The sequence below is a fragment of the Engystomops pustulosus genome, chromosome 4 (genome assembly GCF_040894005.1).
Source record: "Engystomops pustulosus chromosome 4, aEngPut4.maternal, whole genome shotgun sequence".
NCBI classification, from domain to species: domain Eukaryota; kingdom Metazoa; phylum Chordata; class Amphibia; order Anura; family Leptodactylidae; genus Engystomops; species Engystomops pustulosus.
The window spans coordinates 28568781-28712959 of NC_092414.1; the positions used below are offsets into that span (position 1 = coordinate 28568781).

The following is a 144179-nucleotide window of genomic DNA, read 5'->3' on the forward strand; positions in this document are numbered from 1 at the left end:
GCTCATATAGAGTATATACACACACATACAGTGACATATACAAACACACATCATATATACACACATACAGTATATGCAGACACCATACACCGTATACACATAGAACATATACACATCACAGATGCAGCATATATACATCACATATATGTTATATGGATATTATGATGTACAAAGTGCAGCATAATATGGATATAATGGTGCACATCCTCCACTCTTTAGTGTGTCAGGTCGGATGATGGGGCCCCCTGACACTGTGGGCCCCATAGCGGTTGCTATGGCTGCTACCACTGTAGTTAAGCCCCTGCTAAACACATTCAGGACCATGGACAGCTAGGTGGTCACATGTGAAAGTGACACCATGGTTGGGTTTGTTGGATTGTGAACTTGTATTATATGCTGAGATAGGAGACACATGTATATAAATCTCATAAAAGCACCCCATATAGAAGGGAATTTCACACAGATGCAATCAACATCTATGAAAATTCTAAATGAATAACAAACTAGTTGTTGCTATCACGTTGTGATGTGTAAGCAAAAGAAAACTTCTGGTCTACTGTACGTGCTCAATGTATAGTGTCAGATTATGGTTACCATGATCCCTGAGCTGTATAGAGATTGGGCCTTTCAAATACTTAAATACTCCGCGGCATCAGGTCTCAGATGTCTCACACTCTACATGGTTAGTCACTGACAACGGCAATCATCTGACACTGGTAGAAGAGACGACATTTCTCACGAGTGAAAATCTGCTCGATCAGGTTCAGAACTTCATTATCAATAGTGGATTATAACACAAAAGGTGTGGGCGGTAGCCCAGGGCCCAAGCCTTCTAGGGGGTCCATGGCCACCCAAACCACCCACCAAATTTTATACAGAGAAGGACCTTCACCCATTAAATCCATGTACGTCTGTTCCTGCTCTCAATACACATGTACACTATGACTTATCACTGCAGAATTTGTCCCCAGATGTTCCTTCCTCCACACTACATCCCTAAAAATACCACAGTTCTTATAACAATATATAATAACAACTGTCTCATTCTTTGCTCCTAAATAACACAGGACTACATTAAGGACTACATTGTATGTATTAGATTTATCCAGTTAATCCCTCAATATATTATCATGTACAATATACCCTAATTGTAATAATAGATTAATTATATCTATTATATAATAATAATAATATATATAGTTCACACACTTAATTAATGATACATAATGGGGCAGATTTACTTACCACGATCCTGCGGTGCGTTCTCCGACGAGAATTCGTGTCTGCCGCGATTCACTAAGCTCTTGCATTCAATTTCCTGCATGTGTTGCTTTCCCACTGAGATCCGCCGGAGTTCACCTTCTTCATCCCAGTGCATGTGAGTGCATGTCTTGCGTCACAATTTAAATGTTAAATCCGGCGCGTAGTCTGAATCGGTCGGATCATCCGGTGGCCACGCATGCGCCAAGGACACGTGGCAATTTGGTGTAAAAAAGGAAATATTCGGGAAACCTGACGGAATCGCGGTCCACGGACCCTTAGTAAATGTGCCCCAATGGCTCCATAATTATAATATAATAAATAGCCACCCCCCAAAATAATTATAAAAAAGAGAACTTTCCAAATTTATCGCATAACATAATTACCCTCCTAACTACATATCCTCCTAATTTATCAAAAATGCCTGCTTATTATTAACTTCTCAGGCAATACCCTCTCTCTTCCCATCAGCCAATCCTGGAGCAGAAGGAACAATAGATTTAATGTCATCCCTACTCCAGGGTTAAAAGTTGGGGTGATACTTAAAGTTGTTATTAGAGTGATATTATAGCGTAAGTGATGGTGGCATTTTTAGGGGAGCAGTGTAAAGATATAATTAATTAATTTGGTTTTTTACAAGAGCCATGTTTCTAGCTGCTCAAGATGCGGACATCTGAAAAGCTCCTCCTCCAGCCTCTAAAAGTGACGCAGCTCATTTGCATAAGACTTTGGAGGTTGTTCTAGGTAAATGTGCAAGTTTGTAACATAAAATAGAGAAGTCTAGATAGGATGGGTCATACATATATGATGGTGCTGGTAGTTTTGTGGCGTAAGAGAGATTCCCTTGAAGATGACTTGGTTGAACCTGTTGGTCTCAGTGGGACTTGACTACTATTTTAAAAGAAATCTATCACCAATATCAAGGATTGTAAATAGAGATGAGCGAACTCAGTGGGGCACATTTACTTACCCATCCTACGTGCAATCCTCGATCCGGACTTTCTGACGATCCTGGGTTATGGCGCCATTCACGTAGTTCGTGCGCCCGATTTCCTGCATGTGTCCCTTCCCCGCTCAGGTCCACCGGAGGTCACCTTCTTCTTCCTGGTGCATGTGAGTGCATGTCCTGCGACACAATTTAATTGTTAAATCCCACGCTTAGTCCGAATCAGTCAGATCGTTCGACGGCCTGACCCCCTATTTGTGTCGCATGAAAGCCCCAATGTCTGCGTTCAGGTTGGGGCGGGTTCGTCTGTGCATCCCGGACACAATGCCAGATGGGCTGCCGAACAGCCAATCCAGGAAAATTTGCTACTATCCATGGCTATGGGTGTGGGGTGTCCTGCCTGGCCAATCATTGCCATGGTTCAGCTAAATCATGTGATAGGCTGATCTATTATTGTAAACCAAGCACACTGACATACTGGTGTGTGCCCCCTGTGGCAGGATCCACTCTTCCTTTAGCTTATTATGCCCTTGCTTTTACAACAAAAGGCTTTAAAAATTTTGCAAATGAGCCCGAGGGGCTCCAGGCTCCATAGCTGTTAATTGGGCCTACAGCCCCTTAGGCTCATTTGCATAAATTGTAAAGCTTTTTTTTTCCAAAAATAATGGCATAAAAAGTTAAAAGAAGGGCAGAACCTAGTAGAGGGGGCACATACCAGTATCTAAGTGTGCTTGGTTTACACACCTTTTTCCTGGAGGTAATTTCCTTTAAGTATATGATGACGGGTTACTCCCCCTCATATTCACTCACTAAACTATATCGATTCAGCTTTTTCAGAAACAGACTGATAGTCTACAGGGACATTCACAAGACTTACATAAACCGTATGATAAAGTATCTACAATAGTACATACAGAAGTTACAAAACACATAGACATGCATGTCATATACTATAGCTAAATAGTGAGTGCTATGTATGTTATCTAAGCCAAATACAAGAGTACAACGTCGTAGTAATCACTTGCCGCCATCGAGCAAGCCTCGAGTAAGTACCCAGATGGAACGCCAATGGCCGAATTCTCGCATGTGATTTATATGTAACTCATAAAATTAAATTCATTAACAGCTTGCGGCAAGTCTCCTGATATCCCTGTGGCATGGCCGGGGCGGTGAAGGGCCTAATGAGATAAGGAGCAGCACCAGCGCCTATTAAATTATTAAATAAAATGCCCTACTTCCTTCTCTGTTGCTTGTCTCGGGGAAAGGGCCAATGGGACGCCAACCGGATGGAGAAATGACCAATGGGAGGCCTCGTATGAGAATAAATGGTGTGACAAGATCTGACAGTGTAAACAGAGTCAAGGTCAGAGCTCAGGCTTCATATCACCCATAAATGTTTATTGCCCTTACACTGCAATAAAGTGAATTTTCCATAAACTATACTTTTACGACAGGATGCTAATGATTAATCCCCGGCCTCCTATCACTGACACGGGTTCCCAGTGTCACCCAGGACACTCAGGCATTTCCCATCACCTGCGTGGAAAGGAGAACTTGTGTACCTTCCTCCTTCCATAATCTGTTGTGAAATGTAGTGTTTTCTAATTAAACATTATAGGAGATACGTAACTTCACAAGACTCTCGGCGCCTATCAGACGCATGTTAACTAGATCCATTCTCAGGCTATAACTCTGCTCCGACATCTTGTATCTGTGTACAAAGAAATAGCACAGGCTTCATGGATCTGTAGGTAATTAGGAGGTCGCTAGTCCGACAAAGACTAAAATAAAAATTGCATCTATTTTTGAATATTTTGGAGAAAATACTTTTTGGGGAAAATATTTCTAATCCAAAATCCCTTGGATAAAAGCCAAGAGTTGCCCCTAGATACAAAAATTGTCCGCAAGGCAGGGATACACTAACTTCCTCGCAGGTCCGAAAAAAAGACTATTTCCAGGGCGCACACCGATCCACGATTTTAGTAAAACAGATACGATTTTATTTAATCTAATAAAACCGATTTAAAATACAGACAACGCGTTTCGCGTCCTCTCAATCGGACGCTTCATCAGGTCAGATTAAATAAAATCGTATCTGTTTTACTAAAATCTTGGATCGGTGTGCGCCCTGGAAATAGTCTTTTTTTCGGACCTGCGAGGAAGGTAGTGTATCCCTGCCTTGTGGACAATTTTTGCTCTTGTCGCCCATGGCATACGTCTCTGGTGTGGACTAGGCAGCACCCGATGTGTTCTACAACAGTGTTGTGCCTTCATGCACAACTACTAAAGGTGAGCGTGATACCTTATCTATAAAGACGCACTTGGGATAGCGCTTGTTTTTCTTTGTTCTAGTATTTGCCCCTAGATACATTCTCAGGCTGTAACTCTGCTCCAACATCTTGTATCTGTGTATAATGAAAATTCACAGACTTCATAGAACTGTAGATAATTATGAGCTCCCTAATAGCAAAGAAGACCGCCCCATCCCACCTCCCCCCCTAAAAAAGCATCTATTTTTGAATATTTATGGCAAGACATAGGTTATGTTCACACATAGTTTTTTTTGGGGGGGATACATTTTGATCCAAAATCCCTTGTAGCTGGCCAGAAAAACCCTATCCAAAATTTTACCCTTCTATGGATATGTGGATTTTAATCCTCCAATGAAGACAAACTTTTCCAAGATGTGAATTGTGAAAATAAGGATTTTTCTACTTTCGTGACAACATTTTACCCTGGTACAGTTTGGCCTAGGCCAGAGTATACCCTGGGGTTTAAAGAAGTCAAGGCCAGAGTTCACCCGGAGGTATAAAGTAGCCTAGGCCAGAGTATACCCCTCCAGGCCTCAATATACCCCTCTAAAATGAACCCCGGGTACAGTCTGGCCCAGGTCACAGTGTACCCCGGGGGATAACATCTACACAAGGTGGTAAAAAATAACCCAGGAACTCTATCCATCCAGGCCATAATGTTATCACTTTAGTGTTTTTTTCACCTTTGTAATTTGAAGTTTTAAGAAGTTCAGACTTTTATTTTATTATGAAGTTTCTTGAAGATACCAATACAAATGAAAGAAATAGAGGAAATTAGGATCATCTTTATAGCTTCCCTCCAGGGACCCTTGAACAGGATGAATTGTGGGGCAGGACCTTCAATGATAATCCAGCTCTGTCCACATCTCCTTGCTCTCTCTGCAGTCCCAGGAAGCCCAGGAAGTGTTGCTTTTAATTGTGCTGAATGCAACACTGCCAGGGCTACCCAGCACTGCAGGAGATGGCCTTGAGTCTCTCAACCAGTGCTGGGGTGATTGCATAAGTGCCAACAGAGATGTCTCTTCGTGCCACCTCTGGTGTCCATGCCATAGGTTCACCACCACTGCCTTAGAGGATTGTTGGCCAAATTGACCATCTGTGGAGAGCAGATGTTGGGTGGGGGACAATGCAGTTTTTGATGTTAAATCCTTTTGTCCTAAAGAGTAAAGGCCGCCACCAGTAGTATCTACCGGTGGATTTCTCCATTCTCTCCATTAAGCCTACACAGATTCTCAGATAAATCAAGTGTGTACGTAGGGTTTCCAAAATATGCTAAATCAACTAAACTAACATTTCCCTAATGGTTATCTTTTGTGTTTGACAGATTTTGATTTCTTACTGCTTCATTTTTATCTCTCATCGTTGAAGCACATGATATATCATCTCAAGTCTATAAAGTTATTGGCCAATCAAGCAGGAAATAAATCCTCATTCCAAATGTTTGTCTTCAAAAGCACCTCAGAATTTTGGGGTCCTGTGCTTTACCGCTGAGCCACACTACTGCATACTTCCCGACCTATGCAGATTCCGCAGAATAGTCCGAAATTTCCAAAGTCAAACACAACAGTGCAAGGGAAAAGGAAGAGGAACTGCTACAGGAAATATGGAGATGATGTGTGTGAGGGGCTACAAAAATGGGGTATAAAATAGGGATATTATGAGTGGGGTTGAAAGAATACAGGGGGCTTAAATTGCAAGGTACAGAAAGGGTGGCATTACAAGTGTGGATACATTATACAATGAGGAGGTCAGTAAAACCAGTTAGGGGGTATTATACTTTGTGCAGGAACGGCTATGGTCATAGCTTGGGATATTTTAATTTTCTTACTTTTGTCCCTCTTTCAACAGCCCAAAAGTGGGGAAATTTTTTTTATTTTGCCAGAGTGTGGGCCTGCCAGGAGACCTTTTGATACCCTGGTGGGACTGTGAGACCATGAACATTACTGAACAGTAAAGTCTGTAATGCTGCTCTTTTAATAATATAAAACAATTACATGGAAGAAGCTTCTAAAAGAACATCCAACTAGAGATGAGTAAAACCCATGGTCGGGTTTGGTGTTTGGGTTTGGGCTCCTCACCTTTACATATTTCCAGATTGATGGCCAACAGCCAACCTGGCAAGTTGACACCCCTAACAACTAGCCATGGGTATGACTGACCAGGTGGAGTCACAATGACTGAACCCAACCATCTGGTCAAGCTCATCTCTACATCAAACCCATGTGTGATCAGCGATCATCAGGACTTTATTCCTAAAATCCACTTTCAAAGAGTTTATTTCCAACATGTGAAGACCAACACCTTGATGACCATTGATGCGGGGACCACCTCTCTGGTCAGCTGTGGTGGGATACATACAGCATAATAAAGAACATTTCTAATCATCAGTATTGCAAAACCAAAAATGATCAGGTTTATTAATCATTTACATATAAATCTTCAAATCAAGGACAGTGTGAAACTGCATGATGAATTATGCAAGTATCTCCGGTCTAATTGCCGTATCCACCTAGGATCATGGAGTGAGTCATGGGAGTTAATGTGATAGCTGTAGTCATAACATGACAGTTATATATTGACGGGGCTCAGTGGGTTCTGTCTTAAGACATCTCAACGACGATTCTTCTATAAGACACATTGTGAATAATATCAGAATTTTCTCTAGGATCAGTAGGGCTCCCACCTTCTCACTTTGGGTTGATTACTTAGAAATAAGTCCCCCCTTTCCCCTATACCAGGGAATGTCTTCTGCACTTGTGGGCCAGTCTATGTTTACATCTAGCTTATAAGACAATCATGGTTCAAGGTCAAAGAATCTGTAAAATAAGATAGATGTCGCCAAAGACAATCCAGGTATTGTCAATAAAATGCAAAAATAGCCATTATTACACCCAGGACAGGCACTAGCCAGGATATTGCCTCCTCATCAAATCTAAGTTTAGAGATATCAGGGATTATGATGTGGGGGTAATAAAGACACTGGAGCCTGAAAACCTAAGGAATTTCCCAATAAATGTAATACAAATATATTATTTTGACAACTGCTACACTAAAGGTGTTAAAATAGAGAACACATGTATTTAGTCACATAACGATCTTGTGGTTTATGGTCATGACATAAAAATTCAGCAACGACTTTTTGTCCTCGGACAACAGTAGAAGATCTAGACTTGAGAAGTTTCTAGTCTGGACTGAAATAAGGAAGGTTCAAACCTAAGTTTGCTTCACATTCAATTTGCTCATTAGTGGTGGCCTCTTAATTCTCAACTTTTTAGGTCCCTTTTAGGACCATAAAGCATGGTAATACTTAGATACTTAGGTACTTAGGATACTTAGGTCCTTGCTGTGTTCTTTATAGAAGCCATCAGAGGAGGTGTCCATTTAAATAAAGTTATTGAAAGAGGACCTTCTACCACCTCCACCAATGCCACCAATGCCTTCTACCACCTCCACCAATGTCCTTTAATAGACATTGGGGACCTTCGTCCTTCTGATGTATTTGGCGTAGCGAAGCGGTGGTGTGTTGTACACATAACCTCTCAGTTAGACAGGGGTATTACTTAGGAAAGCTGGGTTGTCCTGAGATACAGATGACCTTCCAGAAATTAGTAATGACCCGTATTACGGGGGGCTAGGAAGTGTGGGCATTATAAAGAAAATGCAGCTATGAAAGGGGAGTTGTAAATTGATGTCCACAGAAAAGGCAGCATTAAAAGAAGGGGGCTATAGAAAAGGGGGGGATAATACAGTATTGGGGGCACATGAAGAAGGTATTATAATATATATTATAAGTGTAAGCCATTACATAATGTGGTGGCCAATAATATACTTTGTGGGCCCTCTAGGCAGTGGGATAGTATACAGGCACAATGCAGCATATTGCCTCATCATCATATCTATCATCAGCCTACAAAATTTCAGGAATTTATCAATAAATGTTATAAAGAGGAAGGATTAGTCAAATTCTAATTCCTGGACTTCCCCTGTATTTTTAAAGTACGGTGTTTTTTTTTTACTTTTCACTACAACTAAAATAGTTAATTGTTATTACATTTATGGATCCATAATTTTTTGGCCAGAGGAAACTGTTCCATTTTCTGGGTAGCTGATGAACGGGGAAAAAAAATATACCCTATTTTGTGTTGGGAGGTGAAAAATGTAAAACTATAAGTAATATAAGTATTACTTTTTTTGTCCAGGTTGTGATGGATTCATATATTTTTTGCTTTATTTTTTGAGCAATTAATTGTTAAATCGTTAACTATTTTGCTCCTGATAGGACAGAGAGGGCGTGTAAAAGAGTGTGGGATATTATATCAATGTGTGTGGGGGGGTATCGAATGCCCACTACTCTTTTCTTGCCTGTATGGGCAATGCATAAAACTCGTACATTAAATATATGAGAATGTTACAATACTTATTCTCTTATCCTGCATATATAGGCACTGCATAGTAGTACTACTATTTGGCATATATGACCACAGTGAAATACCACTAACCTATCCTGCGTATATGGGCACAGCAAAGTACGATTACTATCATTCTGCAAGTATAGGCACAGCACAGTATTATTACTGTTATCATGCATAAATACAGTATGCATTTCACAGCACTACTACTGCTTTTATCATATATATATATATATATATATATATATATATATATATATATGTATAAATATATATGCGCACAGCACAGTACTATTACTCCTACTCTGTATATTTGGGCACATCATAGTACTAGTGCTCCTATCCTGCACATATGGGCACAGTACAGTAATAATACTTCTATCATGTATATATGTGCTCAGTACTATTACTTCTTCCCTGTATATTTGGGCACAGCACAATACTACTACTTCTATCCTGTGAATATGGTAACAGCACAGGCTACTACTCATATCCGGTATATACTGTATACAGGCAAACTATAATGCTACTACTCCTATCCTGTATATTTGGGCACAGCACAGTACTATTACTCCTACTTTGTATATTTGGGCACAGCACAGTACTATTACTCCTACTTTGTATATTTGGGCACAGCACAGTACTATTACTCCTACTTTGTATATTTGGGCGCAGCACAGTACTATTACTCCTACTTTGTATATTTGGGCACAGCACAGTACTATTACTCCTACTTTGTATATTTGGGTACAGCACAGTACTATTACTCCTACTTTGTATATTTGGGCGCAGCACAGTACTATTACTCCTACTTTGTATATTTGGGCACAGCACAGTACTATTACTCCTACTTTGTATATTTGGGTACAGCACAGTACTATTACTCCTACTTTGTATATTTGGGCACAGCACAGTACTACTTCTCCTGTCCTGTAAATATGCTATCAGCACAGGCTACTACTCGTATCAAGTATATACTGTATACAGCCAAACCATAATACTACTACTCCTATCCTGTATATGTGGGCAGGTCTCTCCATGGGGCCTCTTATAGTTTCCACCATGTGTCCCTAAATGTGTTGAGCAGAGACTATACACTATAATTGACGTCTCCGTTGTCGGTTGTAACGTATAATGTGAGTAAAGGTAACGTGGAAGTAGTTTTCCAGTTAACATGTTTTACTAGTTGTGAAAAATCACACTGATAATACAAGCAGTGATTTCATAAATCCAGTTATATGAGATTAGACGGATTTCACTGCCAAGAATACAGTTACGTCTTTTTTTTTATTGGTCACGTGATTGCCAGTTTCCGGTCTTGACTTCTTACTCTTGTGATCTGGTTTACAATGGAAGTTTAAGGCTGATATTTATGAGATTTTTCCATCCTTTTTAATTCCAGCAAATAGTGAGTAACATTTTTATTCTTCAAGAACTTAGGTGCTTTTTGTCTTAGAGTTTGCATTGGCCATATGGCACTTTTATGTGTGTACAGTGTTAGGCACGTAGCACAGGATATATATAAATAAAGCTGTGTACTTACAGTGGAAAGGTACGGTGAGGACATCAAGTGGGAGGAGATGATTCTATTATGTGAATACATTGCTAAACAACCCTGGCCTAGGGCGTGGCTGACCTTATATAGGCTAAGGCCCTCCCACTTTCTAAAACACTCAAAGCTGGCTACACTGCCATGCTATTCAAATTCTAGGGGTCACACATGTACCCAGCATCCTAGAGAGAGACATACAGAGACAGACAGACAGAGATAGAGACAGACCGACAGAGAGGGAATCATACAGAGAGACAGGCAGACAGAGATATAGAGATAGATATAGATTGATAGATATAGAGAGATAGACAATTAGATAGTTCAAGCAGCACAACATACCAAAAGATGATAAAAGATTGGGCGCATGCTGTGATGTCACCTGACGACACCATGGGAGAGGGAGGTGGCGAGGGCGTGCATAATTAGCAACCCAGAGCGCCGGACATCTTGTTCCTGTGCTACGTGCTGCTAATTATATATCCTCTTTCTAGGCAATCCCAGGGGAGTATCTGTAGTTTGTTTTTTCTTAATCAAAGAATCAGAACCTGTCCCTCAACCGTGCAACCACAACCAGGCTTGGCGCTAGCTGTCAGACTAGGTAAGTGGTGGCGAACTCACCCTGTAGCTAAGGCAGATAAATTGCCCTGACAAGGGCGAACACGCTATCAGGATCCTAACTGACGGTCCTTGAGTGACCCTACAAGGTGACAGGGAAGACTTACTTTGTCTGGCAGCTGCTGGATGGTGAAGCGAACAAACCTGGTCAAAACCAAGATGGCGGCAAAGCTACAGAATCGTATAGCAAATAGAATTGCCGGTACAGAATAGCAAACAACAAGCAAAACATTAGATACAGAGATCAGACTGAATAACCAGCAACGCTGATGGGAGAAGGCAGGTATGTAAGGCACTTCCCAGACACCTCCAGGAGCATCAGGCTAGTAACCCTTGCTTGACAGGGCTGAAATGCAAGGAGCAGGGTGTGGCTCAATTAATCCATACACAGAACACTAAGCCACAGTTCACACACAAGAAGCACAAAAATTAACGCCACCTGTTCTGCCAACTGTGGATAGAGGGATGTTTTGGCACAGACGTTACACAAAGGGCCTGAATCGCGTTTTTACGTCAGGTTTTGTGGTGAATTGCCCCCGGGTTTTTGGCGCATGCGATCGAATTGTGGCGCATCGGCGCCGGCATGCACGCAAGGGAAATCAGGGGGGCGTGGCCATTGGAAAACTCGTTGGATTCGTAAAAACCGCTGTATTTTTTTTAAAAAATGTGTCGCTTGACACGCACTTACCTGCACTCAGCATAGCTTGGTGAACTTCAGTGAACTCCGACGGACTTCAGCACAGCAGCGACACCTGGTGGACATCGGGCGCACTACCTTAGTGAATCGCTGGAAGGCACGAATCAGCGTCGGAGAACCCGCCGCTGGATCGCGAATGGACCGGGTAAGTAAATCTGCCCCAAAGTGGTTGTTTTCCTTTAAGACCGGGCATCAGATCCTCCACGTATAGTCAAAAGAAAAAAGTAGCAAGAAACTTTTTGTAGTGGATTTATTCCATATACAAACAGGGGTTGAGAAAAGCTCACTGTTTGAGCCGAAACATTTCTCTTTAATATGGAATAGATCAACAACAACATTTTATCTTTTGGGCAACAGCTAGCTATTAATACTAAAGACCCTGGAGACGACAAAAGCTAAAAATAAAGAACCCAGACCAGAAAAAAAATAGAAATCTTCACCTGTTCCTCTATGCTCTTTATCACATTTGCTGCACTATTGATGCTGATTGTGGTCCTGATGATGGTTGTACAGTATGTGCATATGTTAGGGCCCCAGGGCAAAACGGTGCTCGGAGTAGATGAGACATGACTAGTTGCTGAATGCCCTCATTGTTACTTGGAGATCCAGTCCATTGAAATCTTCCAACACAAAACTTGTTATGCAAGACCTGTAAAGGAAACTTACCACCAGAATCTAGTAAACCAGACACACTGACCAGTGGGCAGGGTCTATTTTTTTTGGTAGGTTCTCGTGCACTCGTTTTTTTTACAAAAAAAGTGTTTTTCAAATATGCAAATATCCAAGTTCCATCTTACTACATGCCTCATCCTCAGCCAGAGAGACGGTGACGTCAATTGGCTCTCAGCAATTCCCGCAGATGTGCGGTAGTATCAGTATTGGGCAGCCTAGCAACCATTTTTTTGCAAAAATTAGGGCACTAGAACGGATCCTGACCAAGGGGGCACACATCAACATGTAAGTGTGTCTGGTTTACTATGGCTGATTCTGGTTACAGATTTCCTTTTTAGAAATAAACCCACATTGAATTATGAATGAGACCACCTTGGGATGAGCTCCCTTTCTCTTGTAGATCTTCGCATTGTGTTGGACTTGCATAGGATGTAGGGATATATTGTTGATTTTTTTTTCCATGTAAAACTTCATGCATGTATATGACTGGGATTTCTTAGGCCCACCAAAGAAAATTCATCTGAGGACCCACTCTTCATTATCCCCCAGGAAATAGACTATAGCAGCCACCATATAGGGTTGTTTTCTGCTGGACCTCTGGGGTTCAATATTGAGCTGAACTAGCGCCCAACGAAGGATCCTCTTGTACTCTGGTGGTCCAGTCATGCACTCTGTATATGCACATTTTACAGTGATAGTTTCTTTTTTACCTATCATATGGCATTTTGCTAATCCAAAGGACAACCTAGACAAATAAGTCAATCGGCCATCTTGAAAATCCTAACCACAACCTTAAATCCAAACAGTTATGTTTTATAAATCCCCATTCACCTACAAGGTAAATACAGAGACCACAAAATTATCAGTCAATCTAACAAGTATGACCACTGGGTGTACGTTCAGCTGTGAGTGTACAGAAGCGCTTATTTAAGGCTGAAATTCTGAGCCGAGAAGCATTGATCATGAGGAGAATCTTGTGAAGGAACAACTTGTGCTCAGACTATTCATAGCAGCTGAATAGTTTACAGAACACAGCATGAAAACCACTTGTCTAACATGCCAACATCGCAGGAAGATCGTCCAAAGCGAGAATCTTTGGAGAAGTCTACAGACCATTAGCTGCAGGCTGCTGGAACGTATTACCCTACATAACAGGCGGAGAACATTTTCCAGGATTGTACTTCACATTGAGATGAGTCCAGGTTCAAAAGCTAAAACAAATCCCAAACATGGGCCCATTATTAAAGCTTTTGCGCCAGTGTTCTGTCTTACTTTGCACTACAAGAACATGCATGCACATGTAAGTTGGAGTTTGTGCCAGACAAAGCATAGACAAAGTGCACCGAAAAAAAATGCCAGGGTGCCACACCTGGTGTGTCTAATATTAGACAACGCTGTCTGTGTCCAAGTTCTCACATTGCATCAGTATTTGTGGTCTTCAGTCTCCTCAAACCATGGACATCATTTGTGACCAGAAGTAATGAAGGTGGGGGTGCCAGAGACCAGAAGTAATAGCGTGATATGGGAAAAGGGAGCTAGTTGCTTTAGTTTACATTAAAAAAATGCCAAATGTTGCCATATATTTTGGTGGACAGTGGTATAGTTTAGACAAGGTCTATTTCCCACAAGGCCATGCCATTGATAAGCCACATAACTTTTTATATGTCATAAAAAGCAATTTCTGTCTACAGACTGGCTTGTCCAGAACTGTGCAATACAAGGTCCTCCCATCTGGGCCTGACTTTTCTGTGGGGGGGCAGGTGGATTCCCCTGGTACCTGAGTGGCTGGCTTAGAGCACGGCCAAGTTCTGGCTTGGTCACTGTGGCTTGGTCCAGGCGGAACATGCCTTATCCACGTCAGACAGGTCCAGTGAGGGAATTATAAGAAGAAGGGGAGTCTGCAGTATGATGGAGGTTTCCCCCTGGGGAACTCCTGGTGTATGTGTGTGCTAGGGATCCCTGGGTAGATGGTAGAGGGGAGGCCCATAATGTTAGTGACAACGGGTGATCACATGTAGAGTTATAAACATCAAATTCACAGTCTCTTTAATGAAAGACTCCAACACAGCATCAGTTAACAGACTGAGGTAGAAAGGTCCTGCCTGCCAGGTCCAAGGTAGCTGGTTAAATGCACACTGGTAGTAGCTTATATCCCAGATCCAGAGTAACAGAAAGCTCTGAAAGAAGACTCAGAGAACTCTCTGGAACTTCAACCAGAAGGCGTATTAATAAACTTCTACTCTGGAAGGAGTCCCAGGCATCCAACCAAATGCGGAGCTCAGCGCAGCTCAGGATTAACGCTGTATAACAGTGTCATATATCTTATATCAGATAGGAAACCGACTGCAACACTAATGGGGCAGTAGAAGGTGACAAATAAATCACTGAAGATAGCTAGTTTCCCTTTAAATGACTAACGTAGGTGATCAGGCTCTGAGCATCATATAGGACCTCAAAGGGAGTAATGTCCTACTGAGTTGGTTATTTCATGTAATAGCCAACTTACATCTGTCACAAAAAAGACATCAATATTTGATCTGGTCAACATTTTGATAAGAGAAGGAAGAGAGTCCTAAAAAAGAGCATATTTTCATACCGTTTCATACGTTTTGTTGAATGGACATGGATTACCAGTGGCCGCTATATAAAATAGTTATTAAATGCGTTGTCCACTTTTAGAAAACAATTGATAATTGTATGTATGATGAAAAGATATACAGTTTTGTCACTATACTTTCTATATCAATGCCTCACAGTTTTCCTCATTGGTCAAAAACAGTATCAAAAAGTCAGTGAATTTTGACCTGGGTCGTGTGATTAAGATTCTGCCTGGCAAGTTAAAGGGGTTGTCCACTCTTCACCAGTAACTGATATTGTTTGCGTAATGAAAAGGTACACAATTTTCCGATACACTTTCTGTATGAATCTCTCGTGGTTTTCTAGATCTCTGCTTGCTGTCATTCTATAGGAAGCTTCATTGTTTACTTCCTTACTTTTTTAGTATTGTTTGCCACCAATGTTTTATATATGCAATATACAGTATGGAGGTTGCATCATAATGATATTTCTCATATTTCCCATAGAACACCATAATAGTGTGGTTGCATACAATGCTATAATTTTTAGGCCTGCACTCCTTCACTTTCATTTTATTGTATTTCATTTTATATATGTTCTACCATTACATCCTATATCACATCACCGCCATTGCAAATGGATGCAAGCCATGTGAGGGGGCTATGTACAGAGGAGGACACAAGCCATGTACAGTTATGTACGGTAATGTACAGGAGAGGACACTACTGTAAATGTTGGATTTGAGGCCATGGCCTGCATTTTTAAGCACTCTAGTCACACCCCAGGGAGTTGGTGACATATGACGGTGCTGTCACACATGCCGTTTAGGATGTGTTATACAAAGCATTGTAGAAACACATGCGTTTTACATGTTACCATGCGTTTGGCTGGTTTGAAAGTGTTTTTCTTTATTATTGAAAGTGTAAGCAGCTGCGTGACAATTTTCACAGCTGCTTACACATGCGTTTTACATGTAACCATGCATTTGGCTGGTTTGAAAGTGTTTTTCTTTATTGTTGAAACTGTAAGCAGCTGCGTGACAATTTTCAAAGCTGCTTACACTTTCAGCAATGAAGAAAAAACACTTTCTAACCAGCCAAACGCATGGTAACATGTAAAGTGCATGTATTTGGTTGGTTAGAAAGTGTTTTTTCTTCATTGCCGGAAGTGTAAGCAGCTTTGAAAACATAAACGCAGCCTTACAGCATGTCAACTAATTCCAATTTCCATATTAAAACAGGGTCCAAGAGAAAAAAAAACTTCCCCTATCGCAAAAGTAAGCAAAACAGTGATATATAAGATCTTGAAAATAAAAATACATAAGGCACACTGCACAACAGTGGTGTACTTAAGAAACGACTGCAAAAGTCACAGTAAAAAGTTGCAAAAACACAAAAAGTCGCAAAAAAAGCAAAGAAAAAAAAAACAAGAAAAAATAAAGATACATGTTCCCCTCTGAATCCTCTTCCATTCTCTGTGCACTGACTTCTGAGATCTGCTTATCTGTTGATGCGCCAGTTGTCAGACCCCCTCAATGTGATATGGAGGGTCTTTATGAGTCGCCTGACATTGTTAGAAACAAGATATTCCATGTTATAAAGCAGCAGGACGTGTCTGTTCCGACCTCTTTGTAGGTTCATTGTCGGGATTTCATGAAGTAAAATTCTATAGATCCAGCAGAGAATAGCGGAGAAGCAGAGCGTTCCCTGCCAGTATATAATGAAGCACAGCCGTAGCAGCCGGGGTCCATGGCCGCGCTTTGTCAGCTAGGCTACATTCCTTTATCCCTTAGAAGATAAAAATATGTGCGTTCAAAGGAATTTTTCCCTTGATAAATCATCTCAGACAGAGGTTTCACAGAGGAATACATGATGTTAGCAAGTGAGCGAATATATTCCAAGGTTCAGGCGCGATTTTTTCTAATAATAGCATACATGGCTTTAATAAAGGATGGTTATCCATTTTGTCTTGAGAATGAGGTCATGATCCAAGTGTTTCCATAGGAGAAGGTGTCAGGGTGATTTGGGACATGAAATCACCCATAGGACTTACGAACTGGTAGTTAAAGAGAACCTGGCACCCCTGAAAACCCTACATAGTGACTTTTGTTTTAATGTTTCACTGATACAGATTTTGGGGGTGAGTAGCAAGGTTGAATTCTCTTCACATAGCGCTGGGAGTGGTTAATGTTGTAACAGAGCCTAGTCAAACACAACCACTGTCTGTCTCTCTCTCGTTGGGAAGTAAGAGTTCTCCTTACGGAGACTGCCAATTAAGGTTGCCTTGTAGGCATGTGAAGACAAGGCGGCCTTGGCAGACTCCATAAGGAGAAATCTTACCTCCCGACCCTAGTCAAAAGCCTCTCACTAATCCAAACCAGTTCCCTATGCAGTACTAAAGAGACCCAACCAGGTCGAAACAGTTCTGTCTACAGTTCCTTCTGGAATAGATATACTGGTTTGGTTTTAATCCCGCATCATGTCATTAGGCTTCCTGAAGGTCATGCTTAATGTCAAGGGAGTCTCCTTAAAAGGTAGCTAAAAGAGGCGTGGTTTTCCTTATCCCATCCTGGAAAACTTTGCATATTTTCCCAGTGTCTCTCTCAACATTCCAGCAAAGCAATATGTAGAATTTCCTACAGCCCCTGCATGGGAAAGTAAAGGAAGCCATATACGTCTGTAGTTGAATATTGGCAGACGGCTTCTAAGTCTTAGTTCCATATGACAGCAAGGTGGTAGCAGTGAGACCTGTGAATCAGGAACAGTGGGGCAGATTTACTTACCCGGTCCGTTCGTGATCCAGCAGCACGTTCTCTGCGGTGGATTCGGGTCCGGCCGGGATTCATCAAGGTAGTTCCTCCGCTGTCCACCAGGTGGCGCTGCTGCGCTGAAAAGCATCTGAACGCACTCAAGTTCACCGAGCCGGACCAAGTGAAGGTAAGCGCGTCCCAAGCGACACTTTTATTGTTTTAAATGCAGCGGTTTTTCCGAATCCATCGGGTTTTCGCTCGGCCACGCCCCCGATTTCCGTCCCGTGCATGCGCCACAATCCGATCGCGTGCGCCAAAATCCCGGGGCAATACAGGGAAAATCTGTGCAAATCGGAAATATTCGGGTAACACGTCGGGAAAACGCGAATCGGGCCCTTAGTAAATGACCCCCAGTAAGCCAGGGCAGAGATACTTTCCGTACAGGTGTAAGTTGTCTCCATAAGTGCCCCAAATCACCCTGACAGGTTCTCTTTCAGATTTTAAGTCAATGTTATTAAAGTAGAGTTAGATTTTCTACAGGCACAAGAGCCTTTTGCCTATATCCAAACACGTAGAGCACATTCACTTGACTTTTTCAACTCTGATTTTCCATCTGAACTATAAGCTCTCTCTCTGTCTTTCCAATGCTGAATTTTACCAACTTTCCCTATAATCCGAGATTTGTATAATACATGGTCACAAGCAGCAATAATACACTGTGGCCTCCAATTGATTTTGACAGGAAAACAATTTGACCAAAAATTTTCCCAAAATGTATTGTAATTAGAGATGAGCGAGCACTAAAATGCTCGGGTACTCGTTGTTCGAGACAAACTTTTCCCGATGCTCGAGTGCTCGTCTCGAATAACGAGCCCCATTGAAGTCAATGGGAGACTTGAGCATTTTTCAAGGGGACCAAGGATCTGCACAGGGAAGCTTGGCCAAACACCTGGGAACCTCAGAAAAGGATGGAAACACCACGGAAATTTGACAGGAAACAGCAGGGGCAGCATGCATGGATGCCTCTGAGGCTGCTTAATCGCACCATTATGCCAAAAGTATGGGCAACAGCATGGCAATGACAGAGTGACCGAATGAGGCTAGATAGCATCTAAAACATCCAATAATTGACCCTGACACTATAGGGGACTATGCAGAGGCAGCAGCAGCAGCGGCAGGCTAGAGAGTGTCTTGGCAACATACCCCAAATGGACTCAGGCTTAAAACCAATGGGTGGCAGAGAGGAACCAAAGGAGGTGAGCAAGAAGCGCTGAAATAATATCGGTAAATGATAAAAGTTTGCCAGTATATTTTGTGGATTACACAGCAGGGTGGCGACAAAGTTAACAAGTTTGATGAGGAAGCCATGAAAACAACCCAAAATTCTGCCTGACACAGCTCGTTTGATAAGGGGACCATGTATGGAGGCAGTGAACTAGTAGTAGATTAAAGGTGCTGCAGTTAAAACTATGTTAGTTGGATCTTGGGATGGAGCTGGCGCTCCGCTGCCAGGCGAGCTTTCGCCAATCCAAGCCCCTGTCTCTAGGCTACTCCCCAAACAGCACTTCTAAGAACCTTTTGTATAAGATCAAGTGTAGTAGCGTTCTTATAAGTTTGGGTTCTGGCGGGTGAGGGGAATGTAAACAGATGCGCAAGAAGCGCTGAAATAATATTGGTAAATGATAAAAGTTTGCCAGTATATTTTGTGGATTACACAGCAGGGTGGCGACAAAGTTAACATGGAAGCCATGAAAACAATCCAAAATTCTGCCTGACACAGCTCGTTTGATAAGGGGACCATGTATGGAGGCAGCTATATGGACTACTTTTGGAGGCAGCTATGGCGATGACGTGTGGAGGTAGCAATGGAGACAACGTGTGAAGGCAGCTAAAAAGACGACGTGTGGAGGCTGCTATGGAGACAATTTAATTTGGATAGTGCCTGTATGTGGCAGTCCAAAAAAGTTTTCAAACCAGAGGAGCAGGTAGCTGGTCCTCCAGAAAAATTACATAGATTGAGTGCCTGTATGTGGCAGTCCAAAAAAGTTTTCAAACCAGAGAAGCAGGTAGCTGGTCCTCCAGAAAAATTACATAGATTGAGTGCCTGTATGTGGCAGTCCAAAAAAGTTTTCAAAGCAGAGGAGCAGGTAGCTGGTCCTCCAAAAAGATGAAATAAATTGAGTGCCTGTATGTGGCAGTCCAAAAAAGTTTTCAAACCAGAGAAGCAGGTAGCTGGTCCTCCAGAAAAATTACATAGATTGAGTGCCTGTATGTGGCACTCCCAAAAATTGTTTAAAACAGAGGACAGGGTAGTTGGCCCTCCAGAAAAATTAAATACATTATATACAAATACAATTAAATACAAATAGAGTATTAAAGCCAGAGCCAGTTGGCCCTGGCAAAAAAATAGCCAGTTTCCTCTGCTTTAGTGTACAAAGAGGAGGAGAAGGAGGACAATGAGGAGGAGGAGTACATACATTATTCAGGTTCAGCTTTTTTCACTTGGTGGAGAATGGAAATGCGGAGAAATCCAGGCTTTATTCATCTTGATAAGCGTCAGCCTGTCAGCGCTGTCAGTTGACAGGCGTGTACGCTTATCGGTGATGATGCCACCAGCTGCACTGAAAACCCGCTCAGACAACACGCTAGCGGCAGGGCAGGCAAGAACCTCCAAGGCGTACAGCGCCAGTTCGTGCCACATGTCCAGCTTTGAAACCCAGTAGTTGTAGGGAGCTGTGTGATCATTTAGGACGATGGTATGGTCAGCTATGTACTCCCTCACCATCTTTCTGTAAAGATCAGCCCTAATCTGCCGAGACTGGGGACAGGTGACAGTGTCTTGCTGGGGTGACATAAAACTGGCAAAGGCCTTGTAAAGCGTACCCCTGCCAGTGCTGGACAAGCTGCTTGGTCGCCTACTCTCCCTCGCTACTTGTCCCGTAGAAGTACGCCCTCTGCCGCTAGCGCTGTCAGAAGGGAAATACTGTTTCAGCTTGTGCACCAGGGCCTGCTGGTATTCATGCATTCTCACACTCCTTTCCTCTCCAGGGATAAGAGTGGAAAGATTTTGCTTGTACCGTGGGTCCAGGAGAGTGAATACCCAGTAATCGGTGCTGGAATAAATTCTTTGAACGCGAGGGTCATGGGATAGGCAGCTTAGCATGAAATCTGCCATATGCGCCAGAGTCCCAACGCGCAAGAATTCACTCCCCTCACTGGCCTGACTGTCCATTTCCTCCTCCTCCAACTCCTCTTCTTCTGCCCATACACGCTGAACAGTGAAGGACTGAACAATGGTCCCCTCTTCTGTCTCGCCAACATTCTCCTCCTCTTCCTCCTCATCCTCCTCCACCTCCACCTCCTCCGATATGCGCTGAGAAACAGACCTAAGGGTGCTTTGGCTATCAACAAGGGAATCTTCTTCCCCCGTCTCTTGTGACGAGCACAAAGCTTCCGACTTCATGCTGACCAGAGAGTTTTTCAACAGGCCAAGCAGCGGGATGGTGAGGCTGATGATGGCGGCATCACCACTGACCATCTGTGTTGACTCCTCAAAGTTACTCAGCACCTGACAGATATCAGACATCCACGTCCACTCCTCATTATAGACTTGAGGAAGCTGACTGACCTGACTACCAGTTCTGGTGGAAGTTGACATCTGGCAGTCTACAATCGCTCTGCGCTGCTGGTAAACTCTGGATAACATGGTTAGTGTTGAATTCCACCTCGTGGGCACGTCGCACAACAGTCGGTGAGCGGGCAGTTGGAGGCGGCGCTGCGCTGCCCTGAGAGTGGCAGCATCTGTGCTGGACTTCCTGAAATGCGCACAGATGCGGCGCACCTTCGTGAGCAAATCAGACAGATTGGGGTATGTCTTGAGGAAACGCTGAACTATGAGATTTAACACATGGGCCAGGCATGGCACATGTGTCAGTCTGCCGAGTTGCAGAGCTGCCACCAGGTTACGGCCGTTGTCACACACAACCATGCCTGGCTTCAGGTTCAGCGGTGCCAGTCACAGATCAGTCTGCGCCGTGATGCCCTGTAATAACTCTTGGGCGGTGTGCCTTTTATCGCCTAGGCTCAGCCGTTTGAGCACCGCCTGCTGTCGCTTAGCGATGGCACTGCTGCTGTGCCTAGCGCTACCGACTGATGGCGCCATGCCCACGGATGGTAATTCAGAGGAGGAGGTGGAGGAGGGGTGGGAGGAGGAGGAGGCATAGTAGGCCTTTGAGACCTGGACCGAGGTAGGCCCCGCAATTCTCGGCATCGGCAGTATATGACCAGCCCCAGGGTCAGACTCGGTCCAAGCCTCCACCAAGTTAACCCAATGTGCCGTCAGCGATATATAGTGGCCCTGCCCGGCAGCACTCGTCCACGTGTCCGTGGTCAGGTGGACCTTGTCAGAAACGGCATTGGTCAGGGCACGGAGGATGTTCTCTGACACGTGCTTGTGCAGGGCTGGGACGGCACATCGGGAAAAGTAGTGGCGGCTGGGGACCGAATACCGAGGGGCGGCCGCCGCCATGAGGTTTCGAAAGGCCTCGGTCTCTACCAGCCTATAGGGCAGCATATCCAGGCTAAGCAACTTGGAGATGTGGACGTTGAGGGCTTGGGCGTGTGGGTGGGTGGGTTGCGCTATACCTCCTTTTGCGCTCCAGCGTCTGGGGTATGGAGAGCTGAACGCTGGTGGATGCTGTGGAGGATCGTGGAGGCGAAGATTGGGTTTTCGCACGGGAGGTGTTTGGGCCGGGGTCCTGGGCAGGGGGCTGACTAGCAGATGACACAGGGGAAGGAGCAGTGGTGTGCCCGGCCGGAGGTGAACGGGCTTGGTGCCATTGAATGGGGTGTTTAGCATACAGATGCCTGCGCATACTGGTGGTAGTTAAGCTAGTAGTGGTGGAACCCCTGCTGATCCTGGTTTGGCAAAGGTTGCACACCACAGACCGTCGGTCATCCGGTGTTTCTTTAACGAACCTCCAGACTTCTGAAAATCTAGCCCTCGCCACGGGAGCTTGACTACGGGCAACTTTTGGCGCTGATGCACCAGCTCTGGCCCTGCCTCTCCGTCTGGCCCCACCACTGCCTCTTCCAACCTGTTTTGCTATAGGACTCGCCTCCGTCTCAGAAGCACTGTGTTCACCCGGCCTATCAACCCAGCTTGGGTCTGTCACCTCATCATCCTCCGATCCCTCAGTCTGCTCCCCCCTCGGACTTCCTGCCCTGACAACAACTTCACCACTGTCTGACAACCGTGTCTCCTCATCGTCGGACACCTCTTTACACACTTCTTCCACTATGTCAAGAAGGTCATCATCACCCACAGACTGCGACTGGTGGAAAACCTGGGCATCGGAAAATTGCTCAGCAGCAACCGGACAAGTGGTTTGTGACTGTGGGAAGGGTCCAGAAAACAGTTCCTCAGAGTATGCCGGTTCAAATGCCAAATTTTGGTGGGAGGGGGCAGACTGGGGGGAAGGAGGCTGAGGTGGAGGAGCTGGAGGAGTGCCGATTTCGGCGACATGGGTGGACTGCGTGGAAGACTGACTGGTGGACAAATGGCTAGAAGCATTGTCCGCAATCCACGACATCACCTCTTCGCACTGTTCTGGCCTCCACAGTGCTCTACCACGATTCCCAGTAACTTTAGACATGATGAACCTAGGGAGTGTACCTCTGCGGCGTTCCCCTGCTCCCCCATCAGCAGGTGGTGTCTCACCCCGCCCAGGACCACGGCCTCTGACCCCTGCAGTAGTTGGACGCCCACGTCCACGCCCTCGTCCTCGGGTTAAACATTTTCCAAATTAAAGTGTAAACTTGAAAAAAAAAAAAAATTTGTGTTTATTTTTTTTAGTTTTTTATTTTTTTTAACAAAACGATGCTATCCTATTGCTATGGCTAGTTTCTAACCTACACTGACAGCACACAACTGGATTTTGTGCTTTGCAAGATGAGTTTGAGCTATAAAATGAAATACAGCTAAAAAAAAAAAAAAAAATCAGCAGACTCTGCCTAATTCTACTCAAACCCCTAATAAATTGTCCCACTTCGGTGTTTGAGGTGGATATGTGTGTCACTAAGAGCTAAACACAACGGTAGCAAGTCTCCCAGCAAATTCCTCACAGTATGGTACTAGCTGCACTACTAGTGCCAGCAAGCCCAGCCACAAGCAAATAAAAAAAAAAAAAGTATAACGTTATTGTAGCCCTAAGAAGGGCTGTTGGGTTCTTGTTGAATCACTCCTGCCTAACACTATTCTAATAGAACACCCTAACGCTTTCCCTGACCAGCAGCAGCTCTCTCCCTAGCGGCATCCAGACAGAGAATGATCCAAGCAGCGCAGGCAGGGGCTAGTCTATTCCAGGGTCACCTGATCTGGCCAGCCAACCACTGCTATCGACGTGTAAGGGTACCACGTCATGCTGGGTGGAGTGCAGAGTCTCCTGGCTTGTGATTGGCTCTGTTTCTGGCCGCCAAAAAGCAAAACGGCGGGAGATGCCATTTTCTCGAGCGGGCAAAGTATTCGTCCGAGCAACGAGCAGTTTCGAGTACGCTAATGCTCGAACGAGCATCAAGCTCGGACGAGTATGTTCGCTCATCTCTAATTGTAATCTGATCCCATGGAAATGACTTGACTTACTATGTGCTCCTTGAGCAGATATGGACAATTTGATCCCAAGGTTTTGACAGGCCATCAATCCCCAGGTAGTCTAAGGCCATCTGGCTCTGACCACACTTTTTTGGGTACATGGATGGAATAAAAACACAATTACTGCAGTGCTTCCAGGAATAGAAAGAATGTCAAAACGGTCCAACATAGTGGCTAAGACGTGCTGCCAAACACCAAGAGGACATCCCACAGCGGTGGGATGCAGGTTCACCTGGACTGGTTCTTAGGAAGGATATAGACCTGTATACTACCTCTCTACCGCTATGTGAGATGCAGTGCAGTCCATTGCCTTTCGCCTTCTACTCTTGGTCTTGCTCCTCCTCCAACTCCTAGAAAAAATATCTCAAGTGACTTGTGACCAATTTAAGGAGAAGAAGAGCAGGTCCATGCCGCATCACACTGCACCAAGAGGAGAAGTCTAGCATTAGAGGGGCTTTCACCAGGATGAATGATTGTAAACCAAGCACACTGACATACTGGTGTGTGCCCCCTCTGGCAGGATACGCTCCCCTTTTATCCTGTTTTCCTGTTTTTTACAACAAAGGCTCTTAGAATTATGTAAACGAGCCTAAGAAGCTTCAAGCCCCATAGGTTTTAATGGAGCCTGTTGCCCCTGAGGCCCATTTGCATCATTTTTAAAGTCTTTTTTTTTCTTAAAAACCAGGGCATAGGAAGATAAAAGAAGAGCAGATCCTGGGCACAAACCAGTATGTCAGTGTGATTGGTTTACAATCCTTCATCCTGGTAGTAAATGTCTTTTAAGATATAACTTGGCTTGCCCCCCCCTCCCCCAAATGCCAATCCAATATACATACATAAGGGGTAAAATGATTTGTAAACATTATGTGACATGTAATCTTCATTCTCCTTCAGCTTTCTTCTCTGCAGTCTCGGCCTATGAGTTTGCTGTGTGTCTCAAAGCTATAAAGGAACATACCACATTCTTATTAGCAAGAAAAAACATTTATTACATGGCTATACAATCCAGTTCAATAAATAAATCATTAGAAAAAAAATAAATAGACATAAAAATATAGATAAATTAAACTATATGTCTGAAACATATGACATATCATTTGAAGGGTTCCTGTCATCCACCTCCATGTTACTGGTGAAGCGGGGGGTGGGGGTGGGTGCATGTATAGCAGCTTGGCCTTATTTTGGCTGTTTGGTGTCAGGTAAGAAGTACATTGCTAAATGCTTCAGACCAATGGTTGCCACTAGAGGGAGCTTCAGAGCGCACAACATTTTATAGTTGATTAAACGGTAACAAATTGTACGTGGTGAGCTTCAAAGTGCAACAAGTGGTGGCTACGGGCCACAAGAATTATATAATTTTATAATATTTCCCAAGAATTTTCAAGAATTCAAAAATATACATTATTAATATTCTATATTTATCTGCACAGGAGCTATTTTGAATGCTAATGGTTCTCAGGGTAGACATTCATTCGAAGTGTTGCAAACCATCTTAAAGGGGTTGTTTCACAAAATGTATTCCTATTTTGTATATATATATATAAGGCCTGGAAGTCCCTGTGTGAATAGAGCACTATATTTGGAAAGGGAATAAATTGATTTCATGGGACAATCCCAATTAAAGAGGAGAAGAAAATGTTATGACATGGGTTGTATTTAGTATGTCGGTTCAGCGTTGTTGTGGAGACTTGCAATACCAGACACAACCATGACCAGGGGTGGTGCTGTTTCAAGGAGAAAGAAGACTTACATTTCTCATGCTGGTAACCCATTCATTGCCATAGCCTTGAGGGAACAATAACAATACTAAATTCATTCTATTTGGAACTTTTTGGCTTTCATTTTGAAAAAGTAGAAATAATAACAACTCTCTGTTTCTTCAGATTACACACTACTTCTCTATAGTTGTTATATATAATATATTTATATTTCTGGGCAAGCACATTAAAACACCAGTTATAAGGTCTTTCCAGAATTTGATGAAGGGGTAGGGGCAGGGGTGGTTAAAAAAAGGTGGACCTACCATACTCCTGCTCTTTGTTCCCGTATTGCATCGTGACTTATGGTCTCCGTCCACCAAAAGTGCTAAGGAGTCACATGACTGGCTTCAGTCACTCTGTGTTCTCAATGGAATGTCACATCTTCTGATGTAACATGTGTCACAGGAGGCAAAAAATTGTTAAAAAGTGGGTCCAGTGACCCCCAGGAACTTCTGACCGGCCACAGGGGCTGAAGATCCACAAGCTTTGTGCGTTTTTTCTCTCGGTGAGCTTTGGTTTTTTGGCATCCCTGCCCCAACCCCAAGGATGTTTTCCAATATTCATGGAAAACCCCTTTAAAAGTACTTGTGGGAACACATGTATCTAACATGGAATGTTCAATTTGTTAAGTTTGAGGACATTATCAATGGCCAAAAATGTGTCACTTTCTTAAAGGAGATGTTGATAGGAAAAATAATACAAAGGGAAAATTTTCCTCTTATCTACTGTCATAAAACTGGCTGATAACAATGATGCTTTCTCATTCCATTCCCTGTATTTGGTTACCGATAATAGTGTGATTGTCACACGCCATTCTATAACCCAATGGCCCCCACGGTGAACTATATTTCTAAGGGTCTACATCCTCACCAAAGTTAAGGTGTATAGACAAACATGAATATACGTGATCTTCTTGATGGCTCCTCAACTATGACCAAAACAATGTTCACAGAAGAGAAGGTGGACACACCTACTGACGAGCTCACATAGTCCAATGCACAACTCTAGACCGGAGCTATGACTATTCTTAGTATGACCCCAAAGATGAATGATTCAGAACAAAATATTGAGATTTTCTAACTTTCGACGTTACCCATCTGAAGATCTGGACCATCAGTGCTACATGTTGTTGGAGACATTCCTAGTTTCTTTTGGCTAGGGGTCTACCTTTCATGTGAACATGGACCTTAAAGCTATTTTAGATCAATGAACATAAGGTCAATGAAGTACATCCACATTATCAGAAATAGAAATCGAAAGGGGTGGTCCGGTTGGATACCCTATTCTCCCACATTATAGGTCACACTATGTTGATCGTTGTCTTGATGGGTCTTGGTCAAGCCAAGTTTAGTGTATTATTGCATTAAGCCCTTACTTAAAAACATTCACATAAATCTAACATTAGGTATTCGGGACTGGAGCTTTAACCATGAGAGGACCATGACTGTACACTCACAATCTGTGTATAAACGGTACCTGTCTCTTCAGTCTTTGTGGCCATTTGGACACCTTCCCTAGATGTTTATGTTGTGTGTTTTGCAAGAATTGATTTTACAGATACCATCTAAACACCCACAGTCTGCATAACCCTCAATAGATACATCAAAATGCAGGATACTAACCAAGCACATGGACAAGTAGACAAGGTCTCCATCACTAGAACATAAAAACTACATAGACAGATTTGCACATATTATCCTACAAAGACCTTCAGTTGCAGGATGACCTCTTTTTCTTAGGGTTAGTTTAGACACAAGATTGAGGACTTCTTGTCTTGTGTAAGGGAAGCATGTGTAAACCCCAGAAGGAGAGGACCTTATGTTCCACTGAGTTCTTCTTGGCTCTTTCCTTCACATCATCACATCATGGACTCTTCTTCAATTTCCTTGTCCACTTCAATTGCTGTGTTTTCATAACTTGTGATGCCTCCATACTTGCGCATGTGTACCATCAAAGGTTTGGGAGACTGGCTACCAGCCAGGGTATGAACATACATGCCTGTCCTATTTTCTTCCAGTGATGGACCCCAGTCCATAGCTGGTCTACTGGCTTGACGTATCCTCTGCAAGGGGAGCAGAAGGAGAACTTGTTCAGAAAGGACACAGTACACAATACACAAGCATTAATCAAATGTTAAATATTGTACAGATTCGACCACCGAAAAACAAAGATAGAGGAGCCACTGACCTGGCACTCTCCCAAAATAGCCACCAATTCACACAGTCCACAAAATGTCAGTGCTCTACTCTTCAAGAGAAATGTTCAAATTCAACAAATTCAATTTATCAAATCTTGTCCATTACCGTAGAAGACAGATTGAACTTGTTGGCCTTTCGACATTATCGGAACTTTATTGCTGGGTCTACATTTTAGGCCACATTCAGACGGCCGTATTTTCACCGGCCATAAACTGGGTGTAGGAGGGAGGGTGTAGGAGGAGGGATAAGCTCTCCTTACCCCTCCCCTCTCCATAGAAAGATGAGCAGCCCGGCTCGGTCGCTTCAAAAACTGTGTTCTCACCGCACCGTGACAAGGTGTCATAGACCACAATGACCCCATTACAGTCATGTGAATAAGCCTTTAGAGGGAATAGACTACTACCTGAACTTCATTCGTGTGCATGAGGCCTAAGGGTTACGTTATCATTTTTAAACGCCCCATCTGTGGGCTTTAGATGGATAACGTGCATATTGAAAAGCTATTGAAATATTTTTGTACCTTATGTTACAAATTTCTTTTAGATCTCTCACTCTTTCCCTATGATCCCATCACTGAGCCATCCTCCTCCTCCTCCTCCTCCTCCACAGTAGCTGGATAGAAAATAGGCCACATCAATGCAAGAGCTCATTAGCCCCACTTAGTGCGAAATCCAATGAGTCTGCTATTAAATATCAGGATGTATATTTAGACATTTCCTATGGAAACTCACCATCCTTCCAAGGCAGAAGACTGGGATGTTTCATGGATGAGGCCAGACTAATTTATGTCCCTTCAGAGCCAAGTCTATTCAAAACATTGCAAGACATAAAAAGATGCATAGCAGCAAACATCCCATAAACCAGGATTGAATAATAGGGGTGGTGCTACTAGCTATTCAAAAATCTATTCAAAACATGCCTCATGGTAGACGTATAAGAGTTATAATCTTCTCCCTCGATCGGAGAGGACATTAGGGTCAAAACTGGTCAAGGTCTGGTGACACCCCCATTGATCAATTCATAAAATGCTTTATAAGCAGCTTCATCCCATTTACGTAAACGGTAGGTTGTAAAATCAGAGTCATGAAGAAGAAGAATTTGGAGAGATCATATCACATCATGCCCTTCAAAAATCTCATTCTAATGATCAATCTAAAAGTCATTTGATTGACAGTTTCCTTTGTGTATTTTGCTGGATATTCCAGAACGAACTGTGGCTAATGTTGCCGGCTGTATTGGCACAGTTCCTCTAAACCCAGTTCTGGTCCAACAGTTAACTAGCTGTGATGGACCGACCTCTGTTCCAGTCATCAGGGATGGAGGTTCTTTTAACACCTATATAAATCCAATATACAGACAGTCCTGCGCTGGTTATATTTCTAACTTAGCTTCCTGTTTGCTTCTGTTATATCTGTTTTTCCGATCTTGGCTTTCATATTTTAGACTATCCATTTTGACTATGATTTTGTGCTGTATTTGCTACCTTCATGGTGACGTGGGACCCCTGACCTCACGTTTGTGTTTTCTTTTTCATTTCTTTGATTGCAAGTCTTGTATTATGTCTACAGTCTAGAGTCCTCATTGCACTCACTCTATGTATATGTATGCCCAAACACAACTCTACACCAACTTCAAAAGATGGCAAAAGTTGGACTTTGCTCAGGACTAGCTGACCCCCTACAAGTCTATTTTTCGACACCAACTCCCCTCCCTCGTTCTGAATCTATACCTGTATCCCAATATATAATTCTATGTGATTGTACCTTTGTTTTACCACTGGAAATCTTACGTGTTCCATTTTATTCTATTGTTATCATTTTGTACATTATATTTGTGCTAATGTTTTAAAAAATGTGAAAACTTTTACTAAATATATTGAAACAGAATATTAAAGTAAATCTGATGGTAGATTCCTCATACCTACATCTGCTCTAATCTTTATTTGAGCAAACTTTAAACTTAATCTAAGTTTTGAAAAACTTTATAAAAGTAATATGTAAATTATCTGGAGAGACTAATGAGGAATGGAGTAACCTGGCCGGGTGCCAGGTGCAGAGGCTACTCCATAGCACACACGACATCTGAAAGAACGTGCAAGCGGGCTTCCCTGCAGAGGCTACTGGCGTGGAGTTGCCTCTGTGCCCAGAGCCTGGCCGAGCTGCTCCATGCCCAAGTAGCCTCTCCTGGTAATTTACATATATAGGGCCACATTTATCACTTTTGTGCGCCTAAGTGTAGTAGTTGCACCTAAATTCTGGCGCACTGTTTTGCCAGAATTATCACAAGCTACAACCATCTGTGATAAGTATATTTTCTGCCTCTTATTAATCACTTTACTTTAAAACAGTTTAGGCACAATTTTGGCGCAGTTTAGGCGCAATGTTAGATTCGGGCACTTACATGTGATCCTGCTACAAGCTTCTCTCTGCTTCTCCCACAGCCCAGAATGAAGATAACACTCACAGCAGCACCCAGGTGTGTGACACCCTGCACCCAGTGACCTCCTCAGCAGTGGCTTCTCCTAGAGGGGATCCCCCAGTGCTGGTCTCCTGCTGCCCCCCTGTAATTCTGCACAGTATCCCCCTCAGATACACTGGTGATACTGTGCAGAATTACATGGGGGACACTTGTCTGTAGTATCTGCAACATTCTGCAAACTTCTCTTGCTTTTGCTGTGAGCTCAGCGTTTTGCAGAATGTTTTGTAAATAGAAGGTGATGAACTGTAAATAGAGTCTGCAGCTCCTGTCTGCAGAGTATCTCATGTATTTATTATCTGTTCCAGTGTCTGGCTGAGCTCTGCTGCTAGAAATGAGCTGTTCTGCAAAGGGGCTCAGTGCTTTCTTCTCAGATAACGCCACCTTCGGGCTGGAGTGTTTTTGCGCCCGTTTTTGCGCCTAAATGAAAACGTTGCAAGTGATAAATATCATTAGGCGCAGCAAAACATCTGGATTGGTAAGATAGATGAGGGAAAGCTGGTTATTTTTGCTGCGCGGCTAGTTTGGCGTTTAATCGCAAAAATGGTGCAAAAACGGTGCGCCTGAATGAAAAGGCGCAAAAACAACAGAAAAAACGAGTGATACATGTGGCCCATAGCCTATTGTGTCCTCGGGACTGAAGACAAAGCCAAAGTATAAACCAAACTGAAATTACAATGTGACAAAAACTTTATTAAATATTCATAAAATCCAATATAAACACTAAAACAATCTGCAGTAGCAGTTGATGGTATACAGAAAAAGGAGTCATCCCACTCGGTCACCGCAGAACCATGTTGATATTATAATATACAAAGATACCATATTTCATTAGAATAAATTTTATTGCCCTTGGCCTATAATAAATACCATATCAAATGTCTTCCACCATATAGAGAGGGGTATTCTTAACCATGTAGTCAATAGTGATGGTTACGGTGACCGGGGTGACTCCTGCCCCGACGCGCCAAGTTTTCATCCCCATGACTCCTTTTTCTGTGTACCATCATCTGCTACTGCACATTGTTTTAGTGTTTATATTGGATTTTATGAATATTAAATTATTAACCAAATTATTATATTTGGTTTATACTTTGGCTTTGTCATCGGTCCCGGGGACACAATAGGCTATATGTGTTTGCATTTAGAGCCACAGTATTGGGTGTACATACATCATAGGAGGTACTGTTGAATGCTGATTGGCACAACAATTAAAGGGGCGGTCCTGTACCTCTGTAGGTGGCTTCAAGCTTAAGTGTATAACCAGGTAATTTATATATTACCTTTAGAAAAGGCGGGATGTTTATCAGGCCTGATCCAGTTCTCATTCTCATTCATGAATCCTTGGAATGTGATCATCCTTCCTTGACTTTACTACTTCCCCAATTTATGGGGTTACGTAAGGTCATATAAAAGCATGTTCCCACGTGACACGTAACAACTGCCGTATCCATCTTATTCCTGATGGTTTTGGAGGAATTTAGGGTATTTTATCCACAAATAGTTAAAGCTATGAGTCACAAGTTTACAAGAAATCAAGATTCACATAAGTCAGAACAGCGGTGAATATGGAGAAGGTATCACGGTTATGTTAGCGCCAGTGCGTCTGTCTGAGATGAGGGGACTGGGGAACTATTCACACTACAACTCACATATCCATTATGATTCAGAAAATAACAGGACGGTGACAGAAGGCCCTACTTCATGTGTGGTTACCATGGAAACGAATAGCACGGAGCAGCACGTACATCTATAATGTGCTGCTTCTCAGAGGGGCGGTAGTTATAGAAAGGAACATAGCCATGTGTGGGCCTGTGATAATGCCATATGTCATTGTATAGGGTGTTACATGTGACTGTGACCCCCAACCCCCACCTCATCTATAAATCTGCTCATTCCTAGAAGGTCTCTGTAAGCATGTAATGTAATGGCAAAAAACTGCCCTATTATATTTGTATAATGTGTATGTATGTGTAATGTGTGTGTATGTGTATGTATGTGTAATGTGTATGTATGTGTATGTATGTGTAATGTGTGTGTATGTATGTGTAATGTGTGTGTATGTATGTGTAATGTGTGTGTATGTATGTGTAATGTGTGTATGTGTATGTATGTGTGTGTATGTGTAATGTGTGTGTATGTTTAATGTGTGTGTATGTGTAATGTGGGTGTATGTGTAATGTGTGTGTATGTGTATGTATGTGTAATGTGTGTGTATGTGTATGTATGTGTAATGTGGGTGTATGTGTAATGTGTGTGTATGTGTAATGTGTGTGTATGTGTATGTATGTGTAATGTGTGTGTATGTGTGTGTATGTATGTGTAATGTGTGTGTATGTGTGTGTATGTATGTGTAATGTGTGTGTATGTGTAATGTGTATGTATGTGTGTGTATGTGTAATGTGTGTGTATGTTTAATGTGTGTGTATGTGTAATGTGGATGTATGTGTAATGTGGGTGTATGTGTAATGTGTGTGTATGTGTAATGTGTGTGTATGTGTATGTATGTGTAATGTGGGTGTATGTGTAATGTGTGTGTATGTGTAATGTGTGTGTATGTGTAATGTGTGTGTATGTGTAATGTGTGTATATAATAGAAGGAGTGGGACTCAATAAAAGTAGCTATAATGGGGTGTGGGAGTCAATATTAGCAAGTATTATAGGGGTGAGAGTCAATAATATCAGGCACAATGGAAGGGATAATCTATATAATGTGTATGTATGTATGTATGTATGTGTAATGTGTGTATATGTCTAATTTGTGTGTATGTGAAATAAAAGCAGCCACAATATGGGACGGACAAAATAGGAGGAATATTGTAGCTACAATAGGGTGTGGGAGTCAATAATAGCAAGTATTATAGGGGTGAGAGTCAATAATATCAGACATAATGGCTATAGGTTGTGGTCAATTCAGGCAAAAAAATGGGCAGCAATACCAATAATGTCCTATAGACAAGAGTGGCAATTTTTTGTGTAACAGCTTTTAACTATCAATACTATATTTTTTCCATTATTATATCATTTATTTTTCATTATTTTGAGCATTACTTACTTCCCACAGAGTCCCTTCTTCTTTTAAGATTGCAACCAGCATACCGATGGGGATCATCATACACGAGAGGAGTCCCATGAGAATCCCTAACGCTTCTGACCACAAGGGGAACTGATAGCTTCCATATTGGGACGGCTGGTATTTTATTATGCTATATGCCAGGAGACCCTAAAAGCAGGTTAAAAAAGGACAAATGAAAGCAGGTAAGAAGAAAATATATAAGCAAAAATATAATTTTTTAAAATTTATTTTGCAATTCATTATAATAAAAGGAAATCCCTGTTGCTCTTTGGATGCGGTCAGCAAGTAGGCTAGCTGCGGACACATTTGTTTTCATTATAATGGGGGAGACTTATCAGAAGTGCCTGAGAGCAGAACTGTTTTAGTTGATCATGGCAACCAATCAGCTCGGCTTTCATTTTATAAACAATGGTGGGAAAACCAAAGCTGGAATTTGATTGGGTGCCATGGGCAACTAAAAAGTTCTGCTCTTAGACTCTTCTGATAAATCTCCCCCAAGATGCCTATGCTTATACACGCAAAAAATAAAAGAGACAGGTCGAGAATAGCAACTAGCCTGCTTGTTCATTGTTTCCAAATTAAAAGAAGGAAGAGGGACTTGATGATCAACACATGGTAAAGAAACTGGAACCTCTTAAAGGGGCAACAATTTTAAATTACAACTGACTCACTAGAGGGCACCTGATCCTGGAAATCTTGCCCTAAGGGGTTCTTACATCCAATTGGGTGAACACCAAATTGCACATACAAAAACGGAGAACTAAACCCCATATTGCCCTAATCTTGTACATAATGGGGCAGATTTACTTACCCGGCCCATTCGCGATCCAGCGGCGCGTTCTCTGCACAGGATTCAGGTCCGGACGGGATTTATGAAGGTAGTTCCTCCGCCGTCCACCAGGTGGCGCTGCTGCGCGGAAAATCACCTGAACGCAACGGAATACACCGAGCTGGACCAGGTGAAGGTAAGCGCTTCCCAAGCGACACATTTTCGTTTTTTAAATGCGGCGGTTTTTCCGAATCCGTCGGGTTTTCGTTCGGCCACGCCCCCCGTTTACCGTCGCGTGCATGCCAGCGCCGATGCGCCACAATCCGATCACGTGCGCCAAAATCCCGGGGCAATTCAGGTACAATCGGCGCAAATTGGAAATATTCGGGTAACACGTCGGGAAAACGCGAATCGGGCCCTTAGTAAATGACCCCTAATGTTTACACTTAAGGACGCCTCCTACCCCTGTTACTAAAGAATGAACAGGTGGAAATCTTCTCCATACCACTGGTCTACTATTGATTTTTTTTTCCTCCTCTGGCTTCACATATTGGGGCTTATTTACTAAGGGTCCCGCAGCTGCATTTCCATCTGGTTTTCAGATTTCTTGGGGACCGCTCCGCCGGGACAGGGATTTAGAATGGTATTGTGTCGCACACGATCGGATTTTGGCGCATCAGCACCTTTCATGCGACAGAAATCGGGGGGCAGGCCGTTGGATGATCCAACGGATTCGGACTAAGCGCGGGATTTAAAATTTTGTCGCAAGTCAATGCACTAACATGAACCAGGAAGAAGGTAAACTCCGTCGGACCTGAGTGGGGAAGCGACACATACAGGATATCGGGTGCACAATCTCAATGAATCGTGCCGGAGTCCATGATCGTGTGACGACGCACAGCTGGCAGGTAAGTAAATATGCCCCATTGACTTCTTCTCTTCTACATTATCCATTATGAGACCTACATCAGCCAAAGAATGGCCTCTTCGGACCTCAGATGCAGGTGCCATGATCTCCCGGAACTTTGGGGGCTGAAAACTAGAAGTAAGGGAGCGGAGTGGGAACCAGGAGCCTGAGCAGGGTAAGTACACATTCTTTTTTTGCCACAATTGCTCCCACTCCACAGGTATTTCCAGAATTCCTGGACACCCCTTTAACTCAATTTAGTATTTGCTTTAGTAGAAAATTATAAATGAACTTATGATTTAGCCCACAGAAGCCAAGTGGGAGGTAACTTTTTATTTTATTCTGGAGGTGTGTTAACGCCTCTTTTTATTATGGATTGTGTATGATTTGCATAAATATTGAAATCCTTCAGACTAGCCAAGTCAGTTCAGTATAGTTAGTATAGCATCGGCAGTAGTGATGAGCCCGAACTTTAGGTGGCGGCCTTCGTTTGGCTGCTCTGCCTAATTCGGACATGTTGATTGATGGGCTTGAGTGGTCATGCAGGCAGTTTTACACCCCTTACAACTAGGCTGCGCTTGGCTAAACCTAAAGTTCGGGTCCCCTCATCTCTAATAGTTTAGTATATATTCTGACAGCTTTGGGAGGTATCTAGACTAGACTAGATACTAGACTATTCCAGACACATAACCAAGCTCTCTGTCATTGGTCAGTTTAGTAATAGATATTTCATCCAGGAGTTAGCTAAGTCTTTAGACCAATCGTTGTAGTATAATCAGTTCTGTTCTCCGGAAAAATCATCATTTTAACCCCATTTATCGATGTCATCCCTAAACCAATCCCCCATCATCTGATGTCACTGCTCCCATTAATTCTCCTATCTGATACTATAATGTACATAGATGGAATTTGCACTTACTGCTCATAGAGGCCAATTATAATATGTAAATTTGCCAATGTTATACTTAAGGGATTGTGCTGGATTTGTAAATTCACTTATTCTGGGACGCAGGACATTAGCATATAAATAAATCAGAGTATAAATCCCATCAAAATGGCACAATCCATGACCTCCATGAGCACATTAAGGTAGTATTTGAGATGTAATCAGTGAATAGATCTTTCTTCTTCTCAACTCTTTGTATCTGGATCCTCATGGGTGGGGCTAAGGATGAGTGAGGAGCAAAAGATTGTTCCCACAGAGACAGGAAGTTGTGTATAAATGCAGAGGGCAGAATGGTGAGAACAGGGAAAAGCTGTAGCTCTCAAAGGAGTCAAAGGCCACTATTGATAATGACTCCCCAATATCTAATGAAAGAGATTTATTGAAAAGTGGCCAACCCCTTTAATCCTATATCAGCACACTCCATAGAAACCACTGAAAATTTCACAAAGAAATTTTGTGCAATTAACATTATATATGCTCCACTAAGGTTTGCAATGCTGTGGGTAAAACTATTTTATTTAATCTGTCTTTGGCCAGTGTGCTTCAGACATGAGATGCATAGACACTTAGATAGATGATTTAAGATAGATAGATACAGGGGTGTAACGACCATGGGCTAGATGTATTACTTGTTGTTTCTGTTGTTTTTGTGCCTTTTCATATTGCCACACTGTTTATGCGCCAAAAAATAACCATGTTTTCCTCATTTATGTTCATTGAGGCGCAAAAACACTCCAACCTAATGGTCCCGTAAACTTAGAAGCAACACTGAGCTCTTGTGCAGAGCAGCTTATCCCCAGCAGCAGAGCTCAGCAGACACCACAGACACTAAGTGCAGCCTCTGTTTACAGTTTATGACCTTCTATTTACAAACAATCTGCAAAAACCTCAGCTCAGAGCAGGGGAGAAGAGAAGTTTGTAGAATTTGGCAGACAGTAGAGAGAAGTGTCCCCTGTGTAGCAGGACAGACGAGAAGTGTGTGGGGGAGAGACAGGACAGGGAAGTGTCCCGTGTAGCAGGACGATCACACTGGTGTCTGAGGAGGATACTGGCCAAAACTAGAGGGGGGCAGCAGGAGATCAGCACAGGAGGATCCCTTCCAGGAGAAGCCCCTGCTGAGGAGGTCACTTAGTGCAGGCTGTCACACACTGGGTGCTGCTGTGAGGGTCATTCTCATGCTGGGGTGCGGGAGAGAAGCAGAGAAGAGCTTGTAGGAGGATCACATGTAAGTGCCCGAGTCTAAGATTGCACATATCAGAGAGAGACAGAGAGACACGGAAACTGTAAGAGAGACACATACAGAGGAGCAAATTTACTTACCCGGTCTTGTCACGATCCCCGATCCGGACAGTCCAACGAGGATGAAGTCCGGTGCGATTCACTAAGATCATGCGCCCGAGATCCTGCATGCATTGCTTCCTTGATCTCGTCCGCCGGAGTTCACAATTTGAAATGTTAAATCCCGTGCGTAGTCCGAATCCGTTGGGTTGTCCGATGGCACGCCCCCCTGTTAAATGTGGCGCAAAAAGGAAATCGTCGGGAAACCCGATGAAAATGCGCTCCGCGGACCCTTAATAAATGAGCCCCAGAGACTGTCAGAGAGAGATAGACACACAGACTGCCAGAGACACAGAGACAGTCAGAAAGAAAGAGACAGTCAGAAAGAGACAGAGAGACTGTCAGAGAGAGACTCACACAGAGACTGTCATAGAGAGACTCACACAGAGAATGTCAGGGAGAGACACACAGACACTGACAGAGAGAGAGAGAGCCACACAGAGACAATTGGAGAGAGAGACATATAAAGACTGTTGGAAAGAGAGACATACACAGAGACAGTCGGACAGAGAGAGACACACACAGACAGTTGGAGAGACGCACACACAGAGACAGTCATAGAGAGATAGACACACAGAGACAGTCAGAGAGAGAGTGACACACAGAGACAGTCGAAGAGAGAGATAGATACATGTAAAATATTTTTTGTTAACCCATTCTAATTTGATATAGCTAAGAGCAGTTATTTACGATCCCGGGCAACACTGGGAATTTTATAAAATAAATAAGGTAAAATGAGGTAAATTGTGGAAACTATCACCTGGCATCACCCTACTAGTCTTGTATAGCAGATAGATCACACAGCATTAAGATGTGGCTTAATCCTGCAAATTATAAAGTGGAAATGATGCAATTAATCAATTGTCCAAGGGATGTATTTATAGAGAGGCGGCTGTATCTACAGAGGAGGCGCTGCCACTACCCCAGGGACGTAACAAGCTGTCACTGACCCTGGCATCCGGGACTCCCTTCATATTTCTGCTTCACATCATCACAGTAAGATGGTGTCTTAAAGGGGCCGATACAGATGAAATAAGCCTGGGCCAAAGTGTTAGGCTTCATGTATACTGTATACCCACTGTATGGCTCTGTGTGAAGGCAATAATCGAGTTATTTGTGCCCTATCCTGCCCCGGAGACAATGGAAGATAATAGCATATATAGGTAACTATGCCACACAGGGCAAGTACCATTTTTGGTAGTCGCATTATAGAATTATACAAAAAAATAGTAAACTATTGTTCTATAGTATCCTATGACAGATCATAGTATACGTATAGTATAAAATACCTAATATCCTGTCCCCCCACACTCATACACACATTACAAAATACATTCCATTTAGACCAATAAGTTATTAAGGTTGAATCTCTGTCTAAATTGGAGTTTTTATATAAACCCATCAAAAACAAAAAAAAACCTCAAAAATTAAGACCCCCAAATAGGGACAGACCCCAAACTAGAGCCCTAATCTAACATAGGTCACATAAATAAAGACATAAATAAAGGTTACATGTCAAGGAACAAGTCAGAATCCATAAACACATACAGACCCCAAAACAAATAGAGACCCCCTAAACTAGTAAGTATCCAAAATCATACAATCACTTTTGCGAGTTACTGCATCTTACTGTCTTCTTCTCTTCGAGGGAAAGGTGTAGTCAAAATCCACAGCCATATATTAGTATATGAGAGAATAGGAAGGCAAACAAGGGAAGACCAGACAGCGGAGGGTGAGGAGTTTGTCCGAGCCGCTGTGACAAACTCCTCACCCTCCGCGTGGCAGTCTCTTATCACTTGAGAAAGGAGTTCCTAATACTCCGAAACGCGTTGTGTTCCAAGACCAGTAATAAACAATCCTCTTAACCCGACCCGACGAGTCATCCTGAATCATTGTGTACGCCACATTTGACAGTACCCCATCTACCTCTCCATATATTAGTATATATCAGACCCTATCAGACCCACCTCGAGAATGAAGGTCACCACTTCCTGTTTTGTAGTCGGGAAGAATAGAAAGATGGCGTCACATAGGGATAGCCATAGGAGAACTGAACATAGTGAAGAATTTTATACCTCTCTCGTAAACCTGAACGGACTGATAGTGTAGATGCTTGGACACTTCTCTATTCTGCTCTGTTAGTGGTCCCCCTTCTCAAGTTATGGGACCTTCATCTATTAGGTATTTATGATGTATGTTGTGATAGGAAAATTCCTTTAACTGCGGCAGTCAAGAGAGGAGGTAAGTATTTATCAGGACACGACTACCTGGGGACTGAGCAGCTCTTTCAGGGGTCAAGAGTCTCTTCAACATTTTTCATTGCGTCTCCTGGATTTTCCAGTAGAGTAGACGTGTGTGGTCTCCTGGATTTTCCAGTAGAGTAGACGTGTGTAGTCTCCTGGATTTTCCAGTAGAGTAGACATGTGTGGTACAATATTATGGTAAGTTGAGTAAAAAAGAGAACAATACTACTCACGATTAAGGTGACCGGTGATAGAAAGGCCCAGCAGGCTTTAAAATATATCCCTGGCTTGAATCCCAGCATCATCTGGATGTCTCTGCAGAAGCTCTTGATTCCTGGACAAGTAACGCGTTACACAATTAGATGTCTTATAGATGAGGCCTTCCTAGATGTTATAGTATTATTGTGGTGCTGAGGGTTAGATAGTTTGATCTTTAATAGTTTTAACATGATTGATCCAGGAACATGGTCGGGGCAGTCATTTGCTGCCGTGTCTGGATCGGGGCAAGGAATAGACCACGTTGAAGACCAACACACCATCAGACTGTAAGTGGTGGACAGTCTCAATTCCACTCTTTTTACCTATTTCTCACATTTTTTTACCTACTTTCAGCCATTTTTATCCATGTTTGTCATACATAACTTCTTATTCCCATTCTTTTTACCCATTTCTCAATTTTATGTACCTATTTTTAACCATTTTTTATCCATGTTTGTCCTACATAACATCTCTTGAAGGCATTAGGTGGCAATAGACCTTTAGGTGGGCCACTTTTTGGACTCTTGAGCAACAAAGCCCCCACAGATTTTTGTCTTAGTCTAAATGCACTAAAAAAAAATAATTTAATACATAGATTGATAGAAGTTCTTTTTGCTTGGTTCTTCCATGGAAGTATGGAGAATTGCTGACAATAACTATATCATACAGTGCAGTTTGTGCCACATGGGGCTTGTGTGATGCCATAAGATCTTCTGCACATGTTCCTCTTGCCATAGATTCACTGGGGAAGATTTATTAGAAGTGTCTGAGGTCAAATTGTTCATGGCAACCAATCAGAGCTCCGCTTTCATTTGTAAACAGCTGTGGAAAAATGAAAGCTGGGCTCTGACTGGTTTTCATGGGCAACTACAACAGTTCTTCTCTTAGAAACTTATGATAAATCTCCCCCTATTGATTTTATACAGTATATATAATATGTAGCTAATATGTAGATTTTTTATAGTGTGGTCTAAGGGGTTTCTTTTAATCTCTCTTTAGATCCAGTGGTAAATGTGACAGCCCCTTGTGGTATCAAAGCAGAGTATTGCTCCTCATCAGACGTCGGTAGGATGGATGAGATGCAGCCACCAGATATATGACTGGATATCAGCGTTACATCCCTAATGGCTTGTGTGTAATAGGCTGAATGTCTCATTACGTTTTACTTATTCTGGAACTGATAGCTTTACGATACGAGGATCTGATGAACGTTATGATATGTTACTTACAGCATTACTGACATGGAAATTGGAGAAGCTTTGCTTCATTGAATTACAGTAATTATATTAGACAGTTAAAGGGATATTTCTGTTTTGGTGCAAGTAACCCTACCAAAAGGATCACAAGAGGACTTCTACGCGGTTTCGGATAAGACATTGCAGAAGATCATCTGGTGGGAAGAGGCTTTAGCCCAATACTGATCCAGCAGAAGACAGCCCAATTTGGAGGAACAAGAGTCTATTTCCTAGGAGTTGATGGAGAGTTGGCCCCCAAAATAATTGTCTGGTGAGCCCAAAGAACCGCAGTCCAACACCGCATATCCGTAAATAAATCTAAAGATTGGCCAATCATGTACAGCAATTCTCTTCATGTTCATGGGGGACTAGCAGAGATAGCCTAGTGCTGTACTTCACTTTCTCCGTCAATCTGGTAGAGGTGAATGGATCAGCGATTCATTGTCGGATCGGTGGGGGCTCTATTTTTGTGTTTAACCCAACTATGGCTAGGAAAAATCTTAAAATTACAGGAAAACCCCTTTAAGTGTTATAAAAATCACGAGAGTCTACTTTGTAAATTTTGTGTGAGGACTAGAGATGAGCGAGCACTAAAATGCTCGGGTACTCGTTATTCGAGACGAACTTTTCCCGATGCTCGAGTGCTCGTTTCGAGTAACGAGCCCCATTGAAGTCAATGGGAGACTCGAGCATTTTTCAAGGGGACCAAGGCTCTGCACAGGGAAGCTTGGCCAAACACCTGGGAACCTCAGAAAAGGATGGAAACACCACGGAAATGGACAGGAAACAGCAGGGGCAGCATGCATGGATGCCTCTGAGGCTGCTTAATCGCACCATTATGCCAAAAGTATGGGCAACAGCATGACCATGACAAAGTGACAGAATGAGGCTAGATAGCATCTAAAACATGCAATAATTGACCCTGACACTATAGGGGACGGCATGCAGAGGCAGCGGCAGGCTAGAGAGTGGCATGGCGACATACCCTAAATGGACTCAGGCTTCAAACCAATGGGTGGCAGAGAGGAACCAAAGGAGGTGAGCAAGAAGCGCTCAAATAATATCGGTACATGATAAAAGTTTGCCAGTATATTTTGTGGATTACACAGCAGGGTGGCGACAAAGTTAACATGGAAGCCATGAAAACAATCCAAAATTCTGCCTGACACAGCTCGTTTGATAAGGGGACCATGTATGGAGGCAGTGAACTAGTAGTAGATTAAAGGTGCTGCAGTTAAAACTATGTTAGTTGGATCTTGGCATGGAGCTGGCGCTCCGCTGCCAGGCGAGCTTTCGCCAATCCAAGCCCCTGTCTCTAGGCTACTCCCCAAACAGCACTTCTAAGAACCTTTTGTATAAGATCAAGTGTAGTAGCGTTCTTATAAGTTTGGGATATGGCGGGTGAGGGGAATGTAAACATCTGCGCAAGAAGCGCTGAAATAATATCCGTAAATGAAAAAAGTTTTCCAGCATATTTTGTGGCTTACACAGCACGGTGGCGACAAAGTTAACAAGTTTGATGTGGAATGCCCTGTAATAGCTCTTGGGCGGTGTGCCTTTTATCACCTAGGCTCAGCAGTTTGAGCACCGCCTGCTGTCGCTTAGCGACGGCACTGCTGCTGTGCCTAGAGCTACCGACTGATGGCGCCATGCCCACGGATGGTAATTCGGAGGAGGAGGAGGTGGAGGAGGGGTGGGAGGAGGAGGAGGCATAGTAGGCCTGAAACACCTGGACCGAGGTAGGCCTCTGCGTCGGCAGTATATGACCAGCCCCAGGGTCAGACTCGGTCCCAGCCTGCACCAAGTTAAGTGTAGTAACGTTCTTATAAGTTTGGAATATGGCGGGTGAGGGGAATGTAAACAGATGCGCAAGAAGCGCTGAAATAATATCCGTAAATGGTAAAAGTTTGCCAGTATATTTTGAGGATTACACAGCAGGGTGGCGACAAAGTTAACAAGTTTGTTGTGGAAGCCATGAAAACAACCCAAAATTCTGCCTGACACAGCACGTTTGATAAGGCGGCCATGTATGGAGGCAGTGAACTAGTAGTAGATTAATGGTGCTGCAGTTAAAACTATGTTAGTTGGTTCTTGGCATGGAGCTGGCGCTCCGCTGCCAGGCAAGCTTTCGCCAATCCAAGCCCCTGTCTCTAGGCTACTCCCCAAACAGCACTTCTAAGAACCTTTTGTATAAGATCAAGTGTAGTAGCGTTCTTATAAGTTTAGGATATGGCGGGTGAGGGGAATGTAAACAGATGCGCAAGAAGCGCTGAAATAATATCCGTAAATGGTAAAAGTTTGCCAGTGTATTTTGTGGATAACACAGCAGGGTGGCGACAAAGTTAACAACTTTGATGTGGAATCCATGAAAACAACCCAAATTTCGGCCTGACACACCTCGTTTGATAAAGGGACGATGTATGGAGGCAGCTATATGGGCGACTTTTGGAGGTAGCAATGAAGACAACGTGTGGAGGCTGCTATGGAGACAATTCAATTTGGATAGTGCCTGTATGTGGCAGTCCAAAAAAGTTTTCAAACCAGAGGAGCAGGTAGGTGGCCCTCCAGAAAAATGGAATAGATTGAGTGCCTGTATGTGGCAGTCCAAAAAAGTTTTCAAACCAGAGGAGCAGGTAGGTGGCCCTCCAGAAAAATGGAATAGATTGAGTGCCTGTATGTGGCAGTCCAAAAAAGTTTTCAAACCAGAGGAGCAGGTAGGTGGCCCTCCAGAAAAATTGAATAGATGGAGTGCCTGTATGTGGCACTCCCAAAAATTGTTTAAAACAGAGGACCGGGTCGGTGGCCCTCCATAAAAATTAAATGCATAAAGTACTATAGCTAGAGCCAGTGGGCCCTGTCAAAAAATAGCCAGTTTCCTCTGCTTTACTGTACAAAGAGGAGGAGAAGGAGGAAAATGAGGAGGAGGAGGAGTGGATAAATTATTCAGGTTGAGCTTCCTTCACCTGGTGGAGATTGGAAATTAGGAGAAATCCAGGCTTTATTCATCTTGATAAGCGTCAGCCTGTCAGCGCTGTCAGTCGACAGGCGTGTACGCTTATCGGTGATGATGCCACCAGCTGCACTGAAAACCCGCTCGGACAAGACGCTAGCGGCAGGGCAGGCAAGAACCTCCAAGGCGTACAGCGCCAGTTCGTGCCACATGTCCAGCTTTGAAACCCAGTAGTTGTAGGGAGCTGTGTGATCATTTAGGACGATGGTATGGTCAGCTACGTACTCCCTCACCATCTTTCTGTAAAGATCAGCCCTACTCTGCTGAGACTGGGGACAGGTGACAGTGTCTTGCTGGGGTGACATAAAGCTGGCAAAAGCCTTGTAAAGCGTACCCTTGCCAGTGCTGGACAAGCTGCCTGCTCGCCTACTCTCCCTCGCTACTTGTCCCGCAGAACTACGCACTCTGCCGCTAGCGCTGTCAGAAGGGAAATACTGTTTCAGCTTGTGCACCAGGGCCTGCTGGTATTCATGCATTCTCACACTCCTTTCCTCTCCAGGGATGAGAGTGGAAAGATTTTGCTTGTACCGTGGGTCCAGGAGAGTGTACACCCAGTAATCAGTGCTGGAATAAATTCTTTGAACGCGAGGGTCACGGGATAGGCAGCCTAGCATGAAATCTGCCATATGCGCCAGAGTACCAACGCGTAAGAATTCACTCCCCTCACTGGCCTGACTGTCCATTTCCTCCTCCTCCAACTCCTCCAACTCCTCTTCTTCTGCCCATACACGCTCAACAGTGAAGGACTCAACAATGGTCCCCTCTTGTGTCTCGCCAACATTCTCCTCCTCTTCCTCCTCCACCTCCACCTCCTCCGATATGCGCTGAGAAACAGACCTAAGGGTGCTTTGGCTATCAACAAGGGAATCTTCTTCCCCCGTCTCTTGTGAGGAGCGCAAAGCTTCCGACTTCATGCTGACCAGAGAGTTTTTCAACAGGCCAAGCAGCGGGATGGTGAGGCTGATGATGGCGGCATCGCCACTGACCATCTGTGTTGACTCCTCAAAGTTACTCAGCACCTGACAGATATCAGACATCCACGTCCACTCCTCATTGTAGACTTGAGGAAGCTGACTGACCTGACTACCAGTTCTGGTGGAAGTTGACATCTGGCAGTCTACAATCGCTCGGCGCTGCTGGTAAACTCTGGATAACATGGTCAGTGTTGAATTCCACCTCGTGGGCACGTCGCACAACAGTCGGTGAGCGGGCAGTTGGAGGCGGCGCTGCGCTGCCCTGAGAGTGGCAGCATCTGTGCTGGACTTCCTGAAATGCGCACAGATGCGGCGCACCTTCGTGAGCAAATCAGACAGATTGGGGTATGTCTTGAGGAAACGCTGAACTATCAGATTTAACACATGGGCCAGGCATGGCACATGTGTCAGTCTGCCGAGTTGCAGAGCCGCCACCAGGTTACGGCCGTTGTCACACACAACCATGCCTGGCTTCAGGTTCAGCGGTGCCAGCCACAGATCAGTCTGCGCCGTGATGCCCTGTAATAGTTCTTGGGCGGTGTGCCTTTTATCGCCTAGGCTCAGCAGTTTGAGCACCGCCTGCTGTCGCTTAGCGACGGCACTGCTGCTGTGCCTAGAGCTACCGACTGATGGCGCCATGCCCACGGATGGTCGTTCGGAGGAGGAGGTGGAGGAGGGGTGGGAGGAGGAGGAGGCATAGTAGGCCTGAAACACCTGGACCGAGGTAGGCCCCGCAATCCTCGGCGTCGGCAGTATATGACCAGCCGCAGGGTCAGACTCGGTCCCAGCCTCCACCAAGTTAACCCAATGTGCCGTCAGCGATATATAGTGGCCCTGCCCGGCAGCACTCGTCCACGTGTCCGTGGTCAGGTGGACCTTGTCAGAAACGGCGTTGGTCAGGGCACGGATTATGTTGTCTGACACGTGCTGGTGCAGGGCTGGGACGGCACATCGGGAAAAGTAGTGGCGGCTGGGGACCGAATACCGAGGGGCGGCCGCCGCCATGAGGCTGCGAAAGGCCTCGGTCTCTACTAGCCTATAGGGCAGCATCTCCAGGCTTAGCAATCTGGAGATGTGCACATTAAGGGCTTGGGCGTGCGGGTGGGTTGCACTATATTTGCGTTTCCGCTCCAGCGTCTGGGGTATGGAGAGCTGAACGCTGGTGGATGCTGTGGAGGATCGTGGGGGCGACGATGGGGTTTTTGTGGCAGGGTCCTGGGCAGGGGGCTGACTATCAGCTGACACAGGGGAAGGAGCAGTGGTGTGCACGGCCGGAGGTGAACGCGCTTGTTGCCACTGAGTGGGGTGTTTAGCATTCATATGCCTGCGCATACTGGTGGTAGTTAAGCTATTAGTGGTGGAACCCCTGCTGATCCTGGTTTGGCAAATGTGGCACACCACAGTCCGTCGGTCATCCGGTGTTTCCTTAAAGAACCTCCAGACTTCTGAAAATCTAGCCCTCGCCGCAGGAGCCCTCGCCACGGGAGCTTCACTAGTTGACACATTTGGCGCTGATGCACCAGCTCTGGCCCTGCCTCTGCGTCTGGCCCCACCACTGCCTCTTCCAACCTGTTCTGGTCGAGGACTCTCCTCCGTCTCAGAAGCACTGTGTTCACCCGGCCTCTCAACCCAGTTTGGGTCTGTCACCTCATCATCCTCCGATCCCTCAGTCTGCTCCCCCCTCGGACTTCCTGCCCTGACAACAACTTCCCCACTGTCTGACAACCGTGTCTCCTCATCGTCGGACACCTCTTCACACACTTCTTCCAGTACGTCAGCAAGGTCATCATCACCCACAGACTGCGACTGGTGGAAAACCTGGGCATCGGAAAATTGCTCATCAGCAACCGGACAAGTGGTTTGTGACTGTGGGAAGGGTCCAGAAAACAGTTCCTCAGAGTATGCCGGTTCAAATGCCAAATTTTGCTGGGAGGGGGCAGACTGGGGGGGAGGAGGCTGAGGTGCAGGAGCTGGAGGAGTGCCGATTTCGGTGACATGGGTGGACTGCGTGGAAGACTGACTGGTGGACAAATTGCTCGAAGCATTGTCGGCAATCCACGACATCACCTCTTCGCACTGTTCTGGCCTCAACAGTGCTCTACCACGAGTCCCAGTAACTTCAGACATGAACCTAGGGAGTGTAGCTCTGCGGCGTTCCCCTGCTCCCTCATAAGCAGGTGGTGTCTCACCCCGCCCAGGACCACGGCCTCTGACCCCTGCAGTAGTTGGACGCCCACGTCCCCGCCCTCGTCCTCTACCCCTAGCCCTCGGGTTAAACATTTTGAAAATGAGAGTTATAACTTTAATTTTTTTTTTAACTTTTTTTTGTGTTTTTTTTTTTTTGTGTGTTTTTTAGTTTTTAAAACCAAACGATGCTATCCTATTGCTATGGCTATTTTCTAGCCAAGTATGAAAGCACACTGCTATGCCAGATGAGATGACGCTGAGTTATTAAAAAAATAAACGTAAAATAAAAAAGGAAATGGCAGACTGTGCCTAATTGAAATCCAACCCCGGGCCCTAATAAATTTTCCCACTTCGGTCTTTGCGATGGATATGTGCGTCACTAAGCGCAAAACACAGTGGTCGCAAGTCTCACTCCAAATTGCTCACAATTTGCTAGTAGATGCACTGCAGCAAGGACAGCCACCAGCAGATCAACCAGAAATCAAATATATATAACGCTACTGTAGGCGTAAGTAAGCCGTTTGGATTCTCCTATGGCTATTTTCTAGCCAAGTATTAAAGCACACTACTATGCCAGATGAGATGACGCTGAGTTATGAAAAAAATAAACGTAAAATAAAAAAGGAAATGGCAGACTGTGCCTAATTGAAATCCAACCCCGGGCCCTAATAAATTTTCCCACTTCGGTCTTTGCGATGGATATGTGCGTCACTAAGCGCAAAACACAGTGGTCGCAAGTCTCACTCCAAATTGCTCACAATTTGCTAGTAGATGCACTGCAGCAACTACAGCCACCAGCAGATCAACCAGAAATCAAATATATATAACGCTACTGTAGGCGTAAGTAAGCCGTTTGGATTCTCCTATGGCTATTTTCTAGCCAAGTATTAAAGCACACTACTATGCCAGATGAGATGACACTGAGTTATTAAAAAATAAACGTAAAATAAAAAAGGAAATGGCAGACTGTGCCTAATTGAAATCCAACCCCGGGCCCTAATAAATTTTCCCACTTCGGTCTTTGCGATGGATATGTGCGTCACTAAGCGCAAAACACAGTGGTCGCAAGTCTCACTCCAAATTGCTCACAATTTGCTAGTAGATGCACTGCAACAACTACAGCCACCAGCAGATCAACCAGAAATCAAATATATATAACGCTACTGTAGGCGTAAGTAAGCCGTTTGGATTCTCCTATGGCGATTTTCTAGCCAAGTATTAAAGCACACTACTATGCAAGATGAGATGACACTGAGTTATTAAAAAAATAAACGTAAAATAAAAAGAAACTGGCAGACTGTGCCTAATTGATATCAAACCCCTAATAAATTTTCCCACTTTGGTGTTTGAGGTGGATATGTGTGTCACTAAGAGCTAAACACAACGGTAGCAAGTCCCCCTGCAAATTCCTCACAATATGGTACTAGCTGCACTACTAGTGCCAGCAAGCCCAGCCACAAGCAAATAAAAAAAAAAAGTATAACGTTATTGTAGCCCTAAGAAGGGCTGTTGGGTTGTTGTAGAATCACTCCTGCCTAACACTATTCTAATAGAACACCCTAACGCTTTCCCTGACCAGCAGCAGCTCTCTCCCTAGCGGCATCCAGACACAGAATGATCCGAGCAGCGCGGGCAGCGGCTAGTCTATCCCAGGGTCACCTGATCTGGCCAGCCAACCACTGCTATCGACGTGTAAGGGTACCACGTCATGCTGGGTGGAGTGCAGAGTCTCATGGCTTGTGATTGGCTCTGTTTTTGGCCGCCAAAAAGCAAAACGGCGGGAGCTGCCATTTTCTCGAGCGGGCGAAATACTCGTCCGAGCAACGAGCAGTTACGAGTACGCTAATGCTCGATCGAGCATCAAGCTCGGACGAGTATGTTCGCTCATCTCTAGTGAGGACGGGTGTTTGTTTTACCCCTGTCATACCCCGAAATGAAGAGAGCAGCCAGTTGTGCATGCACCGGTGGCCCCATTCATCTCTATTGTGTTAACGCCAAGTGCCGTACTCAGTAATCTCAGTCAGCATTCTCATAATTATCCTAATTTGCGGGGTCCCATCACTGAGACCCCAGCAATCAGCAAATTATTCCCTATACTGTGAGGCTAACTTGTTTGTCAATGGAGAACCCCTTTAAGATTGCCCAAATCCATGGACTTCTGCAGGCCCTTTCAACGATCTAAGGTCTATTGGGAGCTCTTGACTATGCTCTGACAGCAGGTGTTGGAAGAGACCAGGATCAGCCACCAAAAGGATAGCGTGGTAGTGTATTCTCCCCTCCGTCCATACAGAGCACATACTTCAGTGATGAAAGGATCATGATAAATATATTATTATAGACATCAGGTCTTACCATAAATTCTTGAGACCACAAGACAGAATGTGATGACCAGTACCAGAAGACCAAACCCTGCACTGTAGTCATCCAGTAGGACCAGCCAGTACATTCCGCCCTAAGACATAAAGATATAACTAGTGAACAAATAAGCAATGACCACATTTTTTATAGCTTTTATAACTCAGTTATGAGGGTCTACATGCTCTACTATATGTGGATCTGAAGGCATTAAAAAAGTTCCATGGCCCCCATGCTGTAGGTCTACCTATGTGGTAGGGGGAGTTTGTAATACACTAAGGTCTTCTGAGGTTCTAACGAGACCTTGCCATGTGTTACCCTAAAATGCATCTTCACAGTAACCCTTTTATCTTCATCTCTTTATAAAGTAGGTGCTCAACCTCAACAGGTCTGACCACAATTGACTCCAGGAAGGCCCTGGAGTCAACCGTAACAAGACTTGTTCCAGTTTTCCATCATGAAGGTTCATACATCTGATGGAGGCCGATGGTCCTGGTCAGGCCAACTTTTTGGAAATGGACAAGGGCATCCAAAAACTCCTATAAGGTGCTACGGAATTCCAGCCATTGTCTTGAACTAATCGTGTCAATCCACATCAATCTACAACCAACGGCATTGATGACCATTTACTTAAATTAATATTGTCAAGAATAATTTATATAAAACTAATAGGGCAAATGGGCTAGGTGGAATTCCTGGCGCATGGCCAAGAGGGTGTAGAGGGGCGTGGAGGAGGAGGCACGGGATAAGTGGGCCGGAGGAGGTACCAAGACCAACATCAAAAATGTTCCTTCTATGGTGCCAATAGCCAGTGTCGGCTCCAGGTTTCAGTAGGCCCCTGGGTGACAGAGCCTCAGTGGGCCCTTTTGCAGTGAACTCATGTGGCAGGGGTAAAAATCCAGAAACTAAAACAGTCTCCTGATCCCTAAATATTTCCCTAGTTTATCGTCCTAAACAGCCCCCTCATGGTTATTTTATATAAAGCCGGGATTTCTTATGTACAGCCTAATGTAGCCCCCACCCCCAGCAGCTCTGGGCCCCCTACACTTGCCCAGGTATGCCCAGTGCTGATGCCGACCCTGCTGAAAAAAACTATTGTGAGCAATTCCAATACAAGTGCATAGCACTGAACTGCAATACCAGATATGACCTATTAGTCAGAGTGTCGCTGTTACAGGAAGAAAACAGTTTGTACTTCCTTATGTGATAAGAATATCATTCCCGGCTTAGAAATCCCAGTGAACAGATAAAACTTACATCAGTTGTCAGGATCAGTCCCAGCAGGAATAAAGCTACGCAGATAATAAGAGAGAAAAAAGCTTTCTTTGGTCTGAGGTAGTAGGGGAACTCATCTGTGATGGCCGTCACTATGGTCTCCATGAAAGCAAACTGCAGGGAAGCAAATGATACTCTTTGTACATTTTTTATATAAAATACAGTATAAGAGAGAACCAAAATTATACAGAAGAAACTAACCTGACTGTCTAATCCGAGGGTCAGCAGCATAAAGAAGAAGAGGAAAGACCAGAACGGTGAGAGCGGCAGCATAGTCATGGCTTGTGGGTATACTACAAAGGCCAAACCTGGACCTAGAAGAAGAAGAAGAAAGAAAGACTAATCTAAAGATGCAGACACTGAACTCCAATACATAAAGTATACAAATATCCCATTCAGCAAATTCCAAACTCTACAGAATTTTGTACCACAAATCTATATATGAATCTATGTATGTACCAGCTTCTCCTGCTCTATAACATGCTGCCTGTAGATAGAACAATTGGTACCTTCTGCTCAGCTCCTCCTGCTCTATAACATGCTCCCTGCAGATAGGACACTATGTACAATCTGCTCAGCTCCTTCTGCTTTATAACATGCTGATCTCGAAAAAAAAGTTCATATTCTGGGTGGCCCAAGAAACCCCAGTCTGACATTGGGTATCAGTTTGTACTCTCTGGGGGGTCCTGATCACTGGAAGCACCAATGATCAAAACATGGGGGCCTACAAGACCCTGAAGTGCTTCATGTGAATCACTTAAATATGGGGCTGTGTGAAATTACCAGATCCATAGTAAGTAACTGGCTGAGCCGTCATGTACATGCAAGTCCCTATTCTTGTCATTGCTGAGTGTCCTATTAGCCGTACCCGCAGGGACACTTATCCCCTTAACAATTGTTAACCACTGTCCTACTGATAAAAGATAAAGGTCACTAGAAGGAAAATCCTTAAATTCTCTTGTTTTTATAAAATTCAGCCTAATAATGAATAGATATTTGCGTCCAGCTGTAGTCTGTTTCATTTCCAGCCGAAACTCACATAAATCTGAACATTTCTTGGCTTAATTAGTAAATTAGTCAGAGGGTCTTTTGCCAAAACGAAGTGAGATTCAATGAGAAAATAGGGGATGGAGTCTGCCAAGAGTGCAAACCAGGAATTTATGGAAATCAGCATCCAAGTATTCTACCTCCAGATATAAAATATCCCCAATTATGTGCTGATAGTAGGCGTACAGTCCACTGCTCGTCCAGCAGGATATGTAACTAGTAGTAGGCCTACGGTATAGGGTTGTTTGCTGGGAAAAATTCGACTTCAGCCTCTTGATGTATCGGGACAGGGCCTGGCGTAGAGATAAAGGCAACCGGGGAATTTTCACATGTGAATAGTTGCCAGCAGCAGCGAGTGCACAGACGCGGGGACTGTAACGCCCAACGCCGGACCACCCCCAGCCGTCCCTGCCTTCCACTCCGCTTCCACTTGGCCCAGGAGAATAGTCATCGTCCATGCCAGTCAGGGCCAACAGGAGATGCAAGAAGAGACGGAGTATGCAGTATAGTAAAGTGTTCCCCCTGGGGCACAGTGGATGTGTGTATAGCAATAGATCCCCGGATAGTGAAGGGGAGGCCCATGGCGATAGTGGCAGCCAGGGATCACATGTGGAGAAAGAAATCTTGAACAAAGACCACACAGTACAATGAATAGCAGGTAACAGGCTGTTAACTTTCTTTTCTGCAGGTGCATTGGATGGCCGTGGATCCAGAATGTGGTGATTCTGTTTAGAAGTAGGAAGTTGATAGGAGACAGGTTGGTCCTGCTGCGTAACTATCAGGCAGAATTGTAATGACCCATCCTGCGTGTCACATGTATCGTTTTATTGTTTTATTGCCAATTCTTGGGCAATATAACAGTCTAAATTTCCGTGTTGACAATCTCCAACCAGTCATAGCAATGTGATCCCCTGGCATTGTCCAGACATCACAGGGGAACACCCACAAGTCCACCAAAAAGGGAAGTTCAACCACTTTCCATGTGAATCCATGAACTTGTTGTCTTATAATTCTGAATACAGCTCTGTGCTATAACTACGGGCTTTAGCTATTGCTCCAGACATAGATTCTGATACCGAGCCTCTGTTGGATCAGATTTTTGGCCTCATTGACTGCACGATTGTAAATGACTCTGTCTATAGCTTGGGGAGGCGCGCGGGGGGGGGGGGGGGGTTGGTTTGTAGATCATTTTCCTCTTTGGTCAAATGGGAATTTTACGGATTATGGAAAATCTTGAATTTCTGACTCTGATCACACAGTGAACATTGTAAAAACCCACAATAATTAGAGCAGAGACATCGAAATTAGCTATTGGAGGAGGCTGCCAACACTTACGGGACCAATCCCAGCAGAATCGGAACGTAGAAGAAAGACACCATCTGCCTGGCAGAACGTGTACGACAATGGGCATCCCATGTGGGTGGTAGATGGATCAGCAGTAAATGTTCATAGTGTTAGATTAATGCCTTAGGGGTCCTCTTATTAAAAATAAATTAGAATGATAGTTTTCCAAAATGACTTCATTAGGGCTCCGTTGGGCTGAGTGTATAACGTGCTAAAACTTTTAGTTATAGGAGACATTCACCAGTCAGAAAATGTTAAATATTCTCTAAATGTCACACAGCCGGAGCTGTAAGGTCTCAGGGGGAAAAATGATGTCATATGTTTTTGAAAACCTCTTTTCGGGGCCTACCACCTCTCTGCATTATTAGTACGTTATGTGCCCATGTCACAGCTTGATTCGCAGCATTACAGAGATGACAGCTCTAAAACGGGAGCTAAGTGACATTAAATGTACTATGTACATCTCTACTGGGCTGTGCCCCCTGCAGTGTCTGTGGCCTTGTCGCTGTTCACACCTATTGTTTGCCATCAGTTCCAGATGCCAATTGATTACACAGAAGAGGACATAAAATAATTGTCTTCTTTCTTATTGTTTTTTTTTTTTAATGGAATTCAATGTTATAGGGAAAAAACATCAATTTCTCTATATTAAATTGATGATAGCAGAGGAAGCTTTATAGTTTGTCCTTTTCCAGATGGCTGGGTACCAAACTACTGCAGACCCTCTGCCATCTGAATAATAATCACTAGAGGGGACAAGGCTTTTTTACTATGAGAACTGTCAATCTGTGGAATAGCCTGCCTCAGGTGCTGGTCACAGCAGGGACAGCAGAGAGCTTCAAGAAGGGTCTAGATGCCTTTTTACACCTAAATAGCATTAATGGTTATGTTATATAGAATTGTTTCCCATAAATCTCTTCCTCATCCAATCCCTTCCCTTCCTATGTTGAACTTATATGTATATGTGTATAATACATATATGTATATATACACTCACCGGCCCCTTTATTAGGTACACCATGCTAGTAACGGGTTGGACCCCCTTTTGCCTTCAGAACTGCCTCAATTCTTCGTGGCATAGATTCAACAAGGTGCTGGAAACATTCCTCAGAGATTTTGGTCCATATTGACATGATGGCATCACACAGTTGCCGCAGATTTGTCGGCTGCACATCCATGATGCGAATCTCCCGGACCACCACATCCCAAAGATGCTCCATCGGATTGAGATCTGGTGACTGTGGAGACCATTTGAGTACAGTGACCTCATTGTCATGTTCAAGAAACCAGTCTGAGATGATTCCAGCTTTATGACATGGCGCATTATCCTGCTGAAAGTAGCCATCAGATGTTACAGGGTACATTGTGGTCAGAAAGGGATGGACATGGTCAGCAACAATACTCAGGTAGGCTGTGGCGTTGCAACGATGCTCAATTGGTACCAAGGGGCCCAAAGAGTGCCAAGAAAATATTCCCCACACCATGACACCACCACCACCAGCCTGAACCGTTGATACAGGGCAGGATGGATCCATGCTTTCATGTTGTTGACCCCAAATTCTGACCCTACCATCCGAATGTCGCAGCAGAAATCGAGACTCATCAGACCAGGCAACATTTTTCCAATCTTTTACTGTCCAATTTCGATGAGCTTGTGCAAATTGTAGCCTCAGTTTCCTGTTCTTAGTTGAAAGGAGTGGCACCCGGTGTGGTCTTCTGCTGCTGTAGCCCATCTGCCTCAAAGTTCGACGTACTGTGCGTTCAGAGATGCTCTTCTGCTTACCTTGGTTGTAACGGGTGGCGATTTGAGTCACTGTTGCCTTTCTATCAGCTCGAACCAGTCTGCCCATTCTCCTCTGACCTCTGGCATCAACAAGGCATTTCCGCCCACAGAACTGCCGCTCACTGGATGTTTTTTCTTTTTCGGACCATTCTCTGTAAACCCTAGAGATGGTTGTGCATGAAAATCCCAGTAGATCAGCAGTTTCTGAAATACTCAGACCAGCCCTTCTGGCACCAACAACCATGCCATGTTCAAAGGCACTCAAATCACCTTTCTTCCCCATACTGATGCTCGGTTTGAACTGCAGGATATTGTCTTGACCATGTCTACATGCCTAAATGCACTGAGTTGCCGCCATGTTATTGGCTGATTAGAAATTAAGTTTTAACGAGCAGTTGGACAGGTGTACCTAATAAAGTGGCCGGTGAGTGTACATATTATGGTGTATAATGTGCAGTGTGAACTGTTGCTGCTGTGTTGGGATTGATGATGCACATCCTCCATTCTTTAGTCTATCCTGTCGGATGCCCGGGCCCCCTGACACTACGGGCCCCATAACAGCTGCCATGGCTGTTACGCCCCTGGCTCAGGGGTCCTTGTACCCATCCTCCTGGCTGCTTCTCAAGGCCACCCTGGGTCTATACTCACCACAATATCAGTTCTCCAAAATATTCTACTGATATGCAATGGTAATGGTAAAATGTGCAAATATAAACTGTAGTATCTTTTGTCAGTACAGTGGCAAGCCCGGCACTGCATAGGGCGGACGTAGAGGGTTAACCTAGGTTCATCCACAAAAAATCCTGGTACACAGAGATGAACAAGAGATGAAGAATGGAAAATGTCAGACTCTAGTCTTACCTGCTTTAGCCACTTGATCTACTGGAACACCTAATTCCTTGGACATATATCCCAAGACAGAGAAGATAGCGAATCCGGCCAGAATGCTGGTGAAGGCATTCCCTAGTGTGACAATGAAGGTGTCCCTGCAACATAGAGATAAAATGTATATCAATTTTTTCATGGTTTTTATGTCTGTACTTGCAGCCGGTTATTGGAGTCTTTATCATTTTATGGCCAGTAGATTTGTCCTGGTCATGTGATGGACACTGTCCAGGCAAGGGGTATCGGCTCCATCGGATGCCCCCACATACAGGTGTCGGGGTATCTAGATGGTTTACGTAGAAAATAGGTTCATAAGGTTTGTTCTAGAGTTCAATTTGCATTTAAGTCGAAATATATACATGTTGTAAGTGAATCTCAGGATAATAATTAAATGTGGGCAAGGATTAACAATAAAGCTTCATTGCAGACACTTTACAGTTTTTCTCTGCAGCCTGGGAACAAATATAAGTAAATTACCAGCATCCAGAGAGCATCACCTGAGGTCACAGTGGTCAGAGAGGCCAGTCTGTAACTGGGGGTCGTCTATAAGTCAGGTGTTCTTAAGTAGGGGACTGTCTGTATGTCACATTCTCTTACGGGTATAATGCTGGTTTTCTCTTCTCCATGGTTGGTGGTGTCATGTGGCTGGGTGCCCATCAGATCTGGCATCACTCTGCTATTCCTTGGTTGCTCATTCTAGTTCATTCACTTTTCAGGCTTTAGCTCCTTACCCATCTGTATTGAACCTAGTCATGACCTGAACCTTGTTCCTGGATATCCTTGTTTGCCTGGTGTTGATTGTTCTACTTCTGGTTCCCACCCTTGGATCCATTCCTATCCATGATCTGGTCTCATACTCTGCCCTGAAGCACCTTGACTGCTCTCTTGGTGATGGCTCTAGTATAATGTCCCGCAGATGGGTCCTTACTAAATCTTTAGTGCCCCTTTAGGATTCAATATTCACTTTATAGGAATGCTCAGCCATTCTGCTGAGCTGTATTCTGCCACCTACTGCCCTGAGTGGGTATACTGTGTACAATCTTCTTTCTATTTTGCTATCAGATGTATCTGTTATGGTCACCTGAGGAGATGCAGGCTGTGCAATTGGTTGGTTTCCCAGAACAATCTAGAGAGCTCAGTTACACAGTCTGTCACTGCTGCTGACCTGTTGCTGATACTCCTAAAAAAAGTTCTCTTCTCATTGTGTATGTGCCCCTGGCCTGCTGCTTCCATCGGGGGCCTCCCTTATTACCAACTCTGGATCTGCCAACTACAGTGGGAGTGTCCCAGGGGGAACCTTCATGTGGCCTTCCCTTCTTCTTGCTTCTCCTGATAGGTGTGAGGTTCTAATCTGCAATTGCCCCTGCATACTGTCGGTCCCCGGTGGGGTTCTTACCCTCGCACCAGTCCTGACTATGCCATTGCTACAGCATGTGGTAGTTGGCTCGAGAATCCAACCAATATAATTCATACTATGATGTATGTGTTGAAGGCAAAGAACATAGAGAGGAGCTAGACTCCACACCACAATCTTGCTAGCACTGAAACCAATATGGAAACGGCGCAGACGTTACACAGCTAGGGTAACTGCATCCTAAAAACCCTAAGTATCTCTTATCAGAGCTATGTCTATTGCATCAAATGTAGAACATATAAAATGAAGATATCCATGGAATAAGGGATGCTTAAAAGCACAAGGTATGGATACGCAAAGTCTCAAATTTTTAGAAATAGCAAATTTCCATTTTACAAAAAATCCTATTTTGTGCTGACGCCAGAATACCCCTTTAAACCTTCATTAAATATTGCCAGCAACTATTGAAAAATATTTGCAGTGTTCTGTAGGCACAATGAATAATGCAGGGAAATCCTCATTAGCAGAATATATTACTACAGCTCTCGGTATCATACATCGCTCTGTTGATATATCGTGGTCCTTCTCATGGGAGAGACATTCATTTTCCTCCTTCCTTCAGCTCAGTTTTTGCTTTTTTTACCGATTGCATCTGTATTATATTAGTCATAAAAATTCTTAGCTAGATTGGACATTAGAACCGGATGGAAGTAAATTAATACATTTACCTGTAAATGTTTTGATGGAAAGTGTTGTAGGAAGCAAATGTGAGAAGTCCTCCAAACCCGACCCCGAGGGAGTAAAAGATCTGCAGAGCTGCTTCTATCCACACCTAGATGTGATAAAGACGTGTCATAAACTCATCAATAGACTTAGAATAAGTTAAGAAATAAAGTATTTAAAGGAGGATTCCCTCCCCACCAGTCACCATCTTATATACCACATCATCCATGATTGGTAGAGGTTTCATTGGTTAGACCCTTACCTATCTGACACATGTGGCCTATACTGAGAGCAATTGTTGACAATTCCTCTTATTCAGTCTATGCAGAAGGTTTGGAGCTTTGTTTTAGAAATGGAACATACTGACCAGTATAATATATACTGTATATATAAAAGCAAATCCCACCAAAGACCTTCTATAGCACTGGTGGCGAACCTATGGCACGGGTGCCAGAGGTGGCACTCAGGGCCCTTTCTGTGGGCACCCAGCACAGAATTTACCAGATAGGACTCAAGGCTTCCTCCTGCAGTCCAAAACAACATCCCAGGAGACGCCACGCTCAGTGTTATCGTTGGAGTTCCTGCTTTGGGTCCCCTGATTCTTTCTCTTCAGGAGACCCTGGAGGGAAGCTATAATCCAAATGTCTACTGCTTTCTATTGTATTGGTGTCCTCAGGACCCCAATACGATTGAAACTTGTGACACAGCAGAGATCAATAGGTTACTGCTCAAATTGTCATGTTGGCACTTTCTGACATAAAAATGGGTTTTGGTTGTAGTTTGGGCACTCTGTATCTAAAAAGTTCACCATCACTGTTCTATAGGGTGTCCTGGGTTCAACCACTCAGTCTTTCCTGTAACTGGAGCTACATTTGTTTCTATGGGATCATCACCCGGCTACCCCATAAAAGTAGATAGAACACCGGTCATGCTTCAATCAAAGGGTGAGCATAGAAGAATATTCAATCAACTTCTCTGCCGATCGGTGAGACTCAAGTGGTCACACTCCCACTGATCACGAAAAAGGACAATTGAATGTCCTCCTTACTCTTAATGAGGAGAAGTATACCCATGTGACCAGGGTTAAGTTCAATTCCAAAGGGTGTCAAGGACTGATAACCCATACAAGTGGAATTAAACTTTGTACTAAAGTTGTTTTTTTTTCATTTACCTTTGATGACAACAAGTGGTCAAACTGAGGTGTGAGGTAGAACTTGATTCCAATCCAAGCTCCATCCAATGTCACCCCGCGGATCAACAGCATGATCAGAATTAAGTATGGGAACGTTGCTGTGAAATAGACCACCTAAATAAATATGGTGAGAGAGGAACTGTAAAAATCCAAAAATGTAGCTCTGATACCATATATTCATCGTTCTGACCCATCCTAAATATAGTCAAAACTCCTTAAAACAACCACCTCAAATTACATTAAAGGACATCTACCAGCAGGATGAAGGATTGTAAACCAACTACACTTACATTCAGGTATGTGTTCCCTCTGGAAGGACCTGCTCTCCTTTTAGTTAATCATGCTTTGGTTTTTACAATAAATACTCTAAAATTATGTAAATTAGCCATCTCAGTATCATTTGCATAATTTTAAAAGCCTTTTTTGTAAAAACAAGACATGCAATGCTAAAAAGAGAGCGGATCATGAAAGAGAAGGAGGACTGCATGTAGGTGGGCTTGGTTTACAGACATTCAGCCTGGTGGTGGAATTACTTTAAAAAGTTGTCTTCTAGGGAGCAAACTTCTCATAGATGGGCAATATCCAAAATTGGTGACGGAACTAAAAATCTGGTCTGGATAGACAGGTGATCTTTCTAAAGAAATGGAAGTTACGGTGTAAAAAATGGAACATAATGTTTAGTAATCCATACCTTGCCTGAAGACTTTACTCCCTTAAGGATACAGAGGTATACAATGATCCAGGCGAGGAGAAGACATAGACACAGTTTCCATCGAATCTGTCCTGGATCCCCAATTCCAGAACTCCCTTGTATGTGAAGAACGTAGCGACTTGAGTGGATGCATTGACCATGGAAATCACAATATAAAATGGATAGGTGGATATTATTGATAATGTTTGGTTACTTTGACAACTCTCCTCCACCCAACATTATCAGATATATCGGTTTCTGGTTCTATATTTTTTTTTTTTGGGTAAAGATGACCATTTTAGGCCCCCCACACTCACCTCCAGTACTCTTCACTGGGGCTGACTGTGCTGCTGATGTTGATTGGCATTGCAGAGTTGCTGGCCCGAATTACATGATGGTCCAGACAAAGGTCAGTATTCCACCAGTTGCCACAGTGTTCCCAGGGCAAACTACTGGTCAAGGATGCGAAGAGGTAGAATAACACGTAGGCTATTATCATGTTGTAGTAGATGGCTACCAGGGCAACAATTAGCAGCATGCCCATGCCAACGCCTTTGAAGCAGAGACAAAGAGATTGGAGAGTCACAACATTTGCAATAGTAAATGACCACCTCACATGCCCATGAGGTTCATAAGCCTCATAAAGAACAAGAATAACATTCCTTACCATGAACATGATTCATTCTCACCTTTGAAAAGTGGACTTATTTTCCACACAGCCAAGGGGCCCAGGCTGGAAAACTGGCCTAGAGACAATTCCATGAAAAAGAGGGGGATTCCACAAATGGCCAACATGATGAAGTATGGAATGAGAAATGCCCCTGAAAAAAATAATTTTAAGTTCCACAAAACATCAAATCATTACAAATCTTTGGAGATTAGTTGGAGGAACTTGCTGTGATAACCCAACACTTTGCCAAAGTTAATAAGGTTCATCTCTACTGCCGACACTGTGGTCTACATCATCATTTTAAACATCTATATTTGTAATTTTGTTGGTTTAATTAAGGATAAGGGGAAGGTTAAAGTAGAGTTCATCCTCCTATTCATCGGATGAGACCACCTTCTCTACTGAGCTGGGAGACTGGTCATGCTCGGTTGCCCAATCTTTGACACAAACCAAGTGTAAGAAGGAATGTACGTGGAGAGGACATGGTTCTACTGGGTTTCTTTTAATTTGGCATTGGGCTACATTTGAGTCTTATTGTGAGTTATTGACCTTAGAAACTCTTTATCTGGGTAAGGCCTATCCCACAAGGAACAACCTTGTCGTCCACAGTTTATGTATAAATGGACTATGCACTCCGAATCCGGTTTATGCTACTAAGGCTGTATACAGAGAGCCTACAGTGAAACATACTCAAAAAATTTTGACAAGCCCACTTTTTTACCCAGGCCAAATATCCTGCAATTGATTTTTAGGTCCAACGTAGATCAATCAAAGTAGCCATCGTCTATGAGAACATTCATTTTCAATGCAGCTTGTGGAGATCCTCCAATGAGAGGTTTCTCAGTAGTAGGAATGAACATCAGCTGTTGAATAAAGCCATTGACTCACTAGGATTTATGATCCCAAGAGTCAAGTGTTCATGCATGTGCGTCACCACGTGAAGGGCAGTAGGTATGAACAACATATGGGGCCTATAAGACCACATAGTAAGGTTTTACGATGTTTCACAAAGTCAGTGGGATTGGGATAAACCGGTGTCAGGACTTGAACCGGCGGACTCCACTGTCCCAGGCTGCAGCTCTACCAACTGAGCTATGCAACACTCTAGACAGTTCCAGTGCTGATCCTTGGCCTAGTTTTTGACTTTCCAGTTCCAAGTTCCTGTTTCCCTGGCCTTGCTCCACCCCTTCCTAGATTGGACTTCCTATTTAAACCCAGCCTTGCCTCTACATCTTTGCAAGATTATTGTGCTTCCAGCCTGTAGTCTGTTAGGACAGTTACAGGATGATTGATTCTGGTGCAGGGGGTAATTTTATGGACTTACAGTTTGCACTTGACCATAACATTGCACGTAGGCCTAAATCCATTCCAATCGAAATGGAAACAGTTGATGGATCCATCCAAATCTTGAATTGCCATTTGTTGTGGAGGTAGATGCCTCAGACGCTGCTGTGGGAGCTGTTCTGTCTCAACGAGTTGGTGACAAGATGCAACTTCATCCATGTGCCTTTCTTTCCCATACCATGTCATCTGCAGAAAGGAACTATGACATCGGAAATAAAGAACTGTTGGCCATTAAAATTGCCTTCTCTGAATGGAGACATCTTTTGGAAGGCGCAAATCATCCTGTAACTGTCCTAACAGACCACAGGAATTTAGAATTTATCCGTACTGCCAGGAGATTATCTGCAAGACAAGCACGGTGGGCCTTATTTTTCTCTAGATTTAATTTCATAATTTCTTATCGACCAGGCTCAAGGAATGGCAAGGCTGATGCCTTATCCAGGATTCTTGATGAACCTAAGGAGGGGTCTAAGACAGAGTCAACCATCTTACCTTCCAAAAATTTTGTAGGAATACTTGATTCCAAAGAACTTTTAACCATGATCAAAAATGGATATCAGAATGACTCATTTCTCAATCACCCTTCTCAGGATGTAAATCTTTCCTTAAAAGAGGGGTTCTGGAAGCAGGACTACAGGCTGGAAGCACAATAATCTTGCAAAGATGTAGAGGCAAGGCTGGGTTTAAATAGGAAGTCCAATCTAGGAAGGGGTGGAGCAAGGCCAGGGAAACAGGAACTTGGAACTGGAAAGTCAAAAACTAGGCCAAGGATCAGCACTGGAACTGTCTAGAGTGTTGCATAGCTCAGTTGGTAGAGCTGCAGCCTGGGACAGTGGAGTCCGCCGGTTCAAGTCCTGACAACCGGTCTATTGAAGGGCAAAGAAAAGATTGAAGATTGAAGGACAAAGGAAACACAAATGGGCGCTGCCCTAGTGTAATGTGTAATGTACAGCAGAGATAGATGTCTCCGATTGAATGGTGGTGAATTGAACTCACACCAATCTGTATGATGAGATTATATAAAAGGCAGCTGGTCTCCTTAGTATAGGAACAACCTCAGCTCATTCCAGGGTGCAAGTAAGGAAAATCAAAGAAACACTTGAAACCCACTGGTAGTAGATAGAGGATTACGGTGATCGGGAAACACTTGAGAGTACATCAGGTAATTTCTTATGGAAGATTTTACTGTAGCAACGTGTTTTGGTCCAGGACATACCTGATGAAGGTCCATGTTCCAGACCAAAACACATTGCTACTATAAAAACTTTCCAAATTACTTGCTGTACCCCAGTGTTTCCCTAGCGCTGGACACCTCTATCTACTTTCTACTACCACTACTACTAGGCAATGGCCTAACATCAACAGCAGGTTAAGCAGGCTGGAAACCTTGTAAGAGATAGCTGGTCTGCAGAAAGGGTTGCTCACAGCCTGGTAATAGCTTCAGACTGGGCTGGTAGATGGAGACAAATCTGGACAGTGGACCTCTGGTCTGGGGCTTAGTCTCCTGACTTGCCCAAGGTGTCAGGCAGCAGGCCTGAGACACCTCTGCTTCCTGGTAATGTGACACTGGCTTGTGCTCTTCTCTGCTTACTCAAACTGACTCTGCAGGACTGAACCATCTGCTCTGGCCCACAAGGGTTTTTTTTACTCCCAAATTGAGGTGGCAGCACTCTCCAATCAGCTTCCACCTTGCTTTACAATAGCAAAACAGCATATTATTGGTTACAGACAATAGATATGTTAACTCTTGTCCTCCCAGGCAGTGGTTCCAGCTGAAATTAATACGTTCTCCACTTTTGGAGACCTCCTAGTGAGATTATCAGTCTCCCTAGGTGGCTCCTAACATGGAAAGGGCGTTATTCGCAACAACTACCTACCCTATTCATCGACAGGGTTGTTGCAAAAGTAATTCATGGTCAGGTTTGCAAGGAAAACGTGAAAGCAGTGCTATAAAGAAATTGTACAGCCAAAGAGGTGGTCGACAACTTGATAGGATTTTTTTTAAAGAAAGATAAAACTTGTAGAGGATGGGCATACTTTCGACTAGAAATTGCACCCCTGTACCCACTTGCCATCTATCTAGAAACAGACCAGATCTTGATCATGTACATGTACAATGGGGCTTATTTACAAAGGGCCCGTGGCCGCCCTTTCGTCATATTTTCGGATGTTTTCGAGGAATGCATGGCTGTTGCAGGTATTTAACAGGGGATTGTGTTGGACGCGATCGGATTTTGGTGCAGCAGCGCTGCCTTTCATGTCGGATGATCCGAGCAGTTGGATGATCCGAATGATTCGGACTAAGTGCGGGATTTAACATTCAAATTGTGTCGCAAGACAATGCGACACAATTCCATGTGTATGATCGTCGGACAATGCACTTTCAGTGAACTCCTCAGGACGGGTAAGTAAATGTGCCCCAATGTGTTCTCTCTGTTATTGCAACTCAAGGGAAAATTAGGCAAGTTTTAGACAAAGTGCTACCAGAACCAGGATGTCTGTTCTACTCTATGAAGAGGTAAAATGAGCAAACACATCAGGTCAACTGGATCCAAGCTTAGATTTGTATCTTATAGCATCCATGTATAATGAGCTGTGGGTGGAGATGCTATTTGTGTTCTCACACTGTATTACTAAATATAGAAGGACTCCTACAACTGTGAGAGAGGCCGTGCTGGGGGTGTACAGTAATAGAAAAAGTGACAAAAATATTTCACACCGATCCACTGCGAGCACGGAGGAGCTCTGCTCATGTGGGTGTATGATATTAGGAGAAAGTTGGTCTGTGGGGAGGGATTATGGCACATCCAGAGCTCTCTATATTAAACGCTCCATCTTCACTCGACACTTACTTGGTTTCCTCTAACTGAGGAAAAGAATAAAATAACAAAAAAAAAACCCTATGGAAGTTCTTTTTCTGGTTGGTCAACTCTCATATGGATCAGTCTAAATCCACACTAAAACATTCTGAACGTCAGAAAGCATTCGACTGCTGAAAACAAGCCCTCGTACATCTGTGTACATGGACACAGCTATGGATTGTTAAAGGCGAGAAAAACTGAAAAGGACATTGCTGGGAAGGGGTTAACATTACCCAATTTTTACTACTCTTAAGGGGAACCTGAGCTGCCAATGACACCAACCTGGAGTTAAATCCTGATATCTAAATTGTAAGTATTAAGGTGAAGAATAAAACACAATTACATTATGAAAACCATGGAAACATGTGCTCAGGGTACAAGAGCTCCGAACAATTGGATTCTCTATTCATAAGATATTACGACCTTCAGACATGTAGCATCTCAACAAATGGATAATCCAATCCTTAAGAGCTTGTAGCCTGACTTCATGTTCCTTTGGCCCACATATAGCGACACTTCAAGTACGAGTGTGTTTCTCCTCTATTGGCTTTGGTATTGATCTACTCTTTATATCAACAAGAAGGAAGTGAATTGCGGCAGTAATTGAAGCTTTCCCTGCTCCATGCTGAAATAATGGAGAGTGTAGACGACTAATAAAGCTATCAAACAGCCAAGATTACAGTTTTTGTAAAAACAAATCAAAAACCGGAATTTATAGACTGTGATGCAAATTCTGATGCAAATTCTATTGTGGAGCTAGTTTGGAAGAGTGATAATACATGGTGCAGGGCCTGAAGGGAGGGGCAGGACTAATTTTGTCTTTATTCAGGGGTGTAACTGGGAGAGGTAGGATCCCATAGCAGACTTCTGAATAGGGTCCTCCTTCCCCCTTAATATATATGAGTTACAATCACATACATTTATACACTCATATATACACACATTTATATACATATATACATGCAGCATAAACATGCATATAATATACACACACCACATATACATACAGCATATACACATATGCATACAGTACCATAGACACTCATGTAGCATATACATATCACATATACACACATACAGCTAATACAGACATACGTAACATACCATATACAGACATACAACATATACACATACAACATATATGCAGCATAAACATGCATATAATATACACACACGACATATACATACAGCATATACACACATACATACAGTACCATAGACACCCATGCAGCATATACATATCATATATACAGACATACAGCTAATACACACATACATATAATACCATATACATACATACAACATACAAACACACACATACAGGATAGAAATACCTAATACACACCCAAAACGCCAGATGCCGGAGCCTCCTCACTCTGTGGGCCTCATAGCGGTTGGTATGGCTACTGCCCCTGTAGTTATGCTCTGTTTGTATTCCTAGAAGCTAAAGCCATGCTCTTCCCTTCAGGCTCTGCATAAGGTGTAATTTCAGGAAATCTACCATTTGTTTTCATGCATTATAAACCAAACATACCTTGAAAATGCTGTAGCTACACTGATGCAGAAACATATCTTGTTTAATCCCTGAACCGAGTGGTTTTGCTGAAAAAAAAAATTCTAAATTCAGGATAATGAATCACTCCTGTGCCTGGCTAGGCGCTTCTCTTCTTACTGTGTTGTCCATGACAGGCAGAAGTAATCAATTGCTGCACCATCCCCCAACTGCTGTGTATAAGTCATCGCAACTAGGTTGATTGGTCCTGTCTGGACAGTTGTGTTTATGAACGGCGAACAGCATGCTACCCAGCTTCCCCAAGGTCCTGAATGTTAGAATTGTTTTTACAGCAAAACCCCTTCTGCATCAGTGTAGCTACAGCATTCTCAAGGTATGTTTGGTTCATAATGCATGAAATCAAATGGTAGGTTTCCTTTACTGAATAAGCAGATGTATATTAGTGTAGACCCCCAGAGAAGACGTATAATACAAGAGACCCCCAGAGCAGATGTGTAACAGTGAAGACGCCTGAAGCAGATGTATATAAGTGGAGATCCTCAGAGCAGAAATGTAATAGTGAAGACCCCTGGCACAGACACATAATAGTGGAGACCCCTGGAGCAGTCAAGTTATAGTGGACACCCCCTTAGCAGATATATAATACTTTAGACTCCCAGTGCTCGGGTCGGAAGCCAGAGTGAAGCAGGAGATACCGGGAGTGGTGTGTACTTGTCAGACATATTTACCACTGCCCAGTCTCCTGCAGCAATCATTGATGGTGGCTCAAGGTTCTTTGAGCCGTCTGTTGTGTATAGACCTAGCTGCTGTGACTCACTGCCCCCTCCACTCTCCATACACTCTATGTAATCCGACACCTCTATGAGACTTTGACTTGCAGCAAGAATAAATTTCCGTGGAATTTTAGAGCAAGAATATACAGTTTTTACAAAGCACCTCTCCATTTGTAAATATACAGAAGAGACCAGCGTACAATAGGGATTGTCATAGTAAGACTGGGGATGGTAAAGTAGAAGAATAGTTGAAAGTGATTACCTCCTCCATTGGTATAAGCTCTATACGGAAACCTCCAGACATTGCCCAAGCCGACGCAGTATCCAATGCAGGACAGCAGAAAATCTAACTTTCCCGACCAATTGCCTCGATCCTCGGGGTATTCCATCTCCAGCTCGGCATCGTCACGGTCACTAGGGGTCATCAGGAGATCTGGAGTGATGGGCTTGGGATGATAAGGAAAAAGAAAAGTCATAGGTCATGTGGAGTTATCGAAAATATAATTTAGGATAGTGAGGCAACTTCTATAGAGCCATAGTTTACAAGTGTATAAGGCCCCGTATGCATGCTAAGGTCATAGCCGGGGAAAGCTTACAGACATGAGCAGGAGAGAGGAGGGGTGAGTGCTCCTCACCTTTCCCCTCTCTGATTTCAAAGCCAATCAGCCAGTGCTGTATTACGAGCACCGTGACCAGGCGCCATAGTTGTGTTCCGTCTGAAAATTGGGCGACTGTAACAACGGCCTCCAAATATTTGTGTGCAAGGGGCCTAACACTGATATCCTGCCAATGTCTTAAAGGGAGTGTATCAAGGCCACAATGTCTACCAACCCAATATCAGTATCATTTAGATTCTATTGGATCATAACTGTACCTTAACCGTATGTAAAATGATGCATTATTGCATAGGAAAAGGTGTTTTTCTGTATATGCAAATGAGCAGCAAGTGCAATAGGGGTTGGTCAGAGCCTGTAATAATAATGTCTTTATTTATATAGCGTCAACATATTCCCCAGTGCTACACAGAACTTGCCAGATTAGTCCCTGTTCCCAATGGGGCTCACAATTTAATCAATCTACCAGTATGTTTTGGGGTGTGGGAGGAAACCCACGTAAACACGAAGAGAACATAGAAACTCTTTGCAGATGTTGACCTGGATGGGACCCCAGTGCTGCAAGGCTGTAGTGCTAACCATAGAGCCACCATGCAGCACTAGCCATCTCATTAGCCATGTTGGCTAGTGTTCGAGAGGTGTATTGGAGCCCTTCAAAGCGCTGGTCCGCCTGTGTCTCAGTCTCTGCAATGCTGTAATATTTAGTGGAATTTTGGTCCCATTCTACAATTTTTACGCTGCTTTTTCCAATTACTTTGACTCCACGGGACGTTGCAATTATTTCCATGATGATAAAAGAAAATTCTAAATCTTTTTGTTTGTTTAATAACAATAGAATGAAAGAACAATGGAGATAACGCTGATGCTGTGCGGTCCCCAGCAGCGAGCACTTATTCCTCCATGCGCTGCATGTAATACGATCGCAGATATGGTTTTATGTGGCCACTAGAAATGATAGGGAGCGTTGGGATCTGATCCGAGCAGAAATAGCCTCATATCTAATTATATCGCTGCTTATTTATTTATTTGCTTTTTATACTCGTTTCCTAAGATAAAAAGCTGTAAGAATATTATGTACAAGGGAAAGACGTCATCTCTAGACTGTGCAATATTACACATCACTGTATGACTTATTCATAGAGTGTGACATTACTATGTGCATTATTTCACTACTACCACATCAGTGTTTCATTATATTTCATTATATGCAGTAACCCACACTAGTTATTACTAGTGTGATAACTGTGATATCACTGTGTGCATTATCCCATTTGTTATTTTTGCTCCCTAATTGTGACATCACAATGTGCCTTATGCCACTAGTTATTGTATTACCTTTATTGTGACATCACTATGTGCATTAATCTAGTAGTTATTGTTGTTTATGTATTTTAACTTTACTATGTGCATTATGCCACCAATAACTGTTGTCCCTATATTGGGACATCACTATGTGCATTGTCCCACTAGTTATTGTTGTTCCTGTTTGGTGACTTTACTATGTGCCTTATCTCTTTACAGTGATACCACTAAGGGCCAGATGTATCATGCGCCTAAGTGTAGTAGTGGCGCCAGAATTATCATAAGCTACAACCATCTGTGATAAGGTAATTTCCTGCCTCTTATAAATTACTTTACTTTAACACAGTTTAGGTGCAATGTTAGATTGGGGCAGTTACATGTGATCCTGCTACAAGCTCCTCTCTGCTTCTCTCCCACACCCGCATGAGAATAACCCTCATGGCAGCACCCAGGTGTGTGACACCCTACACCCATTTACCTCCTCAGCAGGGGCTTCTCCTGGCAATGCTGATTGCCTGCTGCCCCACCTGTAGTTCTGGTCAGTATCCTCCTCAGACACCAGTGTGGTCATCCTGCTACACAGGGACTTCTCTGTACTGTCTCTCCCCCACACACTTCTCTTCTGTCCTGCTACACAGGGACACTTCTCTGTAGTATCTGCAAAATCCTGCAAACTTCTCTCCTGTCCTGCTCTGAGCTGAGGATTCTGCAGATTGTTTAGTTAATAGAAGGTCATGACCCGTAAATAGAGTCTGCAGTGTCTGTATTATCTGTACTAGTGTCTGCAGTGTATGTAATGTCTGTACTAGTGTCTGCAGTGTCTGTATTATCTGTACTAGTGTCTGCAGTGTATGTAATGTCTGTACTAGTGTCTGCAGTGTATGTATTATCTGTACTAGTGTCTGCAGTGTCTGTATTATCTGTACTAGTGTCTGCAGTGTCTGTATTATCTGTACTAGTGTCTGCAGTGTATGTATTATATGTACTAGTGTCTGCAGTGTATGTATTATGTGTACTAGTGTCTGCAGTGTATGTAATGTCTGTACTAGTATCTGCAGTGTATGTATTATGTGTACTAGTGTCTGCAGTGTATGTAATGTCTGTACTAGTGTCTGTATTATCTGTATTATCTGTACTAGTGTCTGCAGTGTCTGTATTATCTGTTATAGTGTCTGCAGAGCCTGTATTATCTGTTCTAGTGTCTGTAGTATATGTACTAGTGTCTGTAGAGCCTGTATTATCTTCTGTTCTAGTGTCTGTAGTATATGTACTAGTGTCTGCAGTGTCTTTATTATCTGTTCTAGTGTCTGTAGTATCTGTACTAGTGTCTGCAGTGTCTGTATTATCTGTACTAGTGTCTGCAGTGTATGTTTTATGTGTACTAGTGTCTGCAGTGTATGTAATGTCTGTACTAGTGTCTGTAATGTCTGTATTATCTGTACTAGTATCTGCAGTGTCTGTATTATCTGTACTAGTGTCTGCAGTGTATGTATTATATGTACTAGTGTCTGCAGTGTATGTATTATGTGTACTAGTGTCTGCAGTGTATGTAATGTCTGTACTAGTATCTGCAGTGTATGTATTATGTGTACTAGTGTCTGCAGTGTATGTAATGTCTGTACTAGTGTCTGTAGTGTCTGTATTATCTGTACTAGTGTCTGCAGTGTCTGTATTATCTGTTCTAGTGTCTGTAGTGTCTGTATTATCTGTTCTAGTGTCTGTAGTATATGTACTAGTGTCTGTAGAGCCTGTATTATCTTCTGTTCTTGTGTCTGTAGTATCTGTACTAGTGTCTGCAGAGCCTGTATTATCTTCTGTTCTAGTGTCTGTAGTATATGTACTAGCATCTGCAGTGTCTTTATTATCTGTTCTAGTGTCTGTAGTATCTGTACTAGTGTCTGCAGTGTCTGTATTATCTGTACTAGTGTCTGCAGTGTATGTAATGTCTGTACTAGTGTCTGCAGTGTATGTATTATCTGTACTAGTGTCTGCAGTGTCTGTATTATCTGTACTAGTGTCTGCAGTGTATGTATTATATGTACTAGTGTCTGCAGTGTATGTATTATGTGTACTAGTGTCTGCAGTGTATGTAATGTCTGTACTAGTATCTGCAGTGTATGTATTATGTGTACTAGTGTCTGCAGTGTATGTAATGTCTGTACTAGTGTCTGTAGTGTCTGTATTATCTGTACTAGTGTCTGCAGTGTCTGTATTATCTGTCATAGTGTCTGTAGTGTCTGTATTATCTGTTCTAGTGTCTGTAGTATATGTACTAGTGTCTGTAGAGCCTGTATTATCTTCTGTTCTAGTGTCTGTAGTATCTGTACTAGTGTCTGCAGAGCCTGTATTATCTGTTCTAGTGTCTGTAGTATATGTACTAGCATCTGCAGTGTCCGTTTTATCTGTTCTATTGTCTGTAGTATCTGTACTAGTGTCTGCAGTTTCTGTATTATCTGTACTAGTGTCTGTAGTATCTGTACTAGTGTCTGCAGAGCCTGTATTATCTGTTATAGTGTCTGCAGAGCCTGTATTATCTGTTCTAGTGTCTGTAGTATCTGTACTAGTGTCTGTAGAGCCTATATTATCTTCTGTTCTAGTGTCTGCAGTATCTGTACTAGTGTCTGCAGTGTCTTTATTATCTGTTCTAGTGTCTGTAGTATCTGTACTAGTGTCTGCAGTGTCTGTATTATCTGTACTAGTGTCTGCAGTGTATGTAATGTCTGTACTAGTGTCTGCAGTGTATGTATTATCTGTACTAGTGTCTGCAGTGTCTGTATTATCTGTACTAGTGTCTGCAGTGTATGTATTATATGTACTAGTGTCTGCAGTGTATGTATTATGTGTACTAGTGTCTGCAGTGTATGTAATGTCTGTACTAGTGTCTGTAGTGTCTGTATTATCTGTACTAGTGTCTGCAGTGTCTGTATTATCTGTTATAGTGTCTGTAGTGTCTGTATTATCTGTTCTAGTGTCTGTAGTATATGTACTAGTGTCTGTAGAGCCTGTATTATCTTCTGTTCTAGTGTCTGTAGTATCTGTACTAGTGTCTGCAGAGCCTGTATTATCTGTTCTAGTGTCTGTAGTATATGTACTAGCATCTGCAGTGTCCGTTTTATCTGTTCTATTGTCTGTAGTATCTGTACTAGTGTCTGCAGTTTCTGTATTATCTGTACTAGTGTCTGTAGTATCTGTACTAGTGTCTGCAGAGCCTGTATTATCTGTTATAGTGTCTGCAGAGCCTGTATTATCTGTTCTAGTGTCTGTAGTATCTGTACTAGTGTCTGTAGAGCCTATATTATCTTCTGTTCTAGTGTCTGTAGTATCTGTACTAGTGTCTGCAGAGCCTGTATTATCTGTTCTAGTGTCTGTAGTATATGTACTAGTGTCTGCAGAGCCTGTATTATCTGTTCTAGTGTCTGTAGTATCTGTACTAGTGTCTGCAGTGTCTGTATTATCTGTACTAGTGTCTGTAGTATCTGTACCAGTATGAAAAGGCGCAAAAACAACAGAAAAAACGAGTGATACATCTGGCCCTAAGTGCTTTAACTACTAGTCATTTGCTTTGTTTTTTTTTTCTGTCATACATTTTCTCTTTAGTTACTTTTATTCCTCTACTGTGACATCACTGTGTGCATTATTCCTCTATTGCAACACCTTGCAATCCCACTAGTTATTATTACACCTGAGTTGGGACATCACTGTGTGTATTATGCATCTATTAGTGACGTCAGAATGTGCTGATAGATAGATAAATAGATGGATGGATGGATAGATAGGAGAAAAAAAAGTATTTTTGCAGCACAGTGTGAATAAGCCCCAATGTGGGGAGGGAGGTGCAAAACAAGGCTTCAAAGTCTGATATGATATAGATAGATAGTAGAGAGATAGATAGATGATAGATATATAAAATAATAGATAGATAGATAGATAGATAGTTTCCCATGTTATCCAGGTATATTATCCTCAGGTAGAATTGGATTGGACATTTCCTGGGAGCAGCGCTGACTCTGCTGATTACTGTAAATGGAATATTTCCGCCATTTGTCTCCTCTGGCAGATTGCTGGGCTGCCCTTCTACCAGCGAGTTGTTCTACAACTGTGCCGCTACTGCTGTGTTTCCATGGAAATGCAGAAATACTGAAACAGCTGATGTAACATGTGTGTATGTGTGAGGGTATTTATACATACATTCTGCTGCCATACTGCATCACATATCTATCTATCTCATATCTATCTATATCATATGTATCTATCTATTTCATATCTGTCTACAGTATCTATCTATTTCATATCTATCTATCATCTATCAGTATCTATCTATCTATCAGTATCTATCTATCTATCTATCTATCTATCTATCTATCTATCTATCTATCTCATATGTATCTATCTATCTCTCTCTCTCTCTTATCTATTTATCTATCCATCTCATATGTATGTATGTATCTATATCATATCTATCTATCTCATATGTATGTATCTATCTCCTATCTATCTATCTATCTATCTATCTATCTATCTATCTATCTATCATCTATCAGTATCTATCTATCTCATTTCTATCTATATCACTATCATATATATCTATCTATAATCTATCATCTATCTATCTATCTCATATGTATCTATCTGTCTATCTCTTATCTATTGTAGGGGTTCAGCTCCAATGTGGGGGTCGGCAATGACAAAGCTCTCTAGGACAGCAGGATTAAAGTTGAAACTGTGCATTTATTCCAGCAAAAACAGCAGTAACAAACAAAACATCAAATAAAATCCTTGCCTGTCCGGCTCTAACTATACACTTGGCGGCCCTCACTAACCACTGGAGGGCTTCTCCCTGCCAGCATGAAACATACTTTCAGTAACCCCGTGTCACGTGTGGCTCTCACACAGTCCGGCCTCTGTGTCTCCAGGTAGAGAGCCCCCTCTGACTGCTCCACGCCCTTCTTTAAGGGGTTGCACACCTGGTGCATTGTTAGACCCATTACAAACTGGAAGCTTTGGTCTGGAGCAGTGATCACACTTCTGTCTCCACTCCCGCAATTAGGGTCCTGTACCAGATCTTCCCAGAGACCAACACATGGAAAACAGCTTCCAGTTTCACATTGTGGTCGCTGTAATAGACATGAACACTTATTTTCTCTCCAATTCAATAGTGACCTTGTCACACTATCTATCTATTTCCTAACTATCTATGTATCTACCTACATAACTACCTATCTATCTATCTATCTATCTATCTATCATATCTATCATATCTATCTATCTATCTATCTATCTATCTATCTATCTATCTATCTATCTATATCTACGTATGTGTCCTTTTGTCTCATATCTAACTAACTACTATCTATCTACACTGCAGACCAAAGTTAGAGAACAATGAGGGATTTATGTACAGTACTCCTGTTAAGTACATATAGGCATAGCACAGTACTACTGCTCCTATCCTGTATACATTGGCACAGCACTGTACAGTACTCCTGTTATGTACATATAGGCACAGCACAGTACTACTACTCCTATCCTGTATATATGGGCACAGCACAGTACTACTACTCCTATCCTGTATATATGGGCACAGCACAGTACTACTGCTCCTATCCTATATATATGGGCACAGCACAGTACTACTACTCCTATCCTGTATATATGGGCACAGCACAGTACTACTACTCCTATCCTGTATATATGGGCACAGCACAGTACTACTACTCATATCCTGTATATATGGGCACAGCACAGTACTACTGCTACTATCCTATATATATGGGCACAGCACAGTACTACTACTCCTATCCTGTATATATGGGCACAGCACAGTACTACTACTCATATCCTGTATATATGGGCACAGCACAGTACTACTGCTCCTATCCTATATATATGGGCACAGCACTGTACAGTACTCCTGTTATGTACATATAGGCATAGCACAGTACTACTGCTCCTATCCTGTATATATGGGCACATCATTGTACAGTACTCCTGTTATGTACATATAGGCATAGCACAGTACTACTGCTCCTATCCTGTATATATGGGCACAGTATTGTACAGTACTCCTGTTATGTACATATAGGCATAGCACAGTACTACTGCTCCTATCCTGTATATATGGGCACAGCACTGTACAATACTCCTGTTATGTACATATAGGCATAGCACAGTACTACTGCTCCTATCCTGTATATATGTGCACAGCACTGTACAGTACTCCTGTTATGTACATATAGGCATAGCACAGTACTACTGCTCCTATCCTGTATATATGGGCACATCATTGTACAGTACTCCTGTTATGTACATATAGGCATAGCACAGTACTACTGCTCCTATCCTGTATATATGGGCACAGCACTGTACAGTACTCCTGTTATGTACATATAGGCATAGCACAGTACTACTGCTCCTATCCTGTATATATGGGCACAGTATTGTACAGTACTCCTGTTATGTACATATAGGCATAGCACAGTACTTCTGCTCCTATCCTGTATATATGGGCACAGCACTGTACAGTACTCCTGTTATGTACATATAGGCATAGCACAGTACTACTGCTCCTATCCTGTATATATGTGCACAGCACTGTACAGTACTCCTGTTATGTAGATATAGGCATAGCACAGTACTACTGCTCCTATCCTACACATCTAGACAAAGCACACTACTCATGCTCTCCGATGCAAGTTAATGAATATACTGTAATTCTATACTTTCTATACTTACATTACAAATATAAGACAAATCTATATTTACAGTATAGACCTTTACCTTACAAATATAAGACACAGCGGGTAGAAGGGGCCATGGTGGTCTGGTCAGAGGGAAGAGAAAGGAATTGTGGATGAATAATAATAATAATTCTTTATATAGCGCACACAGATTCCGCAGCGCTGCACAAAGAATCTCCTGTTGTTCTATTGGGATCATATATAAGAGATGCTGAGCCATGGGTAGAAATGAAATCTATCACAATATGGTGGTGATATTGGGATACTTGGATTTGGGGACCACCTGAGTGTGTTTTGCCCCCTATGTTGACCCCTAGCTACGCCTCTGGTATGACTCTGTTCAGACTACTATCACTTCTTCTGTTTATAACAGTGTAAGATCCAATGGACCCCCGTGTCATGTAATGGGATCTTTACGTGTCTAATATTTCTACTGTTCTGTCAGAATCCTGAAATGAACCGGTGCCGGATATTGTCAGCGCCGATGTAGACCCCCGATGTGGACCCCTGCCAGCACTGTCAGACTACATTGTGTTACCTAGCAGCAAAACAAAACCAAAAAAACTCAGATTCTACAAATTGTTGTTATTCTTTCTATATCCGCGGATTCCCCGGAAAACGGTGATGGATCTGGGTTACCATAACAACGGAGGGCAATAATACTTCATTTCAGGTCATGGGAAGTAATATTCCCGAGGGGCAGCGACAGATCAGGCCGCGTTCTACTGATTACATATCATGAAACGGAAGATCCGTCATTTACCGCAAATTATTCAGAAAAACTACAGAAGCGCCAGAGATGATTTGTCATTCGGCGCTTCGGGGATTCGCAGATGACAAGACATTTATCAGGATGAGATTCCCCAAATATTACACAGGATCTGATAGATCCGACAAGATCTCTCACGAATTGTAAGGAATAATAATCACACTAACTCTAATGGACTGCCAGGAAGAGTTATTAGAGGAAAAGCTCCTGGATCTGGGAACAGCGCTGTGTAATATAAGAATACAAAGGCATCCGCGCCCCTAATCCCTAGAATTAGCAAAGATTTATATTAATAAGTTACAAATCTTACCAAATTCAATTATCTACAATTTACAATATACTCAGCTCCTCCTGCTCTATAACATTCTGCCTGCTCAGCTCCTCCTGCTCTATAACATGCTGCCTGTAGATAGGACTGTATGTACAATAAATTCAGATCCTCCTGCAGATAGGACACTATGTACAATCGGCTCAGCTCCTCCTGCTCTATAGCATGCTGTCTGCAGATAGGACACTATGTACAATCTGCTCAGCTCCTCCTGCTCTATAACATGCTGTCTGCAGATAAAATACTATGTACAATCTGCTCAGCTCCATCTGCTGTATAACATGTTGCCTGCAGATAGGACATTATGTACAATCTGTTCATCTTGCTTTATAACATGCTGCCTGCAGATAGGACACTATTTTAATAGGCTCATCTCTTCCTGCTCTATAAACATGTTGCCTGCAGGTAGCACACTATCTACAATCTGCTCGGCCCCTGCTGCTCTATAACATGCTGCCTGCAGATGGGACACTATGTACAATCTACTCATCTCCTCCTGCTCTATAACATGCTGCCTGTAGACAGGACACTGTGTACAATCTACTCAGCTCCTGCTGCTCTATAACATGCTGCCTGCAGATAGCAGAGTCTATAAAATCTACATGTTTCTTTTTGCTTTGTAACATGTTGTCTGTTATACAATATTCTCAGATCCTGCTGTTCTTTAACATGCTAACCTCAATTACATTTTTCATGACAGATGTTTTTATAAATCTTATTGTTTGTCAGGTGATCACATCTTTTATGAAGCACAAACAAAAAAAAAATCACTGCTTGTCGACAACAAACCTTCCTATAATGTGTTGAGCTACTAACCAAAAATAAAGCTGTAAGGGAAATAACTATTTATTTTTCCTTTATGTAGTTATCATTAACCTGTGTGAAAAGATTTATGTGAGGGTTGGCCCCGCCCATCGTGAATTGGTGACACGATCTGCAGTTTCCCACATAGTGCTCACTGCAAGTGAGAGGGACATCATTCTGGTAAGGACAGGAAGTGGACAGGGAGAGGACTTCCTGTCTGCACCTGCTGAGATTTGAAGGCACGCTGAGCTGTCAGTCAAAAGAAGGAGGCGGGGTTCACTGGCAGCCTAGAAAAATTGTGACTCTTCTCTTCAAAAGTTGACTCATGTATTCTCATTTGCATAACAGAAAAATGGCCGATGCATTGGTAGCAGATCATTTTAGGTCATATGGGAAAAACTCTGCCCTTACCGGCAGGTATTACTGGTGTGAGGGGTAAAATTCTGTTCACAGGTCTTCTTTACTGTATATACTATGGTAGGTTCCTCCTTCCGTCCTCAGCCCCAAAATGTGCCTCTCCTTTTAAATAGTTAAACCTGAAATAAACGTTATGTTTCATTATGCAAATTATCATCAGAGGCTTCTGAGCCATGGGAGCAATGGCTACTCCCCGCCCCAATAGCCTTTGCGGTCCAGCCTCCCTGTGAGTACTATTAACAATCCTAGGATGAGCAGGGAGGAGCCATTGCTCCCACAGCCCAGAAAGTCTACTCCATGCCCCAGTTGCCAATGTGGATAATTTGCATAAAAGATAAAGTTTATTTCAGGTTTAGCTATAATAAGGATTAGAGAAAAGGCCTTTAGTGTTGGTCTTTATGTGGAACCAGTGTCGAGAAGGAGTTTTGGGTCTCCTGGAGACCCACCCTTCAACAATGTCTAGGAAATGGACCCAAGTAGCCTCCAAATTTGGACTGTCCTCTGCTATACCTCTGGGGTTCAATATAGAGTTAGAGCTTAGGCCCACCAGAAGATCCTCTGATGCTATGTGGTGTCATTCTAACAACGTGTAAAATTGCTATAAGATCTGTTTCCAAGTACAATCTGTTTCCCACTGTACCCAATACTGCCCAACTGTCCCGGGTGTGGCTAGGCAGTCCCAGATTTCAGGCTCTGTCCTGCTGTCCTGGATGGTTGGAGTTTTGTCCCCAGTCCTCCAAATGTCAAAAGAGCAGAATACAGTGATAATGCAGATAGTCGTAAGCTCTCTGTATGATCACTGTACCACTGCTGCTGTAGAGAGCGACAGGGGTGAAGTTATGATGTTGTGCCACCAGCCGGCTTCAGAGTGTCACGCAGCATAAAGAAGGAGAGAAGCTGCTGCGGGGGAACAGGGAGCGGTGAGATCTGGTTTTTTTTTTCTTTATTAAGTAGAAACAAGGAAAGAAGGAGGTTAGAGAGCACAATATCAGTGCGACCGGTGCTGGGGGGGAGGGGGGGGGGTTATAATATGAGTGGGAGTTGCTTGAGGCCCACAATATAAGGGGGAGCTGCTGGGGGTCCACAATGTGAGGGGGAGCTACTGTGGGGGGACACAAAATGAGGTGGCCATAATATTAGGTGTAGTTTGCGGCACAATATTGGTGGGGTCTAATGAGGAAGGTGGGGGGGCTCTAAGGAAGGAACTATTTTGTGTGGGGTGGAGTAAGGGGCAGGGCTAGGGATTGGCTTAGGACAACAAAAAAACAATATAAAGCAGCTGCAAAAGTTGAGAGATATATATTTCAAATGTGTATTAGTTCCCTAGGGTTGGTAAACATTTTATTTGGGGGGGGGAGAGTGTACCTACGTGTTGTATGAGAAAAAACACACAGCGACAATTACATGAAGGATTGAATGGTAAGGCTGAAATATTGAATTATGTGAACAATGTTTCTGCAAATTATCTAACAGCCTCATATTTCTTTTTTTTATACAAATTTCCCAACAGTATTAAATTACCGGCAGTGTAGATAGATACATAGACATGAGGTAGATGGATGGGGTTTTTTTTATCAGTGTTACCCCTCTCCATAATAATCAGTATTGCGGGCAATGAAGGGGTTAACCAGAATCCCTCTGACTACACACCCAGAGCGCAAACAACCCAAACCATCATCCCTACACAAAATGCCACAACCTTACAACCCAGACGTCTCTTCCGACCAAGAACCAAATGTTTATTTCCCCTTCGGAGCGCTACAAATATCAACTTCCCAATTCTACAAATCCCATTTCACGCTCTGTTTCCTCCCGGAGCCGTAATTCAGTTAATTGTGTTTCTTCCTATTTTCCTACGTGAGCAGATGGTGGAGATCCTACAGGTGCCGGCCATGTAGATACCTGGTATTCCCTACTACGGTTGTATAGATTTAGTAGTAGATATCATAGGATTTATCTTCTTAGAGGGACTCTCCATGAGATATAGCAGAATACTAGAGCTAATCTAAGGTTCCCTTGTATGATCAGATGTTCAGGACCCCCCGGCATGATGTCTCCTGCCACCAGAAGCCTGTTGCCTACCTTCTGCAGATGATGCTCTTGGTACCTCTTCATCCTGTTGCTCGGGGCTTTCCCGGTCTCTGTTTCGCTCCGTCAGATTCCTTGGCCACAGCTGGGAGATGCGAGGCCGGCTGCTGGAGAGACGTTCTCCCTGCCTGCTCTCCCTCGCTCTCTCTCTGTATCTCTCACACTCAGGTGATTGGCACAGAATGGGATGAGCTTGTTCTGCTGTTAACCCCTCTAGTAGAAGAGACGCTAAGGCCTGTGCCTTAGATAAATTGGCTCCCCGTTATCCTGAATAATAGGGAGCAGTAACATTGACTCATGCGAATAAAGACAATCTGTGTACAACACCGCGGAACATGTTGGTGCTATAATAATAATGAACGGGAATGAGCAATAAAGAAATAATACGTTACTACTGTCTAAGTAAGACACAATGAGTTGTCTACTATACAAAGAGGGGGGGGGACATAGCTCATATTTACATTTTTTTATTAAAAATGCAGCCCCCCCCCCAACTGGTGCTGGTTGAAATGTTCATGTTAGGCTGGCTTCACATCACGTTTTATGGATACGTTTAGCGTCTATGTCGGGAAGGGTCCTGATGTATACATTGAGCATTTACATTGTCATGTATTGGCAGACAAAGGCATAATTGTCACCTCCGTCTGACCACTTTACATCTGATCGGCTGAAAAAGACCGGATGGCGTCTTTCCATCCTGCTCCCTCCTGCTGAGTGACATATGGGCTCAGCGCAGGTAATAGAAGCCTATGGGGAGCGGATGCAGGGTATTGAATCTCTCACGGTGTGCTGAGCACATATGTCACTCAGAAGGGGGTGGGACTATGAAGGGGGTGGGGTCTATATAAGGACAGTGACATCACTGGGTAACCCCCATGGTAAATCGGCAGCAGCCAATCGTCCGGGGGTCCCTAGTGTCAGAATCCCCCCAACATGACAATAACGTGATGTGACGCCAGCCTTATTCATATCATCCAGGGATTTGTTCAAAATACTTCCTGCCAAGGTCTAACCAGGGCTTGTTCCAAGTTTAAAAATGCTTTTGTCAAAATTCTTTTAGTACTTTATAAAACTTTATTTCAAATTACCTGGCTCCCTGCCAGCAGCGTGTAGTGAGTCCCTATGAGGGAGCAGCTGCAGCCTGGGTGTAGCTGTGTCAGTCTCCTTTCCTCCTCACTCATGCAGCTCCCTCCGCACTACCTGTCATGGGCATTGAGAAGGTAGTGGAGGGGGATGGTGTGAAGTAGAGGAATAATGCATGCCACGCTCCACTCCCCCGCCTCCGGGACTCACCACACACTACTGGCAGGGAGTCAGGTGATGTGAAATAAACTTTTATAAAGTATTCAAGTGATTCAGAATGCTGGCAAAGGCATTTTACCACCGTATTTAGGGATGGTAGACTGTCACCAAATGCATGCTCATTACCTTAGGGGTTATGGGGGAGTCCTCCTGCCACGTTCCGGCACATCCGCTACTCCGAAATAAAAACTTTATATGTGAATGCCGAGTGCCTCCTGGCTCTGTTGGAAGATAATTTATGCACACCCCCTCATTGATATTCCCCCACGTCGCCAGCCGTAAGCCCGCCAGACAGCCAATGACCTCACCCGGCATGTGCGGAAGCTAACTACCTTGCGCAGCCAGCCAGAGAGAAGTGCGGCTGTGCAAGAGGAGGAGATTAGCACACAGCCAGGTGAGGTCATCGGCAATGTGATTCACATTGCCAGGGAGAACTACAGAGGAACAGTTGTGTTCCTTCTAATGTGTCAAACAACTGTAATATCCTGACAGTTGTTCTTTAGCGTTCCCATATTCTGGAGCAATGTCTCTGTTTGGATTAAGCTACATGCAGAGTAATTTGGATCTGTCATCCAAATAGTGTAGGAAAGGAGGATGTTTGCCACGGCAGTGGTGATTACTGATGTCCGGGTTCATGTTCTGTGGACCCAAACCCACAATTTATGGTATAAACCTAAACATTGGAATTTGGGTTTACTCATTACGTGTGGTCATGTACAGCACCCCTATATGATCATGGGTAACTGACCCCATTATTCACCTCATAACCGTAGGCCACTAGAGACACTTAGAGGTTCCTATATAAGGCTATAATTCACACTAACATGTGCCCGCCGTACCATAGCACGACGGGCACGCGTTGGCGCCAGGGAGAGGAGGAGGGGATGACTGCCGCTCACCCCTCTCTATAGAGAAACATGGGGCACAGGGACGTATTCCGGGGAAAGTTGGGACATGTCCTATCTATCTCCCGGCTACGGAATGATACGGTGACGCATGTGTTCTGCACCGTACTGTGCGCTGTGAGCCGCCGTGCGATGTATATACGCCGTGTATATGTCCCCCATACGGCAGTGTGAATGCAGCCTAATACTGTGAGTGCAATGTACGAATTGAAGGGGAATATAAAACTCAGCGGTTTATCTATAATATAGAACAGGGAATAATAATGGATACGCTGAAGCTTCAGTAAATTTTTCCAAAGATTTGATTCAGGTTTTAGAGCATTAACAGGGGGTTTATATGGCCATTTCCAAGTCAATTGGAGCAACATCGGTTTATCTGAAGCGAATCAGATTATCAGAAAATCATCAATTCTACAAGTCAACACATTGGTGGGCTCCTCTCTAGTTACTTACTTGATTCCCATCTTCCTTGGGGATTGAATAATCAGCTGGTGTGAGGGACCTGGGAGCAGTGACTTTACACTACTTTGCAATGGAGGTGCCTTGTATCATGTGATGGAGGGGGCCGGATTCATACGCCTCATTGGGGTCCTGCAGTTTCAGTTTATGCCTCTTTATCTTGATCTTGGCCAATACATTCTCCATCATAGGACATAAAATACCTGTCGGTGAAAAATTAGGTCGGACAATTATTGGGTAACAATGGGGGTCATTTACTAAGGGCCCGATTCGTGTTTTCCCGACGTGTTACCCGAATATTTCCGATTTGCTCCGATTTCCCCTGAATTGCCCCGGGATTTTGGTGCACACGATCAGATTGTGACGCATCGGCGCTGGCATGCACACAACGGAAATCGGGGGGCGTGGCCGAACGAAAACCGCAAAAATTGCACTTACCTTCAATCAGCCCAGCTCGGTGTATTCCAGTGCGTTCCGATGCTCTTCAGCGCAGCAGCGCCACCTGTTGGACGGAGGAACTGCCTTAAAAAAATCCCGGCCGGACCCGAATCCAGCGCAGAGAATGCGCCGCTGGATCGCAAATGGACCGGGTAAGTAAATCTGCCCCAATGTCTCCAAATCCAAGTCTTGGATCTCTTTGAATTACCTTTATGGGAAAAAAATCTAATTATAATTATATGTAGTTATTCGTCCCTGTATGTATAAATTCCCATAACTCCATCTCTTAGATCATCCGTTTCCTTCTACTCTTGGAAATTTGCATAAAAAATCTAATTAAAGAAGTTGTGAATAAGTCACTAACACCTTCCTAAGGAAAGAGCAGCAGAGGATGAGATCTGCCACAGGGCGCCATCTGCTGGTGGAGCTGGGGTGTTGCAGATATACAGAACATGGATTACAGATATTCCGTCAGTACATGCGGAAGAATAACTAATGTCTGGAGAAGTTATCATTATTATGAAAAATATTACATGATCATGGTATATATATACACAGGACCTTATATTAACTTTCACCAAACAATGAAGATTTACAAAATACAACTCATATCCAGGGTGAACTAGGAACTACTGCGCCCCATAACATAACCTGGAACACTACAACCTGACACCTTCACCTGCACATTTCATAAGGCTCAGATAATAATAAACAGGATGTGACAGTACAGAGATAATCCACACAGTGATGTCACAATACAGAGATAATCCACACAGTGATGTCACAGTACAGGGATAATCCACACAGTGATGTCACAGTACAGAGATAATACACACAGTGATGTCACAGTACAGAGATAATCCACACAGCGATGTCACAGTACAAGGATAATACACACAGCGATGTCACAGTACAGAGATAATCCACACAGTGATGTCACAGTACAGAGATAATCCACACAGTGATGTCACAGTACAGGGATAATACACACAGTGATGTCACAGTACAGAGATAATCCACACAGTGATGTCACAGTACAAGGATAATCCACACTGTGATGTCACAGTACAAGGATAATCCACACAGTGATGTCACAGTACAGGGATAATACACACAGTGATGTCACAGTACAGGGATAATACACACAGTGATGTCACAGTACAGGGATAATACACACAGTGATGTCACAGTACAGGGATAATACACACAGTAATGTCACAGTACAGAGATAATACACACAGTGATGTCACAGTACAGAGATAATACACACAGTGATGTCACAGTACAGGGATCATACACACAGTGATGTCACAGTACAGAGATAATACACACAGTGATGTCACAGTACAGGGATCATACACACAGAGATGTCACAGTACAGGGATAATACACACAGTGATGTCACAGTTCAGGGATAATTCACACAGTGATGTCACAGTACAGGGATAATACACACAGTGATGTCACAGTACAGGGATAATACACAGTGATGTCACAGTACAGAGATAATACAGTAATGTCACAGTACAGAGATAATACAGTGATATCACAGTACAGGAATAATACACACAGTGATGTCACAGTACAGGATAATACACACAGTGATGTCACAGTACAGGGATAATACACACAGTGATGTCACAGTACAGAGATAATATAGTGATGTCACAGTACAGGGATAATACACACAGTGATGTCACCGTACAGAGATAATACAGTGATGTCACAGTACAGAGATAATACACACAGTGATGTCACAGTACAGGATAATACACACAGTGATGTCACAGTACAGAGATAATACACACAGTGATGTCACAGTACAGGGGTAATACACACAGTGATGTCACAGTACAGAGATAATACACACAGTGATGTCACAGTACAGGATAATACACACAGTAATGTCACAGTACAGAGATAATACACACAGTGATGTCACAGTACAGGATAATACACACAGTGATGTCACAGTACAGGGGTAATACACACAGTGATGTCACAGTACAGAGATAATACACACAGTGATGTCACAGTACAGGATAATACACACAGTAATGTCACAGTACAGAGATAATACACACAGTGATGTCACAGTACAGAGATAATACACATAGTGATGTCACAGTACAGGATAATACACACAGTGATGTCACAGTACAGGGATAATACACACAGTGATGTCACAGTATAGAGATAATACAGTGATCTCACAGTACAGGGATAATACACACAGTGATGTCACAGTACAGGATAATACACACAGTGATGTCACAGTACAGGGGTAATACAGTGATGTCACAGTACAGGGGTAATACAGTGATGTCACAGTACAGAGATAATACACACAGTGATGTCACAGTACAGGGGTAATACAGTAATGTCACAGTACAGGGATAATACAGTGATGTCACAGTACAGAGATAATACACACAGTGATGTCACAGTATAGAGATAATACAGTGATGTCACAGTACAGGGATAATACACACAGTGATGTCACAGTACAGGGGTAATACACACAGTGATGTCACAGTACAGAGATAATACACACAGTGATGTCACAGAACAGAGATAATACAGTGATGTCACAGTACAGGGGTAATACACACAGTGATGTCACAGTACAGAGATAATACACATAGTGATGTCACAGTACAGAGATAATACACACCGTGATGTCACAGTACAGAGATAATACACACAGTGATGTCACAGTACAGAGATAATACACACAGTGATGTCACAGTACAGGGATAATACACACAGTGATGTCACAGTACAGGGATAACACACACAGTGATGTCACAGTACAGAGATAATACACACAGTGATGTCACAGTACAGGGATAATACACACAGTGATGTCACAGTATAGAGATAATACACACAGTAGTGTCACAGTACAGGGATAATACACACAGTAGTGTCACAGTACAGAGATAATACACACAGTGATGTCACAGTACAGAGATAATACAGTGATGTCACAGTACAGGGATAATACAGTGATGTCACACTAAAATAACGGCCTTGGATATTTAGGGACAGTGGGCACACTTGCTGCTTTAATCTCTGACACTATTATTTCTATCTCTCTTTGATTAGTCGGATTAGCGGCGCCTCCCGCCACCTCCCCCGACACCTCCATGTGTTTATGTATGAGATGGAAGGTAAGTTGTAGATGACTCGTATTTATTGCCTTTTCCCAACAGCACCTGCTGCGGTACACACCTTGTGAGGATCACACATCGCGGGGACCTTTGTCCTGACTGTGTAAACAGCCAAGATATCGGATCAGTCTCCACTTCACTGTTTTTCTTCTAACCTCCTGCATCAAAGATCCGTCCATCAATGTGTAGGGGGATTCTGACCGGATTCTGTTTGTTTGATATCCCCCTAATAGATGGAGGGTCAGGGCAGGCAGGTCCTCCCTCTCCACTCAATGTCTATTGATTTGGGAACGTTGTGTTTATGCCTAAAGGGAACCTGTCAGCAGAAATTGACATAATAAACTCACCAGTATGATGCCAAGCAGCTGAACACCTTCCAGATCATGTGTCATTCATGACCCAGTGTGGTGGCATCATCCAGAAAATCTACTTCATAGCTAGATGTAAATTGGATGTATAAAGTCAAGGAGGAGGAGATTTTAACACTGAAGTCAAGCTCTCTCTTCCTCAGAAACCCCCCTGCACTGTAATTTTAGGGTCCTGCATCCAGAGACATCACTAACCAGATCTCCCGAAGTCTGATGCATTGGGGCACATTTACTTACCCGTCCCGTCGCGATCCCCGCTGTGCGTTGTCCGACGAGGATTCGGGTGTGCCATGATTCACTAAGATCGTGCGTCCAATTTCCTGCATGTGTCGCTTACCCTGCTGAGGTCCGACGGAGTTCACCTTCTTCCCGGTGCAATGTAAGTGCTGATCTAAATTTTGCGGTTTCTCCAAATCAGTTGGGTTGTCCGACATTCACACCCCCTGATTTAGCATAGTGGTTTATTAGGCCAATTGCTGATGACAGGTTCCCTTTAAGTCTGCTATTTTCAGTGTTTCCCTAAACCTAATTTAAAGAGCGGCTGCCATAAAAAATGTGTCAGCAATCTCAGAGGTGGGACGCACATCTATCATCAATTTATGTCATATCCTATGGATAGGTTAAAAATAGTGACCATGAGGACACTCATTGGTGCGCAAGGTGCATGCTCGGACTACTGCTCTATGACTTAAAAGGAATGCTACCCCTGTTTTCCAGTCGGACCATGACCGATTGTGGTTGAAACCCAGTAGAGCGATGTTCTCCCTCAGATAGACATACTGGCTTATTTACTAAGGGTCTGCGGAATGCACTTTCATTGGCACTTTCGTTGGATTTTTAAAATTTTCGGGATTTGTGCCTCTGTGACAGCTATTTAGAAAGGGATTGTGTTGCACGCCAACGGATTTTGGCACAATCATGCCGGCTTTCATGTACAGAAATTGGGGGGAAGGGGGGGGGCGTGCTGTAGGACGATCCAACGGATTCGGACTGAGCGCGGGACTTAACTTTAAAATTGTGTCGCAACTTACATACACCGGGAAGAAGAAGGTGAACTCCGGTGGACCTGAGTGGGGAGTGTCACATGCAGGATATCGGCACATGATCTAAGTGAATCACGGCACAGCGCATTCCAGTCGGACATTCCGGATCGGGGAACACGCTAGGGACTGATAAGTTAATGTGCCCCATAGTCTTGATGTGAGAAAAATCAAGAAATATTTTATTTGGCTATTAGAATAAGGGACAACGCATTTCGGGAGTGGACAGCTCCCTTCATCGGGTCCAAAATGGGAATACACCACGATGTTGGCATAACATATATGTTTGGAATAACATATTGGGGCAGATTTACTTACCCGGTCCATTCGCGATCCAGCGGCGCGTTCTCTGCGCTGGATTCGGGTCCGGCCGGGATTTAATAAGGTGGCGCTGCTGCGCTGAAAAGCATCTGAACGCACCGGAATTCACCGAGGCCGGCTGAGTGCAGGTAAGCGCGTCCCGAGCAACACATTTTCCGTTTTTAAATGCGGCGTTTTTTCCAAATACGACGGGTTTTCGTTCGCCCACGCCCCCCAATTCAGGTACAATCCGCGCAAATCGGAAATATTCGGGTAACACGTCAGGAAAACGCGAATCAGGCCCTTAGTAAATGATCCCCATTGCGCTTATTGGCTCAGTGGTGCCAGGGTTATGCGCTGGATGCTGACAGGAGCGCTGTGATCGGTGGCAGAGGTGACAGCTTGGCAGTTACACAGTTTTTGGATGAGGGAACCAGCTTGGCTCTTTCGAAAAAAATTAGGAACCAAAAGTCTTGAACTATCGACACCAGGTTACATTTTATAGTCTATATTTTTTATTCTTTGAAGTAGGCCCCACACAATGATTGGATCCAAGATGATATACACTCACCGGCCACTTTATTAGGTACAACTGTCCAACTGCTCGTTAACACTTAATTTCTAATCAGCCAATCACATGGCGGCAACTCTACGTGCATTTAGGCATGTAGACATGGTCAAGACAATCTCCTACAGTTCAAACCGAGCATCAGTATGGGGAAGAAAGGTGATTTGATGGCTTTGAACGTTGCATGGTTGTTGGTGCCAGAAGGGCTGGTCTGAGTATTTCAGAAACTGCTGATCTACTGGGATTTTCACGCACAACCATCTCTAGGGTTTACAGAGAATGGTCCGAAAAAGAAAAAACATCCAGTGAGCGGCAGTTCTGTGGGCGGAAATGCCTTGTTGATGCCAGAGGTCAGAGGAGAATGGGCAGACTGGTTCGAGCTGATAGAACAGTGACTCAAATCACCATCCGTTACAACCAAGGTAGGCAGAAGAGCATCTCAACGCATAGTATTTCGAACTTTGAGGCAGATGGGCTACAGCAGCAGAAGACCACACCGGGTGCCACTCCTTTCAGCTAAGAACAGGAAACTGAGGCTACAATTTGCACAAGCTCATCGAAATTGGACAGTAGAAGATTGGAAAAACGTTGCCTCTGATGAGTCTCGATTTCTGCTGCGACATTCGGATGGTAGGGTCAGAATTTAGTGTCAACAACATGAAAGCATGGATCCATCCTGCCTTGTATCAACGGTTCAGGCTGGTGGTGGTGGTGTCATGGTGTGGGGAATATTTTCTTGGCACTCTTTGGGCCCCTTGGTACCAATTGAGCATCGTTGCAACGCCACAGCCTACCTGAGTATTGTTGCTGACCATGTCCATCCCTTTATGAGCACAATGTACCCTGTAACATCTGATGGCTACTTTCAGCAGGATAATGCACCATGTCATAAAGCTGGAATCATCTCAGACTGGTTTCTTGAACATGACAATGAGGTCACTGTACTCAAATGGCCTCCACAGTCACCAGTTCTCAATCCAATAGAGCATCTTTGGGATGTGGTGGAACAGGAGATTCGCATCATGGATGTGCAGCCGACAAATCTGCGGCAACTGTGTGATGCCATCATGTCAATATGGACCAAAATCTCTGAGGAGCTTCCAGCACCTTGTTGAATCTATGCCACGAAGAATTGAGGCAGTTCTGAAGGCAGAAGGGGGTCCAACCCGTTACTAGCATGGTGTACCTAATAAAGTGGCCGGTGAGTGTACGCCCATGTGAGGACGTCATTTCAGTGCTGCATTCAAGTTTGACTATAACACTTAAAGGCGCTCTCCAGTAACAACAAGTCAGTTCCAATCCACATAATGCTGATTGGTGGTGGTCTCAGTGGTGGGACCCCCACAGATTACAAGAATGAGGGCTTGTTTTACCAAAGATGCAGCCCCAAAAGAATGGAGCGGCCTGTTAGACATGCACAGTCCACTGTCACACTCATAAATATATATATATATATATATATATATATATATATATGTATATATATATATATATATATATATATACCATATATATATATATATTCATAATAGCTGTAGCTGCTGGCGTTATCCAGGTTAGTAAAATAGAATGAGCTATCAAGAAATATTTTATATGTATCTATCTCTCTCTTTCTGGCCATCTCTCTTTGACTGTCTTTGACTGTCTCTGTCTGTCTTTGACTGTCTGTCTTATACTCGTTGCCTATATTAACCTATCAAAGCTCAGAGCTCATATTAATGACCTGTGGCAAAAAAGCAGTCAATCACAGCTCAGCTTCTAACAGCCACAGCAGCAGCAGCAGACGATGGCTCCTGTATATGGTGGTTAATGAGTGTATTTTGGAAAGCGCGGGGTGAAAATTTTGACACAAAACCCAGTCTATGATGTTCCCTGAGTCACAGGGAGCAGCTATGCAAAATTTGGTAATTGTAAACGTGACAGTACAGATTTCTTTAGCGGATATACATACACACATACACACAGCTTTATATATTAGATATATCCTTAGGCCCGTTTTGCACGTCCATATTTATGGGTCAAATACAACTTTGTGCAAGAGACTCTAAAGAAGACCTAATCCCAAACACAAAATGAAAATAATATTTTGTTTCTTTGTCACTGTTCCCTTGATCAAATTAGTGCTTGCTTTTATCCAAATCTGTCCATCCGTTCCAATGGTAATCCATTCCAGAAATCTAAATGTGACTTAGCTCCTACTAGTCAAGTGGGTGGTAACTTTCATTTTAAGGGGGGTGTCTCTGTGGACTGTATGACATAAAAAGGTTGCCTCCCCCTTGGCTAGTAATTCGCATATAATATTCTGGCCATATTCTAGCAACGGGTGGATGGTTTGGCAAAGACCCAACACCAAACAGATCAGGGTCACAGCGTCAATGCAACAAGCTGCGTCACACAGCACGCTGGAGCATCCATATTTCCAAGGTGCGTGTCCTATACTTAAGATATTTACGCACGCGAGAGAAGAACAACCCCAATGATAGCGTGGCTCTTCCGTCACATAAATGATCTCACAGCAATTCATTTTTTTTTTCGTTTTACGCACTTCGAACATGTAAATAATTAATTTTAGGGCTTTTTTTATTCTCTAGGGCATCGACCTTTTCAACTTTGGTCCCTCGCCTCTTACCTGTTGTCTGCGCTGCCCTCTGCCAGCTGCTCCCACCGATATCTCGGAATGTTTCAAGTTTATGGCAGCGGGATATTCAGTCTGTTGTAAGTCATAAACACTGATTAGACGAGATTCTGGGACGCTGGTCAGAATCCAAAGATTTTACGAGGGCTTGGCCTTGTTCTTTGGCCTCCTGTAGTATCTACTCTCTCATCACACCTGCCCCATGCTTCATACACCTTTCACTAGATAATCATCCAATTAACCTTTTCCGCACTTTGTTCTAGGATGTTATTGTTTGGAACATAATTAAACATGTTTACATGGGGCATTATTCTTTGTTCATGTTTTTGAGATTTTTTTTGCTTAAATTTTTGTCCTATGTGAAAATTTATGCTGTCTAATAATAATATAATAATAATCTTTCTTTATATAGTGCCATCTATAGGAGGGAGGGCCCTTCTTACAGTCTATGAGGATGAGGGGGACACAAGAGCTTACAGTCTATGAGGATGAGGGGGTGACACAAGAGCTTACAGTCTATGAGGATGAGGAGGTGACACAAGAGCTTACAGTCTATGAGGATGAGGGGGTGACACAAGAGCTTACAGTCTATGAGGATGAGGAGGTGACACAAGAGCTTACAGTGTATGAGGATGAGGAGGTGACACAAGAGCTTACAGTCTATGAGGATGAAGGGGTGACACAAGAGCTTACAGTCTATGAGGATGAGGGGGGATGACACAAGAGCTTACAGTCTATGAGGATGAGGGGGTGACACAAGAGCTTACAGTCTATGAGGATGAGGGGGTGACACATGATCTTACAGTCTATGAGGATGAGGGGGTGACACAAGAGCTTACAGTCTATGAGGATGAGGAGGAGGACACAAGAGCTTACAGTCTATGAGGATGAGGGGGTGACACAAGAGCTTACAGTCTATGAGGAAGAGGAGGATGACACAAGAGTTTACAGTCTATGAGGATGAGGGGGATGACACAAGAGCTAACAGTCTATGAGGATGAAGGGGTGACACAAAAGCTTGCAGTCTATGAGGATGAAGGGGTGACACAAGAGCTTACAATCTATGAGGATGAGGGGGTGACACAAGAGCTTACAGTCTATGAGGATGAGGGGGTGACACAAGAGCTTACAGTCTATGGGGATGAGGGGGTGACACAAGAGCTTACAGTCTTTGAGGATGAGGGGGTGACACAAGAGCTTACAGTCTATGAGGACGAGGGGGTGACACAAGAGCTTACAGTCTATGAGGATGAGGGGGTGACACAAGAGCTTACAGTCTATGAGGATGAGGGGGTGACACAAGAGCTTATAGTCTATGAGGATGAGGGGGTGACACAAGAGCTTACAGTTCATGGGGATGGAGGGAGTCACACAAGAGCTTACAGTCTATGAGGATGAGGGGGTGACACAAGAGCTTACAGTCTATGAGGATGAAGGGGTGACACAAGAGCTTACAGTCTATGAGGATGAAGAGGTGACACAAGAGCTTACAGTATATGAGGATGAGGGGGTAACACAAGAGCTTACAGTCTATGAGGATGAGGGGGTGACACAAGAGCTTACAGTCTATGAGGATGAGGGGGTGACACAAGAGGTTACAGTCTATAAGGGGGTGACACAAGAGCTTACAGTCTATGAGGATGAGGGGTTGACACAAGAGCTCTCAGTCTATGAGGATGAGGGGGTGACACAAGAGCTTACAGTCTATGAGGATGAGGGGGTGACACAAGAGCTTACAGTCTATGAGGATGAAGGGGTGACACAAGAGCTTACAGTCTATGAGGATGAAGGGGTGACACAAGAGCTTACAGTATATGAGGATGAGGGGGTGACACAAGAGCTTACAGTCTATGAGGATGAAGGGGTGACACAAGAGCTTACAGTATATGAGGATGAGGGGGTAACACAAGAGCTTACAGTCTATGAGGATGAGGGGGTGACACAAGAGGTTACAGTCTATAAGGGGGTGACACAAGAGCTTATAGTCTATGAGGATGAGGGGTTGACACAAGAGCTCTCAGTCTATGAGGATGAGGGGGTGAAAAAAGAGCTCTCAGTCTATGAGGATGAGGGGGTGACACAAGAGCTTACAGTCTTTGAGGATGAGGGGGTGACACAAGAGCTTACAGTCTATTAGGATGAGGGGGTGACACAAGAGCTTACAATTTATGAGGATGAGGGGGTGACACAAGAGCTTACAGTCTATGAGGATGAGGGGGTGACACAAGAGCTTATAGTCTATGAGGATGAGGGGGTGACACAAGAGCTTACAGTTCATGGGGATGGAGGGAGTCACACAAGAGCTTACAGTCTATGAGGATGAGAGGGTGACACAAGAGCTTACAGTCTATGAGGATGAAGGGGTGACACAAGAGCTTACAGTCTATGAGGATGAAGGGGTGACACAAGAGCTTACAGTCTATGAGGATGAAGGGGTGACACAAGAGCTTACAGTCTATGAGGATGAAGGGGTGACACAAGAGCTTACAGTCTATGAGGATGAAGGGGTGACACAAGAGCTTACAGTATATGAGGATGAGGGGGTAACACAAGAGCTTACAGTCTATGAGGATGAGGGGGTGACACAAGAGCTTACAGTCTATGAGGATGAAGGGGTGACACAAGAGCTTACAGTCTATGAGGATGAAGGGGTGACACAAGAGCTTACAGTATATGAGGATGAGGGGGTAACACAAGAGCTTACAGTCTATGAGGATGAGGGGGTGACACAAGAGGATACAGTCTATAAGGGGGTGACACAAGAGCTTATAGTCTATGAGGATGAGGGGGTGACACAAGAGCTTACAGTCTTTGAGGATGAGGGGGTGACACAAGAGCTCTCAGTCTATGAGGATGAGGGGGTGACACAAGAGCTTACAGTCTTTGAGGATGAGGGGGTGACACAAGAGCTTACAGTCTATGAGGATGAGGGGGTGACACAAGAGCTTACAGTCTATGAGGATGAGGGGGTGACACAAGAGCTTACAGTCTATGAGGATGAGGGGGTGACACAAGAGCTTATAGTTTATGAGGATGAGGGGGTGACACAAGAGCTTACAGTTCATGGGGATGGAGGGAATCACACAAGAGCTTACAGTCTATGAGGATGAGGGGGTGACACAAGAGCTTACAGTCTATGAGGATGGAGGGGTGACACAAGAGCTTACAGTCTAGGAGGATGAAGGGGTGACACAAGAGCTTACAGTATATGAGGATGAGGGGGTAACACAAGAGCTTACAGTCTATGAGGATGAGGGGGTGACACAAGAGCTTACAGTCTATGAGGATGAGGGGGTGACACAAGAGGTTACAGTCTATAAGGGGGTGACACAAGAGCTTATAGTCTATGAGGATGAGGGGTTGACACGAGCTCTCAGTCTATGAGGATGAGGGGGTGACACAAGAGCTCTCAGTCTATGAGGATGAGGGGGTGACACAAGAGCTTACAGTCTATGAGGATGAGGGGGTGACACAAGAGCTTACAGTCTATGAGGGGGTGACACAAGAGCTTACAGTCTATGAGGGGGTGACACAAGAGCTTACAGTCTATGAGGGGGTGACACAAGAGCTTACAGTCTATGAGGGGGTGACACAAGAGGTTACAGTCTATGAGGGGGTGACAAAAGAGCTTATAGTCTATGAGGATGAGGGGGCGACACAAGAGCTCTCAGTCTATGAGGATGAGGGGGTGACACAAGAGCTTACAGTCTATGAGGATGAGGGAGTGACACAAGAGCTTACAGTCTATGGGGATGAGGGGAGACACAAGAGCTTACAGTCTATGAGGATGAGGGGGTGACACAAGAGCTTACAGTCTATGAGGATGAGGGAGTGACACAAGAGCTTACAGTCAATGGGGATGAGGGGAGACACAAGAGCTTACAGTCTATGAGGATGAGTGGGTGACACAAGAGCTTACAGTCTATGAGGATAAGGGGGTGACACAAGAGCTTATAGTCTATGAGGATGAGGAGGTCACACAAGAGCTTACAGTCTATGAGGATAAAGGGGTGACACAAGAGCTTACAGTCTATGAGGATGAGGGGATGACACAAGAGCTAACAGTCTATGAGGATGAAGGGGTGACACAAAAGCTTGCAGTCTATGAGGATGAAGGGGTGACACTAGAGCTTACAGTCTATGAGGATTAAGGGGTGACACAAGAGCTTACAGTCTATGGGGATGAGGGGGTGACACAAGAGCTTACAGTCTTTGAGGATGAGGGGGTGACACAAGAGCTTACAGTCTATGAGGATGAGGGGGTGACACAAGAGCTTACAGTCTATGAGGATGAGGGGGTGACACAAGAGCTTACAGTCTATGAGGATGAGGGGGTGACACAAGAGCTTATAGTCTATGAGGATGAGGGGGTGACACAAGAGCTTACAGTTCATGGGGATGGAGGGAGTCACACAAGAGCTTACAGTCTATGAGGATGAGGGGGTGACACAAGAGCTTACAGTCTATGAGGATGAAGGGGTGACACAAGAGCTTACAGTCTATGAGGATGAAGGGGTGACACAAGAGCTTACAGTATTTGAGGATGAGGGGGTAACACAAGAGCTTAGAGTCTATGAGGATGAGGGGGTGACACAAGAGCTTACAGTCTATGAGGATGAGGGGGTGACACAAGAGGTTACAGTCTATAAGGGGGTGACACAAGAGCTTATAATCTATGAGGATGAGGGGTTGACACAAGAGCTCTCAGTCTATGAGGATGAGGGGGTGACACAAGAGCTCTCAGTCTATGAGGATGAGGGGGTGACACAAGAGCTTACAGTCTATGAGGATGAGGGGGTGACACAAGAGCTTACAGTCTATGAGGATGAAGGGGTGACACAAGAGCTTACAGTCTATGAGGATGAAGGGGTGACACAAGAGCTTACAGTATATGAGGATGAGGGGGTAACACAAGAGCTTACAGTCTATGAGGATGAGGGGGTGACACAAGAGGTTACAGTCTATAAGGGGGTGACACAAGAGCTTATAGTCTATGAGGATGAGGGGGTGACACACGAGCTCTCAGTCTATGAGGATGAGGGGGTGACACAAGAGCTTACAGTCTATGAGGATGAGGGAGTGACACAAGAGCTTACAGTCTATGAGAATGAGGAGGTGACACAAGAGCTTACAGTGTATGAGGATGAGGGGGTGACACAAGAGCTTACAGTCTATGAGGATGAGGGGGTGACACAAGAGCTTACAATCTATGAGGATGAAGGGGTGACACAAGAGCTTACAGTCTATGAGGATGAGGGGGGACATAAGAGCTTACAGTCTATGAGGATGAGGGACTGACAGGAGAGCTTACAGTCTATGAGGATGAGGGGGACACAAGAGCTTACAGTCTATGAGGATGAGGGGTGACACAAGAGCTTACAGTCTATGAGGGGGTGACACAAGAGCTTACAGTCTATGAGGGGGTGACACAAAAGCTTACAGTCTATGAGGGGGTGACACAAGAGGTTACAGTCTATGAGGGGGTGACAAAAGAGCTTATAGTCTATGAGGATGAGGGGGTGACACAAGAGCTTACAGTCTATGAGGATGAGGGGGTGACACAAGAGCTTACAATCTATGAGGATGAAGGGGTGACACAAGAGCTTACAGTCTATGAGGATGAGGGGGGACATAAGAGCTTACAGTCTATGAGGATGAGGGACTGACAGGAGAGCTTACAGTCTATGAGGATGAGGGGGACACAAGAGCTTACAGTCTATGAGGATGAGGGGTGACACAAGAGCTTACAGTCTATGAGGGGGTGACACAAGAGCTTACAGTCTATGAGGGGGTGACACAAAAGCTTACAGTCTATGAGGGGGTGACACAAGAGGTTACAGTCTATGAGGGGGTGACAAAAGAGCTTATAGTCTATGAGGATGAGGGGGTGACACAAGAGCTCTCAGTCTATGAGGATGAGGGGGTGACACAAGAGCTTACAGTTTATGAGGATGAGGGAGTGACACAAGAGCTTACAGTCTATGGGGATGAGGGGAGACACAAGAGCTTACAGTCTATGAGGATGAGGGGGTGACACAAGAGCTTACAGTCTATGAGGATGAGGGAGTGACACAGGAGCTTACAGTCAATGGGGCTGAGGGGAGACACAAGAGCTTACAGTCTATGAGGATGAGGGGGTGACACAAGAGCTTACAGTCTATGAGGATGAGGGGGTGACACAAGAGCTTACAGCCTATGAGGATGAGGGGGGGCACAAGAGCTTACAGTCTATGAGGATGAGGGGGTGACACAAGAGCTTACAGCCTATGAGGATGAGGGGGGGCACAAGAGCTTACAGTCTATGAGGATGAGGGGGTGACACAAGTGCTTACAGCCTATGAGGATGAGGGAGTGACACAAGAGCTTCCAGTCTATGAGGATGAGGGGGTGACACAAGAGCTTACAGTCTATGAGGATGAGGGAGTGACACAAGAGCTTCCAGTCTATGAGGATGGTGTCAGCTGGTCATCAGCCACCATGTTATATAAAGAGTCCAAGGTAAATGGGGCAGCAGAGAAGTCTGAAGCTTGGTGTATATCTGGTGTTTGCTGGATAACATACGGGGGAGGACATAGGATGGATTAGTAAAGAGAGACATTTCATACAGTTAGCGAGTGTGATAGGCTTGCCTAAAGAAATGGGTTTTAACAGCGTGTTTCAAACTTTCCAGGTTGGATATTAGTCTGATAGTAAGGGGAAGCGCATTCCAGAGAATTGGTGCAGCTCGGGAGAAGTCCTGGAGACATGGTTGAGAGGTTCAAATTAAGAGATTAATCTAATATCTTTAGCAGATCAAACATCACAGGTTGGTTGATAGACTGAGATGAGAGAAGAGAGATAGTAAGGTGCAGTACTGTGCACAGCTTTGTGGATGAGGGTTATTATTTTAATTTAAGGGGGTAGAATCATGTTGATATGGTGTCAGGTTGAACATGCATCCTGATGCTCTATTCAATACTATAGGGTATCAGAAATTGCTGATTACAGTGCTTCTTTATCATAGACAGTGAATGGTAGAGCTGAGAGCTTTGGAAAGCAATGATCATCAGGGTTGCCATATGATGGACCTCCACTAATCTGATATTAATGATTTACTTACAGCCTCATCAATATCTGTCTGCTAGAAACCCTTTCAATGGATTGATGTATAGATAACGGTGTGGTCAAGAAGTAAAAGTGAAATAATCTGTAATGTTGCATTTAAGGAAGTGACACCAAGATGATAAAGAAAGACCAAGCACGGACAGTGAACCCTAATGCTAGACGTGCCTAGCTGTTGTTACCTTCTTGCTTATCTTTCCCTTAAAGCCGACATTCCGTTCTTGCGCCAAAGTGAAAATACAGAGACAGAGAAATAGGACAAACTCAGAGGAATGGTTGTACAAATAAAGGTCAAAACTAAGAGGGCAACCTTCCTCTAGTGTTAGGGTCGTGACCGACCCGTTTTAGGTTTTAAATTCATACAAATTCTACATACATTCGTTTACTGCATCAAGACTTTTTGACTTTGCCAGGAATCTATTTTTAAACAAAATACAATAAAATAAAACTATTTTACTAAATTGTAAAATGCTCTTATTAAAATTATAACATTTGTTTTGTTGGGGTCAATTTTTGCCTGGTCAATTTTGACCCTGGTCTAATATAAGAGTTAAAAAACAATAATAAGTCCCAAAACTGAACTCATAAACACAATATAAACCAACAGCCCACAGCCAGCTCTACCTCCAACAACTTAAGTTAGGCACATGTCCAGGCATGTATGGCCAAATCAGTTATAGTTGGCACTTTGCGGAGTATACATCTTCAGTTTACACCATGCAACAATGAGGAGAAGATTAGAGGCAAGCCACATTCTGGATTATATCTTGGATGATAATGAATCAGTGGACAGACAGCAGCAAACTGATACAGATGGACAGGTTTCTGAGGAGGAAGATGATGTGGAGTAACCGGAAGACACAGACAGTTCTGATCAGTCTGATGCGGAGGTCACCGGTGCTGAAGCTGCTCCCGCTGAAAGATTCAAATCCAAAAGTGGCAAGATCATTTGGAGCTCAGTACCTCCAGATGTACATGGCAGGGCAGATGCTGCAAATGTCCTAAAAATGATCCTTGGGTTTGCTGTGACAAGAGTAAGTGACATCAAGACATGTTTTGATTGCTATTGTCAGTAAGAAAGTCATTATTGCTATGACAAACATTGAAGGAAATAAAAGTCCACGGCAACATGTGGAATGACCTTCATGATGATGACCTGGATGCCTACATTGGTGTTCTTCTCCTTGCTGGAGTGTACAAATCCTGCAATGAGGCCACTGATAATCTCTGGGACGCATCGACAGGCAGGATTATTTTCTGGGCAACAATGTCACTTCAAAAGTTTCAAATGATATCAAGAGTCCTCAGATTTGACAACAGAGGCACCAGAACAACATCTGACAAACTTGCTCCCATCAGGGATGTTTGGGAGAAATGGGTGCAGCTCCTTCCACTGATGTTCAACCCAGGGCCTGAGGTGACAATAGACGAACGTTTTCTCCCTTGCCACGGAAAATGCCTGGCTAATACGGCCTAAAAATCTGGGCAGCCTGTGATGCAAAAAATAGCTATACATGGAATCTACAGATTTACACAGGCAAGTCTGCAAGCGTCATCCCTTGGAAAATCACTATGGTGGGCACAGTGAAAAAAACCAAACCTGAGCTGTCCGCTGAATTGTTGCAGATGGACAGGGCTCCACTTACCAGACACCACCAGTAGAAAAGCTACTTTTTTATTATTATTATTGCTATTAATGTTAATATAACTTTCATCTTTTATTTGTATTAAAGTTCTATAATTTAAAAAATCAGTTTTTTGCCTTTTTTATAAAGTAGTTAGATATGGGTCAAAATTGACCCGTAACACCATAGATGTTACTAGAGTTAATAATATAAAATATATACCGTATATTCCGGCGTATAAGACGACCTGGTGTATAAGACGACCCCCCTACTTTCCTGTTAAAATATAGAGTTTAAGATATATTCGCCGTATAAGACTACCCCTTTTCCAACGTATACAAAACACCGGTAAAAATTAAAAAAAAAAACTGATTTGAATTTAACATGGTCCTTTTTTTAATTTCAATTCTTATGACATGCAGGTATATAGCAGGAAAACTGTCGCTCATAAACATAAGGCATACAACAACAACATTACCATCGTCCATTTTACTGTAAATGTTACCATACTGGACCTTAAATTTCTATTTTATTGAATATTCCATGCCATGTACTCAGAAGCGGGAAAAAAATTCCTAATGCAATGAAAATGGTGAAAAAACGCATTTGCGCCATTTTCTTGTGGGCTTGGATATTACGTCTTTCACTGAGCGCCCCAAATGACATGTCTACTTTATTCTTTGGGTCGGTACGATTAAGGGGATACCAAATTTGTATAGGTTTTATAATGTTTTCATACATTTACAAAAATGAAAACCTCCTGTACAAAAATTATTTTTTTGATTTTGCCAACTTCTGGCACTAATAACTTTTTTATACTTTGGTGTACGGAGCTGTGGGTGGTGTCATTTTTTTGCGAAATTTGATAATATTTTCAATGATATCATGTTTAGGACTGTACGACCTTTTGATCACTTTTTATAGATTTTTTTATATTTTTCAAAATGGCAAAAAAGTGCCATTTTCGACTTTGGGCGCTATTTTCCATTACGGGGTTAAACGCATTGAAAAAACGTTATCATATTTTGATAGATCGGGCATTTTCGGACGCGTCGATACCTGATGTGTTTATGATTTTTACTGTTTAGTTATATTTATGTCAGTTCTAGGGAAAGGGGGGTGATTTGAAATTTTAGGTTTTTTTATTATAATTTTTTTTTTTTTAACTTTTTTTTATTTATACTATTTTTTAGACTCCCTAGGGTACTTTAACCCTAGGTTGTCTGATCGATCCTATCATATACTGCCATACTACAGTATGGCAGTATATGGGGATTTTCCTCCTCATTCATTACAATGTGCTATCAGCACATTGTAATGAAGGGGTTAAAACGAAATAGCCTCGGGTCTTCGGAAGACCCGAGGCTACCATGGAGACGGATCGCTGCCCCCAATGACGTCACGGGGAGCTGCGATCCCAGGTAAGATGGCGGCGCCCATGCGCCGCTATCTTTTTGAGGCTGCCGGCAGCTTTGCCGGCAGCCATCGCTGTGAAAACACCCGCAATATGCAGCAAAGACTTACCGGCTATGGAGAGGACTCAGGTCGCGATTACCGGCGTATAAGACGACCCCAGACTAGACAGAAGATTTTTCAGTCTTCAAAAGTCGTCTTATACGCCGGAATATACAGTATATGTGTATTTTTTTTACATTTAAGAAATGTGTTCTAAAACCCTTCAGTAATAGTCAGGTAATATAACAAACTTTTTAAAGTTTATATTATTCTCTTGAGGTTCATTTGACAATATTTTTATATTGAAAATGAATGGTACGCTCTCAAATCAAAGGCCTAGGGGGCCACAACAAAAATATTAAAATCAATCCTTCCATGGAAGGATAAGAAAGAATAACCAAAATCTAACACTAGAGGAAGGTTAATTATAGAAGCAAGAAACAAAGGGATGGTCAAAAGACAAGCAAGGGTGAAAAGATCAAAGAATACTGAAAATGCCAGAAAGCTCCAAAGAAAACTTATAGCAACCAATTGGAATTGGGCAGACAATGGTGAAATATAAGAGTTCCAGTCCAAAAAGTGATTGGAACAGTTTCCTGACACGCAGACAAAGTAGATTAGCAGGGGATGCATGTGAGTCAAGGAGGTATCTGTCCATCACAGCTAGCTTAACCGTCTGTTACCCAGAACAAAGTCAACAGGAGACAGTGATGGGTGTGGTGGAAAAGACAGCCATGAGTGAAATAAGACAGTGTTCACACTAGTGTAGGGCAGAATACAAACTAAGTACAAAATCACAGCAAGCTGCTGATGCCAGATGTTACACTAGCATTATAAAGTCAATGTTTGATCATATATGACTAGATCCTTCACAAGATCATCAGTTACCACTTCTATACAGTTGAAAATATCTACTAGGACAGTGATGGCGAACCTTTTGGAGACAGAGTGCCCAAGCTACAACCAAAACCTACATATATGTCGCAAAGTGCCAACATGACAATTTAAGCAGTAACTTATTGCCTCTTGCTGTAGCACAGGTTTTAATCGTATTGGTGTCCTGAGTTCACCAATACAATAGAAAGATGGAGAAATTTGGATTCAGGGTCCCTGAAGAAGAAAAATCAGGGGAACCAGAGCAGGAGCTTAAATAACAATCCATCTCTATCCACACCTTCCCGCTCCTCCTGTAGTCCTGGCAGCCAAGGATGTTGCTTTAAAATAGCGCTGAGCATGGCACATTCTGGGCTGTATTGGACCACAGGAGAAAGCCTTGAGTCCTAGCTTTCAAACTCTGTGTTGGGGTGAAGGCCTGGGTACCCATAAAAAGGGCTCTGAGTGCCACTTCTGGCACCCGTGCCATAGGTTTGCCACCACTGTACTAGGACCTTACTACCATATACTGTAACTGACAATATTCTATATCTCATGTAGGAAAAATCTCAGCAAACAGATGTAAAAAGATGTCTTTATGGAATTCCAAAACGGATAGTCTACAGCATGAACAGACTGCGGACAAGAATAGCTTCATCTTCTCACATTTATACTTCTGGTGCTTTTTTTGCTTTAATGCACAAATGTTCCTGAAATAGAACATATGATTCATCAAAACTATTAAAAGATTATGAGATGATTCTTTGTTGGTTACTACAATGTTCTCTTGTAATCACCTTATCGGAGATAAAATTATGGTGAGAATATGATAAGGATATGGTGAAAACAATTCCGGACAAGCTTAGGAATACTGGAGAAGATGAATCTGAGTTTCCAACCTCCATGTGATATGGTCTACTGAACCTATGGCACGGGTGCCAGGGGTGGCACTCAGAGCCCTCTCTGTGGGCGCTCAGGCCATCACCAGAGAGGACTCCAGGTATCTTCCTGCAGTCCCAGACAGCCCAGGACTTGCTGTGCACAGAGCTATTTTAAAGTGACAGCTCAACATGGGACTACTGGAGGAGTGGGAAGGTGTGGACAGATCTGGATTATCATTGTAGCTCCTGCTCCAGCCCTGACAATTCTTCCTGTTTATGGGACCTTGAAGGGAAACTGCAAGGATCATCCAAATTTCTCCTATTTTCTATGTTGGCACTTTGCGATAAATAAGTGGGTCTTGATTGTAGTTTGGGAACTTGGTTTCTAAAAGGTTTGCCATCACTGGTCTACTGGATTATTTCCATTCAACTGCTTGGTGTACTGGTGGTTATGGACCTGGTGCTCCTCAACTGGTTTGACTTTTAGTCTAATGCCAATGTTGTTATCTAAGTGAACCTGTTCCTCGTACATAATTCTTCCTCTTGAAGTAATTTCCTCCTCTTAAAGTAGTTGTGGTGTAGGTAGCAGCAGACCTAGCAGATAGCAGTAACAGATCCCAGTTCACTTTAAAGCTATGGTAGAACCAGGATCACTGGACTCCTTGTTCTGCCATTTGGGGCGGAAGACTCCTTGGACTGATATATTTTTTATATCTTTTCTTGGTGGCTTCAAAAATTCCAGGTGTTTCCTGCATGTACGTAAAATGGTCCTCCAAAAATTGGAAGCAATCGTCAAATGAGGATGTCCAGCTTTAGACTATGCCTACTAATTGGCCAGTGTCAAATGGCCCTAGAGATAACATGACGGGAACCAGTAAGATTATTTAATGAATTACATCTCAAGATCAGAATCTGGACCTTACCTCAGCAGGGTCACACAGTTGGTGCCAAAGAAGTCCTGGTGTAGGTGGCAGCTGACCTAGATAGTTCTAGAAATTCAAGTCCAAAACAACATGGGGGGTCAAGGACAATATGGTCTGAGACAAGCCAAGATCTAAGCAGGTAGAAGTTTGGTGAGCAGGTCAAAAATCAGGAGAAACAAGAACTGTTCAAGGTCAGGTTGTCACTGAAGGTCAACAGAATAGTCGAAAACAAAGTGGGGTCAGGAAACAGGTCAGAACACCTTCACAAAATACAAATGTTCTAAGAACCATTACAATCCTGGTGGAAAATAACTTTTAACATCAAGGGTGTACTGAGATTGTCTAGAGACATGTCCTGAGCGATGCACAGAAGAAGGGAACAGATAACTGGAGGACACATGGACAGTAAGTTCCAGAGGCAGTGAGTAGTCCATTAGCTGGTCCTCCATTGCAGCTATTGGTTCTACTCCAAATAGTTTTTATACAACAAAACACAAACTATTCAGTTCCAAGGTTAATATTTATTAACCAATAAATACACATAATAAAATGTATAAAATGACAGGGTCAAATATGGTTGTACATCCAACAGGTTATCCATAGTTGGCATGTGGAACATAAACTTATGCATATAGTAGATCAAAAAATTATTAGATTATGGGCATGTGCCCACAATAGTGTAATATAATAATTCTGTAAGCATTACAATACACCCCAGGCGATGAACCTCACTTTGGGAAGGAATTACCTCCAACATATGTTTCGACTTCTTCTTGGCAATTACCTCCAGATAGGGTTGCCTAATATTAGACTTTTGTGGTACATTATAGTATCAGAACCTGGGTCCGTCAGAGTCCTGGGTCCATTTCAATATGAATAAAAGAAAATAATCAGAATAAAAGTCATATTTTTACATCAGGAACCCCGAGCCACGTGGTTGACTGGTATTTACAACCATCCCTCCCGCCAATGGTTGTCATTAATATCTAGCAGGGAGCGACGTATGTTGTGTTGTAATGATGAGGACTTGGATATTTCAGCTGTTAATGACTGAGGTTTATGGAGGTATATAAAGGCTGTGCGCACATTTGCATATTTTGCTCCCGGGTTCAGGTATTTTCTTGTATTGATTTGTATTTATGAGGGAATTTCTTGTTGGAATGGACTATAAAATGCACACGGCCCTTCGCATACTATTCACGCTTCTTGATATTGTGTATTTCATATTCAGACAAGCTTTCTACAGGGAAATGTAGATGACAATTAAAGGGCACTGTGTTTCTTTTCAGTCCTCAAGGGAAGGGAAGAGCACAGTGCTGGCTCCAGGTTTCAGTAGGCCCCTGGGCGCCAGAACCTTAGTAGGCCCCTGGGTGACAGTGCCTTAGTAGGTCCCTGGGCAATAGAACTTTAGTAGGCCCCTGGATGACAGAGCCTCAGTAGGCCCTTGGGAGACAGAGCCTCAGTAGGTCCCTGGGCGATACAACTTTAGTAGGCCCCTGGATGACAGAACCTCAGTAGGCCCTTGGGTGACAGAGCCTCAGTAGGTCCCTGGGCGATAGAACCTTAGTAGGCACCTGGATGACAGAGCCTCAGTAGGCCCTTGGGTGACAGAACCTCAGTAGGTCCCTGGGCGATAGAACTTTAGTAGGCCCTTGGATCACAGAGCCTCAGTAGGCCCTTGGGTGACAGAGCCTCAGTAGGTCCCTTTGCAGTGGGATTAAAAATTCTAAAACTTAAACAGTTACCTATTTTATTCCCTAGTTTATCATTCCAAGCAGTCCCCTTATGGTTATTTTATATACAGACCCCTTATGGTTATTATATATACATCCCCCTCATTGATTATATTATATTAGCCCCCCCTTACCCTTCATGGCTTCATTATATACAGACCCTCTAACCCCCATGGACAAAATGTAATCAGTAAATGAGAAAAAAAGAATGTAATACTCGCCTCAGTCCTCATCTCCAGTCCACCAGGGCTCCCACTCTCCTTTCTTTATCTGGCTGTTTTGCTGGCACGCCAGGGGTACATGCACGGAGCTTTGTGGCGGCAGCACCCAGGTAATTCTATGTTACTGGGAACTGAGATTTGGCCATGTAGGCCCCCCTAACAGCTCTGGGCCCGGGAAATTGCCCAGGCATACCGGGTGCTTGCACTGCCCTGGATGAGCAGACCATTTCACGTTTTTCTAATTTGGTGCATAAGTTGCAGGCATTTGCCGGCAGAGCACACATGCCACTGGAATTTAAATGACATTGGCGGCATTTATGCAGTAACTGCGTTTGTTCACATTCAGCGAATAATTTATATTGTTTGTGTAAGGAAAAGTTATATAGTTTTCCAATACCAACCACAGTGGGGGGGGTTTGAGCCGGAACATCAGACCTAAAACAGAAATATTCAACATAGATCCGAACATTGTGGGTTCAGGTCTTCTTATCTCTAGTCCTCACCCCTTTATCGAGATCTTGTAGCCTCCTCCTTGACTTGTTCATCTATAAAATCTCTGACTGGCAACTTGGCGATATGTCCAGAAAAATCTAATGAAATGTTCATTTCATATTTCAAAGGGTTTCACATATGATATGTAAGGGTCATACACAGAAAATATGTGTTGGAAAAACATACAGACTGACAGCTATCTCAACTCATCCCATATACATATGTATACAAGTGTCCATATGGGTTTTGGTGCACGCGATTGGATTGTGGCGCATCGGCGCCGTGACAGAAATCGGGGGGTTGTGGACGTCGGACAACCCGACAGATTTGGACAAACAGCGGAATTTTGAAAAAGAATTGTGTCGCAAGATCAGCACTTACATGCACCGGGAAGAAGAAGGTGAACTCCGGCGGACCTCAGCGCAGCAGCGACACCTGGTGAATATCGGACGCACGACCTTAGTGAATCCCGGTAGACCCGAATCCTCGTCGGACAACGCGCCACGGGATCGCGACTAGACCGGGTAAGTAAATCTGCCTCTATATGTTTCTTGACCTCACCATTGGCTTTCCATACATATCAGATGGCCTTCAAGCTCAATAAAATTGGTTGGTGAAGCTTGAAACCATATAATGGGGGACATGTATTATCGTATCTGCGCACAAAAAACGCCGGGAATTTATGTTTTTTAGGGCGCATAATAGTTGTGGATCATTTATAATGAGTTTGCGTCAGAAAGAACAGATGTTTTCAACTATCCCGACACCTCCGGGGTTTTTTTTTTTCGCGCAAGTGGGTGTGGCCTAACTTTTCCACATTATATGTCAAATTTATGTGTATTTTGCCGGCATGTTTGGGTGCAAATTTAGGCGCACAATAGACCAGTAAAAAATTAAGGCGCAGTGCATGTAAGAGTTGGTCGCACACTTCATTACTGTTGCCATTTTTATGGCGCACGGCTGTTAGTGATTACTGGGTAGACGGAACTAATCAGTCGTGACAGTCGCAACAGTAATACATCGGGCTGACAATGCCGACAGTCGTCCTTGCGCCACAATTAGTAAATCCCCCCAATGTGTAAGACTAACTTCAGACTATGCCTATATAAGTCTGTGATCTAGTGTCAAAAGGCACAAGAGGCTACATCATCTTGTGAAGACACGTAAGTGCCCCCTAATCTATCTACCATTATTTAAATGAGATGGATGTTTTATAATTCTACATGGGGAAAAAAAAGTCTAAGTTCTCCACTGCAAAATTACTACTGTAACCACACGGATGGCAAAATGCCTAGAAGACTCGTGGGGTTAGTCTTTTATAAGGCGAACACAACCATCTCAAAATTACTTCCAAATATCCTATTTTTAAAGGAGTTTTCCTGGATTTCTGGAAAACTTAGAAACCGGAACATCCGATTCTTGTGACGCCGGAATACTTCTGGTCATCGGCATCTGCACCAGGTTCCACAGCTCCCATGGTACAAGATCCGAGGCTTCCTTGGACCACGGGACATCAAATTTGACGTCAGAGAAAGTGAAGCCCTGTGGTTTACTGGTACCATGGATTGGCCAAGCAAATCATGTCACCCCACTTGTACTTCCGTCTGGACACAGGTGCCAAAGACTGGAAGGATCAGTGATGCTGGATCTGGAGTTAGAACAAAGGAAGTACACCTGTTTTTTTAGATTTTTTCCCCCTCTTGCCCTTGTCCCAACTCTCTTGGAAATGTATTCCTCCAGTGTTAAATGTCAACAGCTTCCCCCAAGAAAACTCTCACGTGTTTCCTCTTCTTCTACTGCCAAGTGAGCATTCTTATATGGAATTATCTACAGTAGTTATTAGACATTTTAGTCTATATATTGTCTACATTGAACTTATTATTAATGGTTTCCGAGGCTCCCTCCAAATATAACTATAGCTTATAATTAACTATATACAAATTCAATGTTTGAGCAAAACATGTAGAGATATGCAGATAATAATAAACACAGAACTATGCTTCTTAGATATCCTACTGTCAAGTTGAGCCTTTAGTATTAAGATTTGGAGATCAAAAGATGTTCTCTTTTTATGATTGGAAGGAATCAGACATTGATAAATTTAAGTTTCCAAAAATACCCCAGAAGAAAAACTCCCAAGAAGTCCCAGCTAATTTACCACAAGATCCCACGAGTTCTACTTACCTTTCACTATATTCGATGCTGTGACGTTGTATCTATAGATCCCACAAATAGATTATCTGACAATTTTTTTCTAACCACATAGCGACTTGAAGGGATTTTACAGTTTCAGCAAATAATTTTTTTTCTTATAATAAAAAGCTATACAAAGTTTTATATGCTTTCTGTATCAATTCCTCACATTTTTCTAGATCTCTGCTTGCTGTCATTCTATAGGAAGCTAAATAGATAAATACTAGATAAATACTGGTACCTAGTCATGTGATGTCACACAGGTGCATGGCTCGTTATATCCCTGTTCATGTGATGTCACACAAGTGCCTGGCTCATTATATCCTTGGTCATGTGATCTCACACAGGTGCTCAGCTCGTTATATCCCTGGTCATGTGATGTCACACAGGTGCACAGCTCGTTATACCCCTGGTCATGTGATGTCACAGAGGTGCACAGCTCGTTATACCCCTGGTCATGTGATGTCACAGAGGTGCACAGTTCGTTATATCTCTGAACATGTGATATCACACAGGTGTACGGCTCGTTATATTCCTGGTCATGTGATCTCACACAGATGCACAGCTCGTTATATCCCTGGTCATGTGATGTCACACAGGTGCTCAGCTCGTTATATCCCTGGTCATGTGATGTCACACAGGTGCAAAGCTCTTTATACCCCTGGTCATGTGATGTCACAGAGGTGCACAGCTCGTTATACCCCTGGTCATATGATGTCACACAGGTGCCCGGATCGATATATCCTCGGTCATGTGATGTCACACAGGGGCAAAGCTCATTATATTCATGGTCATGTGATGTCACACTGGTGCACAGCTTGTCTTTGGAGGATCCCCTGTTTGCCCCATGATTCTCTGTGTACAGAATGACACTGGAAAGAAGCTACAATTATACAAATTTTCCTCCTTTTTACTGTGTTTGTGTCCTCAGGAGGCCAATATGATTAAACATTGTTGAAGAAGATGGATCAATAAGTTACTGCTTATTGATAAGCAATAAGTGAGGGGGGTTTGGGGTTGCAGTTTGGGCACTCCATCGCTAAAAGGTCCGCCATCACTGACATAGAGTGTTGAGAGCTGTGTGACATCACATGACCAGGGACTAGTTTTCATCCACAGGAAGTAAACAATGAAGCTTTGTTGATCTCGAAAATACTGAATTGATATAAAAAGTATATTGGAGAATTGTACAACTTTTCATTACACAAACAATATCGATCATTTCATGAAATTTTACAATCCCTTTAACCTGTCGATGCCCTTTTTCAATTTTACGGTTCCGTTTTTTAAGCCCCTATAAAAATCCATAACTTTTTTATGTTTCCATGTATTGAGCTTTAGAAGTGCTTGTTTTCTTCATAACCAATTGTACTTCCAAGTGGCAGTCCAATTTACCTTTAACACAACCCATTCAATTTCCTAGGACCCGAAGATCAGTGGGACCCTAACAGTAGTTAGATGTAGTCAGAGTGCTCCATGGGTTGCAGATACTATCTAAGGATATGGCATTAGGAGTGGATGGAAACTCTGCTTGGGGCCTACAAAAAAATCTGTCCCAACATAGTTTGCATTTCATGGACCAAACATGAGTGTCTGACACTGGCCAATCCCTTTGCTTCGCCATACATTTTATGCTGGAGGTGTAGCTAGATGTGAAGCGCCTGAGGCAAATGTCTCAAGTCCATCCCTGATCAAGGTTTGTCCAAATTTGACAACCCACTACATTTCAGTTCAAAATCTAATTTCTAACATCAAACGACTTCTATCACTAAAACAAAGACATCATTAATTTTGTGCCAACTTTTACCTGCATAAAATATTAACGAAAAATTTAATGAATTTTCAAAAATTGATATTGTGTATATTATAGACAATTGTGATGACAATGACCCTTTAAATTACAGAAAAATAAGCTGTTCCGAACAATTGGGCCAGATGTCTTTTATCACGTCTTTTCTCAGACTCTAGAATAGAAGAAATTTAAGAAAATTTTACAATAAAAAAAGTTCATTTCAGAAACTAGGGGGAAAAAAAGCAAAACAAATATACAAGATAAAAAAAATCCAGCCATAGATTACACCTTCCTTCTTCTTTAAATATAGTTACACAAACATAGATCAGATATACTGTAGTTCGGAGATGACTGTTCCTCTTTCTTGTTGTAGAGAAATTTATGTCAAAAGTTTTTTTAGAAAATTGAAAAATTCTGGCACCAAAAGGCCATTTCCTTAGAAACCCATTAGTGTGGACCACACTATGACAAGGGCCTTTTCCTTAGTCCTGGTACCGGAAGGTCTGAAGACTTCATGAGAGATATTCTTCTTTGATAGTCAGTGCTGTCGGTGATACCATGTTACTGTTACTGCTGCTGCTACTGCAAATCCCTCCCATCCCTCCAGTGGTGCCAACAGTGGGGGGAGTAGGCGTGGTAGTGGTGGCCTGTTGACTTTGCTGCTGCATCTTCTTCTTGTTGACTTTTCTTTCTTTTGCCCTTCGATTTTGGAACCAGATTTTTACCTACAGAATATGATAAATCCAGATGGTTAATATCTGACACACAGTGTACAGTGTTCAAAAAATTGTCAAAAAATTGGTCTGCTCCTGTCCAAGCTTAATCATAGTTTGCTTCCATTTCTCTATGGACATGGGAAAGACCTCATGAGTCCACCTCAATTTTTCAGGTGGTTTCATAACACAGCAGTTCATTAAAACATAACAGGTTGTCAGTGATTGAGAGCCTTCTTAAAGGGAACCTGTCACCAGGGACCTCATTTTCACTAAAGACAGATGGTAAAAACCCATCACACCTGCAGTGCATATCTGCCTCTCTGCCTTTTCTAAGCATTTGCATTACAATATAATTATGTGTTATAACTTACTCTTGCACCCTGACAAAATCCTGGGGTAGTCACAGGGGCTGGGCTTTGGTTTGGATGCATTTCAAAAAACAATATGTGACTTGTCTGAGCTGCAGGCTGTCCTCTATGTTTGTGCTCCTGTACAGCTCCTCCCTCCCCCTCTGATGTCAGCTCACCAGGCTGTGACCTCTGAGAAGGAGCAGGAGGAGAAGCTAGACAGGAGCACAAAGGTGGAGGCCATGCTCTCAGGAGTGAGTAACACAGAGAAGCCACATGTTGTTTTTTGAAATGCATCCAAACCAAAGTCCAGCCCCTGTGACTACCCCAGGATTTTGTCAGGGAGCAAGGTAAGTTATAACTCACAATTATATTGTAATGCAAATGCTTAGAAAAGGCAGAAAGGCAGATTTGCACTGCAGGTGTAATAAGCTTCTGCAACCTGTCCTAAGTGAAAATGAGGTCCCTGGTGACAGGTTCCCTTTAAAGAACTGTAAAATTATTCTGATCAAGTTTCAATAGATGTTGCCCAAATACTTACTCAGCCAATAACTGTTCACCCCAATTACCCTAAACACAAAAAATCATGGTTTCATCAAGCACACGTCCTCAATGGGCACAGCAAAAACTAGTGGTGGCTTATCTTCTTTTTGAAAATATGCAAAGAAGTTTTCCAGGATGGGGCAAGGAAAATAATGCCTTATTTTGCTACCTCGAAAGGCATCTCCCTTAACATCAAGCATGACTTTGAAGAAGCTTAATAATTGAGTTGTTTTTTAATTTTTTATTTATCTATTGGAATATATCTATTCCAAAAGGAAAAGATTCCCAACTGTATACAGCCCTGTTTCAACGTGGTTGCATCTCTTCAGTAGATTGTTTTATTTATTTCCAAATTTCCCAAAATCCCCTAGTGAAGAAACAATGGCTATAATTCTCAACACGCCTACAAGGCAACCTTAATTGGCAAAGTCTCCATAAGGAGAACTCTTACTTCCTGACCCTTCTATTTGAACAAAGGAATGGGCATTTTAAAATTCAAATTGCCCCAATTTTTTGACTTTACTTTTGCCCTACAATTTTGTAACCAGATTCTCACAAATTCAACCTTCATGGGTAAGTTAGGAAACCCTATTAACAAGTCTTGGAAAAATCAATGGTTTAGCTGGCATTCATCCAATACATATAACCTGAAAACTCTTTATTAAGTATTGTCAAAATGTTTTTTAATGAAGACTAAGGAAATGACTTACCTGTCGCTCTGTAAGTGACAATGTGGCTGCCAGTTCTGCCTTCCTACGTATTGTAATGTAGCGGCTGTAGTGAAATTCCTTTTCCAACTCGAGGCGCTGATGATCAGTGTACACAACCCGGTATTTGTCTTTTGTTCTTGTCTTGCCTAGAAGAAAACAAGAGAACCTTGTTAGACAACATCAAAAACTTGAGTTTCCTAACATATTATTTTCCTCCGCGTGAAAACAAATCCTGAAATATAAACTGATTCAGTTTCCCTGCAGAAGTTCAATTTCCCTTGTTTTTGGTCCTGTGTGACCAGAGACTAGAGATGAGCGGGATTCCTTTTTAAGTTCTGGTCCGGAGTTCAACTGCGCTTATGCGACCCAAACATGTTGCCAGATTGCTGGCTGTGCAGCCAATCTGGCAAATTGATACTCTTAACTACTAGCCAGGGCAGTGATTGGCCAGGGGGTTACCCTAGCCAGTCACAGGCATGACTAGCAGGTAGGGGATCATTATGGCGGATTGCCTGCATGGCCTCAAACTGGCAACATGTCTGGGTCGCAAAGTATACACCAGACCAACAGATCCAAACTTTAAGTTCTGGTTTGCTCCTCTCTGCCAGAGACACTTTCCTCTCTATTAATTTTGAATATCCTATTAATGTATTACAAAATATCAGAAAATACCTTAAAAAATAATATCTCAAACAACACCAACAACAGTTGTATAATATTTATGCAAACATAAATTGTTAGATTCAATTCTATGAATATTCTTTAAAAAACTGAAGTTGATAACGCTGTTGTTGAAGGGAAGGGGGATATATTTACAGGCTATGAGAGTAGGCAGTGGGGTCCAGTTTAGTTGTGTGATAAGCCAACTCCAACTCTGTAGACATACTTATGTAGACCAAGTTAGTGGTCAGATGTGAACTTTCCGAAAGCTCTTTGCGTGGGAAATGGCCAGTCGCCTAGTCATGGTGTACAAACTTCCTGCATTGATTGTATCCCTTCAATAAAGAAAAGATTCATCGTAATATTGGTGAGTGCCGCTTCTTCTTTCCAAGTTGGCAGTCAACCACTCTAAAGCCTCTAAAGCCACTGTGGCCGAACATGCATTCTACTTGCACTATGGCTCCGATGTCTTTCTTATTTTGATTAGCTTGGCCAAAAGAACAGATGTAAATGGAGAAAGTAACTCTTATCTCCTGAGTTAAAATTAATTTGGAGATTTCATCAGGGAGGGTCAACTAACTTATGTGTGTGGGACCTTCGACTTCACCTAAATTTTCCCCAATGGCAGATTTCTGGGGGAAATAAGGATCAAAAATAAAAAATAATTACCCTAAAATTCTGCCAATAAAGCAAAGTTTAGGTGGAATCCAAAGGCCCCATACACATTAGTTGCCCCAGCTTGCCGAAATCTTCATAGGAGCATCAAGGGGGTCATGCACATTCTAAAAAAAAAAATTAAATTTACAATTAAGCCCAAAACTAAATAAAAAGTGTCACCCATTTACTAAAAGTTATAGGAGTTAATTTGAAATAATTTATTTCGTTCATGCAAAGAATTGAAAATTAGGATGGATTTTGGTAAGTAGCTTGGAGGAGTCTATGAAGGACTTTCAGTTTTGCATATTGGGCCAACATAAAACTTTTGTTTGTCTTTCTGTAAAGAAAATGGTTAGTGTGTTTTAACTATAAATTCAAATACAACTGGATTATGGTCAATATAACATTTATAGGTATAGTATAGTACTGTACTTTATGCTTGGCTTCTTCATCTATATGATGTGCTATACATTATGGCCGCACAGTTTACATTCAATCACCTGGTTTTGTTGTAGGGAATTGTTTTGCTTTCATTTACTTTTACGGCCATTTTACTATGACATTAAGTATTGCAAAGGAATCATTTTTACCTTTACAAGGTCATATTGGTCCAGTTTCTGGATATTTCAAGCAAGATTGGGTTTCGTGCAGCCATATTTTATAAAATGAGTGGTGGTTCAGCAAACTTTACTCTAAATATTTATGATCACATGCAGATTTTATCAATTATCATGACAATAGGAATTAGATTTACCATCATGGTCAAGGATATGACTATAAGTCAACTCTACTTAGGAGGCACACTTCTCTGGCTTCAAGGTTCTGCTCCACTTTCTTGAAGTGTATAGGCCCCTTGTTATACCTCATCTACTGCCAACCTGTCCATGAAATGACTGGAGATCATGTGATAATACCGGTCTACCTCTAGGACCTCAATATTGTATTCAAGCATTCTATAATAAGGTCCTGGTAGGTAGATCTGTCATGGACAATTAGAGATCACATGACTCCCCATGACCTGCCATTTTATTAACAGACATGGCAGCTGATGAGGTACAAGACATTTCTGAACAAGGGACTTTACTTTACATATCAAGAAAACAGCGCATGTTTGGTAAATTACCTAATACCCTGCTCCCCCCACACACATTTTACAAGAAACTTGAAGTTAAGTAGCCAAGCCCTTTAATTTTAGGAAGGAGACAATTAGAAGCACCCACAAAAAACACAGCAACTAGCCCACATTAAAGGACAAGCCCTTCAAGGAAGTTATTCCTATCTGAAGCTTCAAGAACATGACCGTTATGAGGATTGAGATCTGGCACAAAATTTGTGGCCAGATCTTGACCCCCATAGAGGTCTATGGCACCCTATTTCGTTGGGCTGAGCACACAACGGCACTCACCCCTCCTCTACCGGCCGTGTGCAAGGTGCCTCTGACAGTGATACAGTCAAGATGTTTACAACTCAGTGACCTTATTTGGCCAGCTTGGATTTTCAGGCCAACACCTGAAGGTTGAAAGGGGTTGATTGTCACCCTTAAGATCAAAGGACCATGTAAAGTTTGTCTAGCACTTAATTATTGATTTTTCTATACTGTCAACAGATATTAGCTTACCCTTTTTAAACATGGAGGCCTGCTGTCTACATACATATCTTAATCATTTCATTAGTAAAAAATCAATATCTTAAGGTCCACCGCTTTTTTTTGTGACACTTTGCATTAAAAAATCTGCTTAACGCCATCGAAGGTGGGCTGCCAAATGTAATTATGCCATGAATGTCCCCAAGCAATACCTTCAGCTAGACGGTTAACCCACTAGGGGAATTCATTAAGACCATCGTTTTGAACCCAAGTTTTAAAATTCCCCGCAACTGGCAATTTGGCACTTGTATCCACTAAGAGACCTCCACCAGTTCTGACCTGTAGACCAGTTTTTGTTCTAGTACCCTCTGGTTTTCCAGCAGAGACTATAGTAAATGTGGCGGGATGGACGTTCACGCCACTTTTCGCCCTCCACTATCCCTGCTCTCTGCCCTGACCAGCCCAAACTGATGTGTGGGAGGTTCATGTGGTTGCCGTTACTGTATCTAAGTTACTTTGTTAGAAAAGATGTATTATTGGTATTCGGTTTCCAAAAACATATGATGGCCAACTATCCAATGTTGGATGATAGAAGAAGCTTGGAGAAGGGAGGACAATATAAGACCCTAGCATTGAACCTGATTGCTAGTGTTGAACATATGGGTCATTTAAGCTCCTAAAAGTTACAGATGATCAAGAGAAAAAGTTCCATGGAGGACAGAAGCTACATTTCTTCTCAGGGTCCCATAAATCTTTAGTTAAGCCCCTGTCCAAGTGCAATACTAGAGAGTAGTGTTAATGGGCATTGAATCACTCTTGCGAAAGGGCCCGTGCTTGGAGAAGGGGGGTCAATGTAAGGGACAGAGAGGTGGCACATGTCATTACAAGACTAAGCAAAAGCAAGGTGATAATCACAACCAACTAGAACTTGTTACTAGAACCTGTTCAGTTACAAATGGATTGTGATAATACTTATTACCTCCACATTGAAAAACAGAGAACCATTATTTTTTCCATATTGATTTTCTGTATTAGGAAGGGACGGCACCTTTGAGCTATTTTTACGTTGATTTCCACGTAAGCCGCCTGTTTATTTATCAGCATTAATGAGCCACTTCATTTATATTCCTCTGATGTATGATGATTTATAGCTATCCATGTGATAAGCCGCTATTAATTTCCTTTTGCGGCTGCAGACAACTGTCTAATCTGAGACCCACCTCTATTGATTCCTACAGAAGCTGAAGTAGTAATCGGTGGCACATTAACCCTAATTATGTCAAGTGAAAAGACTGGGAGGCGGAGATGATCCATTTTTTTTACAATTTTTTTAATTATTGATTTTTTTGTAATTCTGAACCCCCATTCACAGGTATCTCTATAGGTATGCTACATACAGGGATAGATTGCATCCAGCATTTAATCACAGAAACCTATGTGGTCCAGCCAACCACTTGTTTTTCCAGTCTACTATAGATCACCATTCTCAACATCAGTGGCCTTCACAGCTGCATCATTGACCTAAAGCCTCTACACACATCCATCCATCTTTTTTGAAGCTCATATCTTTAGCCATCCATAAGACAAAATGTATAATATATAATATGTTTCTGGGCATGGTCAAATAAATGAGATAATTAATGGCAAGTCTGTAGATTTTATAGATCCAGCTGACCTTCTAATAGGTAAGATGGACCTCCTGACTTTCCCCATTGGGCATGATCAGGGTCAGACAGCAGACCTTTTTATTCTTTCGGAAATTAGCCACCACAAGGGGCCCAGATGACCATGTATATGTCGGTAGAGATAGCTGTCAGCCAAACACTTATTATAGAGGTATTATCTAATCTAAAAGGTAGGATGGACCTCTTGACTTTCCCCATTGGGCATGATTAAGATCCCACAGTCAACATTTTTATTCTTTGGGAAATGAGCCACCTCAAGTGGCCCAGATGACGATGTCGGGAGAGATAGCTGTCAGCCATAAACTTATTATAGAGGTGTTATCTAATCTAATAGGTAGGATGGACCTCCTGACTTTCTCCATTGGGCATGATCAGGCTCAGACAGTTGATCTTTTTATTCTTTGAGAAATGAGCTACCACAAGTGGCTCGGATGACCTTGTATTTGGTCTCCTAGATGTTGGGAGAGATAGCTGTTAGCTATACACTTATTATAGAGGTTATCTAATTGGTAGGATGGACCTCCTGACTTTGCCCATTAAGCATGATCAGGATCAGACAGTTGGCTTGGTCTGCAGACCTTTTTATTCAGATGCTTTACTTTATGTATCAAGAAAGTGGTGCAGAGATTTTATAGATGTATATTGGTACATTACTCAGTATCCTGCCCCCTGCATATTAAAAAGAACTTAAAGTAAAGTGGCCAATCCCTTTAAGTCTTGTCCAGAGTGGCAGAATATTAAACTTTTAATAAAATTTTAAAAAACTAACATGAAAAAATGTTTAATAATCATTTCAGAAAAAATAATTTTATATAACCAAACTCACTTATTCCTAAAAAGACGTGTGCTAAGGGCATGAACTTCCAAAGGATGCACCTTTTTAAGATGAAATCATTCATTAACCCCAATGATAAAGGGGATATTGTCCCCTCTCTCTATATATAAACACTTTGGGGGGTTTATCACAACTCTAATGGGTTTATTGTGCTTTTTTTGTGCCTAAAAAGTCACATGTCCATATTTGTGCAGTTTTCTGTACCAGTACTGCGCCAATTTGTGATCCAATTATTACTCAATATTGTGCAAAAATTTGTTATGCAAAAATTGTGGGTCATAAATTGTGGGGGTTACCATCAAAAGAGTAGAGCAAATGTACGAAATCACTAAAAAAATAAAAATGGTGTATTTTAGAAATCATGTTTACCCACATAGCAGCAAAGACAACTACACTAAGAATTGAATAATCGAAAAAATTAGAAAATATTAAGAAAAAAACATAGATCCTATATTTGTGTTAAAATATATATTCCAATGATTTTCAAGGTTCCGAAAATTCAGAAAGGATGGAAGGATGTAAGATTCTTCTAAACTTCCTGGGAGCTTCACCATTCATATGTTATACGGTGTCCGTTCTATTGTATCAGGAGGAAGTCGGAGCCATTGCTGGTAAGATGGAGCTCTGGGGACTTTCTCATGCAATTTTTTTTCTTATTCTGTATTTTCAATGAGCAAGAAAAACCTTCTGAATTTAAAATGGAAGAATTGTGTCAAAGATCAAAGTCTCTTCCTTCTGTATCTCCACCCAGAACAACTCAAGACAAAGCCGGAGAACAATGGTATCTATGAAGTCTCCTGTCTCTCTCCTCCCTCTTCCTGCAAACAAGTCTCTCCAACATTTCACCATAGACGATTTACATCAGAAAAGCAAGGCCTTGTAACATTTTGATTTTTCTAAAGAGAATTACTTAGGGATTCAACTATTACCCCCACCCTCCAGACTCCCCAAAAAATGATTCTATGTACGTACATTATGTAATTTTTTTTATGTAGGTGTCTGTAATGAAGCTTTATTGTTAATCCTGGTTCTGATGACAATCCAACATTTTTAAAATCCAATTGTCACAGAGACCAACAAAATCCTGTCTGGGGTTACAATGATAAAATATACAGTTCCGACTTGCATACAAATTCAACTTAAGAACAAACCTACAGAACCTTGTATGTAACCCGGGGACTGCCTGTATATCCTTATACAGTAAATTATAATATATTATTGATTATGAGGACAAGTCTGTATAAATGGCACATAGAAGCTTTAAAAAGTTGTCTAAATTTTAGGGGATCTCAAACTTTTTCGGGCACTGATCAATGATTTAGCACGTTGTTTGATACCCATTAACTTCTTACATATGACAAGATGGCACATTTGTTAAAGTCTTACAAATTTTTTCGGTCCTATAGCACAATTTTATCTTAAAAAGGGAATATTTTTAACAGTGAAAAAGCTTAATACATACATATTCCCGTAAATCCTTAGGTGTCCTTAATAGGCAGGATAGATATTGATAAGATTTTCTTACATTTTTAGAAACCATAATTTTTCCAGTTTAGTCATAATATAAAATAACTTTATGGTCTTTTTTTAATGTGCCAAAAATACAGTTGTATGCATGATTGGCCAACAGGTATTCCTCTCTGGGCTCGGTCATAAGAAAAATAAAATGGCCATTGTTATTCATATTCAACATTTAATGAAAAAAATATAAAATGGTCAACTCGTCCTGCCTAAATTTGTCCAGGTTTATATATACTATAAGATAGTATTTACAACCTCGAGCTGTTACCTATTTACTAGGACACTTGTTGGGGGATTCTATTTCAATGGGATCTGCTGTCAAAAAACATGTAAATGGGGATACATGAGTTTTTTTATTTTCTATGGGATGGAAGCAAAGGTCAGGCAGGTCAGATTTTCTATTTTCTTCCTTGTTATTTACAGAAATAAACATTATCCCATCTGAAGTAATATAAAACCTTATAAATGACTTGACCTCGACCTTGTTGATCATGTGTTGAAATATTCTACTGATATTCTACGATTTTGGGGCAAAAAGTGATATTTTTAATAAAAAAAAATTTATTTAATTTAAATTTTTGGTTTTCGTGGGTTATATTTATTGCCCAAAAATGAAACTGGTTAAAAAAAAAAAAGTAAAAGCTGTTTCCAACCCTGTTTGACACTACAAAGCTAATGTTAACGACTTCCAAAGACAATAGGTCTATTGAAATCGCAGGGTTAAACTACTACCTTCTTTCACATGCTGCCCAGGCAGCCTTTGAACTGCAATTTGCAAAACATGCTTATTTGGTTTTTCATGGGGACTTGCTTCCACTTTCTAAGGAAAAAAAAAAAAAATCGGTCTTACCTTGTCCGTGCTCCTCACCCTTGCCTGGGATCAATACAAGATTTTCTATGAGACAACAGAAATTATATGTAATTACAAAATGTATGGTCTTGTCACCGAGCTATGTGGAATTCCATTGACTATAATTGGAAGACCAAACATTTTTTATGATTTTTTTTTATAAGCTGGTTATATATTACAGTCCAATGATTTTAGTAGATAACCAAGAAATCGTAATGATAACTTAATGTAGCATTTACTCGACCAGAAGACACTTACAATTGTTGAGGTTCTACAACAAGCAGGTGTTCACCTGTATACAGACGGTCCCCTACTTAAGAACACCTGACTTACAGGCGATACCTCGTTACAAACGGTCCTCTGGATGTTGGCAATTTACTGTGTTTTAGCCTTAGACTACAATAAACACCTGTAACAGTTATCACAGGTGTCTACAATGAAACTTTAGTGTTAATCCTGGTTCTATTGACAATCCAACATTTTTAAAATCCAATTGTCACAGAGACCAAAAAAATTTGGCTGTGGTTACAATGATAAAATATACAGTTCCGACTTACATACAAATTTAACTTAAGAACAAACCTACAGACCCTATCTTGTATGTAACCTGGGGACTGCCTGTATACTAAAATATATCTTCCAATTAGCTAACCTGGTAGGGGGGAGTCATGAGTAGGGGTGAGCGGGCGCCTTCAGGTTCGGGATTGCTGAGTTTTGCCAAACCTCAAACAAAAGTTTGGTTTGGGATACCTAAATGGGTCATACCTACCCATGACCCCTTCACACGTGCCATCTCAGCCAAGAATTCGTGTGCATTTAACAGGAAGAGGCGCGTTTGTCGTCATTTTACCTCGGATTGTAGCCCCCTGATAACTATGGAACATAGTGTTGGGCACGTTCCACCGACATTTAAATAATGACAGTGGCATTTAAAGGGCCATTGCCAACACTGATCACAGGTGTTACCTTTGGTGGTGAGCCGTAATCCAAACTTGTGGCAGAAGTCTGAGTTCGGGAACCCCCAATTTATGGTAGGGAACTAAACATTGCAGTTCGGGTCTACTCAACCCTAGTCATAAGAAATACCTGCCTAAGGCCTATATATATCATAAATAGAACCCCAAAAATGAATGGAAATATTGGGTTCTCTCATCTCTAATTATAAAGTATTTCAATAAGATACAACCAAAAATAACCCCCAAAAAATATTTGCCATTATAGGTTGGAATAAGCTCTAAAGAATATTATCGTGGCTACAGTTACACAATGTGGATGTGGGTCGACAATGAGAGGCAATAGCTGAGAATTCATGACAAATGAGATGTGGAAAAGGGCAAAAGTAATAAAATTAAGTGGCCTTACACATCGACAGATGAAGGTTGGACGGAGCTCTACATAGCCTTACCCAATGAGATTTGGGAAGAATAGGGTCATAAAGGTAGGTTTCAACATATCTGGCAGTAGTTTACTTCCTTCTTCCTACTTAGAACTCATATACACTCCGGTGACCTGAGTGCACTTGGGTGGAAGAGAGGGCTAGTTGCCGAATCTTATATATAAATGATAAACGGCGAACCTAAGACTCAAAATTTTTCTAGAAGAACCGATAGGAAACAGGTTATGAGGAATAGTAAATCTTTACCCAACAACACAATATTTTTCGAATAAAGATTTTTTTTACCTACACCCTAATTTCTAATGATAATGTCGGTACTTAAGATGCTTTTCTATTGTTCGTAAAAAATTGGATTAGAAGGATTAGAATTGTTAGAAGGTTTACATCATAAACTATTAACAATAAGATAGTTCTTGGCTAATATATGCAAGAGTTAAGTTCATATAATCGTTTTTTTATCGGGGAATGTACTAAAATGAGTGAATGATTTCCTTCAAAAATCTCTAAAATCTAAGATTATTAGTAGCAAAAAATAATTGAATTAAAAATGTAATGGCTAGTAGAAAATTTAATGGTGCTTAAATGAAGTTATAATAATATCAAGGCCAGCACCAGAACTGGGCATACCCGGGCAAGTGCCACGGACCCAGAGCTGCTTGGGGGGGCCCACATAAGCCTGTACATAAGGAATTGGGGGAGAGGGCGCTGTATCTAATGAATCCATAGGGTGTAAGGGGGGCTTTATGTCAAATACCCATGAGGTGGCTGTATATAAAATAACCATAAGAGGGGTGTTCAATAACCTAGGTAATGCCATGTGAGTTTACTGCAAAGGGGCCCACTAAGGCTCTGTCGCCAAGGGGCCTACTATAACCTAGAGCTGACCCTGAATAGGATAACAATAACAGTATCTATCTATCTATCTATCTATCTATCTATCTCATATCTATCTATCTATCTATCTATCTATCTATCTCATATCTATCTATCTATCTATCTATCTCCTATCTATCTATCTCATATCTATCTATTTCATATCTATCTATTTCATATCTATCTATCTATCTCCTATTAATCTATCTCCTATCTATCTATTTCATATCTATCTATCTATTTCATATCTATCTATCTATCTATCTATCTATCTATCTATCTATCTATTTCATATCTATCTATCTATCTATCTATCTATCTATCTATCTATCTATCTATCTGTATCTATCTATCTATCTCCTATCTATCTATCTATCTATCTCATATCTATCTATCTATCTATCTATCTATCTATCTCATATTATTCCTTACCAGTTGAAATAATTTATTACTGAATTAAATAACATCGTTATTCAAATTTACCTATCTACAATGGCAACATTCACTGACATAATACCGCACAATTTCATGTCGTACTGCTATAACCTATAAAGTATCATCTTTGCTGTTTAAACTTTGCAGGCGTGATTTATAATTGATGTTTAATAGGCAATGGCAAATAAATGGTAATAAAGTCTATACCTTACAAGGGCCTTTAAAAAAAAAACACAACCATATAAAATCTCCGAGCTGCAAGGCAAATACTTTCATGCAGAACTTGAAAGCTTAAGGTAAATTCTCATATCTTTATTATCAGCAATATATTAAACTTTGAGCTCAGGTTTAAACACTGAAAGACTGCGCTCTACTACATCCATAAATATATTGGTTATACTAGTAATATATAGCAATGTAAATATTCATAAAAATGTATTTCTCTATATTCCAATATAAAGGAACATTTTATCTTTTTTTTTTTTTAAATAATCCATTTATTATAGTTATTACTATTATTATTATTATTATTTCAGCTGTTATTTATATTTTTAGATTTTATGAGGATTATAATTATATAAAATGACAATAAATATATACTAGTAATATCATTCACATAGTCCAGGAGGGGACCGCCAGGGCTGTAACTAGGAAAGGCAGGGCCCCATAGCAGACCGCTGAATGGGGCCCCTTACCTTCTCAGAAAATAGACATAATTGTATACTCATAAATTTATACATTCTTACACACATACACACATTTATGCACACACATGGACACATTAATGCATATATATATATATATATATATACATATATATATATATATATATATATACCATATATACTTGAGTATAAGCCAACCCAAGTATAAGCCGAGGCCCCTAATTTTGCCACAAAAACCTGGTAAAACCTATATTTTTTTACTTCAATATAAGTCAAGTTTGGGTTTTCAGCACATTTTTTGTGCTGAAAAACTAGGCTTATACTCTAGTATATATGGTATATATATTTATACACTTACATAGTCCCCTCCCTCTCCTCCGACATTTCCAATCCGAGCTGGAGATTCATGCTATGCACTATGGAAGAAATGCTATGTTATATACATATAACACTATGCAATGTGCAGAATAATATGTACATAATGGTGCACATCCTCCATTCTTTAGTGTGTCAGGTCAGATGCCGGGGCCGCCTGACCCCAAGGGCCCCATAGCGGCTGCTATGGCTGCCACTGCTGTAGTTACACCCTGTAGACTGCATCGCATGCATCTTATGAAATTATTGGGCTAAGGCTCTATGTGGCTGGTCAGGACATGGCGCGCCTATACATCACACTATAAGTTCGACTTACACCCGACTTACAGACGACCCCTAGTTACAAACGGACCTCTCGTAATTGGTAATTTACTGTACTTTAGTCCTAGGTTACAATAAACAGCTATGGAATTATCACAGGTTTCTGCAATGAAGATTTATTGTTAATCCTGGTTCTTATGACAATCCAACATTTTTTAAATCCAATTGTCACAGAGACCAAAAAAAAATTGGCTGGAGCTACAATTATAAAATATACACTTCCGACTTACATACAAATTCTACTTAAGAACAAACCTACAGACCCTATCTTGTACGTAACCCGGGGACTGCCTGTATATAATATTTTTGCTTTTGGTCTGAAAGTTTTATGGAGTGAAAACTGTGTACCTGTTTATATATATATTTTTTTAGCTATTCTCTTTGATTTATCTGCGATTCTGATTTCCTTTAGATAAATAGCACATTCACTATAAATAACGACAAAAAACGAAGAAGGAAGTCGAAAACAACCAATTATAACAAAGTGGAGCATTAAAACCCCCCCCGCAAAAGACAACAATTAAAAAAAAAACAGATTACTGCTCCGGAGAACAGATAAATGTGCCCCATTGTATTTCCGAGACTAAAAGAAATTAGAATTTGAAGAGGAGAATAATATTAGTCTAATAAATAAACAATTTTGGGAACTTGGTGCAACCTTTATTAAATAGTTTCCTACGCCTGGTGGGGACTAGAGTGTACAGGCAGTCCCCGGGTTACATACAAGATAGGTTCGGTAGGTTTGTTCTTAAGTTGAATTTCTATGTAAGTCGAAACTGTATATTTTATAATTGTAGATCCAGACAAAAAAAATTTTGGCCCCAGGGACAATTGGAGTTTCAAAGTTTTTTGCTGTAATGGGACCAAGGATTATCAATAAAGCTTCATTACAGACACCTTACAGCTGATCACTGCAGCCTGGGACTATAGTAACATCCAGAGAGCTTCACCAAAGGTCAGAGGGGTCTGTCTGTAACTGTCTGTAAGTTGGGTGTCCTTAAGTAGGGGACCTCCTGTATTTGCAAATTTTTCTTGACTTTTTAGGTGCAAATGAGTGTCATGTAACGCACGAACGTCTGTCGCAAAGCAGGAAAACCACAGTGCCACGAGCTTCATAGAAAAAATACAAAATAAAAATAAAAAAATCAACAAAAAAGATACATCTGCCACTAAAATTTTAATTTACTGTGATATATCTACTTTGTAATGGAACGACTTTCCACAAGGATACACCGTATATTTATGATGGTGGGAGGGATAGCTGTAAGTTCTGGGCTGCAGGACTTTTATTCTGAAGACTGGGGGATCTTAGAGATTGGACCCCTATTCATCATGGAGTGAAACATATACTAGCAATACAGCATCACTAGTGCATGTAGGACTAAGGAATCGGATATTAACTGTATTATGTTTATTTTATTATTTGCTTACATTATGCACATACAATATCATAAAATATTAGACAAAAAAAATATAGATTATTCTATTCCATGTTTTTTCTATTACAGTCATTCTTTCATTTTATCTAAAAATTGTGTACTATAACACTGTGTTTGCGTAGGTTTCCTCCAGGTCCTCCCACACTCCAAAACATCTTGATTAGACTGTGAGACCCATTGGGACAGGGACTGATTTGGCAAACTTTGTGCAGCGCTGCATAATCTGTGTGCGCAATATAAATAAAGAATTATTATTATTATTATTATCATTATTTATTTAATTATTAGAATGGCTGGTTTTTGGTAGTTCCTTAACCAAGGTGTCATATTATCGATATGGTGAAAACTGTTTAATTCACCGAAAATTTGATTTAAAAACAATTATCAGTAACGTTTTCCTAGTTTTTGATTTTTTTTTAAATTTATTAGACTAATATTATTCTTCTCTTCAAATTTGAATTCTTTTGAATTTTGGAAACACAATGCGGCTCAGTTATCTTTAGTCCGAAGCCGTGCGCCATCATTTTTTTTGTTTGGGGCGGAAGGGCTTTTCTGTTCCACTATTTTATCATTGGAGGTTTCGGACTTCGATAATTCCTCTAACTTTTTTTTTTTGTTGCTAGTTATAGTGAGCACAGTATTTTTTGGGGGCTGATGTATTTTTGCTTCCCTTGTTATGCTTTTTGTCGCGCGATGCCTGGATGTAGGCGATGAACTTAGGCAAATGCGCCACAAACCAGGAGCGCACAAAAAAGTTGCAAAAACTCAAAACTAAAAAAACTAAACCAGACCACAAAAACTAAACCAAAACTGAAGTGTGAAGCAATTTTCTTTGATCCATTTTGGCTTATATGTTTTATATATTTATAGCTATCTATTTTGCTTCAGTGTCTATCTATCTATCTCATATCTATCTATCTATCTATCTATCTATCTATCTATCTATCTATCACCTATCTATCTCATATCTATCTATCTATCTATCACCTATCTATCTCATATCTATCTATCTATCTATCTATCTATCTATCTATCTATCTATCTATCACCTATCTATCTCATATCTATCTACCTACAGTATTTCTCTTTCTATCTTCAGTATCTATCTTCTGTATAAATTAAAATTATTATTATTATTATTATTACTACTACTATTACCTATGTAGAGTATCTATCTATTTCTCTATCTATCTATCTATCTATCTATCTATCTATCTATCTATCTATCTATCTATCTATCTATCTACAGCAGTGGTTCTCAACCTTTCTAATGCTGTGACCTCGCAATACAGTTCCTCATGCTGTGGTGACCCCAAACCATGCAACTCGCAGTAAAAACACAGTAAAATTGCGGCTCCGATGGCTTTAGACGACCCCCAGTTTTGGTCGTTCGATCCCCGCTGGGGTCCCGACCCACAGGTTGAGAACCACTGATCTACAGTATCTATCTCATATCAATGTGTCTAAATACAATCTATTCATACAGTATACAATAAAAACATTGAAATTCTCCCTTTTGGGAGAATAAGATTAATTTGGTCTTGATCATAAATGAGACAAAAAGTTCCAAACCAAAACACTCGCTTATTGGTATCTCATTAATATGGTTTATGTTGATATTTTATCTGAAGTTCTAAAAGTTCAATCACTAAACTACAGAAAAGTCACAAAGACACAGACAATATAAATAGAGATAATACTGAATGTTATATTGTAAATACAAAAAGTGCAATGTCGGGGATTAATAGATGGATGGACATTTATGGTCTAGGTTGACGTTTTTATGATTTTTGTACTACGCATTTATAGCAAACAAATACGACCAATAAAATCTACCAATATAGTACATGACAAAGCCTGGTCATACACATGTGATTTGTCAACGAGGTTCTTGATGTATCTCGAAATTATGGTCAGCGATGGGGAAAAGATGCTTCATGGGCCCCCAGAACGTGCAACTAGTACCTCTGTGCTCCCTCCAGTTACCCCCCTACATTTATCAGTATCTAATACCCTAATTTCCACTGATATTGACTGGACCTTATTGGGGGGATAAGTGACCTCCAATATTATCTGATGATCGCTGGATCTATTTCCCGCTAAAAGACTACATGTCAAATTCCTGAAACATAATATATATATATATATATATATATATATATATATATATATATATATATATATATATACATGGGGATGGAAAGAAAATAATACAGCTGCTATATAACAGGTTGTACTGTATAAATCAATTACCAAATGAAGGGGGGGTAATACAACCTGTCTCTATATGCCATATTAGGACGTAGAGGTAATAGTAGGGAGTCACCCATTCGAGCCTGTATCAATCATATGACCTATTGACTCTAATGGCAACTGTATAACGCACCATTTTTACTGCAAGCAATAAGTCAGGAGAAATGAGGACGTGTCAGCTGCTTCCTCTTTCGAAAACAGATGAATTAAGGGTGTCCTGACGGAAGGACCCCCTGTGATACGCTCAACATCAAAAGAAACTGATTTGTGCTAGGGAGTTGTCCTTGTTAGGATATTGCAGATGTAGGTAATACAAGATGAAACCATGGTCTCATAATAATTCTCTGGTTTGCGCCAGTTCCCATCCACCGATCCACCCAACAAATATCCGTGGTCATAGTCTACCCGTATAAGTTATAAAAAAAAAATTAAAATGTCAAGGACAACCAATATGACAATATTCTCCAACAATAATAGCTTCGATAATAATCTTCAACCATTTTGACCATATTTGTATATTGGGCCATCAATCGTTAACAACCCACATAAGGCAAACAGGTAGAAAATATAGAAAAAAAACCCAAACCCCAAAAAATGACAACATGCTAAGAAATTACGACTGAATCCAGAGAGAAAAAAACACCATAGAATTATATCAGACCAGATAAATTGGCACAGGTTTAAAAAAAAAGACAAAAAATAGCCAACAAATTAATAAAACAAAGCGAAGTAATAAAATAAAATAACATTAAAATTTCAGATTAATGGCCAAATCAAAAATAAATTGCTGATATCATAAGAATTTGGTATCCAAACATATCTCATAAAAATCATACAAAATAAATATATAGTCATATTTTTAAAGGAAATCTTTTCACAGGTCACCATTAATATCTAATAAAATTATTAAAAATAAATATATTGTAATTTTTTTTTTTTTACAGGAAATTTTATGACTGGACAAGTTATTTACTATCTAGATAAATATGAATACAACGTACTCACCGTTACTGGGGTTACTTTGTGGCACTCCGCTGCGCCTCATCCATTCGTAAGGATTGCGCCTTTGTGCATTGGGGGACAAGGGGGGTGCAGTGCTGTTCATTGACGGTGGCAAAAGTCCAGAACCTGGTGGTTGAACAGGATTAAAATCGGAGGGGCTGAATCCAATCTGTCCAGGGTTGGCAGAAGATGCTGTTGGTCCCGGTCCATAAGCATGCCAGTCATCTCTGCTCGGAGCATACGGGGAGCTCCAGGAGCCACCAGGTTGGCCGTGATGTGGATCGCTGTTAATCCCAGGGACGTGATGGTAGCTGGCGAAGTCAGAATACTGAGGAGGTGCAGGAACATAATTTTGAGGGTTTAGATTTAGACCAGGGTGCCTGACAGGGTTGGGGTACATATTGCTGTCCTTATCCAAAAGATAACCCACATACATTTTCAAAGATTAGTCCAGTGCACATAATGTGCCTCCCAGCTGTGTCATGAGAGTTTTCTTCTCAACTCTGCTCCACTTCTTCCTGGTTGGACTGTTGTTCCCTTCACCTTCCTTGGCAGCTGACTAGCTATCACTTTGATAGGCACCTCCCTGTCTAAACCCTTTTATTGGGCCGGTAGGCCCTACGATTTGCATTGAAAGACAGCTTTGCATTTCAAAGGGACTCAAGTGCAAGAATCAAAGTGGAAGCCACTAGGTGAATTCAAATAGTACAAATTGCTTAACAGATAGCCCCGGTGTGTGTCAGTGTGTGTGTGTCTCCAGGGAAAAAAAATCATCCCAAGGACAATACTACAAATTCAATTAACAAACCAAAGCACTCGGAATCCAAGTCAAACACTCAGGACTTTTTACTATGTTAAACTTACAGACCTTCCAGGGTACAACGTTCCAAGAAGAGATTCTTCTTATACAGAAGAACAGGTGAACGCTCTCCTTGAAATACCGGCTTCACTCTCTGAAGGAAGTCGTTAAATGTACGAGGCGACTCCTGAAAAGTAATGTGGGATAGAAAGTTGTAGCGTTTTTGTTTCGCCTGCTTTCGCCTTTAAGTTTTTGGCCCCCATTTTTTTTAATCTTATCTTACTCATGTCAGGTCAGCTTTTGTACGTTCAGTCTTACAATTGTATGTGTTTGTGAAGTGTGTGCGTTACAATACATACGCGCCAGATTAGTGTTGTTTATGTGCAATGCAGTGGTCAAAGGTTATGCTTATGTATGCACAATCATTTTGCATAGGAAACTATTATAGGAGGATTATATGAGGACAACTAAATTCGAAAAACCTTTAAACTTGGTATTTCCTTTTAGATCACTTCAATAAGGAAAAACGGCAATACTTAATACCACCTATGGAGAAGAGGGGCGCTCTATCTGGGAAAAAACTGACCCTTTTTTCCAAATTATGGAAACAATTAAACTATAAAATATTCAAATAATGCCTTAGAATTCCCAAAAAAGGCAAGAACATTTCAACCTAATTAATCGACAAGGAAGTTTTACAATGTGAGGTCTTGTACAAATTAAGAGTGGTATCTGAAAAGTTGTATTTTGTAGAAAATTACTGTGTATCAATTGAAAAATTACCTCAAAATTTATCTGTACCACAATGTGGAAATTTTGTTTTTTATGTGGAATGAAAATGTCCTCTATTCCGCTATATAAGCTGTAGAAAACAATACATGTCCTGATTGTAAGAATACAGGCGGTCCCCTACTTAAGGACACCTGACTTACAGATGACCCCTAGTTACAGACGGACTCCTCTGCCCACTGTGACCTCTGGTGAAGTCTCTGGATGTTATTATAGTCCCAGACTGCATTAATCAGCTGTAAGGTGTCTGTAATGAAGCTTTATTGATAATACTTGGTCCGATTACAGCAAAAAATTTTGAAACTCCAATTGTCACTGGGGCAAAAACATTTTTTGTTTGGATCTACCATTATAAAATATACAGTTTCGACTTACATACAAATTCAACTTAAAAACAAACCCAATGGAAACTATCTTGTACATAACCATGGGACTACCTGTATATGGAGTCCAAACACTGCAGGCCAATTGGCTATGGTACTGAAGACACCAGGAAGTTCAAAGCAGATCCTTCAGACCCTAAAGGTGACGCCTCCCTTCAGTGTCGGACTGGTTCATCAGAGTACAAGAGGATCCCCAGGTGGTCCAGGCTCCAATCTTATACTGGACACCATAGATACAACAGAAGACAACCTAATTTGGAGGTTACTAGGATTTATTTCCTAGAGTATAAAGGAGGGGCCCCACAATTATTTTATCTGGCAGTCCAACACTACCGCCCTACATATAGATTTGAGGTGGATTTCACCAACCCAGGTAGTCTAGAATTGAAATGATGGACCTTCAACTACATATTATACAAAATTAGTGGTGCAGTCCAGTCAATGGTCCATCTGTGGTCAAATTAATCTTTCTGGTTCTGTCAAGTACATGTACCTATGGTCCAGCCATTCTTTGTAACCTTTGGCTGTGTCCAGTCTATGTATATGTGGTCAAGTCAATCCTTGTACCCTTTGCTTCTGTCTACTCCAGGTATCTGTGGTCAAGTCAATCTTGATAGCATAGTGCAATCCAGACTATGTACCTTTATTTCTACGGAGTCCATATACCTGCAGTGCTGACTATTGAATATACCAATGGTTACGTCCATCCAAATAATTCCATGGACTTACTGGAGATATTTTTTGCTGCAGTAAACACCAGGTTCCCATCTTCAGTATTTTAGTTTGTGGTCCATCATTAAATACCAAGGCTGAAATATTGCCGCACCCCTTATCCTTTTCCCTGCATACTTTGAAGTCATTATATTTTACAGAGGAGCTCAATTCGTATCTGTACACGGGTAGGGTGATATTTGTCACTGGATCTTGATTTCTAGGGCACATCATAAAAAATAATGCAGATGAAACAGGACTTTTATTGCTCCTAAGGGCTCATGTACATGGCTTTGCACCTGGCCTACCAGAGCCTCCATTGACCAACACGAAACCTATACCATAACAGAAAAATTGTGGTATGCTCCATCAGACTCCATACTTCAGATTCCATCATCTGTAAGAGGATTTGAGGGTAGGGATGGTTGGGCATGGTGGTTTAATAACTCTGGACAGTGCTTGGCTTCACTCCCCTGGTCGGAGATATCTCCCCTTAGGTACACGTAGATCCAATATGTCCAACCATTCTTTATGCCAACATCGGCTTTGAGGGATACACATCAGATGATTGGCCAGTGTAAACCTTAAAGAGGACCTTTCACTGTGCCCAAAAACCTCACAGAATCCTTTAATAGCTATTGATCCACTGATTTCAGTTGGAATTTCTTCTGTAGGCCCAACTATCCTATAGAAAGCAGTGTCATTATTTTTGGACTTCAAGATGCTATTTATGCTCTCTATTTCCAGGTGGGAAGTTCTGGGGACCTCCAACCTAACAATAGAAGAACATAACGGGTGTCAAAACAAATACAATTTCTTGCTCAGGAATGGTGAGGTCTAGAGATAAAAATCCAAATTCATTGAAAGCTGAAATTAAGGATGTAAAGAGTTGGAGCTGGTGTTGGTGGTGAATGCTTGTGGTGAATGGTGGTGGTGCTGGTGGTAGGACTTACAAAGTCCAAGACCAAAGACCAAGACAAATGTTCCTCCGTCCCAGGAGCTTTAAATTACACCTCTTTTTACGGGGAAAAAAACATTATAATCTATGAAACCATCTGCACAGCAATTGAATACAGACTACTAGGAGCCTGCAGGAGATCTGACCATTTAGGTGGAAGACCAGAAAGATGGATTGTGTCCCATTTGGTCACCCATATTAGGAACGATTGTAAGATTGATCAGTCATCTGTAGCAGGGTTGCTTTCTCAGTTTTATGTAACACTTGTCAGTCCAAAGTACAATGTGCATGATGTAGAAGAATACTGCAATTCACTACAGTATGTTCACGATTACGAGGGAAGGAAAGTAGAGAACCAGAATCTACCATTCACTTGTTGTATTTTTACTAATACATTTCTCTATTTTATGAATGTTCCATGTTTTAAGAAAAATGATCTTAAATTTCGGACAAACCCCTATAATTTCAGGTCGAGGTAACTATTCGTCTCTTATTACAATCTCAGCATCCAGATCCATTGTGAAAATTTGCAGAATAGCTAAAATTTGGTGTAAAGTAAAATTTAGGTGGGGTGTTCATCAATTTGATGAACACCCTAAGAAGGGCTATCCTTATATACGTTAGATGCACCTACCACTAGATCTACCTTAATAGGAATATCCGTGGTGGTAGGTTTCCTTTAACTGTATCTAAAGCCTTACATCTACGCTATGTCTGGAGTGTGAGCAGGATTGAGAAATAGATTAGGTAATTCTGATACAAAGCGTATGTAAGGAACCTATAGGTGAGAGTATATCCTTTCACTATAATTACCTCATTCTCTAGAAAGTATCACACTAGGGTTGGGTGTCCTTTTTTCGTCTTCTTCCTACTCCAGGACCACCACAGGGAAATCTTCCCACGTTCAACTCCCACTATCCATGAAATAGAAACAGCTGACTGGTAAGGGGTCCGAGTGATTGAACACCATGTAATTTTTAATACCAACTGGACCACCCATTTAAAGATAATACATGTCATCCCTCACGTTCTTACTAATGATCTGCATGAGTTTTGTTTTTTCTAAATCTGGCCACCAATCCAGGAGGTCCAACCAAAGCCACCTGACTTGTAAGCCCGTGTCACCTCCTTGATATATGGCCCTCATTACAGTACGCTTATTGAGCCACAAAGCGTAAAATGGCGCCATGAAGTGTGTAAATTGACCATAAACATTCTAGAGTAAAGACAAGGGCCATTAACTTATTCTCCAAAATCTGTGAAAAGTTTTAACTACTTCAGCTTTATGGAAACGACATGTTGATAGAGTCTCCGTGTCTCTCTCACAAACTGGTCTATTCTAGGGAACTGGGCAAAAACTGAAGGTTAAGTGGTGTTTTTTTTGCAACATCATCAATGTATAATTCTATCCGAATGTAATATAATATACGGGTGATGTACACATGCAACTCAAACGAAGGTGTAGAAAGAAAAGAAAAAGATAATAAAGAAGAAGTATATATCATAATAGGAAAATCTAGTTGGAAAATGAATGTATCCGGATGGTTTTACACACCTTGGGGTCTTCCTCTGGATGTAGGATTTAGGATTTTAGACACCATGAAAGGCGGTAGGTATTTGCCAGAAAACTCCAAGATCGGTAGCTTCATCATTGGCGCCCTACGTTCTTCATTGATGAGAGAAAGATCATACTGAGTACATGTGACAGATGTGACAGTCTGAAGACATCTCAGGAAAACTTCTTCCTCCTCATCAGGAGCATACTCATCAGGTGTTGTAGAGAGGTCATACAGGCATGTGGAGACCACTCATACTACAGAGCCTCATCAGTAGCATTCCCAGGTGTTGTAGGGAGGTCATACAGGTACGTGGAGGCCACTCACATTACTGAGCCTCATCCGTAGCATGCCCAGATGTTGTAGGGAGGCCATACAGGCATGTGCAGACCACTCATACTACTGAGCCTCATCCGTAGCATACCCAGGTGTTGTAGGGAGGTCATACAGGCACATGGAGGCCGCACACACTTCTGAGCCTCATCAGTAGCATGCCCAGGTGTTGTAGGGAGGTCATATAGGTACATGGAGGCCACTCACACTGCAGAGCCTCATCAGTAGCATGCCCAGGTGTTGTAGGAAGATAATACAGGAACATGAAGGCCACTCACACTACAGAGCCTCATCAGTAGCATGCCCAGATGTTGTAGGGAGGTCATACAGGCACATGGTGGCCACACACACTACTGAGCCTCATCAGTAGCATGCCCAGGTGTTGTAGGGAGGACATTCAAGCATGTGGAGGCCACTCACAGTACTGAGCCTCATCAGGAGCATACCCAGGTGTTGTATGGAGGTCATACAGGTATGTGGAGGCCACTCACACTAATGAGCCTCATCAGTAGCATGCCCAGATGTTGTAGGGAGGTCATATAGGAATGTGGAGACCACTCATACTACTGAGGCTCATCAGTAGCATACCCAAGTGTTGTAGGGAGGTCATATAGGCATGTGGAGACCACACATATTACTGAGCCTCATCAGGAGCATGCCCAGGTGTTGTAGGGAGGTCATACAGGCATGTGGAGACCACTCATACTACTGAGGCTCATCAGTAGCATACCCAAGTGTTGTAGGGAGGTCATATAGGCATGTGGAGACCACTCATACTACTGAGGCTCATCAGTAGCATACCCAAGTGTTGTAGGGAGGTCATATAGGCATGTGGAGACCACACATATTACTGAGCCTCATCAGGAGCATGCCCAGGTGTTGTAGGGAGGTCATACAGGCATGTGGAGACCACTCATACTACTGAGGCTCATCAGTAGCATACCCAAGTGTTGTAGGGAGGTCATATAGGCATGTGGAGACCACTCATACTACTGAGGCTCATCAGTAGCATACCCAAGTGTTGTAGGGAGGTCATACAGGCATGTGGAGACCACACATATTACTGAGCCTCATCAGGAGCATGCCCAGGTGTTGTAGGGAGGTCATACAGGCATGTGTAGACCACTCATACTACTGAGGCTCATCAGTAGCATGCCCAGGTGTTGTAGGGAGGTCATATAGGCATGTGGAGACCACACATATTACTGAGCCTCATCAGGAGCATGCCCAGGTGTTGTAGGGAGGTCATACAGGCACATAGAGGCCACACGCTCTACTGAGTCTCATCTCAGTATTGTGTGCGGCCTCCACGTGCCTGTATGACCTCCCAGTAGCATGCCCAGGTGTTGTAGATAGGTCATACAGGTATGTGGAGACCACTCATACTTTTGAGCCTCATCAGTAGCATGCCCAGGTGTTGTAGGGAGGTCATACAGGTACGTGGAGGCCACTCACATTACTGAGCCTCATCAGTAGCATGCCCAGGTGTTGTAGGGAGGTCATACAGGTACGTGGAGGCCACTCACACTACTGAGCCTCATCAGTAGCATGCCCAGGTGTTGTAGAGAGGTCATACAGGCACATGGAGGCCACACACACTACTGGGTCTCATCAGTAGCATGCCCAGGTGTTGTAGATAGGTCATTCAAGCATGTGGAGGCCACTCACAGTACTGAGCCTCATCAGGAGCATACCCAGGTGTTGTATGGAGGTCATACAGGTATGTGGAGGCCACTCACACTACTGAGCCTCATTTCAGTCTTGAGGCATTTCCACTGAAGTTGGATCATAGAGGCCACACGCTCTACTGAGTCTCATCAGTGGCATGCCCAGGTGTTGTAGGGAGGTCATACAGGCACGTGGAGGCCGCACACAATACTGAGCCTCATCAGTAGCATGCCCAGGTGTTGTAGGGAGGTCATACAGGTACGTGGAGGCCACTCACATTACTGAGCCTCATCAGTAGCATGCCCAGGTGTTGTAGGGAGGTCATACAGGTACGTGGAGGCCACTCACACTACTGAGCCTCATCAGTAGCATGCCCAGGTGTTGTAGGGAGGTCATACAGGTACGTGGAGGCCAGTCACATTACTGAGCCTCATCAGTAGCATGCCCAGGTGTTGTAGGGAGGTCATACAGGTACGTGGAGGCCACTCACACTACTGAGCCTCATCAGTAGCATGCCCAGGTGTTGTAGAGAGGTCATACAGGCACATGGAGGCCACACACACTACTGAGCCTCATCAGTAGCATGCCCAGGTGTTGTAGGGAGGTCATACAGGAACATGGAGGCCACTCACAGTACTGAGCCTCATCAGTAGCATGCCCAGGTGTTGTAGAGAGGTCATACAGGAACATGGAGGCCACTCACACTACTGAGCCTCATTTCAGTCTTGAGGCATTTCCACTGAAGTTGGATCAGCCTGAAATTGAATTTTCCACTTTAACATTCCAAATCCAGACCTGCACAGGATATTCATTGAGATATTCATTTATCATAGTGTATTCTCTTTTTTGAGCAGTGTATTTTGGGGACTGCAAGTCTTAAAATGTAGCAACAAAGATAAAAAAAAATTGGATGGAGATACACTTGTTGGCCTATGTAGCATCAGGGGACTTTTTTACTACTTCATCAACTACTTTTTGTGTTTTTTTGCTTTGCCACAGATAGAAGAAAAATAGCACAAAGCAATAATAAATTGATAACAGTAATAAACAGAAAAATTACTTCACAGTATAAGGATAATACACACAGTGATGTCACAGTACAGGAATAATACACACAGTGATGTCACAGTACAGGAATAATATACACAGTGATGTCACAGTACAGGGATAATACACACAGTGATGTCACAGTACAGGGATAATACACACAGTGATGTCACAGTACGGGAATAATACACACAGCGATGTCACAGTACAGGGATAATACACACAGTGCTGCCACAGAACAGAAATTATACACACAGTGATGTCAAAGTACAGAGATAATACACACAATACATGAATATTATAATGGGACATTTGTGTTTTTCTTTACTTGATTTTAACTTGTTTGATTTATCTTAGAGGGGGATTTTTTAAACATTTTTTTTTAAGTTGCACAGAAGTCAACCACAGTACAGGGATAATACTCAAAGTGATGTCACAGTACAGAAATAATACACACAGTGATGTTACAGTACAGAGATAAAACACACAGTGATGTCACAGTACAGAGATAATACACACAGTAATGTCACAGTACAGGGATAATACACACAGTGATGTCACAGTACACAGGGATAATATACACAGTGATATCACAGTACAGGGATAGTACACACAGTGATGTCACAGTACAGGGATAATACACACAGTGATGTCACAGTACAGGGGATAATACACACAGTGATGCCACAGTACAGAGATAATACACACAGTGATGTCACACTACAGGGATAATACACACTGTGATGTCACAGTACAGGGATATACCCACAGTGATGTCACAGTACAGAGATAATACACACAGTGTTGTCACAATACAGGGGTAATACATGCAGTGATGTCACAGTACAGGGATAATACACACAGTGATGTTACAGTACCGAGATAAAACACACAGTGATATCACAGTACAGGAATAATACTCAAAGTGATGTCATAGTACAGGGATAATACACACAGTGATATCACAGAACATAGATAATACACACAGTGATGTCACAGTACAGAGATAATACACACAGTGATGTCACACTACAGGGAAAATACACACAGTGATGTCACAGTACAGGGATAATACACACAGTGATGTCACAGTACAGGCATAATACACAGAGTGATGTCACAGTACAGGGATAATACATACAGTGGTGTCACAGTACAGGGATCATACACACAGTGATGTCACAGTACAGAGATAATACACACAGCGATGTCACAGTACAGGGATATTCCACACAGTGATGTCACAGTAAAGGGATAATACACACAGTGGTGTCACAGTAAAGAGATAATACACACAGTGATGTCACAGTACAGGGATAATACACACAGTGATGGCACAGTACAGCGTAATACACACAGTAATGTCACAGTACAGAGATAATGCACACAGTGATGTCACAGTACAGGGATAATACACACAGTGATGTCACAGTACAGAGATAATACACAGTCATGTCACAGTTCAGGGATAATACACACAGTGATGTCACAGTACAGGGATAATACACACAGTGATGTCACAGTACAGAGACAATATACACCGTGATGTCACAGTACAGAGATAATACACACAGTGATGGCACAGTACAGCGTAATACACACAGTAATGTCACAGTACAGAGATAATGCACACAGTGATGTCACAGTACAGGGATAATACACACAGTGATGTCACAGTACAGAGATAATACACAGTCATGTCACAGTTCAGGGATAATACACACAGTGATGTCACAGTACAGGGATAATACACACAGTGATGTTACAGTACAGAGATAATATACACAGTGATGTCACAGTACAGAGATAATACACACAGTGATGTCAAACTACAGGGATAATACACACAGTGATGTCACAGTACAGGGATAATACACACTTTGATGTTATAGTACAGGGATAATACACACAGTGATGTCACAGTACAGGGATAATACACACAGTGATGTCACAGTACAGGGATCATACACACAGTGATGTCACAATACAGGGATAATACACACAATGATATCACAGTACAGGGATAATACATACAGTGGTGTCACAGTACAGGGATCATACACACAGTGATGTCACAGTACAGAGATAATACACACAGCGATGTCACAGTACAGGAATATTCCACACAGTGATGTCACAGTACAGGGATAATACATACAGTGGTGTCACAGTACAGAGATAATACACACAGTGATGTCACAGTACAGGGATAACACACACAGTGATGTCACAGTACAGGGATAATTCACACAGTGATGTCACAGTACAGAGATAATACACACAGTGATGGCACAGTACAGCGTAATACACACAGTGATGTCACAGTACAGAGATAATACACAGTCATGTCACAGTACAGGGATAATACACACAGTGATGTCACAGTACAGAGATAATACACAGTCATGTCACAGTTCAGGGATAATACACACAGTGATGTCACAGTACAGGGATAATACACACAGTGATGTCACAGTACAGAGATAATATACACAGTGATGTCACAGTACAGAGATAATACACACAGTGATGTCAAAGTACAGGGATAATACACACAGTGATGTCACACTACAAGGATAATACACACAATGATGTCACAGTACAGGGGTAATACATACAGTGGTGTCACAGTACAGAGATAATACACACAGTGATGTCACAGTACAGGGATAATACACACAGTGATGTCACAGTACAGAGATAATTCACACAGTGATGTCACAGTACAGGGACAATACACACAGTGATGTCACAGTACAGGGATAATACACACAGTGGTGTCACAGTACAGAGATAATACACACAGTTATGTCACAGTACAGGGACAATACACACAGTGATGTCACAGTACAGGGATAATTCACACAGTGATGTCACAGTACAGAGATAATACACACAGTGATGGCACAGTACAGCGTAATACACACAGTAATGTCACAGTACAGAGATAATGCACACAGTTATGTCACAGTACAGGGATAATACACACAGTCATGTCACAGTACAGAGATAATACACAGTCATGTCACAGTTCAGGGATAATACACACAGTGATGTCACAGTACAGGGATAATACACACAGTGATGTCACAGTACAGAGATAATATACACAGTGATGTCACAGTACAGAGATAATACACACAGTGATGGCACAGTACAGCGTAATACACACAGTAATGTCACAGTACAGAGATAATGCACACAGTGATGTCACAGTACAGGGATAATACACACAGTGATGTCACAGTACAGAGATAATACACAGTCATGTCACAGTTCAGGGATAATACACACAGTGATGTCACAGTACAGGGATAATACACACAGTGATGTCACAGTACAGAGATAATATACACAGTGATGTCACAGTACAGAGATAATACACACAGTGATGTCAAAGTACAGGGATAATACACACAGTGATGTCACAGTACAGGGATAATACACACTTTGATGTTATAGTACAGGGATAATACACACAGTGATGTCACAGTACAGGGATAATACACACAGTGATGTCACAGTACAGAGATAATACACTCAGTGATGTCACAATACATGGATAATACACGCAGTGATGTCACAGTACAGAGATAATATACACAGTGATGTCACAGTACAGAGATAATACACACAGTGATGTCAAAGTACAGGGATAATACACACAGTGATGTCACAGTACAGGGATAATACACACTTTGATGTTATAGTACAGGGATAATACACACAGTGATGTCACAGTACAGGGATAATACACACAGTGATGTCACAGTACAGAGATAATACACTCAGTGATGTCACAATACATGGATAATACACGCAGTGATGTCACAGTACAGGGATAATACACACAATGATATCACAGTACAGGGATAATACATACAGTGGTGTCACAGTACAGGGATCATACACACAGTGATGTCACAGTACAGAGATAATACACACAGCGATGTCACAGTACAGGGATATTCCACACAGTGATGTCACAGTACAGGGATAATACATACAGTGGTGTCACAGTACAGAGATAATACACACAGTGATGTCACAGTACAGGGATAACACACACAGTGATGTCACAGTACAGGGATAATTCACACAGTGATGTCACAGTACAGAGATAATACACACAGTGATGGCACAGTACAGCGTAATACACACAGTGATGTCACAGTACAGAGATAATGCACACAGTGATGTCACAGTACAGAGATAATGCACACAGTGATGTCACAGTACAGAGATAATACACACAGTGATGGCACAGTACAGCGTAATACACACAGTAATGTCACAGTACAGAGATAACGCACACAGTGATGTCACAGTACAGGGATAATACACATAGTGATGTCACAGTACAGAGATAATACACAGTCATGTCACAGTTCAGGGATAATACACACAGTGATGTCACAGTACAGGGATAATACACACAGTGATGTCACAGTACAGAGATAATATACACAGTGATGTCACAGTACAGAGATAATACACACAGTGATGTCAAAGTACAGGGATAATACACACAGTGATGTCACACTACAGGGATAATACACACAATGATGTCACAGTACAGGGATAATACACACAGTGATGTCACAGTACAGAGATAATACAAACAGTGATGTTACAGTACAGAGAAAATATACACAGTGATGTCACAGTACAGAGAAAATATACACAGTGATGCCACAGTACAGAGATAATACACACAGTGATGTCACCGTACAGAGATAATATACACAGTGATGCCACAGTACAGAGATAATACACACAGTGATGTCACAGCACAGAGATAATACACACAGTGATGTCACAGTACAGGGATAATACACATAGTGATGTCAGAGTACAAGGATAATACACACAGTGATGTCACAGTACAGGGATAAAACACACAGTGATGTCACAGTACAGGGATAATACACAGCGATGTCACAGTACAGTGATACACGCAGTGATGTCACAGTACAGAGATAATACACACAGAGATGTCACAGTAAAGGGATATTACATACAGTGATGTCACAGTACAGGGATAATAAACACAGTGATGTCAGATTACAGGCATGTCACAGTACAGGTATTATACACACAGTGATGTCACAGTACAGGGATAATACACACAGTGATGTCACAGTACAGGGATAATACACACAGTGATGTCACAGCACAGAGATAATACACACAGCGAGGTCACAGTACAGGGATAATACACACAGTGATGTCACAGTACAGGGATAATACACACAGTGATGTCACAGTACAGGAGATAATACACACTGTGATGTCACAGTACAGGGATAATACACAGCGATGTCGCAGTACAGAGATAATACACACAGTAATGTCACAGTACAGGGATAATACACACAGTGATGCCACAGTACAGAGATAATACACACAGTGATATCACAGTACAGGGATATTACACACAGTGATGTCACGGTACAGATATAATACACAGTGATGTCACAGTACAGGGATAATACACACAGTGATGTCACAGTTAAGGGATATTATACACTCTGATGTTATAGTACAGGGATAATACACACAGTGATGTCACAGTACAGAGATAATACACACAGTGATGTCACAGTACAGAGATAATGCACACAGTGATGTCACAGTACAGGGATAGTACACACAGTGATGTCACAGTACATGGATAATACACACAGTGATGTCACAGTACAGAGATAATACACACTGTGATGTCACAGTACAGGGATAATACACACAGTGATGTCACAGTACAGGGATAATACACACAGTGATGTCACAGTACAGGGATAATACACACAGTGATGTCACAGTACAGAGATAATACACACAGTGATGTCACAGTACAGGGATATTACACACAGTGGTGTCACAGTACAAGGATAGTACACACAGTGA

General features: G+C 42.4%; 2 protein-coding genes and 1 long non-coding RNA gene across 8 annotated transcripts; 1 reads left to right on the forward strand and 2 right to left on the reverse strand.

Moving 5' to 3' along the window:
* Positions 1-10235: 10235 nt before the first annotated feature.
* LOC140126313 (uncharacterized) lies at positions 10236-41969 on the forward strand. 5 transcript variants are annotated; one of them, XR_011854794.1, is made up of 3 exons: positions 10236-10335; positions 33936-34129; positions 41408-41968. It is a non-coding gene; the product is annotated as an uncharacterized lncRNA (long non-coding RNA). The 5 variants fall into 5 exon arrangements; XR_011854798.1 differs by lacking the exon at positions 10236-10335 and adding an exon at positions 32045-32138 and having other exon boundaries at positions 41408-41969; XR_011854795.1 differs by lacking the exon at positions 10236-10335 and adding an exon at positions 32162-32448 and having other exon boundaries at positions 41408-41969.
* Positions 25401-80878, reverse strand: SLC6A7 (solute carrier family 6 member 7). The gene is made up of 14 exons (XM_072145597.1): positions 80678-80878; positions 67887-68070; positions 61153-61284; positions 60781-61015; positions 60464-60602; positions 59752-59886; positions 58586-58689; positions 56480-56604; positions 51646-51758; positions 51427-51558; positions 50167-50266; positions 40384-40484; positions 33927-34094; positions 25401-28260 (listed from the first exon to the last, which is right to left on the reverse strand). Exons 1-14 carry the CDS (start codon positions 80708-80710, stop codon positions 28057-28059), a joined length of 1905 nt encoding a protein of 634 aa, XP_072001698.1. The 5' UTR covers positions 80711-80878; the 3' UTR covers positions 25401-28056.
* Positions 80879-111161: 30283 nt separating this feature from the next.
* On the reverse strand, positions 111162-130582 carry CDX1 (caudal type homeobox 1). Of its 2 annotated transcripts, XM_072150609.1 has the most exons (4): positions 130032-130582; positions 121270-121314; positions 113477-113622; positions 111162-111885 (listed from the first exon to the last, which is right to left on the reverse strand). In XM_072150609.1, the coding sequence occupies exons 1-4, from the start codon at positions 130462-130464 to the stop codon at positions 111673-111675; spliced, it is 837 nt and encodes a 278-aa protein (XP_072006710.1). In that variant the 5' UTR covers positions 130465-130582; the 3' UTR covers positions 111162-111672. The 2 variants fall into 2 exon arrangements, with proteins under 2 accessions (XP_072006710.1, XP_072006711.1); XM_072150610.1 differs by lacking the exon at positions 121270-121314 and having other exon boundaries at positions 111164-111885.
* Positions 130583-144179: the final 13597 nt, after the last annotated feature.

Bases quoted from the DNA above. Each gene is read 5' to 3' on its own strand.
- SLC6A7 (XM_072145597.1), bottom strand. From the start codon at position 80,710: ATGAAGAGGTACCAAGAGCATCATCTGCAGAAG. The intron at 34,095-40,383 runs GTGAGTAGTATT...ACCTGCTTTTAG, and splicing joins TATCACCGGTCACCTTAATC to GGTCTCCTGGCATATAGCAT. The intron at 28,261-33,926 runs GTAAGTAATGCT...CTCCCCTTGCAG, and splicing joins AAGAAGGGACTCTGTGGGAA to AGGATACGTCAAGCCAGTAG.
- CDX1 (XM_072150609.1), bottom strand. From the start codon at position 130,464: ATGTATGTGGGTTATCTTTTGGATAAGGACAGCAATATGTACCCCAAC. The intron at 121,315-130,031 runs GTGAGTACGTTG...GTTGTCTCATAG, and splicing joins ACAAAGTAACCCCAGTAACG to AAAATCTTGTATTGATCCCA. The intron at 113,623-121,269 runs GTAAGACCGATT...GTTTTCTTCTAG, and splicing joins GGGTGAGGAGCACGGACAAG to GCAAGACAAGAACAAAAGAC.